At 31.1% G+C, this 144,179-nt stretch overlaps 3 protein-coding genes, 1 long non-coding RNA gene, 5 other non-coding genes and 1 pseudogene across 10 annotated transcripts; 6 read left to right on the forward strand and 4 right to left on the reverse strand.

Moving 5' to 3' along the window:
* Positions 1-27,733: 27,733 nt before the first annotated feature.
* On the reverse strand, positions 27,734-34,491 carry LOC114193240 (AP-4 complex subunit mu-like). The gene is made up of 13 exons (XM_028082961.2): positions 34,351-34,491; positions 33,373-33,467; positions 32,594-32,797; positions 32,035-32,151; positions 31,799-31,927; positions 30,915-31,041; positions 30,722-30,825; positions 30,513-30,617; positions 30,289-30,383; positions 28,986-29,073; positions 28,785-28,845; positions 28,616-28,689; positions 27,734-28,038 (listed from the first exon to the last, which is right to left on the reverse strand). The coding sequence occupies exons 1-13, from the start codon at positions 34,406-34,408 to the stop codon at positions 27,940-27,942; spliced, it is 1,356 nt and encodes a 451-aa protein (XP_027938762.2). The 5' UTR covers positions 34,409-34,491; the 3' UTR covers positions 27,734-27,939.
* Positions 34,492-40,235: 5,744 nt separating this feature from the next.
* Positions 40,236-42,773, reverse strand: LOC114193553 (beta carbonic anhydrase 5, chloroplastic-like; annotated as a pseudogene). Its single transcript, XR_014984057.1, has 10 exons — positions 42,598-42,773; positions 42,370-42,497; positions 42,157-42,212; positions 41,839-41,991; positions 41,700-41,748; positions 41,507-41,620; positions 41,335-41,388; positions 41,064-41,146; positions 40,865-40,987; positions 40,236-40,708 (listed from the first exon to the last, which is right to left on the reverse strand). The product of XR_014984057.1 is annotated as a beta carbonic anhydrase 5, chloroplastic-like (transcript).
* A 2,814-nt stretch (positions 42,774-45,587) lies between these two features.
* LOC114195607 (transcription factor bHLH30-like) lies at positions 45,588-47,083 on the reverse strand. The gene is made up of 2 exons (XM_028086134.2): positions 46,616-47,083; positions 45,588-46,312 (listed from the first exon to the last, which is right to left on the reverse strand). The coding sequence occupies exons 1-2, from the start codon at positions 46,844-46,846 to the stop codon at positions 45,842-45,844; spliced, it is 702 nt and encodes a 233-aa protein (XP_027941935.1). The 5' UTR covers positions 46,847-47,083; the 3' UTR covers positions 45,588-45,841.
* A 5,664-nt stretch (positions 47,084-52,747) lies between these two features.
* On the forward strand, positions 52,748-52,819 carry TRNAK-UUU (transfer RNA lysine (anticodon UUU)). Its single transcript has one exon. It is a non-coding gene; the product is annotated as a tRNA-Lys (tRNA).
* Positions 52,820-54,585: 1,766 nt separating this feature from the next.
* On the forward strand, positions 54,586-54,657 carry TRNAK-UUU (transfer RNA lysine (anticodon UUU)). The gene has a single exon. It is a non-coding gene; the product is annotated as a tRNA-Lys (tRNA).
* A 5,125-nt stretch (positions 54,658-59,782) lies between these two features.
* Positions 59,783-59,854, forward strand: TRNAK-UUU (transfer RNA lysine (anticodon UUU)). The gene has a single exon. It is a non-coding gene; the product is annotated as a tRNA-Lys (tRNA).
* Positions 59,855-66,978: 7,124 nt separating this feature from the next.
* On the reverse strand, positions 66,979-70,785 carry LOC114195643 (Chaperone DnaJ-domain superfamily protein). The gene is made up of 2 exons (XM_028086180.2): positions 69,638-70,785; positions 66,979-67,407 (listed from the first exon to the last, which is right to left on the reverse strand). The coding sequence occupies exon 1, from the start codon at positions 70,687-70,689 to the stop codon at positions 69,676-69,678; it is 1,014 nt and encodes a 337-aa protein (XP_027941981.1). The 5' UTR covers positions 70,690-70,785; the 3' UTR covers positions 66,979-67,407; positions 69,638-69,675.
* A 9,739-nt stretch (positions 70,786-80,524) lies between these two features.
* Positions 80,525-80,596, forward strand: TRNAK-UUU (transfer RNA lysine (anticodon UUU)). The gene has a single exon. It is a non-coding gene; the product is annotated as a tRNA-Lys (tRNA).
* Positions 80,597-115,747: 35,151 nt separating this feature from the next.
* On the forward strand, positions 115,748-115,819 carry TRNAK-UUU (transfer RNA lysine (anticodon UUU)). Its single transcript has one exon. It is a non-coding gene; the product is annotated as a tRNA-Lys (tRNA).
* A 682-nt stretch (positions 115,820-116,501) lies between these two features.
* On the forward strand, positions 116,502-119,054 carry LOC114195443 (uncharacterized). The gene is made up of 3 exons (XR_003606497.2): positions 116,502-117,298; positions 117,715-118,028; positions 118,698-119,054. It is a non-coding gene; the product is annotated as an uncharacterized LOC114195443 (long non-coding RNA).
* The last annotated feature ends 25,125 nt before the right edge of the window (positions 119,055-144,179 follow it).

Below are 144,179 nucleotides of genomic sequence, written 5' to 3' on the forward strand. Positions count from 1 at the left end.
CGTCTTGTAGCTCTGTTGTGACCACATGTTTAACCTATCAAAAAGCAAAGGTGGAGCAATAGAGACCAAGCGGGATGTTACAACATTTGGAGATGCCATAGTGGAAATGGGATAACATCTCTATGGATTTTGTTACCCATTTGGTGTAGTCTACGAGGGGTCATGATGTTATCTAGGTGATAGTTGACATGTTAACAAAGAGTGCTCATTTTCTAGCAGTCAATATGAGGATGCCTATGTCTAAGTTAGCATAGTTGTATATCAAAGAGATAGTGAGTTTGCACATAATGCCTTCTAGCATTGTGTCGGATAGAGATTAACGATTTACTTATACATTTTGATAGTCGCTGCAACATGGCTTGGGCAACAAGTTAAGGATGAGCTCCACTTATCATCCTTAGAGGGTCAGTTATAAAGGACGATTTAGTCATTAGAAGATCTATTAGGACTTATGTGTTGGATCATCTGGGTGGATGGGACAAGGTGTTGCCTTTGGTGGAGTTCACCTATAACAATAGCTATCAGGCGATTATTGGTATAACACAATATGAGGCTCTGTATGGTAGGAGATGCAAAACCTTTTGTGCTAATACCAAGATGGAGAAGTTGTGTTGGTAGGTCCTAAACTGTTACAACAAACCACAAAAAAGGTGAAGAAGATACAAAAGGATGAAAGCCTCGTAAAGTCGATATAAGTCTTATGTTAATAAGAGAAGAAGACCTTTGGAGTTTATAGTTGGGGATCAGGTTTTCTTGCGGGTGACTTCAACCACTGAAGTGGGAAGGTCTATCGTTCAATAAAGCTTTCACCTAAGTTTATTGGCCCATATCAGATCGTGAGATTGGACTAGTGGCTTGTGAGATTGTAATGTCTCCTCAATAGGCAAACCTTCATCTTGTGTTTCATGTCTCTCAGCTAAGGAAGTATATGCTTGATCCTTCTCATGTGCTAGAAGCGGAACATGTTCATATAAGAGAAGATATTTTAGTGGAGGTTCAACCTGTTGGTAAAAAGGATCGCTAGACAAAGTAGCTTAGAGGAAAATCCATCAATTTTGTGAAAGAGGTTTGGGATTGGAGAATAGGTGATTCTACTTTGGAGTTAAAGGAGGATATGAGGAAGTCATACCCCCATCTATTCTCTAGCAAGTGAAATTTTCAAGGTCAAATATTTTTGTTATTTGAGAGAATGTAAGGCCTATAAAATGGTATTTTATAATTGATAGTGTCTTTAAAATAGGCAGACATAAATATTTTAATATTCAAACGCTTAAGTATAAATATAAACTTTATAAACGAGTTTCATTACTTTAAAACACACAATCCCTCTAAAAAAGCATTTTTCTATAGTTGTTTACCTTATCTCTTTTCTTTCCTATTCTATGCTTGTCTATTTGAAGATTTGAGATTGTTGGAGTGTTCCTTTCAACGAACACTTCAATTTCAATCAGTTGTTTTCTCTGTTTGAGTAAGTAGACTTGTATGTCTTTCCCTTAAGCTAAATTTTTGTTCTCTTGCATGTGAGATTTCTTCCACTTGCATGTATCCTTAGAGTCTTCTATGTGATTCTCTATTGATCAGTGATCATAACATTATGATCTGATAATCTTTGTGATTGTTCTATATGCAGATAGAGCATCATGCAGTGTTGAAGGAGTTTTGGTGTCTTAGAGCTTTTTGAGTAGTTTTATCAAGTAAGGGAAGCTAGCCTATATTTCAAGCTTGGAGCATTTTCACTCCAAGACGTTGAGTGCAAGATGGTGCCTCTAAGCACCACTTTGATAGTAGGCCTTTGACTTAGTTTTCATTGGGTGAGACAGTGCTCCGATGGGTAAGACGAAATTCAAGTAACTCACTAACTTTGTCGATGGGTGCCACCTTATGCCACTAGGCACTAATATTAAAATTTCATCTAGAGGGGTTCTAGGGCCTTAGTGTTGGGCGCCAAGCCCCTAGGAAGCCAACACTGGGCGAGACTTTGTGCTATTGGACGTCATTTCTGTTTTGTGCATCTTGTGGGTTATTTGTCATGATTATATTATATTTTAGGTTATATTGATTATGTGTTTGGTTCATAAAGTGTATAAATGGTATGAATGGATGAATTGTAGGGCATTTCAAAGAAGGAAATCTCGTTGAATGTATGATTCACTAGAGTGTGCATTGAGGTAAGGACTGTTCCATTTTATGAAGATATCTTGAACTCTACTAAATATTCATACTCAAATAGAGGAGGATGGTTAGGTGGTGGAGTGGCAAGAGGTCATATCATAAGAATGGTTCTTGGGTTCTTATGACTGTGTCAGGGACTAAACTAGTGTGTGGTAGCTCGATACAATAGTATATTTTCACCACAAGTGCATGACTTCACTAGTTTGAGTAAAATGCATGTATCAAGATAAATTGAGTCTAAAAGATTCTAATTGTAGGAATGATCTTATATGATGACTATAAATATATCTAATGTGTAAATTAAACAACATGGTATAATGTTGTTATCTATATCTCTTTTTCAGCCAGCTTACTATGTGTGTTTGTTGGTTGATGTGTTTGTCTTCTTCCTTTTGCAATGATCACCTTTGTAGTGTGAGCAAAGGATGATACAAGAGTGGATGCATCTCTGATTGAGGTGCCTGAAGTTTTATCTCTTAGGATAACATGTCTTATATTGACATGCATAGTTTTGAGAAAACATTTATAGATTAGTAATTTCCTTTATATTATAATATATTAGTATAGTTTTTTTTTTATAATTGTTCTAATATTTATATATATATATATATATATATATATATATATATAATCTGAATTATCTATTATTGTTTATTAACGATGAAATGTCTTTTATTTACTAGTTTTTCACTATTATATGGGATATTACATCTAATAGTCATAAATCATTATTCATGAATTTTATTTGGATAATTTAAAAATAATCAATTGATTAAAATAAAGATATTAGTAATAACATATTAAATATTGAAAATTTACTTAAAATATGATTTTGTAAATTTATATATTTTATTTATATGAAGTTAAAATTGTTTTTAAAACAATTCCTGTTTTAAAAGTTACATTTTACGTGTTTAACCTTTTTCTATATAAAGAAAAAACTAAATTTATCATACATTAATGTTTTATACATTTTTTTTAATTTTATCTTAAAAATGATGTTTTATCTAGATTTATATATTTAAATTATATTTCTATAATTTTAAGTAAAACTAAAAAAATATTGGGTTAAATATGTTTTGGTCCCTTAACTTTTAGTAAATTTTCGAATTATTTCATTTTGAAACTTTGGACCAATTTAATCATTTATCTTTCAAAATACGTGGATTTAATCCTTTTAATTCAATTTTGTTAAGTTTATTTGAAATTTCAAGTGCATTTCATAATAGTATTTGACTTAACATTAAAGCAAAAATGTGTTAAACATTATAAACAACTCAAATACAATCTTAAAATGCGTACGAAACATCAAATAAACCTAACAAAATTTGATTAAAAAGACTAAATCCACGTATTTTAAGAGATGAAGGACTAAATTGATCCAAAGTTTTGAAATGGACTAATTCCAAAATTCACTAAAAGTTAAGGGACCAAAAATATATTTAACCCAAAAATATTCAGATTAAAAAACTTTGCGAGTATTTTTCTTATAAATACCTAGTAGATAATGGGATAACTTTCCTTAAATAAAAGATAAAGAGTACATAGGTATATGGTTTGATTGTAGGCTATTGTGACACCCAGGGATGTCAAAAAAATTTGTACCCGCAGATATCCGCGGATAAAACCCGCAACAGGTAGGAAAAAATATTAAAAATGGATACCCGCTACCCGTGGGTACGAGTATTTTTAATACCCGCATGTTAACGGGACGAGTACGGGTATCATAGTATCTGTACCCGTGGATACCCGTACCTGTTAAACTTTAATTCACAAAAATACCCTCATATATATATATATATATATATATATATATATATATATATATATATATATATATATATATTAGTAAAAAACATTTTGACCTAATTTTTTCTAAGTTGCATTTCTTGTCTTGTCTTGTGTCTTCATTCTTTCAACTTCAAGTATTGGTACATTGTCTTCTTCCAGGCACACCCCTTGACATTCTTCTCTCTCCTTTCTTTGAAATTGGGCATATACATCAAACCCTATATAGACAGTGACATTTATGGTATGCTTGTTGTCAAAAGATGGAATCAAGATAAGAATACTTGACACGTGACAGTTGAGGTTTATTATTTGTTTATTTTTCAGGAATCAATCGGAGAGAGTGAGCTTGGTGATCAAAGCACTAGTTAAAGAATTTTCATTGTGTTGAACGTCATTTTATATTTACTTTTATAATTATTTGGACTTGTATGAACTTGAGTTTATTTGAACTTTATTTTTATGTATTTTATTTTATTTATTTTAATTTATGATTAAATATTTGTTTTTTAAATAATTTTGTAAATACCTGCGGGTACTCGTGGATATGAAAAAAATAGGCGGGTACCCGTATAACGGATATCCGTACACGTATGGAGTGGATATTTATCTAGTAGGTAGGATACGGGGGAGCTATTACCGTACCCTACCCGTCCTGTTGACATCTAACATCCCTATTATATGTAAAATAAAAATTTTATAGCGTTTTCATGTATAATTAAAAGAAAACCTAGATTTTAGTTTTTACATTACAAATTTTAAAGTAATAAAAAATAATCATTAATTATTAATTAATGCAAATTATTTAAAAAATATATAATAAGATTAAGGTTTAAATACTAATTTGTTCAATTCAGTCTTGATATATATTTTTTTTTATCCTAATTTTCGTCAATTTTGTTCAATTTAATATTTTTTTTTTGATTAATATGACTTAAATAATTAACGGACAAAAAACTGTATATGCCATGTGTCCGCTCATTGTTTTCTTTTTTTGTTTTTAATTTGTTTTCAATTTTTTATTTATTTTTTGTAATTTTAAAAAAAGTGCTCGTGTCAATTCAACATTGAGTCATGTATTAGTGTCTTATATTCATTTTGGTTCCTATATTTGAGTCGTAATATTTTTTAAAATGGATCAATTTTGTTCTTTCCCAAATTGGAAACTAAATTTAATTTTTATATAAATTTTATTATGATATTTTTATTGAAATTCATATTTTTTATTAAATATTTTTTGTCTAGCTTGGTTTAAAATTATAACAAAAATTTTAAGACTAAGAACTAACATCACTAGTTTAAACTTAAGAGATTAAAAATCACATAAAGTATTAAATAAAAATTAAAATTAAAATTAACACATTTTACCATATTAAAAGAAATCTTTGTAATTATTATTGTGATAAAAAAAACAAAGAAAAGAAAATCTAAAAATAGTTATTTTTAAAAAGATAAAAAAATATTTGAATTTGAAAATTTTATTTTATAATTGATTAATATAATATTGTATGATATTTTTATTTAATAGTTAATGTGATTTTTAACCTCTTAAAATTTTAAACAAGTAGTGTTAATCTTCACTTTTAAAATTTTTATTCTAATTTTAAATCAACTATAACTATGAATTAGAAATATTTAATAAAAATATCAATATAACATTTATATAATAAAGTAATTTGGTCTCAATTTAAAAAGGAACAAAGTTGCTTCATTTAAAAGAAAAATAGTACTAAATTAAATAAAATTAATTAATATATAGACCAAATCGGATATAGACAATGAACCTGACACTACACTGACACATGACACTAGTACTACCACGTGGCGTGATGCTGGACTAACATGTGGAGATTTTTTAAATAAATAAAAACTAAAAAAATAAAATAAAATAACTAAAAAAATTAAAAGAAAGAGTTAAAAAAGTAAATAAAATTTAACAAAATATTAAAAAAAGTAAAACAAAAAGAAAAATTATGAACTAACATGTGACATATTTCACGGTTAATTATTTAAACAATGACTAAATTGAATAAAATTGATGAAAATTTAGACTAGACTAAAAAAAATATTAATATTAAATTAAACAAATTTAAAAATTAGTATTTAATCCTATAATTAAATATACAAAAATACATCGTATTTATTTTACCACATTCTTGTGCAATCTTATAGATTCACTTCCATATACGTAATCAAGTTGGTTTTTACGTAATAAAGCTTCATGGACCAATATCTTTTTTAACACAAAACATAATATGTTAAGTTTTCAATGGATAATAACATCTTCCCACGCTGAAAGTTTTCAGTCGGGTTAAATTATTTACTGTTTAGTTCTCTTTTCTTCCTTTTTTTTTTCATTTTTATGTACCAGATAGTGAAGATAAATACTCTTAGATATAAAAAAATCTTAAAGGGTAGTTTTTAGAATAACGAAAAAAAAACCGTGACTTTTAGAAAAATTATATCTGAAAGACTTTTTAGGGAATTTTTAAGATATATATATATATATATTAATTTTAAGTATTTCTGGAGTAAGCATAAACTTAGTCCTGTTTTACTAATTTTTAAAATTTATTTTTTTAATTTTGTTCACGGTACGAAGAAAGTAATACTAACATATATTTATGTATTATACTAGGCAGAAAGGACCAGTAAGGTTGAATACTCGGTACTAACCGTCAACTTATAATCCTATTTTATATAAATTACTAATCAACTACATAGAAAGACAATGCATACGTGACGGTTAAAGTTATATGTCAGTAAAAATCGCATACTCCAAACTTAGTAAATTATAGTTAAATTCACATAATCAAGTTATAGGTTTAATACCTAGGCCATGATCAGGCCCACACAAGCCTAAAGGAGACCCAACGAACTCAATAAAGGTCCAACCCATGAGCCACGTAATATGTGATTAATATTATATAAATACAGGTGGATCCCAATAATTAAAGGTACGTAATTCATTAATACTAAAAATTGAGGTTTGATTTTGAGAGCTTTTTGCATGTAACTTCGAACATGTTATACTCGACAAGATAATACGAAGACCAGCTGAATAAAGTGGAAGAGTATCCGTCCAAGAAATCCCAAGTTGGAGTAAGATAAGATTTAAGTCTCATGATATCACATTATTGTCCTAGCAAGAACAATTTATAATTTTAAAATTAAAAAAAAAAAGAAAATTTGAAATGTAACCTAAAGATAAGTAGTAAAAATTTTTTAGAGAAAAACTAATTTTAAAACTTTAGATGATACCTGAAAATTAACTTAATTATTTATTTTTATTTTAAACATTATTATAATAACACTATCATGAACGGCAAGTTTAAAAAAATGTTATATTGAAAGGAAAAAGAATGTAAGAACAAGGAATCCACATGGAATTAATTAAAGTTGAATAATTACATGCCATCAACCGTTTATAAATGTTGCTTTCAAATTAGTTACGTAATGAATGTTATTAAAATTTATAAAATTAGTTTGTAAATTATATATTGTCAAAGTTGACTTTATACTTAGTTATTCGAGATATACCATATGTCTTTTTCACTAACTACTATTTTAGGATATTTACATTTGTATAGATTGACTTAAATTTACGTAGCATACATTTACCTCTAATCTATAAGCATTAGACGTAGAAAAATAATTTTTATATCTAGCGCTTATAGGTCAAACAAAAATGGGTTAAATATGTTTTTAATCTCTCAAGTTTCAGTGAATTTTGGAATTAGTCTCTCTTCGAAACTTTATACCAATTTAGTCTTTCATCTTTAGAAGTGCGTCAATTTAGTCCTTCTTACCAAATTTTATGAAGTTTATTTGACATTTTAAACGTATTTTGTGATAATATTTGAGTTAACCTTGAAGCAAAAATGTTTCAAACGGTGTAAATAATTCAAATACTATCATGAAATGCACTTGAAATATCAGATAAACTTAACAAAATTTGGTTAAAAGGACTAAATTTACGCATTTTTAAAGATGAATGACTAAATTGGTCAAAAGTTTTGATAAGGGACTAATTCCAAATTTCGCTGAAACTTGAGGGACCAAAAACATATTTAACCCAACAAAAATTACGTATGTTGTATATATGTTATACCCTAAATATTGACTATTTAATTATAAAAATATCATCGTACACTTTTTATGTTTGTTGCCTAAAAACATAAACAGTAACGTGGTAAGTTTTTTGTGTTAGTCCAAGTATGAGTCAACGTCTCATATTTGATAGAATAGACAAAGTTAAACACTATATAAGAATAACAACCCATAACATCATTGCCGTAAGGTTTTTGGATAAAAGTGGTGTCAAATGCCTTATATATGTAATAATGTCATATATATATAAAATCACAATCTCTCAATGACTATAATCATAACCCATGAGAAAATATATATACATAAACCCATCGATGTTTGTATTCAAATTACAAACATAAAATTAAATATTTATATGGGATTTAAGCATGTTGTGAGATAATTCAAATTTTTTTAATATTAAATTTAAATATAAATTTTAAATTTAATTTAATTTTACAAAAATAAACTTATAAAATCTACATTTATGCCATGTAATGTAGTTTTATTTTATTTTTGATAGATAGGACATTTTTATGGGTTAAATATATTTTTTGTCCTTAACTTTTAATGAAAATTAAAATTAATTCTTCTTCAAAATTTTGGACCAATTTAGTCTTTGAATTTTAGAAATGTATAAAATTATTCTTTTTGACCAAATTTTGTTAAACTGTTTGACACATTTTCGTTTCAATATTAAATGAAAAACATATTTGTAATGTCAAAATAAATTTAACAAAATTGGTTAAAAAAATTAAATTCACCATTTTTAAAATTGATGAACTAAAAATTGAATAAAACTTTTGAAAAAAAATTAATTTTAATTTTAATTTTAAATTAATGATCTAAAAACATATTTAACTTGTTTTATCGTGAAACGAAAATTTTTAGATAATGTTATCGACGAGAAAAGAAAAAAAGTGTAAGAAGAAGGAATCCCACATGAAATTAATTAAAATTGAATAATTTGATGCGTGTAATTTCTTTTTACCGTTGTGTTGACATGTGTAATTGAAGAGGATAAGGTAAACCGACAAAATATGGAATGAAATTGAGTGTGGACCCCACACTATCTTATGCTGTTAATGTATGTTTGTAGTATTATTCTCTCTTAACAGAATAATTAGCTTAATTAATTAGGGTATCCAAAAAGATGAGAATATAGCTATTATTGTCTATTGTGTTCCCTTTTTTTTAAGTCATAATCGAATATTAGAATTAAAACTGAATCAAACATTCTGCGATAATGATTTACAAAGTTTAGAGTGGATCATCCCACCAAATAAAGACAGGAAATTGCATAACAATAAGGATATTATGGGTCAATTTAAGTACTATTAGGCCCACCAGATTATAAAACATAATCAACAATGTTTTGAAAATTTGACCCTATATTTAACCTAAAATCTAAAATAATAAGTTTCTAAATTATTACTAACAACAATGTCGTATTTGTGTATTCATATTTTTTTTTATTTTTACAAAAAGTTGAGTTAAAATTAATAAAAAAGATATAATTAATTTTTAAAATATTTGTTTAATGTAAAATTAGAAAAATAAAATATATACAAAAACAAGTTTTTAAAATAACTGTTAAAAAATATAAGAAGTTTTTAGAATAACAATTAAAGATAAATTATTTATAAAATAATTAAATTTTAAAATAATAATTAAGTGTAAAACTGAGAAAATGAAATATAGACACTTTAATAAAAATTTGAGCTAAAATTATTGAAGAATATATAATTAATTTTTAAAATAGTCGTTTAAAGTAAAGTTGGAAAAATAAAATATGTACACAAAAATGTTTTTAAAATAACTATTAAAGATATAAGAAGTTTTTAGAATAACAGTTAAAGATAAATTATTTATAAAATAATTAAGTTTTAAAATAATAATTAAAGGTAAAACTAAAAAAAATGAAATGTACACACAAAAAAGTGTGTCCTCTTTATATATTGAAACAAATTATTATGTTCATGTTATTTAATATATTTAGGTTTAATTACTCGAACGGAGTTGATTAACGTTGTTAACAACGTGCCACGTGTCAATTTGTATTTTTTTTTTGTAAAATATAAATATCAAATACTTAATTTTTGTAAAAATTTTATACTTAATCACTTTAATTTTATAAAAAATGAATTTTAATTATTAAAAAAAATTAGGTCAAAATTGAATCATACACATAAGTAGGTACTAAATTGAAACAAAAAGACATATATAAGAACTAAATCGAAATCAACACAATGACATCTGATAGTGACACTAACACGTGGCATTGCAATGCCATGTGGCACTAACAATGCCACGTGTCACACATAGGGACCTGACATGTGACATTTTTATATTTTTTTTTCAAAAAAATTAAAAAAAATTTAAAATTTTTTAAAAAGTTAAAAAAAACAAAAAAAGAAAAACCACATACTGACACATGGCACGTCGTTAACTACATTAGTCAACTTCGTCTGAAATGGACCTAATTGAAGCACTTTTTCAAAAGGTGGGATGCAATTGACATTTTTTTAAAAACAGACACCTCTACCAAAGTGGGTACGAGTAATTAAACCATATATTTATTTCTATCTAATAGTTCATAATTGTATCTGTAATGTGTTCTCCTAAATTACTAATTTTTCTAAATTTTTGTAAATTAACAAGTGCAAATATTATAGCTTATTTAATAAATTGATTATGAATTTTAGTTTTTAAAATATATTACTTTAATTATTACATAATACTTTTATACAATTTATATATATATATATATATATATATATATATATATATATATATATCGCTACTAATTTCTTAATTCTATTACGTATTTGTTAAGAAGTTGACTTTAAGCCTAACTCAATTCCACAAAACTAGCTTGTAAGGTAAGGTTTTCACTCATTTATTTATTGTAAATTGGCTGGGACGGACTTCTAAAACACCCTCCTCACGTCGATGTATATACATCTCAAGCACGGGACTAAATATTAATGTGGTCCGATAGTGGGAGGAACAATACCCAACAAACAACAAATTTTAATAAGGTAGACTTTAATTCACAGTTCTGATACCATACTAGCGCTTAAGATGAGGTTTGCAACCTTTATATAGTGTAAATTGATCTTATATCTAGTGGATATGACACTTTCAACACATTTCCCACACATCGAGGTATAAATGAAAGATGTGAAGGAATGGTATAATAGAAATAAAGCATAAGAAGATATGTATTAGGAAAGATGAAAAACACTTGTTTTGCTATACACCGTTAACAAACTTATATAGAGATGCTACATGTAGCATTCATAACATGCATGGTGTGTTTTACGCAGTAACATTTTTATAAGAGAATAGATTAGTATAGTGATATATTATACAATAGACCTAAAGAAGTAGTTAGAAATGGTCATAAAATATATTGTAACTAAACTGTTAGGGAGCGTTAGAGTAATAACTTTTGTCATTTAAAGGTCATCATATTATTATGGGCATCCATATATTGTAGATCGAGAAATATAACTTGTATGATAGTAGATAACTCTCCAACTATATGGAATTGAACTAAACAAGTGTCACATTTTTGTTGTTATTTTTCATTAAGAAAACAAGAAACATAATAAAAATAATAATAAATAGTATATAAATAGACCAAATGATATTGTAAGGACCAAGATAATAATAATGATTTTAAAAGGTGATACTCATTTATTTTATTATTTAAAACGATATTCTACAAATAGAATTTCTATTAATTAAGTTTTATTTTATAAAATCCACCATCTCTTTAAAACTCTTTCCTAAAAATTTCTCTTTGCCTTCTCCCTAGATCTTTGACCTTTCATCCTTCATATGTTTGGAGATTAGAGACTTTAGGAGAGATTCTTGGAAAGAGCTCTACACATCCAAACGATCAAAATTCAAAATAGAGCAAGCTCACTTTTTGCTCTTTTTTGGTTTTGAGTTGCATGTGGCTATCTGGTCTATGCATGTGACTCAAAATGACTCAAGGTGAATTCTTGTTTTGTTTGTGATCATGAGTATATGTTCTAATCTTTGATAAATATTTTCTTTTCTTTGATAAACTAATTTAATTATATATTTCAAATTCTATTTGATGAATGGATTATAATCAGAAATTGAAATTGTTAGTATTTTGCATTAGAGTGATGATAGTGATTGTTTTAATTAAAGTGAAATTGGCTATTTATAAAATTGATTAGTTATAGTAGTATTATTCAATTTGATCTATCTAAAATGGTATTTTTGAACTAAGGACAAGATAGAGTTAACTAGATAAGCCAATTAGGTAGTCTGTCATCGTTAGCAATGTTTGAGTGTTATAAGCGGTATCTCAAAACCATCACACTAGGCACCAGTTAGGACCTTTAGACGCCATTGTGACAAAGAATCACATATAGCTCCAAGAGTCTATGGTGTTAGATCGCCCATAGGTGTTGTTGGGTACCAAAAGCATTACTTGGGCACTATCTGAAATGAAATTCTTGGGAACTCCAAGGGCTTAGAGCATTAGGTGCCAAGTAGCTATTGTTGGGCGCTAAGTAGTTATCGTTGGGTGCTAGGTGGGAGCGTTGGACGCTGGCCTGTTTTTGCTAGAGTTGTCAAAATGGGCAACCTAGTTTGGCCTTACCCAACCCACCACAGGTTGGCCACTTAGTGAGTCAACCTAACCAGCTCACTTATTAGCGAGTGAAAAAAATTCGAACCTGACCCGGCCCACCACGGGTTGGTGGGTTAAATGGGTTGGCTTACTGGCTCACTTAATTAAAAAAAATCTATAATTTTTTTTCAGTCCCAAAAAAACTAAATTATAATTTTAATTAAAATTTAAATAAATTCCAATACAATCCAAATATAATCTAGGCTTAATTACTCGGAATATACCCAGTTTGGTTCCAAAATTTCAAAATGGTACCCACTTTTAAGTTTGTTTCAATTTAGTATCCGAATTTGAAATTCTACATCAATGTAGTACACCTTGTTAATTTTTCACAAACGCCGTTAATGGCGTGTCACGTGTCAGCCTCTGGTTTTTTTAAATTTTTTAGTTTTTTTTTAATTTTTTTTAATTTAAAAAAAATTTGCCACGTGTCAAATCCTTAGTGTGACACGTGGCATTGTTAGTGACACATGGCAAGGTACGCCACGTGGCAAGGTACCTGTGATTGTCTTGATTTCAACTTAGTTCTCACATATGTCTATTTGTTTCAATTTAGTACCCATAGATGTTTATTTGTTTCAATTTAGTACCCATATATGTTTATTTGTTTCAATTTAGTCCCTGCTCTATTTGTTTCAATTTTGTCCGAATATTTTTTTACAAAATAGATAAATAGTGTCTCCCTTATAAGACCAAATTTATTATTTATATAAATGTTATATTTATATTTGTTATTAAAAATGACTTATAAAATTAAGTATTGCAATTTATATTAAAGTTTAGTGATAAAAGTCATGAATAACAAATTTACAGAAACGTTGTTATTCATGAGTATAACAAATATTAATATAACAAAACATAAATATGTTATTCATGACTTTTACCATTAACTTTAATATAAATTTCAATATTTAATTTTATAAGTCATTTTTAGTAACAGATATCAATATAACATTTATATAAATAATAAATTTTGTCTTAAAAGAGACAATATTTCTCTATTTTGGAAAAAAAAATTGAACAAAATTCAAACAAATAGAGTAGGTACTAAATTAAAACAAATAAACATATATGGGTACTAAATTGAAACAAATAAACACATGTGAGGACTAAATTGAAATCAAGACAATGACACTTGGCATGTACCTTGCCACGTGGCGGTACCTTGCCACGTGTCATTGATAATGCCATGTGTCACATCAAGATTTTGACAGGTGGAAAATTTAAAAAAAAAATAAAAAAACCAGAGGCTGACACGTGGCACGCCGTTAACAGTGTTTGCGAAAAACTAACGGGATGTACTACATTGAGGACACGTGTCCTAATATATTGAGGGTGGAGTAGAACTTGAGTGGTAGTCTCCAAAATCTATTGAGTGTTCACATGATAGGTGCCTAATCTCTGAGTTTTCTTAATACACGTGTCTTTTCGAAGTATAGTCAAATGTCTTAGTCTTGAGAGCCAATGGGTTGTGATTTCATATGTACGCCAACGAGGACGAGTTTTGTGTAGACATTTGATTCTTATTGAAAATATGATAGATTGTTTGAGCTAATTGGGTTGAGCAGTTGGGTTCTTAACGATTTATGTATTGTTGGGTTGATTAGTCATGTGGTAAATGATATATGATGATGGTATGATATATGAGAAGTTGAATGTGTAATTTATAAGAAATATCTTTGTTGATATTGAAATTTTATATATATGGTTTATTATAATTGCATTAGCTTACCATGTTGTCTGTAGTGTTGTGGTTTGTCCACTTATTATGATTGCATGTTATACATGAGTAGAGGATATACTAGGTAAGAGAGTATTGAAGCAATGTTTATAGTCTTCTTAGAGAGAGTAGTTCACTAGTGCCAAAATTACTTTTTACATAAGTTATTTAGAACCAATTACATCAGTTTTGGAACCGATATAGATGCTACTAATGTCATAAATTTAACACTTTTTAGAATGGTTGCAGAACAAATGATGTAATATGTGTCATTAAAGTGAAAAAAGGAAAAATCTTCCTTTCCTCTATTTTCCTTGTTTCTGGACACGTAACATGTAACATGTAACTTTCTAGCTAAATATTACTTAATAAAATAAATAATTTATAAATAAAATTCAAATCGTCATAAATTAATAATTCCAAAATGTGGGAAATTTAAAATTCGTCCAATGCGCGTAATTTAAAATTCATAAATCCATAATGATTACTACAAGTTTCAAAACCAACTGAAAATTAAATAACATAATAAGAAATAGTTCATAAAATCTCCCAAGGTAGTCCTCTCTCCGTATCTACGCATCTCGAGCATCACTTGGAATATCATCTGCTCCCATGTGACAAGTCACACGATCATCGCAAAACACAAACACAAAGGGTGAGCTCAAATCATCATAAACACACAATTTAATAATATAGATTCCCACCCAACATACGTTAACTCAAGCCAATGTTTATTCTTAAACCCTTGTTGCCCAAGGTATCTGAAGCATCGCCTCATTATTTGAATGAAACTACTAATCCAAGCATATCATACAATTACTTGACCATGGACCCAGGATATATCATGCTTCCACGAACCTGCTCGCTCATGGTCTAACCTCTACAAACCTCCTCACTCGTAGTCCAACTCTACGGACATCCCCGGACGTAGTCCAACACGCATGATCCATCCAACTACGAATCTCCCCGCTTGCAACAACTCTAAAGTGTGAGTACGGAACATATAAACCTCCCCGATTGTATCCTCACACGAGAGTATCATTAATATGAACCTCCTCGCTCATATTAATCATGTGTTCCATCACCAGTCATGATCCTACCCGCTCGTGACAAAGTCAAGCATCTCCTTATCCAGATCCGACCTCTAAAAACACATAAACACAACTAAAATAACACATTGTACTCTGCGTTATCGCCTTATGCTGCCTAAGCGTCGCTTGGCAAAATTCCAATGCAAACTGCCTGGCGGGCACCCCTCGCCGCTAGGCACCAAGCCATTCCAAATCCATTATTTGAGCGATTTTTGCTTGACGGTTCACTCCTCACCACCAGGCGCTACGCACTCTAGGTACTTCCCTGGTACTCCTATCGCTTGACGACCTCCCTTGTGCCGCCAGGCACTATACCAGTAGTGTGGCTTTACTAGTTTAGCACCCAAAAATAGGTCATAATTAGTCCAAACACACATCCAGAACAGTAAACCATATCCAATTATCAATGCATGACTCAAGATACTCTACCACACAACATATGCTTCAATTATATACACATACACACATATCTTCATCCATTTAAACTCAGGCCAAAATTGGAATGAAACTACACACAGCCATAGGCCACATACCATTCATAATAGGAACAAATTTTACCTCCAGCTATAGTTGTCACATTTAGTTCATTACAATATCACATTCTTAACCAATTTTAGCATCTCTCTTAATCATGCAATTCTCACGTCCAAAGCCACAAAATTCAATACCCAAAGGAACCATTATTTCCAGACAAATACAAACTTAATTATACTACATTTTTATCCCATTATCTCAAGATTTCTAGACCATAAAGAAAAAAATTAATTTTAATCACCACATCAAGTTTAGTATGAGCATACCATTCTATTCCATGCATTACTTCATTCACGAAGAACCTCTATTTAATTACTCTACCATCGCACACCTCAATCAAGAAAATCCCATCAGAAACCCCCAACCGGCGTCCCCTGCAACAATTCCCCAAAACTGCAAATTATTGGTCATTGCCTGACAGTAGACTATGTGTCGTCAGGCGGTACATCAGGGCCTGGGAAAAATCCCAACATTTCCTGCTCTTGTGAGAATCCCTAACCTTCCCCAACCCAATCCAATCATACGATTTCACCAAGTTCACATACAAAACATTGAAACTCTAATGCTCAAAATAGTATTACGATTCCTATAACAATTGAACCTTGGAAATCATATTCCCAATTACTTTCCCAAAACCCTAACATATATTCATGGTTCATCATGCCACAATTCACCCAATACATTCACACATAATACAATGGAATCAATTTTACAACATTAACCACTCAACATAATGCACAGAAACATATTCAAGAAATTGCAATGACCACTACACCAACCAACACTCGAAAACGGACCCAATCTGCTTTGTGTCGCCTAGCAGAAATTCATTGCTTGCCAGGTGGTTCATAGTAGAACCTAGAAATCTGGGTCAAAAAGATGTGTTGCCTGGTGGGCCTTCGCTGCCACCAGATGACTTTTAGACAACAACCATTAAACTATGAAAAATAACGTCATAGAGAGAAAGTTTCATGTATATTGGCTATGGCATACTCAAAACACGACATACAATTTAAAACAATTAGAGCAGTCCCCTTACCTGGATTTCCTGCTCCAAACGTGTTCCTATAACCCTTCTTACATAGACCTCTACCTTTTCTCTCTTTAGCAATAAGACTCCCTCTCTAACCCTCTTGCACTCCTTAGGTTAGGTTTCAGGTGCTCTCCCAACTCATTTTAGCCGTTGATGTAATATGTCTCTTCTTTTAAAAAGTTGTCATTGCCTTCTTTTACAACGTTGTTATTTAAACCAATGTGAAACATTATCATAGGAAGCTACTTTTACACTAGAGATTGTTTCTTAGATATAACTTTTGTATTGTATAGATCTCCTAGTTGATGAATGATTAAAAAGTTTAACTTGAATTTTCTCATAGAGAATTGTTAATACATCTTTTATACTTATGCTTTTTTTTTTTTATCAATTATGTAATGCTTTAATTGGTAAGATGATCCTACTAAATTAGAACATTACATATATGATAACAAATTAACATAATTATATATACTTTTTACTCATATATATATATATATATAATATTTGTTTTAATTTTATTTTAAAACAACAAATATAAACTATATTTAGTAACTAATTGAGATAAATGAAACTCTCCAAATTACTTAAACGTATAAAATATTATTTCATTTTATCTATTTTTTTTCATGTAAATATCCAAGTTAAACCTACAATTATAAATTAATTTAAAACACATTATTGATTTTTCTTTCTTTATTTATAAATTAAATAAAAAATTAATTTCCTCACTTTATTCATCAAATTTAATATACATACATACATACATACATATATATATATATATATATATATATATATATACACTTATTTATTCATTTATTTATTTCATAAAATATAAATATTAGTAAATTAAAATTTTACTTAATATATTTATATTTGTTGAATAATATTTGAAAATATTATATTAAACAATTATAATAAAAAAAAATATATAGTAAATTAATAAGTTAGGAACACGTAGTATAAAAGGTGAAAAATGTTTTATGATTTTTTTTTTCTACAAATATTTTTATCACTCATAAGATCTCTTAGATAAGGTGGTCATGATTTGTTTTGATTTAGATGAAAGTTTTTGCACTACATTAGAGTTCATCAATAGTATTCATTAAGCTCGTTTAGATTGTTGATAGCTCCTCTTGTCTTCCCTTCACATTATTAAGAAAGGCTTCAATATAAGAAATCTTTATATGTGGATCCATAATCATTTTGGGAATATAATGGATAAAATATTACATTTTATTACTGAATTATGAGTGATAATGTGACTTGATGATAAAGTAAAAAAGAAAAATAGTAAAAGAGGTTATAAGCTCAATTCTGTCCATAACATTTAAAAGATATAAGATGAGTTTGAAAGAGATGGTTAAAAAAGAGAGGGTAAAAATATTTTGAGATCAACTACTAAGATTTGTCAAAAAAGAAATTATTACTCAGCTACCCCTAAACTTCACATTATTTTTTGAACTTTATCTCGGTAAATTCAATAATATTATTTCAATTATAAATAAATATGGATTACTAATATTCTCTAAGCCCTCATAATTAGATTAGAAGTAGAATTCACACGAGATACTAGGTCAATAAAATAATAAAAAGAAAGTGTTAATGTTTGACATCATTTATTTGCGGTTTTCTTTAACCTTTTCAAAGTATTGTAACTTCTAGAAGAAGGAAAAAAATCCTATGTACGCCGCAACTTTTGTTTCCATTAAAAATGAACTTTATTATTTAAAATCAGAAAAAGTATTAAATTATTTTTATAATTTTCTTAATGGGTCTTTTTAAAAAATTAATTTTAATCATATTTATTGATAATGCATAAAAAAATCACAATTAAAGTATTTTCGATAAAAAATAATTTTCTATTATTTATTCATTGCTCGTGTTAGTTAATGTTTACCTTAAGTTTTAAACATATAATATAATTAAAGTTAACTCTCTTTTTTTTTGTATATTTTCTATCTTCATAGTTATTCTTCAATCCAAATCATCATAACTAAAGTTATATGCTCCACAAGAATTATTGTTAAACCAGAGTTTACCTAAAACTACTAAGTCGAAATGATAGAAAGTGAGAAAGAATGAAGTGATAGAAAGTAGGGAAGTAAACGAGAAAAGAAAGTAAAGTAATTGAGATGAAAAAAGTTAGGTTATTGGAGATAAATGAAAAAGAATAAAAAGATCATAGAAATGGGTGGAAAGGTGCTAAATCTACCTAATTGATTTGAAATAAGAGAAAATATGATAATTGATTTTTTATGGAATCAATCACCATATATCTTTCATCTAGTAATACTTTAATAGCCTTCCTTGTAATTAAATTTGGATAAAGGAGTGCATAACGAATTATGATTGACTATAATTAATTGTGCCCAACTTAATATAATTTATACTTCATCAAATTAATGACATAATGAATTATACATTATGTAATTATAATGTATAGAAGTCATAATCAATTATATAAACTCTGAGAACCCGATATATATATATATATATATATATATATATATATATATATATATATATATATATATATATATATATATATAAAAGTTGATTATTTATAGTATATTAATTAAATTTAATAAATATAAGTTGTGAAGAGGGGAAAGGAGGGTTTTCTCCAAATTCTTCACAAGGTAAGCAAAAGCTTTTCTACCCGAAAGTCTTTTTTTCTGTTTGTTTTTTCTAGAGGTTGATATTTTTTTTCTCATCATTTTCTTGAAGATTGAAGCAAGAAAGGTAATCTCTACGTCAAGCTCTACTACTTGTTGCTATCGGTACATATTTAGGTGAATGTAATCTTCACTTTTCTAGGAACCCTTCTAATTTCTAATTCATGTAATTTTTCTTGGTTGCATGCGATTATTTAGTATTCTAGACGAACTCTCATTCCATGATGGTCATGGAATTTCAATATGATTCTCTTTAGGGTTTGTTGTGTATAGGTCCAAGTTAAAACAATATGGTAGTTGTACTTAAAGAGAATGTTACTCGGCTCCTTCATTTAGATAAGGGAAGCTAATCATTTAAAAGTTTTTATTTTCGTTTAATTTGAATGTTTTTTAATAAGTTATGAAACTGTTGAGTATTGGTGCTGTTGGAATTAAATTTAAGGATTTTTCTTTCTGTGTTATGGGGTGGGTTTTGATGTGGGTGTCAATGGTGTGAGAAATAAGGTAGGAAATATGGAATGTTAGTAATATATTATATTTTTGTTAGTTGTAATGGCCTTATGATGCAAAATTTGGGATAAAGAGATGTTATTATGCAAAATTGTGAAAGAGATGGTGGGATGAAAACTAACGTGTTATTGTGAAAATGTGGGTTGTTGAGATTTTTAATGCTTAAAGTTAAGTTTGAAGAAATTGTAGGAAAAAATGAATAGAATTATATAGTTAAAATTTGAGCACGTGATAACTTAATTGATCCAAGAATTTTTGGGTGATGAAAGAAAATACTTGATTTACGTTCTGTTGTTATAGATATTTATCTGTTATTTTTTAATGTATTTTCATTAGAAATGGTATATGTTTGATGGAAGGAGTGAATTATTGAGAATTAGTGCAATAAAAAATGTATGAGGGTTGAGAATTTTGGGTGAGTGATTAGCATGGATGCTGAAATTTTTAGATCTGGTGTTTTCCTTGCTAATGTGTATATCCCTGGGCGATAATCATTATGACTATTGAAATGGATAATATTCCAATAAGGGAGAGTTGAATTGGCTCATTAAAAACTTTGGTTAATTTTGAAAACTTAAAATACCTTTAAATTGAATTAGATCAATCACGAAATGAGAATGCAATTGCTACTGGACTGCACACTTTCAATCGAATAAAAACAGGGACAATAGACTAATTTCATTAAACAATTAACAGTACAATGTAAATCAACAAATCAAAATATTAACACAATTGATTGAAATACTGGGAATTCTGCAAAATTTTGAATTTATAGTTTAAACCAAAAACAACATGAAAGACTTATCAAGATTGATTCAAATAATCAATACATATGTGAACCAAGCTTCAAGTCGTGCTAGAACACACAAGAACACTTAAAAGATTGTTCAATTCAAATTTCTTGAAATTTTAAAACACAAATCAAGAGTTATAGTCAAGCACAAAGACACAAAACTTTTATGCTGGTTCACTCAAATCTGAGTTACATCTAGTTTGTCAAGGCAACCCAAGCCTGACTTGCACTATTTCAAAAGATTTACACAATTCACAAGATTACGCTTTCAAAATAAGCAAAAATACAACCGAAGATTCTTGAGTCCCACATGAATATCAAATGGCACAGCAAGATCACACTTGTAGACCTAGAAAACCACTAGGTAACACCAAAAAACTTGAGAAAGATCAAACTTGAGGAAGATCAAACTTTAATGAAGGGTCTCCCTAGCCAACCAAACCTCCTTCTCCAAGTTCCTAAAAACAGTAAAATTGTTCCAAGAAAGATCAAAGTATCAATCACCAATGGCTGCACTTCTATATGATCAAGAGAGAGAGATTTTCCCATAATTTAAAATGATTTCATGCTAAAAAATGGTAAGTCTCTTTTCTCTTTCTCAAAAAATCAAAAATTATAGTCAATATGTTGTTGATTTCACTTAACTTAAGGGAAATCAGCTGATTAAAAAATAATTCAACTGATGAAATATGTAACAAATAAAACTACTACATTAAACCATTTAACCTGTTAAAAACCAATTCAAAGGTTAAAAGACACAAACTACACCCTATACATTTATACAATACGAAATAGTCTACACTATGAGCACCAATCTTTAAACTTTGTGTTCTTCATGTGAAACTCAAATTTAGCACACACTCCAAGCTTGATCAATACATGAATCATCAAGTCTTCACATTTTTATCAATTCATCATAGCTTCACATCCCAATGCAATGACTTCATGTATCTTCATCAAATAAACAAGCAACAAATCATCAAACCATTCGTGCTAACAATCATAACTTTGATTTTTTTGAACATGAGTAATCTTATGACCTTTAGGTGTCAAAGTATATTGAAGACACTATCCTGACTCAACTAGTGTCTAACTTACACAAAGTAGGACATTTAGGTGGTTTGTGTTAAAGGAGGCTCCACATGACAGATGGTACAGTATGAAAGAAGATTATACTTATGGAACTTAGGGGGTTAACTTTGTCATGACTTAGTTTGGGGACATTGGTCTTGAGTGTTAGAACATCAAAGGAGGGTTTGTCGCAAGCATGACAGATGCAAAGTTTCACAAGTCAATTCAATACACTAGTCTTCTAGAAGCAAAGTCTGGGTTCAATGTTATTTGAGCCACTTTGAGTTGTATGTTGTTGGAATTGGCTCATTCTTGTTTAGAGATGTCAAAATGGGCTTCAACCTGTGAGCCAACCTGACTTACCACGAGTTCGAGTCGGGTTGGATTTAGAATTCAGTTTTTTCAAAAGTAAGTTGAATTGAACCCGACTCACTTAACCTACGATTAAACAGGTTCGAGCAGAGTTGAAGGTGGGTTGACCCACTTAACCCACCAACATTTTTTTACAATTTTCTTAAGTTTTTTTGTTATAATTATTTATTACCTCTAATTATATAGTTTCACAATTTCGTATTTTTAAATGCTAGAATGTTGCTCAATAATGTTTGAATAGTTTGAATGTTTAATTAATTTGTTTGTCAAGTTATATACATTAATACTTTAATCTTTAACTATTATCTTTATAATAATGTTTCAAGAATCATGTGAGCACTTTGATTCCACTATTTTTAAACGCTAGAATGTTGCTCAATAATATTTGAATAGTTTGAATGTTTAATTAATTTGTTTGTCAAATTATATAAGTTGATACTTTAATCTTTAACTATTATCTTTATAATTATATTTCAAAAATTAGGTGAACATTTTGATTCCACTATTATAAAAACTAAATTATGTCAATTTACTCTCATTGTAATGTAATAAATATATAAAATAAATTGCAAAAGAAAATTTAAATGAGCCAACCCACTAACTTACCAACCCGTGGTGGGTCAAGTCGAATTGCAAAATTTTTGGCTCATCAAAAAGTGAGTTGGGTTGAGATAACTTCTTTTTAACTCAATTTGTAGTGAGTTGGGTTGACTCACTTTACCCTGGTGTTTTGTTGGCATGTTATTTTGGGTTTTTCCCTGCAATGATTGCAGGAATTAACATGAGGAGTGATGCTGAGGAGACTAATAGCTTTGGAGTAGGGTCGAGGCCTTGAAGACTAAGTTGCACTAGTTATCTAAGAGAGTTTTCATGTAATTTTAGGAATTGAATGTACCTAGACAAGTCTTGATCTTTTGAAAAACTTTAAAACTTTTGTTTTGTAATAATCTTATATAATTGGATTATATATTTATATTAATGAGACTTATAACATTTATTATAAGGTTGGTACACTCTTGCCTGTTACCCGCCCGTTTACCTGCCGGGTATCCGCTTAAAAAATATCTGTGGATATTTTTAAAACCTGCGGGTACCCGTGGATACCCGATATCCGCAAATATTTAAAAAAATATGTATTTTATAAATATTTTAATATAAAATTATAAAAATAAAATATAAATTAAATTAAATTATAATTATAATTATAATTAAATTTGACATAATAAAATATACTATTACTTCTAATTTTAATTAAATTTAACTTAATAAAATATAAATTAAATTTTAATTAAATTTAACTTAATAAAATATAAATTAAATTTTAATTTTAATTTTTTGCGGGTAACGGGTACCCGCGGGTACGAATAGTATGATACCCGTACCCGACCCGTTTATAAGCGGGTATTAAAATACCCGCTACCCGCTACCCGCGGGTAATAAATATCCATGGGTAGTAACTATCTGTCGCGGATTTTATCCGCAGATATCCGCGGGCACAGATATTTTTGTCATCCCTAGTGTTTAGTGTTTAAAAATAGATAACTAATTTTACATCATTAATTACATATTCATAAAAAGATAAAAAGAACATGATTATTCAATTTAGAGAAATCACTTTCACCGTCTTTGATTTTATAAGTAAAAAATGTAAAATTGAGTAAAACAAAAAATGTGAAGGAATAATATATATATATATATATATATATATATATATATATATATATATATATATATAAATAAGGGCCTAGCTTTATTTTTTGGGAGTAAGGCCAGTCCATAAGGTGCCCCAAAACCCCTTTTCCAGTCCTAACCCTCTCACTCTACCCCATTCTCAGAAACAAGAACATTTCTCCCTTCCACTGCTGAAGCAAAGAGCTCTGCTAGGGTTTGAGCCAGTTTCCCCTACGGGTTAGTCAGAAGTCTTCTCCAAGTAAGTTGAACACCCAACCTTAAGGTTTTCCTCCTTTTTCATCGTGAATGTGTCACTTCTGTATAGGGTTTATCCTTATAACCCTATCTTCGTTCTTGTATGCATTCAGCTCCTTAATCTGTTCCTAGAGTTGTGGTATTCTTCCTTGGGGCCTTGTTGCATTTGGATAGCTTTTATCAAGGTAAGGGAAGCTTGGGTTTCATTGTTTTTAAGTTATTTTGCATGTTTGGTCTGTTTTACGTTATGGGTGTTTGATACATGTTGGTCGTGTGATAATATGTTGCTTGTGCTACTAGAGTTGTTTGAATTTGGTTTTGCATACGTGACAGCAGGTGGGTTCTGCTGAACTCACCCAGGCGAGCTGGGTGATTGCTCAAACAAAAAGCTCTCGCTTAAGCAAGGAGCTCTCGCCTGAGAAACAGTAGCAACTCATTCCCTCTTTACTTCGAGGGCTCACCTAAGCGAAGGCCTCTCGCTTGAGCGAGAGTAATCTCGCCTAAGCGAGATGGTCTAACTTGAGCGAGACCTCAATGTGTTCTCTGTTTGCAATCTCGCCCAAGCGAGAGCTGGTAGCTTGAGCGAGGGGTTCCTCTCGCCTGAACGAGAGCTCTTTAGCCTGAGCGAGATTGACAAAGTTAGTTGAATACTTGTATGCTCTAATAATTGGTTGGTTTATTACTTTAAAAAGCTTAAGAATGATGTCGGGTATATTCTATATGATATGATGGGACTGTAATTGATTAACTTGGTTTGAATAAAGTCATGAATCATGGTTGGTTGGTTGGATATTGGCATGAGATTGTTATGCTTGATAAACTTGTCGTTGGTTAGAGAGACATGGCTATGGTATGAGATAAACGTAATTCCATGAGTCTCTTTGTGAGATTTCATGGTGGTGTTGTAGTGTATATAATTAGATAAGGATTCAAGTAAGGATTGCATCTTGAAACTCTAAAGAGTCAATTAGTCTCATGTAGAGCGGACAAACTCAAATGGTGAGAATAGTAGGAGGCCCTAGTCTTTGGCAGGATAATGACCTTAGATGTTTGAAGGCTAACCTTGTGCGTGGTAGGGTGAAACCCATTGGCAATGGCTCTGCAGAGCAGTAGAGACCACCACAAGCGTAGGCATCCGGTGAATTTGACCTATTATATGTATCTGGATAAATTGAGTCTTAGAGTCTTCTTGATTGTTATCACATGCTTGGATGATTAATGTGTTCTTGATTTTAAATTGTGTGCTTAACTGTATGATTAATGTATGATAATTGTGATTTTCCCTTTTTGCAATGATCACCAATTCCTTGGTGTGAGCACATATAGGAACGCTGCAGCTTAGTTAGTCATGAGTTGAAGTTTGGCTCACTATTGAACTCATGTTTGAAGAACTTTTGTTGATTTTTAATCTCTTGCTTTATGAGCAAGCTTTTTGAACAACTATTGAACTTTTTAAATTTTGTTCACGACATCGTGGTGTGCCTTAGTCTTTCTCTTCAAATATATTTATGGATAACTGTAATGGTTGATACATATATACTTCATAGTGTTGCTCTTCTATATTATATTATATGTGATGTTTCATTTGTAAGATTTATTCTCTATTAAATGAGATGTTACAAAATATATATATATATATATATATATATATATATATAAATAAATAAATAAATAAACTGGGTGAAAATATGCATTGTTTAGTTGAAAAAAAGAATGATGATATATAACATCAAGATCTCCAAATGGAAAATATGCATTGTGATTTACCTAAAAAAAGACCCAAGAACATAACATTAAACGGAAAATTCAATCTTCTTACACTTCCCTTTAAATTGAACATGTCAAAGTGAACCCTTGAAATGTATTGATTATTTCAGTATAATAGATTCAAATTCCATTTTAATCATGCTCGATATTCCCTCCTTCATTTGAAATCACAAATTCAATTCTAGTTGCACCTCCAAGCCTTTGAAGAAAAAAATTGTACCCCTTCACAGTTTCTCCCACAAATTTGTGCCCTTGTTGTAGCCAACCGTGTTGTGTCGTGACAAGACTAGGACATCGACAGAGACTTGCCAATAAACCAAAATAACCATCTTATCCTCAGTTACAGTAAGTCTTCACCTTTCACATTTCTGTTGGAGAAGAATGCTTTGGATGAAACTGAGAAGTTCAGTGTCACTTTTTTTGTGGTGAAATCCGGAATATATTTTTTAATATATTTTAGACTAATGATTTCAAAATATATTTTTGAATCTCAAAATATTTTTCAATATCTTTTATATAATTTATTTTAAAAGTAATTTGAAGTGTTCAGATGTATTTCCAAATTCAAAAGTATATTCCAAAATATTATTTTAAAATGTACTTTTTAAACAATCTAGAATTCAATAAAAAAAGGTGTAGAAGTAATTTTAAATCTTTTTATTATAATCTGAGGTTATTTTACATAAAGAAACAGCTCACGTAGTATATTCAATTCTATTTCTCACGGAAGATCCAAAATCTGTAATCGAAATACCTTTTTGATTAGTTCTGTTAGTTCCACTTATAATTTTGTTAACTGATTTTAACATAACTCGTACTAAAATCGTTTTTTTTTTCTTTCTTCTATTCCTTTTTAAGTGGTTTGTTTTGCTTTTAAAGAAAAATTCATTTTCTCTCCGTTAAGTACTTGTAAAGAATTTTATTTAAACCCCTTTACCATCTCTAACAGCTAAAACGTTCCCCTCTATTTTATAGCTTTCCGTTAAAAAAACCATTTTAGTGAAAGTATGACTTTTGCACACTTGAGTCATAGGTATAGAACTAGCCGAAATAACCTATCCATATGAATGAGGTGTCATTGTTATGTATTTAAAAGGGTTTTAGGTCTGGAATTTGAATTCATCCATATTCCAATTTGTGATACAATTTAATTTTTAAATTTTAAAAATAATAAATATAATTTTTTAATCAAATTATGTAAAAAAACAATATGTTTTAAACATTTCATACTAACATTTCAAACTAGTATTTAAATTGTTTACAACATTTGACATATTTCAACTCAAATGTCAACCTGAAACGCTGTCTAATATGTAAAAAAAAAAGTAAACATTATTAAATTATAAAAATTATATTCATTTTCTAAGTTTAGGAATCAAAATGTATCAAACATTGAAAAAGCGATGAATTCCAATTTCACATATAAATTTAAGGAATAAAAATATATTTAATCCGGTTTAAAATACATAAAGTGATGGTTAATGTGATGGAAAAATGAGAAGAGAAGGAAGTTTTGAAAGCAATTCAGCCGACTTGTATGATCAGGTTGAATTTGTGTAATGAATGACAAGGCAAACAACTAACGTCATCTATATTCGACTTAGATGTAATTTACAAATAAAGAATAAAGTAACAAAACAAAGCATATGTATAATGACCAAGAGGGAGAGGAAAATGAAAAAACTAAAGTGGGTGGCGAACAATGTTCTTGAAGGCATCATATACGAGCGACGTAGGAATTTGCCTGTGTAACATACCTAACCCACCGGTATGGCTCATGCGTAGCAGATTTCTTTGTTATCTGCAAATACTTTACCTGCATTTAGAAAAATTATGAAGTACTTTGCACATTCAAATAAAACTCATTTTTATTCTACAGGAATAACCAACTTCGGTTATGCAATTCTCAACGCACGTAGAGGGCAGAGTATTTCCATGTTCTACTTCTTAGAAAACGATTTTTGGTAGTATATTCAATATAAATAAAATAAAAATTAATATTAGCAGAATTCCTAATTTAACTGGCCCAAAACATTGTGTTTTTCCAACATTGGCTGTTGCTCAAAAGTAGGGTAGTAAAGCTAGTATGCCATATACAGATGATATGATATTTAACCTTGATGCTGAGTATTTTATTATTATCAAAAACAGAACTTAGTACCATGTTCAGGATAGCTGAGTAATAGAGATAGACATGGCTGTACAAACAGGGGAACATGACAAAATACAAAACGCGAATCATAATAATGTATCTAAGTATGTTCAATTCAAACAGTTTTAGAGAGATCTCAGAATGAACACCATCAAATCAATCTACATAATGTCTGATAAATAGGAAGCTTTTGCTCAAATCAAAACTAGAAAGAATAAGCAAGTTCACATGGTAACTTTACCTGAAGCCGTGATGCATTATACATTGGTATAGTAAAGGTCACGCTAACAGGTCCAGATTCTTTCGTTAGATTAACTGTCAAGAAATATATTTGAATAATTATGACATATTAATCACCCAAACAAAAAAGCAAACTATCCATTTTGAGCATGCATTACAAGGGTAAATACCGTGAGATTCCTGAGCAAAGGTTAGTTTTGCCCGCAGAGTATGCTCAGATCCCCCGACAATCTGTTACGTAGCATTTATAAGTGATCAATTCTCCAGAAAAACGTAATAATCCAAACCATCCAATAAAAAGCTTTCTTTGAAGAATTACAGTCAATGAAACACGAAAAAATTTAGGTTAGAGAAATGACAAGAAGTATGACCTTTTTTAAACTCCATTCGAGCCTCTTGTTTCCTTCCTTAAAATCAGTTGTTTGTCCAACAGCTCCAGGTTCCAGCTCAAAACTAACTCTGCGACAATTTCATTTAACTTACATCAACAACTACAGTGTCGGCCGTCGTTTATCCACACAGAAAAATTGGCAAGATAAATAATAGCACCCCATAATACTCGATGACATTAATTGACCTTTATTAACTGCTTTGTTAAATTCTGCCGTATGTAATGCAAAGTCTTCACCTATTAGCAGAGAAATGGTCCTTGACATAATCAAAGCCTTCGATTCAAATCCAATATTGACATAATGGTCCCTTGAATTCCTTTTTCCAACAACTTGTGTTCAGATTTCACACATATAAGCCCTGAATTGTTGGAGACCGAAAACACGTGAATGGTTCGATATGTAACATGGTCCGATACACTAAGACCCTACGGTTCTAAAATGTGGACAAGGCACGCACCCACCCTACCTTGTGCTGAAATTTAACTTGGCTTAGAAAATGGGGGAAAGAATATATGTAACCTAGTGAGCATGCCAATGATCATAAACAACTAGTCACAAATGATCTGTTATAACTCTAGACTCTAGTCACAAATGATCTGTTATAACTCTAGACTCTAGTCACACACCAAAATTGGCAATTAGATTATTTCAATAATAGATCATATATTTATTATAACAAATTATAATCAAACAATTTTTGATTGGGTAAATTTACTGAAAAACGATTTTAAGGTAATTAATTCCATTTGGATACAACAACAAAAATTAGTTCTATAAGGTAAATTTGTGATAAATATGGTATGCAAAAAAGCTAAAACAGAAAAAGCTTATTTGATAATTTGGGGCAAACAGTTTTAGGAGAACGAAAGCTGTTGGAAAATATATAAGCTTAAAATATATAGAGGCATGAGAAAACAGCTTTTTTTTCAAAGAAAAATCTGTAAACTTCAGCATCTATCCCAAACACTATTTTTTAAACAACTTACTTTTCAAATTTCCCTTCAGTATAACCTGTGCTCAAACATCCCTATTGCCCCCAAGGGGATAAAAAAAATGTTTGTAATTAATTAAACATTATAATTTGTTCCCTCTCTATATTTTTCATAAAACCAGTTGACAATCCTCTCCAGAGTTCAGTAAACTGAGGCTGTCCAAAACCTATTAGGGGGATAATTCAGTAAAAATACTAAATGCATCAAATGTCAGTTTCCAGTTAACTAAAAGTCACTTTCAAGGATAATATCCCATTTATTAAACGAAATTGAGAAATTTAGAATAATACCTGGAGGTATATTTCGGTAGTGGCATCTGCAATTTGATAGTATTTGCTGTTACACTTGAAGCAAACTCGGCACTTATTTTAAGAATTACTTCTGCCTGCAATAGCAATTTCAAAAGTGTTATTTCTGCTAGTGACTTCAAGCGAAAGAGGAATACACACACACATGCAGAAACATACATAACACAGAGAAAACTACAGAATAACTATTGAAAAGTAGGAATCACCTTAAGCGATCCTGCCTCTTCAATCAGAGCATTAATACGAAAAGGAGGCCTAAATTCCTGTGTCATACGGTAGTTCATGACTGGAAACTCACCATCTGGTGGGATCTAAAATTGGCAGTGTACCATTAAAATAAATTTTCAAAAGTAAAAAGTCAATAAAATACCTCTATATTCTGAATGAAAAAGTTCAAGACTACTTTGGTACTCACCAGGGATAGAGTTCTATCAATATCAAAACTATCTAGACGAACAGATTCATGGAAATTACAATCATCTAATACAACTGTTCCTGAGCCAGATGAGCTCCTATAACCTGCTCTAGAAACATTTCGACATAAGTATAATATAATTATAAATCTTGGAAAAACTACTGGAAACAATAATTGAATGACTGAAAGTTACCGTAAGCTGCTCCCAGACTTCTTCCAATGGAGAGATCATCATTAAGTGCTAATCGAATTTCAGGATTGCCAGAAAGATAGCTCTTCATTTGTATGGTGCCATCAATCTCAGAAGTCAGAATGTATCCCTGGCCAAATTACATTAAAAATACTGAGAATGATGAACACATGCCACAAGGGAATCATTTGAATAGAAAATTTCATTTAAAATTGTAAGTGTCGGGAGAACCAAGTTTTAGCTAATTTTTGGAATGGAAAATCTTTGGAAGGATAATTCATACAGTCCTGTCTTTTCTTTTTGAGTTATTTCTTGTTTCTCAGTCCTTTCTCTTGGAAAACTCAGACTTCATTTTTCTTGGTTGAATGTAATTAATTATCCACCATCTAATTCGCTATTTTTCACAGGGCTTGTATTGGTCTTCTCCTCAAAATGTGATCCTTCTACTTTCTTTATAAAATCTCCATCCCTAATCATTTTTCTTGTATTTACATTAATCCACCACAATGTTTTCATTTTGCAACACTTCAATTAATCTCTTGTAGGAACTTTACTGGTATCATAAAAGCACTGGTTCACAATAATGCAAACATTTCAACCAAAATTGACTATTTATGTTTCATCAGACAAGGTAAGTTTTTCCCCTGTTCATTTGATAAGTAGAATTTCTAATTGGAATGGATGGCTCATTACTTAGATTAAATTAGTTTTAGACACTGGAGAGTCAAGAGTAAATCCATGCTCGAAAGAAATCATAATTACGTTTTGTAAATAGCATCCTGAAACCATAAGCAAAGCGACTATACCCATGATACATGATGGACGATGTAACAATGGAACAATGTAATGAAATTCATCATTTAATATTTTAAGACGTATTTACTAACACTGGAGCTAAACGTGATGCTGATTTTCTCAATTATATCTACAAAAATCTCTTCCCTCCTTCTACCCCCAGGCTCTGTAGCAACAACAGATTTTGTGACAGCTATCCCTGGCATTCTTTTTGTCCCTTGCTGCATGCAACCAAAATTAAGAAATAATGATATCATAAATAAGTGCTAGCAATAATAACAGAAAAACAAAGTAACTGCCCAGATATAGAACATAGTAAACATCATACCGTAAAAATCGAACCAGGTCCAAGAGGTGATAGACGTGCAGCATCAACTACAAGTGGCTCATTGAAAACATATGCTTTCAACATCTCAGTAGATGTTGTTTGAACATAACCAAAATCCTTCAAAAACATCAATGGGTCACTCATAAGTACGACTTTTGGAAACATGCCTAATTAACTATGATTATCAGGCCTAAGCAGGATTAAAACTTACAAGAAAATTGCAAATAGGCTCTTTCAGTAATTTTTTTTTAAAGATAAACAGTATAACATCCACCCAAAATTTTAGAGGTTTGTAATTTCTGTCATACATTACCAGAAAAATATTGTAAACATATCTGTCAGATCTATCAGAGGCTACTTTCATTAACTGTTAAAAAATACTTATATTTGTATCAAGAATCAACTATGAATAAAATGAGCCTCAAGTATGAATATTAGATTTAAAAAAGGAATCCAGCATGGAAAAAGTGATAATATAATTCAACGAAGCATTAAAGTTAAGAAAACAAAGGTCTTTTAAAGGCATAATGAACCAAATACAGCTAGGGGGGAAGCTTACAATAACTTCATCAAGTAACTCGTACACAAGCACAAAGTTTTTTCGTAGCGAGTCTTCATTGAGAATCCCAAGGTAATCTTTAATAACACGAGCAATTCTTTGCAAAAGCTCCAAGACTAAAGAGGGTGATACATTAACCCTTGTAGTTGCAACAAACAATAACCCAACAACTTTCACATGAAAGTAATTTACACCGTCAACATTCTGTCAAAGAACAAAATAACACAAAGGAAATCAGCATATACAACCAAAGAGTAGAAAATTACACAAAGTGAACACAAACTTACAGCTTCAATACAAACAATGTCATGAGATCTAAACAATGTGTTAATTTGAGTAAATTAAACATTATATTACTATCAAAACCAGAAGTGGATGACATTGACAACAACAGATATCAACATTGGCATATGGATATAGCATTTCTGCATATGATATATAAAATGAAGGCAGGACACAACAATAGTTACTATTAGCATAAATGGTTATTCATCCACCACAAACCAACAGACAGGATCTGTCTTCATCCCCTCCCCAATCTAAACATTCTAACCTTTTCAATATTATAATGTAAAGCAAAATTTTAGACTGTGGGTATTCTAAGGTGGTTGATGTCCCGTAAAAGTAACAACAACATTATAAGATACAGAGAAAACTGGTTTAGGAGAGAAAAAAAAGGAGATAATGCCCTTATTAAATATTAATAACGTTACATACTCTCTCTCAAGCTTAAAGCACGTTATAATATGCTCTGCCTGATTCAGAAAGATAATACCTACAAAGACAGGTGGTGCCTCCTGCAGGTCCCCATCTTCCCAAAACTTTACTTTGCGGAAAAATATCTCTGCACTTCCCTTCTGGACTTCCCCACGATCTGAAATCAAGAAAACAAAGCAATGGTCAATGAGAGTCTGACAGTAAACTTTTCAACCATTGGGATAGGATAAAATCTTATTCAATATAATAAGTTTCCAGAGATAATGATGTTCACTTCACTTTCATTCCATCCATCCATCCTTATTATGAAAACTTGCAGATTACAGGCAGCCGAATGTTCGCACTCCATTCGTCTATTTGCTTGACCTAGGAAATCTAAAATTTTAACGCAGCTACTTAAAACAGGGAAAATACAACGAGGAAACTACTGAAACAGGGACATGTTAAAGAACATGAGCACCGACTAGATTCTGAACTATGGTTTGAGAAACTCCATTTCTAGCAATAGCAGAATTAGTCCCAATTTTATAAACTTAAAGTGAATGCAAGGAGCATATTTTTAACAGAAAAACATCAGCTTCCAATACAGATCTCACCAATTCTCCGTTCAAATGTTAGCTTTCTCTTGAAATGCATTTCCACTAACAATTTCCATATCCTAACGAATGAAGATACATTCCAACATGTTTTAGCTCGTGCAACAAAATTGATCGGAGCAAATATCTCATCGAAATATCAGTCTCACATATTTTAAAAAGCAATTAGCCACACAAAATTCGTGCTTCTAGAATTGGCCAGGAGAGTAATAAGTAATTAGCTCGCGATCAAGAGTGAATCGGATAAGTAAGATCTGGGAGCGTTAATTTGAATTAGCCATTATAGAGTAAGAAATAATCATGCTACAGATCAGTAAGCTAAACTAAAACGCTCTAACTGAACAAAAATCCATCAAAGCATTGGATGACACACACAGCACCAGATCCAAAATCAAGGAAAACAAAAATTGCAAAGCAAAAAGGTGATTCAGAGAGGGAACTAACAGTCGCGGAAAACGATGTTATCACCACGTTGTGACAGAACGAAGAACTGCGAGATCATGGCTCCGCTGGATGCACGCACCTCTTACTGCTGCACCTTTTGGAAATGGCTGGTATTGGTTTCTAAGCACCTCCTAGTTGCAATTAGCGGCTGCATATGTTTTTTCTTCTAATTTTAAATACAAATCAATCAAATAATTTTGAAAATAATTTATTTTATTATTATTATTATTATTATTATTATTATTATTCATTCTTATTTTATTTCTTTTAATTTGTATCAAGTGAGATATCTTAAATTTAAATATTATTATTTTATATTTCAAGCAAATTTATATAAAGAAAGATGATTAAAAGCTAAGTAATTTTGATTTAAAAAGCTTGAATAAAAAGAAATTATTTCATATCTATTATTATTTTTATATTTTTAATTATACTTTTATATTTATTTGAATTATGTAAATAAATTATTGGTAAAGATAATGTATTATATATCTTAATAATCATCAAATTTTATGATCTTTTGAAATAATATGTTTCATATTAAGTTAATTGAATATAAAATGATTTGTAAGTTTCCTTGTGATAAGTTAAGAACATGTCTTACACCATTTACTTTTAGAAAGTTATAATTTGGTATTGTACAAGAATTGGACCAACTAGATCTCAATATATTGGACTCAAAATATCTCAAGAAATATTAGGCAAAGAGTAGTTTATCCCGGCTCATCTCATGATAATTAATGTATATGAACAAAGAGTTGGTAGACGAGAACATCCTAGTCTAAGATGGAGAACATCGTCTTGGCCTAAGATCACAATCGGTAGCATTTAAGACGTTACGACAATTACAACAAAGCATTCATAAATATTTAAGAAGGAATTTAAACGCTCTTGAAAGCCATAAATGAGAATCACGTATATAAAGGTGTCTAGAACACAAGTAAAGAGTATCTTAACTTTCACATTATCACTAAAATTACCATATATATTTTGTTCATGATCTTGACTTGAGCGTTAGAGTACAAACAAGTACCTCATTTCCCTACTCTTGTAAGGGGCGTGTTGAACAATGGCTGATCATTGTAGGGGTTGGGAGGGGCCATCCCCGTACCAATGATTTGTGATTTTTTTTTCAAAATATATATATTTTTGAATTTTTAAATAAATTATAAATAGTATATTTTATAAATAGATGGAAATTAAATTGTTTGTCTTTCTATTTCTTCTATAAAACACAACAATTAATGTTAATAGATAATAAAACATAAAATTATATATATATATATATAAAGGATAAAAATATTTAAGTTTAATTAATCTTTTGGTCACTATTTTCATAAAAAAATGTCAAGTTAGTCCTCAACTAATTTTTAGTTTCAATTTAATCATTTTCTTTAGATTTATTGTAGCAGATCAAAGATTTTCATCAAGATTGACAGTAGAATTATGTTAATTACACCAACAAAACAAACCATCTTTATTTACGACTTCAATTTTAATGAAGAAGCATTATCCATTTCAAGAAATTTAATGAAAATAACAAAATTGCCTCAGGTTTTTCAGAATTCAGAACCAAATTGACACTAAAACAATGGGAGGACCAACTTAACATTTTTTAACGAAAACAATAAACAAAAGAATAATTAAATCAAATATTTATTAAGATATTTTTATTTCCTTTCTCATTGTCTTGTTCATTTTACATAGATTGTATCCATCTCTTACTCTCATATATTTTTTTTTTTGTTTTTGAAGAAAAAAGGGAGTTAGATATATAAACTCATTATTTTTTTCTCTCATTTATCATTTGTCCTATTTCTTTTTGAAGAAAAAAAAGTAACTCTCATTTATCTTACTTGATAATGAAATATTAATTTAATAGTTAATATTTTTTTATCTTATCATTTTTTATGAATATAAAAGAAAAAATAATGTATCACATGTTTTTTCATAACCGATCTTTAATTTTGAATTAAGTATAATATATTTTTCCTTTAATAATTACGTCTCTCAATTTTTATTAAATTATTATAAATTATTTTTAATATTATTTAAAAAAAAGGTATGTTGATGAAGAATAAAAGAATAGATTCATTATTTAAAAGTGATAAAAGTGGAGCTATTTAGGAAGATAGAAACAAGATAGATTATACTTCTTCACAATATTATACTAATGATCAAATTGTTCAGTTAAACTATTTTTTGAAACCTTATACTAATGATCCAACCATCTAATGATCAAAGAATTATAAAATTTTGGTCTCTCTAAAACTTTTGGTTAAGATCCGCCACTGGTGTTGAAGACACTTCATATCTACAAGTAGTGAGCATATTAGCATGAGTGATCATGATCTTCTAGGACAATTCAGCTCCATACACGAACTAGTATAATTTGGGATCAAAGATAAAAACTATGATGGAGTCTAATAAAATACTTATTACGTATTTAATATCTAAATAGTTCATAATAACGTTGTGAAGAATCAATATTAAATAGTGAGTATATTTATATTATGTGGATTGAAAAAATATTCATATCCTCAAGAAAAATAATTATAATTGTACCAATTTTTTAATGAAAAATACTTGTATTGTACCTAGGTCGCCAATACCGATATGGTTAACTATCCAGTTCAAGCTGGCAACATATAACCTTCGATGTGACCTATCCCGCCAAAGGCTGGGGGATTGATGTACTATACCTAGGCGGTCATGATCGATATGGCTAACTACCTGGTCCGAACCGCCTACGACTAGTCCTATCATAAAAAGAATAGATGATTAGTTAACTGAACAAGATAACAACACACATAACGGCTAAGGTCGTCTACTCCAAATAATGACGTATAAGTAAAAGCCGCCAACCCTAAATTTAGGAAATTACAGCAGGGCTTCTAGTGTCATATCACAAGCATGTTCTAGGAAGCCTGAACATTGGCCCAACACAATAAAGAGGGGCCAAGCCTATAAAGGAGGTAAAACATAGTTAATATCTCTATAAGTACATGTGGACACCCAACAAATTAAAGGTACACTTTCATTAATTCAATAATTTGTGATTTGACCTTTTAGAGCCTTTGTTGACTTGATCGTCAAAGTCCTTTCTACAAGTAACCCCCTAAGGGTCCAATCTACCAACATTAGAAGAAGACGCATCCAAATCGAGGAGTAACCAGTCCGAAAAGTCAGTGATTGGGGTAAGATATGATTTTTGTTCCCTGATATTCTATTATTGTTTATGCAGAAACAATACTTAAACATTGTCAAGCTACTTTAGGTAGTTTCATATTTGATTCCTATTGAGATATTTTAGGAAATTCATAATATTATTCTTATTAATTATAATTATGCATTTATTTGGTTTAAATTATATTTTTTTTATTTCTAAAATTATCTGATAGGATTCTAAAAATGTTCGAAAGGATTTATGTAGATATATTCGATGTGTATATTGAGAAAAGTAAGAGAAAAAATCTCTCTTCAAAACAAGATGATATCAAAGCTCTTGATCCTTGGGAGCCTATCTAATTGTGTGGTTTAATTGTAGCCTTCAATGCTGCATAAACCTTGAAATGCAACCTTCATTGTTGCATAAACTTCAGACGCAACCTTCATTTTGTGTAAACCCTAAAATGAAACTTTCATTACAACCTTCATTACTCAGCAAATCCTAAAACATATTCTTCATTATTGTGCAAACCTTAAAACACAACATTATTTGTTGTGCTTCTTTAGTCTCTATTGCATTGCCATTTTACAACTTCTATTATTGCACTATATTTTGTATCTAGATTCATTTTGCATCCAGGTTCATTATGTGTCCAGATTCATTCTTCCCTCTTTGTGCCTTAATTGAACATATTTGTAATGGCTGAAATGGAAAATGGAAATAAGCTATACAATGCAAGAGAATTGATCATTAAGACCTATTGGTTGAATGAGAAAAATTATCTCAAGTGATCACAACTCATTAAGACCATTTTGAAAGTGAAAGAAAATTTTAGTCATTTAATTGATGATGTCCTTGTGGAAGATGATCCTAAATTCAAGTCATGGGATGAAGAGGACTTTGTGATCATGACATGGTTACAAAATCCAATGGTTCCATACTACCTTCATTGTTGAGCAAACTGTAAAGCGCAACCTTCATTGTTGTGCAAACCCAAAAACATAACATTCCTTGTTGTGCTTCTTTAGCCTTTATTTCAGTCTTCATTGCTATATTGCAACCTCTATTACTACACTATATTTTGTGTCCAAATTCATTTTGCATTCAAATTCATTTTGTGTTCAAATTCATTTTACATTGAGGTTCATTATGTGTCTAGATTCGTTATTCCCTATTTGCGCGTTAATTGCACATATTTGTAATGGTTGAAATGGAAAATGGAGAAAATCCCTCTAAAGCAAGAGAATTGCATAATGCTCATTCAACCTAGGAAAAAATATCTCAAGTGGTCACAACTCATTAAGACCATTTTGAAAGGAAAAGGAAGTGTTAGTCATTTAATTGATGATGCCCTTGTGGAAGATGATCCTAAATTCAAGTCATAGGATGAAGAAGACTCCATGATCATGGCATGGTTATGGAATCCAATGGTTACAAAAATTAGTGACACATGTATGTTCCTCAAGTCAGCAAAAGCAGCAATATCCAAGTTCGGAATGGAAAACACATACTCATTAGCTTAAGGGGGACTCTCAATATATTTTAGGAAGTTTCAGATTTGATTATTGTTGAGATATTTTAAGAAATTTTTTGAATTATTTTTATTAATTATAACTATGTATTTATTGGGTTCAAATTCTATATATTTTATTTTTATTTCTAAAATTGTCTAGTTGGATTCCAATGATTGTGCAGAAGGATTATGTATTCAATGTATACAATCAGAAAAGTAAGAGAGAAATAACTCTCTTCAAAATTTGAGAAACACCTATATCACTTCTTAAGTAACATTGACATTCATAATTGATCTATAGGAGTTGGACATAGATCCATATGTTTGATAGTGTGAAATTCAATTATAATTCAAGTCATAAAATCCAATTATTTTTTAATTATAGATTAAGTTTATTAAGATTGATAAAACTAACAAAGACATCGATCCTTTCTTTGTTTTCTTTTCATATTATTCTCTTCAAAATTGAGAAACACCTATATTACTTTTTAAGTAACTTTGATGTTCATAATTGATCTAGAGAAGTTGGATATAGACTCATGGTTGATAATGTGAGATTCAGTTATAGTTAAAATTATAAAAAACAATAATTTTTTTAATTATAAATTAAGTTTATTAAGATGGATAAGATTTACAAAACATCAATCCTTTTTATGTTTTCTTTTTATAATTGTTTAAGATACATGTAGAAAGAGATGAACATATTCAATAAAAATTGCTTCAAATATTTTCGCTTAGATATTGATTATTGGATGACTTGTAATATTCTTAGATAATATTCCTATATTGCAATATTGAGCTCTTATTTATTGACTATATTACATATATAATATACATATATATTTTTGTTATATATTTTGACTAATTATAAAATATAAAATTTTAACATAGATTTGTTATGATCAATACTTTTTATGAGAAATCTCCACACGAATAGAAATATCTTTTTAATGTGGGAGATGTTTTACGTTTTAACGTTCTATGCATGACAATAGATGAAGTATATTTTCAATCGTATTTAATTTAACTCTTTGTAGAAAATAATGTTATGCATCAAGATTAAATTAAAATTAGAACTATAAGAATTAAACAAAAATAAAATATCATCAAGTCTATTTTATAAAATTATAACTATTTTATTCTAGCTAAACTGTTTTTAACCTCTAAATAATGTTTTAAAAAGAAAACTGATATCAGAACCCATTTGACATTCAACTATAAAATTGATTTATTAATGGTAATGAAACTGAAAAACAAGATTTAGAAGAAGAGAAACACTGGTATAGATAGAGTGACTTTTTCTTCTGATTTGTACATGAGAAAGCTGGCACTGCATTAAGCATCAATCATCTAATGTTTTTTATTCATTTTCTAGCAACATATGATTTATTGAGTTGTATAATGTAAAGTGCAATTGAATTTGACTTCACCCCTCATGAATGATATGTTTCAAGCTTCTTGGTATAGCAAAGTCAGCACCAGAAATCTTGTTCTTTAACAACATAACTGCTCCCTTCTTCTTTAACATTGCATCTTTCAAAATCAAGGGTCCATTTCTCAAAAGAGCAATTGTTGAAATTATAGTATCCTCCATGAAGAGAAAGCAACTCTCTTCTCACTCTATCTTCTATCCAAGGATAACTCAGCAAGTTCAGTAATGATTGGTTAATAGATTCCTGCAAAAAGTTGAGGACACTTCACTTTAAATAGACTTTGGAATAACTTATTTGGTGACACAGCTATTTCAAGTATAAGCAATTGTGTTTCAGCTAATTGAAGTTTCTGTAACTTCACAGAATTTGGCTAAGCATAATGCAGTATATGATGGATACCTTCTCACAGAATCTGCATTGCTGATCAAAGCTAAGATGTGCTGTGGCTGCTGTTGTCTTCAGTTTGGCAAGTTCTCCATTGGCAACCCACTTGTGTATGAAGTTTCTTGGAATGGATGAACACTAATGAGAATTAGAGATATAAAAAGAACTAGTTTAATGGTCAAGTAAAAATTTAGTAGTTGTTAGAGATAGATACCTTGATTTTGTGTCATCCTGCATATTCATCAAAGTTTCAATTCCAGCACAGCTACTATGACCAATGACTAATATATTCTCAACCTAAAAATTTCAGCAACCATTATGAATTACTCAGTTATTTAGGCTATGAACTTCCACCACAAAGGGACATTCCTTAATCAAACTCTCAATTTTAGACAGCATGTTCTGAAATTCTTGTCTTAGGAATTCTGGCACAGCATGTATGATTGATTATTACAAAGACAACAGCATTATAAATAAATGCAAACCTGAAGAGTAGTTACTGCAAACTGAAGTGCAGCATTACATTCTGATGGTCCACTCTGTCCTCCAACATAAGAAAACAGAGAAAATGATGAGAGGAAAATAGAAATTAACATTGGTTTGAAGCTCCCATTACTTAATTAGGCAAGAAAAAAAAGGTAGCAATTATGGTAATACCTTCATGGGAGGTACAAGATTGGCAATGTTACGTATCATAAAGGCATCTCCAGGTTGGAATCCTAATATGTTAGAGGGGCATACCCTAGAGTCTGCACAAGCAATTACCATAAACTGTATTTGGATTTATCAGTTAAGACCAGCATACCCAATAAATTAAGCTAAAATGAACAACTCAGACATTTGTTATCACCTTTGGAGATTGAGCTTCAGCAAGAGCTTGAAAATGCTCCAACTCTTTACTGTCTAGAAGAAATATAGCTTATAAGAAACTATACCAACAAGAAACAATTTTTTGTGAACATGAAATAAATCTAAATTCCGACACTTACATGTATTTCTGGTTCTTGAAACTCATAAACCTCTGTTTCATTAAACCAAACAAATTCTGATAGTCATCAGTTTCAGACATATTCCCTTTATCAAGACCTTTGTTTTCTCCATCGAGTCTGACACAATAACCAGGATCCTCTGTTTGTTTCTCCCTAAAGTTAATGAAGAAAAATGATACAGTTGAAGTCACATGTTACTTCCCACACAAATAATTGAGCCAAACCCACAATTTGCCACAGATTGGTCAAAGAAAAGTTTATATAAAAAGGTTCAGCAAAATTCATGAAGGCAATATCACAAACACCACGCCAACTTACTCGATCGAAGGCAATGATGCTGCTGTACGGCAACGATCCATCTGAATCCAATCCATCTAAAAACCCAACAGGGAAAAACAGCAAAATCAGAAACAAACAAACAAACAAACAAACAAACAAACAAACATCTGAGAAAAAACTACGATGAAGTAACCTTTGATCAACAGCATCAAACAGCTAAAAAGGTAACTTGTTGATGATGGAAAAACTCACAAATTTTGGCCAAGGCCTTGTTAAGGAGGAGGTGGGGGGACCCGAAAAGCGTGAGAACCACCATGATTCATAGACGTGTGAAGCCACTAAAGGTGAATTTGCAGAGAGAAGTGAACTTATTCTGGACCCTGCAATGCATCAGCAATTAAACTGCATTCTGAACTTAATCACACGAAAGAATTATAGCAAGAACATTTGTGGAGAAGGCAATGGAAAATTGGTACTCACTAATTGGCCAAACCATCTCTTGATTCTCTTCTCTGCAACAAATGGTGGTGATCACAAAATGCAAACTCCTTTGATGTACAGTGGTTGTTAAGGGGAAAAACGATGAGGATATAGTGATAGGATGACATGGAATACACTGAATTAAAGAGACTTGTCCTCTGTGGTTACACGTGCCATGAAGTTATCCCATTTTGTGGGACTTCCCATCAGCCAGACATTATCTACGTTATGATATGTCCATTATTGTCTCTTCTCTCTCTTTCATAGTTGGCAACGCTATCTTCCTTATCCTCGTGTCAATCTTTCTTTCGATTAAGAAAATGTTGTTCAGAAAATTATATAATAGAGACGGAAAAGTCAAGTTGTTACGTGACCAACTTCAGTTTATTTTTTCTATTATACATATATATTCTAGTTATAAAATTCTAATTAATATAGGTGTTTTCTTTGTTACAGAAGGGATTATATATATATATATATATATATATATATATATATATATATATATATATATATATATATATATATATATGACTTAAGTTCAATCCCCTTATGTGACCAACTTCTATTTATATAAATCTCAAAGCCAATTTTGTAAAGTAAAGTTTGTATTCAATAAATAACAATTTTTTGATAGGAGACTCTAACTCATGATTTTAATATTATTAGTGAATCTTTAAGATTAACTCAACCTTTATAAGGTGAAGTTTACATTCACGTATATACTATAAACTCATCTTATTTATAGTCGGTGTGGAATCTCTAATAGAACCCCTCACGTAAAGATATTAAACTTGAAATTAAACATGAATGAGTAGCTTTATATATATATATATATATATATATATATATATATATATATATATATATATATATAAAGTTTAAAAAACTATTTAAAAAAAATCAAATTCAAACCTTTACAACTAGGAAGACTAAATTGAAAAACAAAAGACAAAAGATTTTGTAATATTTATATCTTTAATAATATAATGTTTAATTTCTTAATTTTTTTTAAGATTTAAGTAATTGTTCTTGAGATAATAAAATTTTAATTACTTTTTAATTTAGGTTTGACCTTAGTATGTAACTAAATTGAATTGTTGTTCAAAGGGCAAAATAAAATTGAACGAGAGTTTATTGTATTATTGTGCTAAAATGTTATTTTTTTTAATTGAATATGATTTTTTTAAAATTTTAATTTTATGTGTAAAAGTTAGAAGTGACTTTGTAATAAAGAAAATTGAGTTATTTATATCAGTAGGAGATAAGAATAACACTGAACAGTATATATTTATGTAAGTTGGAAGTCACTGTAAAAATAGTTATGTAATTTGTATAATTATAGAAATTTTGTTTAAATGAATTAGTATAATAAAAATGGTTAAATATGTAAACAAATTAGAATTTGTTCATGTCTTAAACTTTGATACATTTTAGTTCTTCAAGTTTAAAAATGAATGAATATAGTCTTTTAAATAATATTCCAAGTTGAAATTTGAATTAAAACGTGTCAAATGATTTGAACAACTCAAATGTCACATGTAAAAACAAATGTAACGCAATTGAGTTAAAAAGATTATATTTATTCCTTTTCAAAGGTTGGAAATCAAAGTGTATTAAAGTTTAAGAAAATGACAAATTCTAACTTTGTGTAAAAGTTTAAGGACAAAAATCATATTTAAAAGAAAAAAATCTTTATTATCTTTCTATTATTTCTTTATTGCATTATTGTATCATCCAACAAGTTCTGTTAAAACATTTTGTAACCATACTAATGTCATACCTATGAAACAATGCACAACTCCTAAAAGATCACTTATTTGAAGTTATCCTTAGCAATCCAAGAATAAGGATACAATTAAACTTTTAAGGAAGTTATGTTTGCATATCTCAAATGAAGCCAACAAAACACTAGATGACAAAATTTGTACAAACCATGCAAGAAGAACTTAAATAGTTCCCCTTTAACTACATCTAGAAACTTGCATGTCTGCCTAAAGATAAGACTATTGTTAGAGCAAAGTTAGATGAAACATGTATAAGAAAAAATGTTAGACTAGTGGTGAAGGTATTCATAGCAAAAAGGAATGGGCTACATAGATCCTGATGCACCATTCACAAGATTCTAGGCTATATGTATTTTTCTCTCATTTGTTAATCATATTAATATGAACCTATATTATATGGATATAAGTAACATTCTTTTCAACAATTTCATTAAGGAAGAAGTTTATGTAAAACAACACTCTAGATTCGAGAACGTTACATTTTTTAAATGTGTTTAATCATATAACAATATTTTCTATAGTTTAAAACAAGTTCTACAACTTGGTGTGAAAACTCAATTAATTTTTATTATAAAACAATTTTACAAGAGAAAATATAGATATTACATAGTTTTACAAATATTTCAAGTCTAACTTTCATTTAGTTTTGATTTTTGAAAATTATATTATTTTCAGTTCTAATGAACCTTTTTGTGAGAATTTTGCTAAGTTGACGTAAGAAAATTATATATATAACCAAAGACAAGTGATTTAAGTTTGCATGATGTTTAGGAAGTATTTAATGACTTAATGTTTAATCAAACCATCTAACATGGACACATGCATTGTCTCTGTCATAGGAAGACAAACATTTCCTCCTTAGCAAAGGGAGGCAACAAGTTCTACAGAATCATATGTTTTGTTCTAGAAGTAAAAGCACTACATTGCCATTTTTTTACATTACACACACATCCTTTTAAATTTCAAAAACATTTACCAAACCCTAATAAGGAGATTTCTTACTTTCTCTCTAAAGACTATCCATTTAAAATCATTATTATGAATTATGAGACTCCAACTAAATTAAACTCCAAAGTTAAACAATCATTTATTAAAAGTCATAATTAAAAAATCTTCATTTATTGGTAAATTTTCTGGTAAAAAAAGCCGAGAGAGAGAGAGAGAGTGGTAAGTGTAGTTAACTTACATTGTATAGGAAGCCCACATAAATTCAGATTAATCATTGATGTTAATAGTACTTTCTTTACACTACCATGTTATTCATTCTATTAGTATTATAATTTATATTATTATTAGTATAAATTATAGATTCTAATACAGACCAAAGCATCATCTACCTATATAAAATAAAAACGGCATCTCCAATCAGAAAAATAACTAAAATCTAAATATTTTTTATACCAAATAAAAAAAGTAAAACAAAACTAATTAAGCGCTAGCTGAGTGTCCCATTCGTCTCAACAAGAACTAGGCGAACCGCAACAATCTCTACCCCGTTTCTGGCCCAAAACAACAGGGCCCATTCCTAAGCCCACCAAAGCCCGATTCTCCACCACGGCCTTCAAAGCCCGTTCCAGCGCCCCAACCTCCACCTCCTCTTCACCCCACTCCACCACCACCACACTCTTCGTCCTTCCCCCAACCGTCATCATTTCCGCGCGAACCGGCTTTGCCCGAACCGACCGGATTGCCCGTGTCACGTCTCGGTTCAGACCGGCCCGGTCCTCACAGCACACCGTCGCCTTCACCCTATTCGCCTCCCCCTCGCACCAACTCACCGTCGCCTCGTCGCAATCCCCGGGAAGCGGCCACGCCTCAGACGGAACCAAACCCGGTTCGCCGCCGTCCCCGCACGCCACTTCATCGGCCTGCTTCCTTAACCGTTTCACGTGCTCAACAACTTCCGCCAGCAATGACGCTTTATCCGACTAAAAAAGTTAGAATTTACTACATTATTACCCTCCTACCATGCAGAAACTAAATTCACACCAACTGAACATTTTTTCCAGAAGTGCATTTATTTATGATAAAAAATATATATACATAAATTTTCCCATAAGTTAAAATAAGAGTTCTACACAAAGAATGATAATAAGATATATAAAAAAAACTTATACAAATTAATTAATGTAATTTTCTAAAAAATTTCTTTTGGAAATTGTGATGGAGAAACATGTGAGTAAGTGAGTTGTATAATAATTAATGAACATGTTTTTCATTTTGTGGATAACCTTGGCGGCGTTAGGAAGGAGCGAACGTAAGGTGGAGAGGTGAGAGTTGATTCTCTGTCTGCGTCTCCTCTCGGCTTCCCTGTGACTCTTGCACGCTTCCGTTGATTTACGTTCAGCTTTTGATCTGGCGCCGTCGAACTCCACTGCCCTTTTAATCATCGAGTTGGGAACGTGGGTAGAGTCGTGGTCTAGCCAACTCTGGAACCCGTAGAATCTCCGAAAGGGAAGCATGTTTTTTCGTGTGTTACAATGAATGTTGTTGGTGTGTGTGGAAAATGAAGAGGTTTAAGGAGTGGGGAGAGGGTGATGTAACGATGATGTGTGAAGTGTCCGTTGTCGTTGTGGTGGCTTAGGTATACGGTGTATTGTTGGGCAGCTTTTTAGGTAGAAATTAGTGTGTACGTATTGTGTACATGAGAGACAGTTGGGTGAGGATCGAGGGAGTAAAGTTTGAACTGTTGTGGAACACAATGGTACATTTTTATTGTGTTGCTAAAAAACAAACAAATAAATAATAAATAAATAAAATAAAATAGGGTGTGTTGTGTTGCCCGAGGTAGAAGAAGGAATGGGAATGAGAAGTGAGAAAGATTGTGACCTTTGAGAGACCAGAGAATAAATTAGTGCCTGTACATTTGTCTACAACGGGAGACACTTTCTTCAGAAATTAAATCACTTATACCCTTTCTATTTTCTTTTATTTTTTTATATTTTCCTGTTTGCAGACAATGAATTTTCAAAACTCCTGGCTTTTTCTATGCCTTATTATCCCTTTCAAATCAATTTCACTGTAGTTTTCGTCCTAGCCTGTGCTTTCACGCCTTCTGCATCCTAATATGTTTATACGGTAAAAAAAGATCAAATTTTTTCTCTGTTGAAATGAAATATGTGTCTTAAAAGTTTATGTATATAATGTGGGTCGATATAAGTTAATGATGCATGTGGAAAATAGCAAAGGGTTAGGGAATAATAAGAAGAAGTAGAAGAGTTGATTACTACTAATGTTGGAAAAAAAGTGGAGAAAGAGATAGTGAGAGGAGAAAAATGTGGTAATATGTTGGTGAGGGTTGAAGGGTGGAAATAATGGTGGTGTTTGGTGGAAAAAGGAAAAGAAGAGTATGCAATCATTTTCAAAGGGGAAAACAACTGTTTTAATACTCTCATACGTATACTACTGCAGCCGGCGCCGACACCAACTTCTGAACGGAATCAAAACCAGACAGCGATGTGCTTACCCGACAACAACCTCTTTTACTTCTTGGATTCGATCACTTCTTCTGTATTCTCTGTATTCTCTATACTGTTTGTGCACTATGTTCATATACTCAACGTTTCCCTTTCACACACACCCCCTTTTTCTTTTTCTCTCTCCTAACATTAATTCATAAATCCTGGTTAACATAATCTTTACAATAATCACTTTAAAAAACCTAGTATACACATCAGGGTTTATATTTGAATATCACAGTCATGCACCCAAGTATTTCTCTTTTTTCCATCTTAATGTGTTTACTTAACACTCTTCAAATATAAGTTACAGAAAATTAATATAAACATTCTGAATTAAACCTCACTTGACATAACTCCAACATCATTCTTGTTATATTAAACTAATAGAAAATAACAGAAAAAAAAAACTATGGTTCCAAAAATGTTGTGAGTTTTGCCATTAATGTATACCTTCCCTGATGCTCTAATTAGGTGAGAGTAGAGAATAGATAAAGTTGGATGGACAGATTAATTATTGAGAGAGTCCATTATTCACTGACATGCATATATATATATTCTTTCTTTCTCCACCTATTGGTTTACCTTACTTACTACATTCCTTCCTTGTAGCTAGTGTAGCAGTTTAGGTTACTTTTTTGTGACAGTAAATGTATAAAAAGAATATGAATATGAATTATGTATGTATGTATCTATCAGTAACATAATGCATGTGAATATGTCGGGTGGGCCCCAGCAAGGGTAACAATGAAGAAGGAAAGATCAACATCCGATGTCAGTGCTCCGGCTGCAAGGAGCAGATGAGACTTTAGATGGCATCCCCCAACCAGCAGCCTGCAGAAGCCACATCATACACACCTAAGCTATATATCCTCACCTAATTTATTAATCACTTATATAATATGTTTTATTTCCTAAAACATGTTTTTCATCACTCTATTTGAAAAATGATTCATTTCTGTTTAATTTTTAAATGATTATATACATTTAATCCTTTTTATTGCTTTTATAACAATAAAATGTCACCACCAAGTGTTTATATTAAATGTACAAAAAGGGATAATTTATAATATCACTTGTTATATTCAATTTTAGAAAGTAGAAGGCTTGAAGGCTGAATTTATCCATTTGAAAGTCATAAGAACTAAAAACAAGGTTAAAAAAATATATATTTTCCTTCGTTAATTAGACAATAAAAGAAAACGTTATTAGTAATTTGATTATGTTATATTTAATTTACTTTCACATTTATTTTTAAATTATTTAAAGACCGAAATTTTGTTTCATGAATATTGTTGAAAAGTATCAAGAGGTGAACTCTAAGCTTATTTCAATTTTATAAAAGTAAAGGTTAAATATATTTCAGTTGTTAAACTTTCACACAAAATTTGAATTCGTTTTTGTTCCAAATTTTAAAATTGGTTCTCAAATTTAAAAAATGAGTGTATATAATCCTTTTAATCCAACTATATTAAATTTCTTTAACATGTCAAACCTATTTTAGATTAACATTTGAATTGCTTACACCATTTTACATGTTTTCACTTCAATGTTAGTTAGGAACGTCATTTAGCAAGCCCAACAAAATTAATGTGATTTGATTAAAAGAACTATATTAATTCATTTTTAAAAGTTTGAAAATCAAAATATACCAAAATTTAAAACAAATATGAATTTTAATTTTACATCAAAATTTAGATACTAAAAACATATTTAACCTTAAACTTAATTTATAAATCAAAATTTGCACTTACATATTATAATTTTATATAATCTCTTATCCGTATAAAATTTCCAACAGAAAAAAATCTCATCATTCTTATTACGAAAAAGACTCGAGGAATTGAACTATTACTATCTTTCCTATTTTTTATTTTTCAAATGTCATTTGAGAATATCATTACTCCTTTGAAAACCAGTGAAATATATATATTATTGATGGCAAAATATGAAGTGCATATATATTTTCTATTTGTTGTGGTAACAGTGGTATAGTTTGGATTGATATATAGTATGATTTTGACATGTCCATGATGCAATGAGCATGTCTCCCAGGCTCACTGTTCCATTCGATCTGTGTCTCCAATGGCTAAAGCTTATTAATTCGACCCCACCTCTTCTTCCATGCACTGCTCATTTATTTAACCTTTTATATGCTTGGCCCCCACCTATTCCACATCCCCTTTTCAATAGTAAAACAAAAGGGTCAAGCCAATGCTATTAAGGGTTTTAGGTCATATACCTTCAACAAATTTTCTATAACTTTTGTTTTTAGTATTAAATTTTCATATGACAGGTTTTCCTCTTGGTCCCTAATCTATTTTTCCCTTTTCTTATTCACTTCTTCTTGTTTCTGTCTATCATTAACTAATCATATATGACGCTTAAAAATATGCATTTAATTTAAAGAAACAAAAGTATACAAGTATGATTGGTCGATTTTACACAACACATTCATGCTTATGTTTTTTCTTCTGGTAGAATATAGCAAGATGAGTACATATGTTTCCTAGGTTTCATGGTAAGATTTATCTATTGCATAGGCTTGTTTTTACTCCATATTAGAAGATGAAACTACTATTACAAATAAGTATTTCAACCATTTACGAAATCGATTGTCAAATGAATAAAATTGATTGCAAACACTTATAACCATTTATAACCATTAGCAATAAACGATAACGAAAATCCTAGCTACAAAATAGTTAGTCACCAATTTCTAAATCGGTCGCTACAAAATCACCAAAATTTTAATCTCTATTTAGTTACCTTCAAATATATTGGACACCAATTGATCACTAATTAAGAGTATGATCACTTAACTAATTAAGAATATAAACATCCTAGTTACTTTAAATAATGCATTTGAAAAGTTTTAATCTTTTTGATTTGTACATAATACTAAGAAATAAATAAATAGCAAAAGAGACAAAAGGAGTAGAGAGGGAAGAAAAGAGATTTTCAATAAACATTGTCGGAACACATTACGGCAGAATATGTTATTCACAAACTACACGAAAATATAAATGTTTTTGGAGTTGTTTCACCCTCGTTTCTTTCTTCCAAAAATTACGTGTTTCTCTCCTTCATTCCATTGTTATTGAGCTCTTCTCTTCATTCTCAAAACTATTTACATTAATAGTGCTCTCATCTCATTGATATTTTTTCAATATACGAGTAAATAAAACATGATACACATTTTCTCATATATTTTGCTAAAAATACATTATTCACTTAATGTATTAAAGTTTATTATCTAAAATATTTAGAAAGTGAAGGTAAGAACTGTATACTTAAGAGATTATAGTTTAATGATAAAAAAGAATGAATGAGAAGACAAAATAATTTATCGAGGAAAGTAGAGTTTGTTTTATTCTTTGCAAGATTCTGCCATGGCCACGCAATTAATGATGCAATGGAAGTGGACCACCGAAAGAAAGAGTGAACTGGATCAAAAGGTTTTGCTTCCAAATCCCAATAAGGTTTCAAAAATTGATAAAGTAAAAGAAGGGAAAATAAGGATGAATTAGAAGGGGGAAAAGGTGAGACAAAAAGTGAGTGATACAGCAAATTGGGTTTGACTGTTAGGGCAAAGAATTTCTCACAGTATCAAACCCTACGGATGGTCTCATTCTTTGTCCCAAAAAGGCTGCATGCTTCCCCACCCATTCTTCCCATGCCAATTTTTTTTTAAGATATTTAAGTCACTTTAAATTGCACATAAATTATAAATTGGAACATTAAACAAAATATAAATATTTTAAAGTTTTGTGTAAGATATGGTATCACACTATAAAAAAAATTTGATTGGCTCGTTTTTAAATTTTTTTGATAAATATAGAAAAATTCATCAATAATTACTGATGACTGAAATCTATCAATAATTATCCACATGTAATTACTAATGAATTTTGGTCATTAATAATTATTTGGCAATAGATATTACGATTTGGTTTTTTGTTCTTCCTCTTCTTCTCTTCCACCTCTTTTTCTTATTTTTCGTCCTATTCTTCTTTCTTCTTTTTCTCCTCATCCTCCTCATCTTATTGTTCTTCTTCCTCCTTATTTGGTTATGCCATTTGTGGCCTCTATAGTCACTGTCTCCGGCTCTTCTTGCTCCTCTTTCTTCATTTTCTCTTTTTCTTTTCTTCTTCTCACATATATCAAATTAATTATAACAAATATTTCACATATCTCCATTTTACTGATAGAATTACTGACAAATTTTAAATAACTCAATTATCGACGAATTTATCAAAAAAATTTCAATTACTAACATTTAAAACAAAAGTAATTAACGACAGATTTACCAATGAATTTTACCATAAAATAGTCAAAGTCCAAAGTTAAGAACTTTGATGTTCATTTTATCGACAAATTCATTATAGGCAAATTTTTTTATTTGTAATAAAAGTCTAATTTTTATTGACAAATGTTATCAACAAATCCATTATGACAAATACTTTAGTTGGTAATTAAAATTTTAAAATTCATCGATAAATTTTGTTTCATTTTCAAATTCTTTTTAGCAATTTCTTGTAGTGGTCAATTTCTTAGGTAATTTCACTTAGGTCACACTGTGAATAAATCTCTCTATAATTAATCTTCTACAAAAAAATCGATCACAACTCTTTATTACCATTACAATATTTATTTTCTTTTAATTCTGTAAAATATTATTCACTAGTGTATCAACATGACCAACCAATCTATTAATATAAATTTAATGTATATTTTTTTTCTTGCAAGTATATGTTTGATAAATTATCCAACAGAAACTAACTTTCATTATTTAATTCATTGTGGGTCATGATTATTTTTTTCAATAATAAAGAATTAAAATAAATAGTTGAAAGACAATTATACCTAAAAATGTAGTAATTTCAATTTTATTAAATATAACTTGCCATCTTAGCTCAGTGGTAGAGCGCGTGGCTTTTAACCACGTGGTCGTGGGTTCGATCCCCACAGATGGCGTTAATTTTTATTATTAAGTAGAAAGAGGTTATATTAGATTGGTTCTAGAACAACAAATCTAATACCTTAAACTGAAAAGGCAAAAATGCATTTTTAACCCGAGCCACAACTCAAAGGAAAACCAGCAAGCCGACCTTTAAGATATCCTAGACTGCAGCAATATCGCCTGACACTGCTCACGAGGCACCATGCGAAACTCATTTCTAGACCGTCTGACGGGTGTGATGAGTTCAAACTTCTGCAATCATTAAATGTTTAAATTTTGAGGATTTAATATCATATTTGCATTTAAGAATTGATTTTTAGTTGTATAAAATCTTATTGGATATTCTTAACATTTAATAATGCAACTGTAATTTAATTTAGGTCCTTAATTGTGTGAATTTGGAATATTTCAAGTTACAAAATAAGTCCAAAATCATAATTGTGGAGAGGAATAATTCAGGAGCTAAATACACCTCCAGTTTTCATTTTTACACACTCCTTTTGCAATTGGGCATTTAATTCTGGAAAGGAATATTTCAGGAGCTAAATGCACCTCAAGTTTATTATTTTACACACCCCTCCTGCAAGTGGGTCATCTAAATCTGTTCTGCACCCCTACTTTTTACTAATTTGCACCCATCCTCCCACTTAAACTCCACTCAACCAGATTATGCCACGTGACCATCCTCCACTCACTAAAATAACCAATTATAGCTTGCCACGTCCTCAATCCTCCACTCACTAAAATAACCAATTGAAACTTGCCATGTCATCAATCCTCCACTCACTAAAATTTATTAATAATTACCGGCAGGTAATTACTAATGAATTTTGGTCGTTAATAATTATTTGGTAGTAGATATCACGATTTGGTTTTTTGTTCTTCCTCTTCTTCTCTTCCATCTCTTTTTCTTATTTTTCATCCTATTCTTCTTTCTTCTTTTTCTTCTCATCCTCCTCATCTTATTGATCTTCCTCCTCATTTGGTTCCACCATTTGTGGCCTCCATCGTCACTGCCTCTAACTCTTCTTGCTCATCTTTCTTTATCTTCTCTTTTTCTTTACTTCTTCTCACATATCTCCAATTAATTATAACAAATATCTCACATATCTCCATTTTACTAATAGAATAACTGACAAATTTTAAATAACTCAATTATCGACGAATTTACTATTGAATTTTACCATGAAATAGTCAAAGTCCAAAGTTAAGAACTTTGACGTTCATTTTATCGACAAATCCATTATAGGCAAAATTTTCTATTTGTAATAAAAGTCTATTTTTTATTGATAAATGTTAGCAACAGATCCATTATGACAAATACTTTAGTTGGTAATTAAAATTTTAAAATTCATCAATAAATTTTGTTTCATTTTCAAATTCTTTTTAGCAATTTCTTATAGTGGTCAATTTCTTAGGTAATTTCAATTAGGTAATTTCTTAGGTAATTTCAGATTTGGAATAAATCTCTCTATAATTAATCTTCTAAAAAAAAATCCATCACAACTATCTATTACCATTACAATATTTATTTTCTTTTAATTCCTCAAAAATTTATTCACTAGTGTATCAACACAACCAACCAATCTATTAATACAAATTTAATGTATATTTTTTTTTCTTACAAGTATATGTTTGATAAATTATCCAACAGAAACTAACTTTCATTATTTAATCCGTGGGTCATGATTATTTTTTCAATAATAAAGAATTAAAATAAATAGTTGAAAGACAATTATACCTAAAAATGTAGTAATTTCAATTTTATTAAATATAACTTGCCATCTTAGCTCAGTGGTAGAGCGCGTGGCTTTTAACCACGTGGTCGTGGGTTCGATCCCCACAGATGGTGTTAATTTTTATTATTAAGTAGAAAGAGGTTATATTAGATTGGTTCTAGAACAACAAATCTAATACCTTTTTATTATTAAGTAGAAAGAGGTTATATTAGATTGGTTCTAGAACAACAAATCTAATACCTTAAACTGAAAAGGCAAAAATGCATTTTTGAATCATCGTCCTCGACTACAATCTCTACAGCAGACGACGACGTTGGTGAGTGGCAATCAGCAAAAACATAAAATGGCAAAAATGCATTTTTGAATCATCGTTCTCGACTACAATCTCTACAGTAGACGACGACGTTGGTGAGTGGCAATCAGCAAAAACATAAAATACTCCAGCTTTTGAGCCTCATCTGGAGTGGCTTTCCCATTGAACTTTGACGGGTTGTGTCACATAAAATCATTCATACTATTATGTTGCGTTGGTGCTTGTACTGCCTACGGTTGTTATTACATGAGCGATCTCGTCAGCAGAACTTGCCGGATTTCATGGTGCACGTGCCATCTCTCTTTCATATTATTAATTAACTCGTTCAATTAAGTACAATCACAATACAATTTAGAGTCACAAAACATCAACTAGATGAGCTCACACCCCACAATCCCAAATTTTTTTCGAAAACCAGACTCTGATACCAAAATGGAACACCCTAACTTTGGGATGTCACGGAACGTTAGAAAATTGAACGCATTTGGTGGAAAAACACTATCATTGAAAATGTACTTAAAAAAACAAAAAAAAATGATTTAAAATAAAAAAATTATAATTCAAACATTAATTGCGAAAAGAAAATTACATAGTCTTCAGTATTTTATTTAAAACAACTAAACAAATTATAATAAACTTTCGAGTTCATCTCATCCTCTCAACGATCTACTTCTTGTCTGAATCTTTTGCATTATAAAATACTCCTGTATAACACACACGTCATACGATCATCGCACACACAACAAACACACAAACAAACAAATAGGGGTAAGCTAACGTAAACAATGATATACAAAAGATTCTTGGTAAAATAATACTTTTCAAATAAGTCACATCTATCCACTATCCAATTTCTCTTAAATACAAGATAAAAGTTTAAATAGTCATTGTTGTTTTAATAAACTAAAGAGCTACCCACACCACCAACATTAAAATATATACATATATATTTGACAAAGAAACCATGCAAGCAAGAAAGAAAAAGGACTAGGCTTATTGCAAACCAAAAGAAAACGTTAATTTAATGTGATTTGTACCAAACATAAATAAGGAAAGAGAAACTTCATTTCCATGTGGGCCATATATAGGCTTCCTACCAATTTACTAACTTGTGAAAAGAAACCATAAAGAGACTAAAACTATCCTAAACTAGGAAAACCTCCAACACACATGCACCCTTTCATGCTCCCATCCTTCTCACGTAATCTTTCACCTTTAAAGCAAAAGTGGGACTCATGGATAAGAAAAGTATAGAAACCTTGTACCCATCAACCAATAGAAAGTGTCAATGCAAAACGACCCCACTATCATGCACCACTAAAAATCTAAAAGAAAGGAAAACCAGAAACTTAGACCTCATGCATTTACATGAAAAAATAATGCAAGCAAGGAAAGAGAATTTGTATTTACATGTAGTCCCCACCCATGCACTTCTTTACGTGTGAATAAAAATTGAAGAAAAACCCTTCAATTTTTAATACCCTGACAGTCAATCAATTGTGTTTGGGCGTGAACCAATTTGGTACTAGCTTGAAAAAACATTCTTTTTTTCCAAACACGTGAAGAACCTGAGAATCAACCTTGTACCAAACAATTTCAGCAACCATTGATAGAGGTCGTACCCCACCAAATTAAAACAGATAAAATATAGTATGTGAAAGTTGAACCAAATCGTCTCCCAACGACCAATGTCCTTGTTCAAAGCTTCAATTTCCAGACAAACACAACACTATAACACAAGGGGGGGGGGGGGTTGGCAGATTCACAATGCTAATCAACATATTCAATTAAATGCGACAATGATTAAAACTTATTGACATCCTTGATTCAAACACAATTTCACTTATCATAGGCCACCAAATTAACACCTTTACCTTCTCTCAATCCACTAGATAATAACCCACTAAGCAAAAGTTACAATCCAACTTCATTATACAACTAAGCAATGCATACATCCTTAAATTCGTGACAGTCAAGCTACATACATTAAGCATGAACATAACCTAACCCAAATATATGCAATTAATCTGTAAATTAAGTATAAACAGATGAACCACATGCATTCCCCGAATTCAGAACAAAGAGACATGGCATATTTCATAAAACAAGCACAACCTCAAGGCTTCATTGCATTTTTCATCAAGGAGTCAATACACGAATTTAGCTAGACATGAAAATTGGGCAATAAAACACTTCAAAACGAAATTCACCAAAACAGAACATCAAACCCTAACCTACGAATTGTTCAAATGCAAATTCAAACGCAAATTCAAGAGCAAAAGAGAAATTTTAAAGCTTTAATTGAACAAAAAACGTTGTTGTGGCTTAAAAACCAAAAACTCCATTAATGGGTGTTGTTCCAAGTCAATACAATCCATAAAATGAGATGCCCAAGCTAGCAATTGAATTCAAAACGTAAAACCCACATTGGGTGCTGTCAAATGCTCATAAAAAGGATAAAACTAGTGCAAAAACGTGAAAAACGAAAAGAGAACCTCCATGGACACCCATCAAAGCTTGAAAACATGAAAATGGAGGCTGGAGAAGAAGAGATGTGGCTGCCATGCTAAATGACCTAAAATCTCATGGTCAAATCAATTTTGCCACTACTATTTACAAAAATGTCATTCTGCCACTCATAATTACAAAAATGCCACTACTGGGTCTCAAATGTTGGCCCATTCACTTAGATGACGTGGAAATGACGTGGAAATGATGTGGAAATGATGTGGCAACTCTCTTCAACTGAATATTAATGTCCAAGCTCCAAAATTGCTTCACCCAAATTCCTAAAAATAATTATAAACAAAAATTAGGCCAAATAATGTGAAATTAACCCAAATTTGGAACAGTGGCCCAATAAAGCCCAACAGATGAAAACACACTAAAGATAAACAATTAAACAATGAACAACTATCAAATGGGTACACAATGGGTACACAAAGGCTCGTGGAAAATAAACCCAGAAGCAACTTGTGCTTTAATAAAACCATTGTTGCGTCTCTGATGCAATCATTGTCGCAGGCAACCCCATAGGTGTAGAATCTGACTTCGGATCAGAACCATCACCACGAGTCTCGTGATTTCAAATCACCACTGCCCTGAAGCGAACCAGCTGCAAAACCACCTCCTGTGCGTGCCACCACCATGAACACATATCCACTGCAACACAATATAAATGCGACAAGAGCCAGTAAGAGATCGACTTCAACCCACCGTCGTCGAGAACCATCATGGTGAGAAAACCCACTGTGATTCTGCCTTGAAAGACGAAGGGGGAGCCTCCATCGATAGTGCTCGCAGACCACCATTGTTCCTCCTTGTGCCCTATCATCTCGAGTCTAGCATCTGAACCGTGAGGAACAGTGCACACCAAATCTGTCACTACTGCAATAACCCACCACGAACATCGAACACAACACCACCTACACCTGTTTGAATTGCAAACACAACACCATAGAGCACCCTCGCGAGTCCACAAAACCAGCAGAGGAACCCACCCTCATGCGGAAAACTAGGCTAGAATAAGTCGCCGTCACGAACCACCACCACTATAGGCGTGAACCGGATCGACGCCAAGAGCTCCGCTTGGACTGGATTTATTATCGTGCTGAAGCATATTCGTCGTGGCTTAAAAGATAGCCCATGGTATTGGGGATTTAGGGTTCGAAAAACCCACTCATCACATAAGAAGATCAAATAAAGGGAAAAGTTGTTGTCTATGGTATGCCACTGCACCGTAACATAATGACTAAAAACAAACCATGCCGCCCATAATTCTCCCTCAAGACCACGAAAACAAACAAATTTGCCCTACCAATGGAAACACAAAGTTGCAACCAAACAACCCCTGCACGCATGGAAATATACCCAACAAGCAAACTCCAGAAAATCTTATAAGCCTCACGTTGAGGTTCAGGTTTCAGCAATTAAAGTAAAGCCAACACCCACAAATCTTTCATGTAGACTCGTAGGTATCGCATAGCCAACGCGAAAGAAAACTAAACCCACGTTCAAACAAAAGGCCCAAAGAATTCATGCATTGCAGACTATAGTACCAACTCCACGTTCATGTTCAAGAATCATAAAACAACACAAGTATAAAGAGAGAAAAGAAATAAGGTGAAGCTTCATTAAGACAATTAAGTGGCCATACATACAAGAAAATAAACACACAAAAGGTTGGCTTCCCCCTACCTAGATTGCTTCTTTGACTCAACATTTCTCTCTTTTGTAGCCTCCAACTCTCGTTCTCTAACTCTCATGTGTGTGTCGTTTTTTCAAAACCCTAACCCCTTTTAATGTAAATACTTAACATGGCCCTCACTATCTCCTACGTAACACAAACAATATTATCCCTACCAGGTTTGAATCCACGCACCTTCACACCTCAAACACACTCTCCAACCACCAGGCCAATTACTTTCTCATATTACAATACTCACCACTTAATTATATACACATATCTGCAACATTAAATATAGTATTAAAATTTAAAATAAATAAAACACTAACTTGCATCACTTAAATAAACGTTCAACTACTTGAGTTAGTACTATTCCTTATCTTCTCTCTCCACATTAATTAACAATTAACTTAGAGATTTTCGTCATCACATTTATTAAATAAATATTTATTTATTTATTTATTTTTCCTAGGTCTTACACATAGGATCGATCTTCGTTGTAAGAACAAGAACTAATATTCATTCAATACAATTATGTACTTTAATACAAAATTAAATCTAACTTTATTTTACAATCATACGAGAGTGATGGGTAACTGTAACTAAGGTGGGCGAATGTGATGTTTTAATGTGGTCATGGTTTTGATCTCTACAAGGGTCTATTTTTTTTTATTATTAATTAGTTTAAAGCCAATTTTAACTAAACATGTAATGTCTTCGATTTTATTAAATGTAACTTGCCATCTTAGCTCAGTGGTAAAGTGCATGGCTTTTAACCATGTGGTCATGGGTTCAATCCCCACAGATGGTGTCATTCTTATTCTTTTTCAAAACTTAAGTACAACAACTTTATCTTATGTCATAAATATAATTTATAGATAGTTCCTAAAGTATAGATGTATTGTTTAAGCAATACTTTTGATTCATGATGTATTGTTTTACTTTTATGTTCAATGAAAAATATAGGAGTTATTTTACATACAATTGACCTAGGCTTAATTTAAATAGAATTAACTTTAATTTATCATTCTTAAAATTTCAATTCTATTTGATGTATATTAATTTAATTACATATAAATAACTATAACTCAAACATTTAATTTAATTTTCGTATTACATAAAGTTTTAGTCTCATTTATAATACTAATTTCAATCTAAGCTTAATATGATATAAACAATTTAACTATAACTTATTTACTTCAACGCTAATCTTAGTTATAGTAATTTCATGCCAATTTAAATTTTATATTGATATAAATTTAAATATTAATTTTAAATATTTAATTTATATTTTTATACAAATTTTTAATAAAATAATCTAATGAAAATAAAAAGTATATAAATTTAATAGAAAAAAAAAACTAACCTTGTACTACTTTTTTCTTCGCATGGACATAACCACCACGCGCTAATGACCGGTGAACCACCTCGAATCAACAATGTTCTGTATGATGTGGTATACTACATAAGTAGATATTAATGCAAGTTTAGGAGTGAAGCGTGAAAAAAAAAAGATAAATATTTAGTAATTGAAGTTATAATTATTTTAAGTGTTACATGAATTTTCTATATGATGTATCAATCAATTATAAGTAGTAAATTGCAAATTAGTATGCTTGCCATAAGTAATTAATAAGTTAGCTAATAGATTATAAGTTAACTACTAACGGGTGAGTTCTTAGCTTATAAGTTATGAAGTGATAAAATAACTTATTGATTAATTAGAAGTATTTAGTATATCTAGTTAATAAGCTAGTTTATATATATGTAGAGTGCATAAATAAATAAAACTACCTGAATTTTATCATATAAATACATTTTTGTGTTTTTGGGTAAAAAAATACTATAAGTCAATTATAAAACCGCAATTCAATACCTAGAAAAAAATATTTAGTATTTAATTATTTTCCTTAAATATTAAATATTAAAGTGGATTATAAAATATTAAATATTTAGTATTTAGTATTTAAAAAAATCAATTAAACATTCGTACATTTTGAATTAATCAACTCTTGCATTAAGTTTAATTATGTGATTATAAAATATTTTAGTCACATTATATTTTAAAGATTTTAACATTTTAAACCCTTATTACAACTATATAAAACAATTATTATAAAAGTAAACTTTATTTTTAAAATTATCACTTTTTCATATCGCAATCGTCATATTTGATGTGAGTAATGGGTAAGGTAATTAAGATGAGCGGATGTGATGTTTTAACACGTATAATGAATTTGATTCTCATAGATCGTGTTTATTTTATTGTCTTATTGAAGCTTAATTTGTTTAAAATCAATTTTATTTAAAAATGTATTGATTTCAATTTTGATAAACATAACATGTTGTTTTAACTAGGTGCTAGAGCGCGTGGCTTTTAACCACGTATGGGTTTAGGTGCACCTTCTTTGTTTAATTATGATCTTCTTTATGGATATTCAAGTTCTAATTTTTTTTTCTTTTTTGTTTAGTTTGCCACACATATATTGAGTCACATAATTGACTCTAGGATGAGAGGAAAGAAAGAAAATAATAGTTTTTTTTAGCTATCATCCCTTTTATCAACATTCAAATTATTATTTTCTTTTTTGTTTAGCTTGCCACACATATTGTGGTTCAATAGAATTTACAAAATAAACATCTATCTCTACCTATTTTCTATTTCACACACACATCAGTCGTCACTCTAGGTAAGAAAAAGATGGTGAAGAAGAAATTAAGAAAGGAAACAAATGTGGTGGAAGGTGGATGGTGAAAAAAAAAAGAAAGAAGAAGAAGAAAGGAAGAAATGATGGTGGAAAAGAGGGAAAGAAAGAGAAAGAAATGGTTAAAGGTGGATGATGGAGAAGAAAGAAGAGGAAAAAAATGTAGAAGGAGGTGTGTGGAGGAATGTAGAGCAAGGTGGTGAGAGGTGAAAAAATCATTCCAAATTTATAACTACAAAATACATGCATTTCTTATTTATATCAACCACCTTCCTCTTAGCACATATTTCATTTAAACAACCATATATCTCAATGTAATATTAAATTCAATATCCTACTTAAAATTTATGTTTCACATGTATATTTAATCAATTAAAATAATAACTTTTATTCTTTTCAGTTAAACAAAAAAAAAAAAAGACGAGAGCAACTGCTTTATTTTTGTTTGACTAAAAAATCTTTCACTTAAATAAAAGTAGGATCATAAGTAATTTATCTGTTTTTGCTTGAACAACTACTCAACCTACTAATTTAAAAAAAATTACATAAATATAATTTATTACTAGTTATCTATAATTATTATCGAAAGTTTGTCAGATTGTTCATTCTATTACCAATTTTATTATTATAAACAAAACTTTTATCAATTTATAATTTATAAAACAATACTTTAAAACATATTAATTATCTTTAAGTAATTTGTAAGTTAGTTTATATATGTAGAGTGCATAAATAAATAAAACTACCTGAATTTTATCATATAAATATAATTTTGTGTTTTATAGGTAAAAAAATATTATAAGTCAATTATAAATTAAACTTCTTGTTATCTTTTCATTTTTTGAAGCTTTATATCATTTTTTAATTTGGTTTAGTTGTTTTGTTTAAATTGGTTATTCTAATAAATAATAATCAAATTTAATTTCAAAATTAATTTATTTTCTATTTTTTAATGACATTGAATTTTACATTGAATTTCATTTTTATAGTTTCCATTGTATTCACTATAAGCGATAAAAGGATACAAGAAAATTAAATTAATAAAAAACATATTAAAATATAAGAGCTTATAATTGAAAAAAGTTGAAAAAATTACAATATATAAGTTAAGAGTAGTTTCTAAATTTTGAAAGAAATAATTTTAAATTATTTTTTCAAATACTTATAAAATTAATGTATTTTAGTTGTTTCTAAATTTTGAAAGAAAAAATTTTAAATTATTTATTCACATACTTATGAAATTAATTTATAAATTAAACAAATAAGTTAATAATTATTTTATTAGTTTTACCGGTGAATAAGCTCAATTTACAATTAGGGATGATAACAAGACGGGTTTTGCTATCCCATATCCATCTCCATAGAAAAAATTCATCTTCATTCCCATACCCAAATCTAACGGGTAACGGGTATAATCTCGTACTCATACTCATACCCGTTCTCTTACTACTTCAATATTAATTTTAATTAATTTTTATAAAATAATAAAAAATTACAGTAAAAGAAACATAATATTATCAAATATTAAATATTATCAAATTTGCAAATATTAATGAAACTTAGTTGATAAAATTTAAAAATATTTGTAAAAAAATATAAAAGGAAAACAAATATTCAAATTAAAATATATTTTAAATGTTTGTTTACTTCAATTTTTTAAATTCTAATGAATTTCTCTTTTATATAGTAATAAAAATTATAATATATCATTTGATCAAAATAACGCAAAGAACAAATAATAAACATAATAATAAAATTTTGACATAGATCTTGTATCTTTTGAACTCCAATATATGTTGGATGATGATAAAAAAATATTCATGACAATTACATTATATTTTTATATTGTAGTAAATTTTGGTGGAGAATATGTACATCCTCATACTCATCCCTATACCCAGTTGAAAAAGTCGAGAATTCCTCATACCCAGCTAATGCAAGGATTTCCCGTCAAAACGGAGACAGGTTCATACAATATCCACGAGAACGAATTTATTTGTCATTTCTATTAACAACTGTACCTCATGGAAGCCCATTTGGATTTTTGCGCTCCATTTTGGGTTGGATTGCAATATCACTCATCAAACTTACTCACAAAAATTTAAATGTAAAATAAAATAAAATAAAATCAGACTTCTACATATTTTTAACCATTTCTGATAATGAGGTACAATTCCTTATAAAATAAAATAAAATTTACTCAACGAAAATTCAAAATAAATAAAATGCATCATAATTTATTTCTGAAACTAACGGGAAAACATCATATCTGGTTTAAACAAATACCAATTTCAATTCAACCCAAAATTTTGATTTTCATTTCAGTTGACACATTTTGTTATTAGTGAAGTATAAGCAATTTTTAAAATCAGATAGCAGATATCTACATGAGGTGAGTCATAAAGTGAGTCTACTAGGGTTTCAAAAAGTAAAAACTAAGCGTTTTTTTTTTCATTTTAAGGGTTAAGCGTATAGGGTTTAACGTTTTTTTATGATTCTACTTCTTAAGTTCTTACTTCTTTTTCTATCTAATTCAGAAAAAAAATCATTTCTATTTGCTTTGCTTAAAGATGTTTTCACAATCATCATGAAGGATACAAACACTGTAAGGCCCACTTTAATTCTGTCATAGAGTTTAAGCGCCTATCTTAGTAACTTGGGTCTAAGGCTGGCCCATAGGGTGTCCAAAACTCCTAAATCAGCCTAAGCCTCTCAGTGTCCTTACTCTCTCCTTGTTCCCTCAACAGAAGCTTTGCTAGGGTTTGTCGCCACTCCGTGTCAAGCAAGTCCAACCTCGTTCTCTTCCACGTAAGTTGGTTCCCAACTCATACTTTTCCTCTATGGTTTGGTTTTTCGTGGTCATAGTTAGGGTTCACCATACTAAACCGTATTCCATCTATGCTAGTGTTCCCAGCTCGCGAATCTGCTCTGGGAGCTGTCGTACTCATTTGCGTAGGTGTCGGGATATTCTGCTAACATTTTCCAGGTAAGAGAAGTTAGGGTTCCACGTTTTTAAGTCATATATGCCTGTTGTAGCTTCGTTTTCGTGTTTAAAATGCTTGGATGCTGTTGTGATTGCTTGGAATATTGATAAATGTCGATTGGGTCTTGAATGCTTGGTTGTTGCACGAGTGAACAATGGTGAGCACTGGTTTTCTCGCCCAAGGGAGCGTGTCTCGCCTAGGCGAGACTAACAAAGGCTCGCCCAGGTTTTCTGCTCGAGCTGTTGCTCAAGCGAGGTGTAGTCTCGCTCAGGCGAGGAGGTCTCGCCTAAGCGAGAAATCGCAGAAAGCCATTGTTCCCACTTTTTGAGCTCTCGCCTAGGCGGAAGGAGCTCGCCTGAGCGAAAAGAAACATCTCGCATGAGTGATGCCTTTTATCCTGAGCGAGAACTAGGCGAGAATGTGCTCAGGTGCTGCTTTCCCCTCTGTTCTTAGATTATTGTCACATGTTTGGTTGGATTACTATGTTAAAGCATGAATTGAGTGATTTTGCATGTATTGAATAGTTTATGGGCTGAAGATGATGAGTTTGGTATGATCTTGGTATGGAACATGAATTGATGGTTGGTTATAAAAGTTGGTATGTAATTGGTATGCATGATAATTTTATGTTGGTTGGTGCGACATGATTTTAGTGTGGTTTAGGACATAATTCCATGAATCTCTAGGTGAGATCTCATGGTGGTACCTCATTGGTCAGGACGTAATTTCATGATGGTTTCGTGGTGATGCCTCATGGTCAGGATGTAGTTCCATGACCCCTGTTAGTAGGAGCTCATGGTGGTGCCTCATGATTAGGACATAATTCCACGAAGGTTCGTGGTGGTGCCTCATTATATAATTTGGTAAGGATTACATCCTGACATTCTAAAGAGTTAGTTAGTCTCACGTAGAGCGTACTGACTCGAGTGGTGAGAGTAGTAGGAGGCCCTAGTCTTTGGCAGGATAATGGCCTTAGATGTTTGAAGGCTAACCTTGTGAGCGGTAGGGTGAAACCCATTGGCAATTGGCTCTGCAAAACAGTAGAGGCCACCACAAGTGCAAACATCCAGTGAATCCGACTGATTATATGTATCCGGATAATCGTGTCTTGAGTCGTTGTTTGTCGGTCATTATATGCTTAGTGGATTTATGTACGTTTGACTTCTTAAATTGTATGTTCAATTGCATGATAAAAACATCTTTTCTCTGGCTTACTCTTTCCGTTTGTTTGTATGTTCTATGTGTGGTTTTCTCCTTTCGTGTTGTGTCTTAGTATTTCATTCTAAGTACCTTGAATATATGTAAGGAGTGACATGATACTCTACAACTTTACTCTTTATATTATCTTATATGTTTCATTTAATTAAACATGTTTGTTTATTAAATGAGACATAAACAGATGAGCATATAGTGCAACCTAGCTATACTATCATTCCAATTCTGCATCTAAATATTAGTTTGAAGAATCATCTTCAGTACAATTACAATGAAGCAAATGTTTTCGAAAAGGGCGCAAAGTACATCATAATAAACTGAAATGTTCAGAAATGGAAATAATTAACAATTAATAGTACAAGGGAAAGCGTGTTAGCTTATTATTATCAGTGTAACTTAAGAGTTTGATAAAAAAAAGTTCTCAATCTATAACTCATTTAAATATATTAAGTTTAAACCGATTGTATTTTAGATTATTTTATTTTTCAAGTATTTTATGCAGATAAGACAATTAAATTTAATAAATGCTTTTTTCATAAAATATATTAATTACCACCAATGAAAAAAAAATTAAATATAAAATAATTAACAATTTTAAAACATCAGTACTAATAATATTGTTTAGTCAATCTTACTTAATCTGTTCTTCGATCAATGTTCATTAATATTTCCATTAATATTTATAAAAAAGTTTCTTTATATATGTCGATCAAGATAAGATTTTATTAATATTGATCACAATTTTTTACTCTATAGATCAATATTATAAATGTTGTTGATTGGAAGTTTTTTTTTGTGTTTACTTACGAATAACAAATTTCTCAAGTTCGAAAAAAAAAATAGACAATCATAGTTATATAGATAGTATGTTAGTATGTTTGAATGAAGCATGAGAGTAATTCATTATTTATAAAATTTGAATTTCTTTGAAGTAAAAAGATATGTTTGAATGAGAAAATTAAAAAGAAATTGAAATTGAGAAATTTTAAGAAGGTATTTCAAATCACAAAAATAGTAGAATTTGAAATTCATTAAAAAAGAAATGAAATTAAAATTTTCCAATTTGTAAAATTCTTCACTCTTCAAGATTAGAAGTGTCAATTGGACCTAAACAACCTAAATGACCTAGATAGGTCGGGCCAAGTAAGCTAAACGATCAAGACGGACCAGGTAGGTCCGATGACATAGACAGATTAGGTCAACCGGCGATCAAGGTAGGCCGAAAAGACTCGACTACCAAAACAGATCAGGTAGGTCAAACGATCCAAACAAGCGCGACGACACAAACAGGTTGGACGAACTTGATGACTACACGAGCCAGACAAGCCCAACAACCCAAAGAAGTCAAGCGGGCTCGACAATCAAGACAATTTGGACAGGTCCAATGGACTGGGGGCTGAAGAACCAAACGACCCCGACAACCCAAACGGGTCAGGCCATCCAAATTTGGCCAAGTTGACCTACACCAAAATTTGGAAAAATTTAGTTGAGTCTGCATCGACTGAAATTTCGTTGAATATACCGAGTTAGCTCCAACCAAATTTGGCCAAATTGAACCGACTTTACATTGACCAAAATACAATCGAATTTGGTAGAGTCAACTCGATCAAAATTTGACTGAATTTAAATATTTTAAGTTGACAGTAATATTTATTAAATTTAATTTTAAAATTTCTTAAATAAATATTACTAAAATAAAATTTTATCTCAACAAAAATTCAATTATTTTATCCAAATAAGATATTGAAATGTAAAATATTTCAATTACTTTATCCAAACAGATTATTTAGCAAATGAAGAAAATTCAATTGCAAGAATTTCAAATACAATGTATTTTAATTTCTTAGAATTGTTGAAATACTTCATCCAAACACAAGATGCTTATGCTTTTCCATTGAACGAGAAAAACTAATGTTTATTAATGTCTATTAACATAAACAGAGAGAGACTTCAATTGAAGAAAATTCAATTACAAGAATTTCAAATACAATGTATTTCAATTTCCTAAAATTGTTGAAATACTTCATCCAAACACAAGATGCTTTTCCATTGAACGAGAAAAACTAATGTCTATCAACATAAACAGAGAAAGACTTCAATTGAAAAGATGTAAGTGCAAAATGATAATAGTCTAAAAAAATCCAACAAAAATAATCCTAACAATTTAAATAAAAAAATACCTCTTATGAAAAACCAATCTCTATTAACATAAACAAAGAAAGACTTCAATCGAAAGGATGTCAATGCAAAATAATAGTCTAAAATAACCAACAAAAATAATCCTAACGATTCAAATAAAAAAACAACTCTAATTAAAATCAATAGAAAAATCTTTGATAGCCAAGTATTAATTACCCCAATAATATCTCAATATTACAATTCTGCAACCAAAATTTATAATTCCAATGTTTTTTTTTTTAATTTCTTATTCAATCAAAATATATATCGTAACACATTTCAAATTTACAATAAAAAAAATTATGGAAAATTCTCTACCTTAACACACTCTTAAGCTATATTCCAACTCAGTAATTTCAAAGACATTGACAAGTTTACAAAGCAGTTCATTATCGTAAAAAAGAGTCATCATGATTCATGAATAGAAAAAATGATGACAGTGGCGAATCCAGATCCAATTAGCCATTGATGTGCAGTTATATGATTTTACAATGGTAAAAGGAAGTCTTTAGGAGCAAAATCACACAGCCAAACAAGGAGAAGGCCTTGCAATTGGCAGAAGGCAACTCAACTAAAGACTTATTCTAGGGTAGTGACCTTGTTATTAAGGGATATTCATACCCTTTTGAACATTTTAGAGCATTCTCAGCACTGTTTATTTGGTGGTTAACTCACAGGATCAATTCACATGCCTCCACACACATTCAGTGTAAAGTCAAAATCACAGAGATTACTTCAAACACGCATGCATGCCACATTCATCAATTCAAATCAACCATCCAAAATCAACTCTATAAAAATGGTATTTAAGCATCAGTGTGTGATAGATATTAGAGTTTTCCACCCATCTCAGGTTAAGAAAAACAGGGTACCCCAGAATGAGAAGGTTCCTAACATTTGAATCCATGATTTGAATCCAACATGATTAACCAGTCACCAAGTCACAACTTTACCACTGTTTCAGGGATCACCCTCCCCCAGTAAACAACCCATCTCAAGTTAAGAATTCTAACATAGACAAGTCATCAAGAATGTGCATGTTCTGATTACCAGTTACCAAGAGCATTCCTTACTCTATAATACATTGAACAACCCTCTAGCAAAAAACAACAGTAGTATAAAGCTCTGCTACAAAACCTCAACTACGATCACATCAGATCATTCATAAGAACTCGCAATATAACCGCAACAACAACAACCAACCACAATTCAAAACCATGTTCATGGCATTGAAGGTGTAAGCTTTCCCACAGTTAGGAGAACCCAAATATTTTCAGTTCTCTTCAAAACAACTGAATCAAGTTAAGGGCCTTAAGGCCTTCTGAATCTACTTTCAACTAAAGATAACTGGCCACATCGTTCTACTCCCCAACAATCTCCCCAACAAGGCATTCAACAATAAACCCTATAGCAAAAACTACAGAGCCAAAGAAAATACTCCAATTCAAGAGATGAAAACCAGTTAACCATATCTACAAAAAAAAAAAAAAAAACAGCTAAATAACACAGTACCTACAAATCTTCATTCACATTCACTTCCAAAACACTTCTCACGACTGCAACGGATACTTCCTTGGTCTCCCCCTCTTCTTCGGCCCAGTCCCGTTCGGCGCTCTCGCGGCCACCGTCGCCGCCGACCTAGTCACCCTCGCTGGCACCGGCGTCGCCTGCGCACCGTTATTCGCCGGTACGGGCATCCAATTCGGCAGAGAAGAAGCCGGTTGAGACGCGGGCGGAGGCGGAGGAGGGGGTTGCGGTGCAGGCACTGTCACCTCCGCCTCTTTCTCCGGAGAACCAAAGTTACCCATTACAAATCCCATGGGGAAGAAGCCCCAGCAGCAATAATACGCGTCCTGGCCGGGGACCAGCGGCGGCAGCGTCGGAACCGCCACGCCATGGAAGGATCTATCGCAATTCTGGCACCGTAGACAATTACCCTCGTAAACCCTAGGGTATTCATACAAACGGTAACAGTAGGGACACGCGGTCCAGAATGTTGAGTTTCTCCTGCGAGAACTTTCATCAGCGTGAATCTGGTCGCGGGCCGAGGCACTGTTGCGGGTGCTTGGTCCGGGTTCGGGCCCAGGCCCAGGCCCAGGCCTGCGGACTGAGAGCTTTTCCTGCTGGACCCATCCGGGGACAGACAAATCGACGCGGGAGTAGAACGAGAGCTCTTTGTCGTACACTGCCTTCTTCACGGGATCGGCAAATAGAGCCCACGCGTCGGCGACGAGCTTGAAGGCGTGGTCAGCGTAGGCGAAGCGGGACTTGTCGGGGTGGAGGAGGAGCGCAAGGCGGCGGTACTGTTTCTTTATGAGGTCAAGGTCGTCGGACCGCCGATCGACCTGAAGGATGGCGTACCAGTCTGGGTGGTTGTTGACGCGCTTGTCGGCGGCGAGGAGCACGTCGACGATGGCGAGGATCTGGTCGGAACCTTCGAGAAGAGGCTCAGTTTCCTGCGCGAGAATGGCGAACTCGCGCGAACCCATCAAATCACGGTTCTGGAGAAGCTTCTCCGCGATCCCAAGGAGACGCTCCGCTTCGTTGCGTGTCGCGTTGTTCATTCTGAAGCGGAGCGGACGATGAGGACAAGGGAGGTGTTGAAAGGCGCACACAGTGAAGTTGTTCACTCTGTAGCTGGAAGATGAAGAATGGAGAGTATATTTTAGGTTTTTCTTATATTTAACTTGATGAATTTGTTTAATTAATGTAAAAGAAGAAAATAAAATATTTTCTAGAAAAATATATTTTTCAAACTGATATTTACTATTTTCTTTTAGATTTTTGTGTCATGACATGATTTGTTATTAGCTATTTATAATTATTATCCAAAGTCGATTTGATCATCCATTATATTACCAATTTTATTCTTACAAACACGACTTATTTTATTAATTTTATAGTTTATAGAAAATTATTGGAAATAAATATTGATTATTCTTGAGTATTTTTAAATAGCAAAAGTTAATAAAAGTATTTATTTTACATTTATTTTGTTTAATTATACTTACTTGGTCTAGTTGAGGGCACGGTCCAATAAGACCCGATACATTCAGCGCACCCGCTATGTATTTACTAATCTCGACAGCACGATCTCAACAATTCTATATATTGAGTGAAATATTTTGGTTTAATATCAATCAACCACTTCCAAGTTTAATAACACTATATATATAACTTGCTCCACTCAGTTAAAGATATACATTATTTTCTAGCAAACCTATTAAGTCCTCTTACTTAGACATTAGAGAGTCTTTTGCAAATGAAGCCTCCTCCCGTTCAGACACTCGGACCATTACTTGGATCCTTCCATTTGCAGACAACCCTTCCGGTAAGAACACTAATATAATTTTACTAGTAGTTATAAATCATATGTGTAACCTTCATAAATCATACATGTAATCTTTGTAGTTTTTTTACTTCTTAATTCAATAATTCAATTTCAAGGAGCTATGTAAGATAAAGTAATCAATCTGACTCATACGAGTTGGCTCATCACAGGTTAAATCTAAAAAGGATCAGCTCAACCTGACTCACTTTTCTGTGAGCTAGAAATATTACAACCTAGTTCGACCTATCACAGTTGGTGGATTAATGGGTTGACTCACTTACGAATTATTTTTTGTAATTTATTTTTGTTCCGGTCCAGAAAAAGGTGCAAAATAACTTTTAATCGAAACAAAAAGAAAGAAGTATTTTAACCTTAGTTAATAACTCACTTAGGCCAAAATAAATTTGTCCCTTGACCATGGGAGTAACATTCTTATTTATAGAGTAATCAATTACAAATATTGAATTTTGTAGATAATACAAAATAACAAGAAAAATTATCTTTCTCAAAGATAATCCCAAATATCCCCAAAATAATAACAAAAAACTCCCTCAAAATAACTACTTGCATATGCACTTAGAGATATTTCCCGAATCCCCCGAAAATCAAGCTCCTTGAATATTGGATAGTAACTGCCTCAAAACCCTATTTTCAACCTTTGCAAGAAACTCAAATTTATATTGATCCCCTTCTACATATATCACCTCGCCATCACACTGATCTCCATCTACGTATATCACCTCGCCATCACACTGATCTCCCTCTACGTATATCACCTCGTTATCACACTGATCTCCTCCTGCGTATATCACACCGATCACCTTCTGCATATATCATCTCGCCATCACACCGATCTCCTACAATTCAACAAAATAATGAAATTCTCCTGCTAGACAGGTACACAGCTCTCCAACTTCTGAGCTTCCTCTTCTTAGAAATGAGGAGCCCATAAGTTGTCTTGTCAATAACTGCCTTTCAACACTCCCCACAATATCATCATTGCTTCTCAACCACTCCCTGCCATGTGTAAGTCATCATACACTTCCTTTTCAAATCACAATCAGCGCAACTCCCTTCCCTCTTTATCTCTTCAAACGTACAACCCTAACAACCATTCACATTCCCACTCTTTCCACGATTCTTCTACTTCCTTCACTGCTTCCATTTCCACCACGACATTTCCTTCCCCGGGTATTTTTCTCTTCCTTCCCTTATTTTATTTTGATCCTTTTACTTCTTCTGTTTCACCATTATTGATTGCCTTATGTTGGTTGTTTTGCCTCTACTAATTGCCTATCACTGTGATTGCCATTTTCTTCCCCTGTTTGTGTTTAACTTATTCTGGTGCCATCTGTAATATTGTATACCATGAGTACTTATTATGACTCCCTATATTCTTGGGCTCCTTTCGCTTTACGGAGAGAAACATCCTCCATGACTACCCTAACAAGGATTAGGGCGTTTAGACGCCATCAAACTTTATGTAAAAGCAACAAAACTGATGTTGCCATTACTACTTGCGATAATGATGAACCCATTTGTAGAGATGGTACCCTGTTTCCATTACCCCCACAGAAGTTCACCTATATGTACATAACTTTGTTTGAAAAATTAGGGTTAAGACTCCCCTTTAACACCTTCGAGAAAGAACTCCTCACCATCCTGAACGTTTCCCCTTGCTAGCTACACCCCTAACAGTTGAGCCTTCATCCGTGCCTTTGTATTTCTACTAATTCATACAATCCTAAGATTAAGTGATCACTCATCATGATCCATCACATTATCAAAATAATATAAATAAAAACACATAATTGGCATACATAAGACTCAAACCCAAGTCCTCTCAACACAACTAAGTACTCTCAACCACTTGAGCTAGTACTTTTCCACGTCATACCAATTAACATTTAATATCCTCAAGGTTCCCGCTACCCGCATTTATTAATTAATTATTTATTTAATGAATTAAATTTCTCGGGTCTTACAACGAGCGGGTAGGTTTGTATGTTCTGTGCTCACACTTGAGAGATGCTGCGTACAGGAGGTACATAGCTGGTGGATCACGAGTGTTGGACTACAGGCGGGTAGGTCCGTAGAGCAGGACTACGAGCGGGGAGGTTCGTAGAGCAGGACTACGAGCGGGGAGGTTCGTAGAGGTAGGACCACGAGCGGGCAGGTTCTTGTGAACATCATAAATCTTGAATCCAAGGTTAACTATTTGTGTGAATTGAAGGTTGAAAAGCCTTGGGGTATTAAGGTCTTGGCCAAGAACTAGCTAGGATGAATCAGATGGGTGTATGTATTTGATTCTATTAACATATATGTTTTTTTGTTTATAAGCTCACCCTATATGTTTGTGTTTGGCGATGGTCGTGTGATTTATCATACGGGAGCAGATGATATTATAGGTGATGCCGTTGATGTATAAGCGACGGAAAGAAGGCTAGTTGGGGGACTTGAGCTAGGGATTTTGTTATGCTTTCATTATTTTGTCGGATTTTGGAAATTGTAATAAGATTATTAATTAGCTTTAATTGAATTTTGGCATATTAAATAATGTTTTAAATTTTCCCACGTTTGGGAATAATAAAATCACGACGTTTGAATTTCAATTTTTATTTATTTATTTATTTTATTAAGTAATTTCCAGTAGAGACGTTACAAAGTGCCTTTGACCCAACTTTATTGGGCCTAATTAAGCTCAATTGGGCATGCACTGCAAGCCTAATATTCTTTGACAATGTTTAGTTAGTTTTTTCCTAATGTATAGTAGGTTCGCTAACATACTAGCATAACATATTTTCCTACCTGCATACTTGTCATTCACGAATATGTCTTAGTTAGTATACATATCTCTTCTTTAGCTGATGGAGCCGGATAGTTGACTAGTTTTGCCACTATATATGCGATCTTATGCGTACGTGGTACAATTAAAGGTCGGGTGCCTTGTTATTCGTTATACCGCTATGTATTTGGCTATGTTACCCATGGTATTTTGATTTTAGCAGCCATTTGAGTTATCGACTTCTCGGGTTGGCGGCTAGTTGGGTTAACGACCTTTTCGATTAGCGGCCAGTCTAGTCCCTATGGTAGATGCACAAAGGAAAACAAATGTATAATTAAGAGTATGATAAGATGAGAAATACCTTAGAGATCTAAGAAAAGTTTTCAAATATCAACTTAGGTTATTATTGATATATAACGAAAATGGTTTTATCGAAATAAAATAGTTCTTCAAATGAAACAAAAATTAATAATAATAGAATAAAGATGATAATTTTTTATGTTACCTAATAAATGAAAGGTTTATACTATGAAACACTTAAATTGATTGTGTTAAACATTTTCATGTGAAAAGAAAATATACAATAAACAAAAATATTAAAAAAAGTAAAAATATTCAAATGTGAGACATAAAAAATATTTAATTGACATATATCATTTGAACATAATTGCATAAAGGTTGGGATAAAACGAGAAATATATTGGAGATAAGAATGAATTTCATGACAAATATATATATATATATATATATATATATATATATATATATATATATATATATATATATATATATATATATATATACATAAATGGATATAAGGTTACTTAATAGACAATGAGTATTTTAATAAGTTAAACGGGGACAAGGGTTGATATGTACATCCTCATCCCTATACCCAATTGAAAAAGTGGGGTATTCCCCATACCCAGTCAATGCGGGAATTCCCCGTCAAAACGGGAATGAATTCAGGCAATATCCACGGGGACAAGTTTATTTGTCATCCTTAATTATTGGTGTTGTCCACAATTTTTTATATATTAATACTTATGGAGAACTTGTATGGGGTCCACATTATAATTATTACTTGTGTGAAGTATCAAGCAATAATTGAATTCGAAGTGGGCCTTGGTGTTTATTCTTTATTTAATTTGATACATTAAAAGAACGAGCTTTAGTTGCAAACACTTATTAGGTTCTATTTTGTTACCTTTTTCACTCATTGTTAGATATATGTATGGTCATCCGCATCGTCTCGTATCTAACCTTGTTATCCAAATATATTTTAAAAATAAGGTTTTGGATGTTTGTATGGTTGTCCACGTCGTCTGACATCTCTCAATAAATATTTTGGATACTCGTATGATCACTCGCATCGTCTGGTATCAAACTCTTTTATCAAAATATTCAAAAATAAGTTTTTGATGTTTGCATGGTCGTCGTCTGACATCCCCAATAAATGTTTTGGATACTTGTATGGTCGTCTGCATCGTCTAGTATCCAATTCTTTTATCCAAATTTTTTAAAGATAAGTTTTTGGGTGTTTGTATGGTCCTCCGCATTGTCTGACATCCATAATAAATGTCTGAGTACTTGTGTGACCTTTTGCATCGTCCTGGTGCTCAACACCTTTTCTTCTCTTAAAAAATTTCTAAAAAATATATAGTTTTCAAAAATATAAAATGCCAACGAGTTACGTAACCTTAATTCTCTATTACTTTTAAAGATACGTAAGAGCAAGGAATTATCCTTATTGGATCCACACAAAAAAATTGTTTCTTTTCTATATTATTTTCTTATTATTTTTGAGGAAAATTAAACATCTTGAAAATCACATTATCTTTGTATGTCTAGGTAAAGGTATCGCCTTTGGGCGGACATTGTAGGGTGCTAATACCTTCTCTACAGCACAACTGATTACCAGACTTGAAATTCGTTTTTCGAAAACCCTGCGTTTTATTTTATAGGTTTCCATAGTTTTTTCATAATAAACTATGGTGGCGACTCCAAAAAAGGTATTTTATTTTAAAATACTTTTATTTTTTTTGAGTTAGCCATCTCATCGCGATTTAGGTTGCTATAGCAGGCAATAATGTTTTCTCTATGGATTTTATTAAAACTTCCCTTAGCTCATTATTAACTCTTTGGCAAGTATACCAAATCCTACAAGTAGTAAAAATGGTAAGTCCAAGTATCATTTTCCCAAGGGATTTGCCTTTGTTTAGCTAACTATGATTATTTTACTAGTTTGAGCAATGAATATAAACACTAATTGATTCAAAATAAGTGAAAGCATATAACATTACTAAGCGTGAATGTTATAAAATAGTCAGGGAAAGACTCATTGGGGATGAATTTCATGACCAAAACTCTATGCAATCATCTAAACAATATATCTCTAACATACTTAAGCATTAACATCAAAGGTATTCAAGACCTACCCATTAGAGGCAAGTTCTAAACCTTTATGTGAAAAATACTAATCCCTTAGATATTTAAACACAAGATACACATTAAGAAAATATGTCTAGAATGACCAAGATCTTAAGTCTATGTCTAGAGCCAAACCTCTTTGTTGTTTTATCCATGTCAAGGTTTCAAAACACTTTCCAATGAATATATACCACAAAAAATGTGTAAATATTCCATCATGCACATAAATAATGAAGATAGAACACAAAAGTAATGAAAGATATTCTATTACAAAGAATAAACTACTATGAGTTTATGTACATTACATCCAACCCTAATGAAATGAAGTTTAACTACTCCTATACATATAGAACATAAAGGGAGCTTGAAATGGTGGAATGGATGATGAAAGATGGATCCTTTTTGCCCTAAAGTGCCTCAACCCGTGTCTTGAGTCTTAACAACGTTCCCCCCACAAAAAAGTATTATTTTCTTCAAGTCTCGACACTTCTATTGTTCTTTCCAAAAAGTGATTTCTTATTGGGCCATAAGATCCTCTCGCTATGTGAGCTCTAGCTTTCTTGACACGTTGGCTAGGTAGTCTCGTTGGGTAGTCACGTCTTCCTTGCTAGGCTAGAGCTTTCAACGGCTGGACGAGCGACTCTAGGTAACTACTAACAATTCTTCTCCAATCTTCCCTTTCTCCTACAAAAATTCACAAACAAGAAACTAAATCTGACTTTGAAGAATAATTACAATGTCATACATCCTTTCATGGAAATAACATAAAACACATGGTAAAGAGACAAATAAGAGGTTCTAATAAGTGTGAATAATAGGTAATTATTACACTTATCAACTCCCCAAACTTGAACTCTTTCATGTCCTCATGAAAAGCAAAGCTAACAAAACAAAAAGGGAAAATAAGGCCAGCATAATCAAAATAAATGGAAAGGCATAAGATATCAAATCAAAATATCCTTGTCACAAAATAGAGAAAAGTCGCATGCATTTCAAAGAATTAAAATGGCATGGCATGGTGCTTCTGTCAACATAAATCCTTAAGCCTATAATGAGATATGATAACCAGAAAAGAGAATCATTAAAGCTCACACCATGTCAGTGTTTCACTAAGCTCAAAAGTGTTTATCAAACACAACTCAAACTTAGCATGTCATAAAACTACTTCATCAAATTTTGCACATCATCTCAAACACATTTCACACAACTTGATTTAGATCAAAAAGTCTTTAAAGGTTGTAGCTTGGCTTGGCTAGAAGAAACATGGCTTTTCATGGATTCAAAGACACCACTTTTTGCATTGACTTTATCTCTCTTCTTTTTTAATTTTTTTTATTTTTAGAATTTTTGAGAGATATTCAATCATTACCAATGAAAATTCTCAACCAATTCTTCCTGAATAATGTATTTTTCTTTTACAGGCTCAAGGATCACAAAACAATTCATGAAGGCTAAAAAAGTTCACATAAGATTCAAATTCATGCATCAAGGGTAGCTATTTGGCCAAGTAGCTTCATTTCATCAGAACAAATAAGTGCCTTTCTCATTTATGATCAAGTGTGTGTATGCATTCGCAAGAATCATACAAAAATCAAATTCATAGCAACAACAACTTTCTCACATTCACCCCAAACACATTCTCACAACTCTCAAATATTCAATCTATTGGTCATACTCAAACACAAGTCAAGGAATTAATCGAAATGCAACCACATCCACATGTCTCACACTTAAATTTGCATGTAAATTCCTCAAGATCATGCAAGGCTACCATGGAAAGAAATTAAAGCTCCAAATGCCAAAGACAAAATGAAAGGCATCCAAAACAAGGCTAGCCAACAAAATTTGGAGCAAAAGAAAAATTGTTCTAATATCAAAGCAATAGTTCCACCATAAAATAAAGAACTGAAAGTAAAAACTAAAACAACTAACAAAAACTAAAACAATGAAAAACATTAAAAACACCAATCATCATGGCCTAGAAGGCTAAGCTCTCCAGGTTGCATTAGGGTCCTCTTGACTTCTGTGATCTATTTCTCAAGTTCCTGCTCCACCTGCTCCATTATCATCATCAATGGCCATCGTAGAAGAGAATCTTGACGAAAAAGATTTATTTCATTTTGGATAATTTGGCTATGTTAGAATCGTGCAACGAAATGATTCGCATGTCAACAAAAACCAAGAGGGAGGGTGAATTGAGTTCTTAATAAAAAAATGTGCTTTAAAAAAATTTTCCCTTTTAATATCAAAGTTTAATTAACAATCTTTTCTTTATTTTAATAACCACAATAAAATAAAGAGAGTAAGGAAGAGAAAATTGCACAAAGTATTTATACTGGTTCAGATCAAAATACCCTACATCTAGTTGTTAATCTTTAAAAAACGAAATTAACTCAATCACTAAAATAAACCACAAATACGAAAGTTTAGGGTTTAGAAAACACCTCTCTTGAAGCCACAAGAGATGAAGACACCTCCCTTGAAATCCACAAGGGACGAACACCTCCTTTGAATAACACAAGAGATGAAGACACCTATCTTAAAAGAGATGAATAAACACCTTCCTTAAATCACACAAGGAATGAACACCTCCTTTGAATCCCACAAAGTATGAATGACTTCTCCTGGCAATAACAACAACACTCAATCACTTAAGATCTCACTTGATGAAACTTATCGCTCTACCCATACTAGGTTTCCAAAGCATTCCACAGAGAATTCTCAAGTACTCAGAGTTCTCCCACTTCTGTATTTTTGCAAATGAAAACTTACCACTTTATTTATAGAAGCATATTTCAAAATTGGGTTAAAAATATGAAATGTTAAGTCATAATAGCTAGAGATAATCGATTATCACTTATGATAATCGATTATTCCAGAGTAGTTTCTGAAAAATATTGTTTCACGCTTATAATATATTGTCCTATGAGATAATTGATTATTCCAGAGTCAATTATGAAAATTAATAAAATACTTATGATAATTGATTATCATAAGTGATAATTGATTATCATAAGTGATAATTGATTATCACAGTGCGTTTTGTAAAAATAAAACCTTCTCTCAATTATTTGCCACTTGCATTCTGCCTTTTGAATCTTGAGCTACTAATTTAACTATTTTAAATAACATACACATATTATAAGACTTAAACAACTAAACTCTTAAGTCTTCAATGTGTCTCTTGAATCTAAGCTCCATGCATTCTTTAGGTCTTTAACATTTCCCAATGAATCATCATTAAGTTTTCCACATTTCTCCATAAGTCATCATCATCATCATCATCATCATCATCATCATCAAAACTCCTTATTGATGCAAGATGTCTATATTCTTCTTTTGTCAATAGGTTAGCCATGGTGAGTTGAGCCAAGGAATGGTGAATGAGGTAGAGGAAGGAAGACTAACCCTAAAATATGACTATAATGCACAAATACTACAAAATGCTTTGAAAGAATAAGTATTTAAAACTGCAATTCAAAATTTAGAAAAAATAATTAGTATTTAATTATTTGTATTAAATGTTGAACAGAAGTAATATTCATTCAATACAAGTGTGTACATTAATACAATATTAAATCTAAATAAATTTATTAAAATAAAATAAAAAAGAGTCAATTAAAAATACATAAATTTTGAACCAATCACCATATATTTTAAAGATTTTAACATTTTAAACATTTATTCCAACTTTCTAAAAAAATTATTCTGGAAGTAAACTTTAATTTTAAAATTACAATTTTCTATATTGCAATCATATCTGAGTGATGGGTAGTTGTAACTAAGGTGAGCGAATATGATGTTTTAATTTTAACTAAAAATGTAGTGATTTCAATTTTATTAAATGAAAAATGTTGTCTTAGCTTAGTGGTAGAGTGCGTGGCTTTTAACCACGTGGTCGTGGATTTGATCCCCACAGACGATGTCATTTATTAATGCTTTATAATTATTTTTTCACATAGCACAAATTTAATAATTTACTTAATTTTTTTTCACATTTATATTGAATCAATTAAACAAATAAGTTTTTTTTTTCTTTTCACTTAAACAAAAATAAGATGAGAGTAATTGCTATAGTTTCTAGGGATGACAAATAAACCCGTCCTCGTGGGTATTGCCCAAACCTGTTCCCGTTTTGTTGGGAAATCTCCACCTTGACTGGGTATGGGTATGGAGAATTCCCAACTTTTTCAACTGGGTATGGGAATGTACGTATCTGCCTTGTCCTCATACTCGCCAAAATACCCGTCCTAGTTTAAATTATTAGTCAATTAAGTAAACTTATATATATATATACATATATATATATATATATATATATATATATATATACACGCACTTTCTATTTTTTATTTCTTCTAATTGTTTGGTTTGACATAAAATTCATTTGCATCTCTAATATATTTTTCATCTTATCATAACCTTTATGCAATTATATTCAAATGATGTATGTCAATTTAATATTTTTTTATGTCTCACATTTGAATGTTTCTAATTTTTTTAATACTTTTATTTATTGTATATTTTACATTCACATGAGAACGTTTAACACTCTATATTTAAGTGTTAAACATCATAAACCTTTAATTTACTTGGTAACATAAAAAAATTATCTTCCTTACTTTATTATTGTTTCATTTGAAGAACTCTTTTGTTTAGCTAAAACAATTTTTGTTATTTCTCAACCATTGAGTATATATGTTGATATTTGAAAATTTTTCTTAGATCTCTAAGGTATTTTTCATCTTATCATACCCTTAATTATACATTATGCATTTGTTTTTCTTTGTGCGGTTTTTTTCAATAGTATCTCAAATTGTTTCTATGACACACATTAGTTAATTTTTTAATATTTTTATTTGTTGTTTATTTTCATCATGTAGAATACTATTTCGATATATTTTATCTAATTATTTTTTATTTTCTAACTCATTATCAATCATACTGTAATTTTTTCACTATAATTGTATAAATAACTTTTATTTACTACAATATAAAAATTTAATGTAATTGTCATGAATATTATTTTATCACCATCCAACATATATTGGAGCTCAAAATATACAAGATCTATGTCAAAATTTTATTATTATTTTATTATTTGTTCTTTGCATCATTTTGATCAAGAGATGTATTATAATTTTTTATTAGTGTATAAAAGAGAGATTCATTAGAATTTAAAAAGCTGAAGTAAACAAACATTTAAAATATATTTTAATTTGAATATTTGTTTTCCTTTTATATATTTAATATTTTTTTTAAAATTTTATCAACTAGGTTTCATTAATGTTTGCAGTTTGCAATATAAAAGTTTTGGTTCTCATGAAATTTTATTTTTTATTCTAATCTAAAATGTAAACAATTATAATTTATTTTAAAGTATTTGATATAAAAGAAACAACCATCCTCCTAATATTAAATATGTGATAATATTATATTTTCTTTATAGTAATTTCTTTTATTATTTTATAAAAATTAATTAAAATTAATATTGAAGTAGTAAGAAAACAGGTACAGGTGTGGGTACGAGATTATACCTGTTATTCGGTGGGGAGTGTAAGACATGGGAAAAATAAATCAATAAATAAATATTTATTTAATAAATGTGAGGGCGGGAATCCGTAAGTTAATTAATGTGGAGAGAGAAAACAAAGAATAATTCTAGCTTAAATGGCTTAGAATACTTAGTTATTACGAGGAGACTTGGATTTGAATCTTGTGCATGCCAATAGTGTGTGAATTTAATTGTTTTATTATTTTAATAATATGCAGGACCATAAGGAGTGATAATATAATACTAGAAGTACATGATTTATCTTGAAATATGAATTGGTTGTGCATTAGCTTGGTAAATGTAAGGTTATGTGTTCAACCCTTGACTATTGACACTGAAGCAGTAGAAGGAGTCAGGAAGACCAGTAGAAAGAGTCAATAAGGGGTACGTTGTTACCAACAAGGATTACAAGTTTTGGCAATTGGAAGCAAGGAAACCAGGTAAGGGGGAGCTATCATATCTTTATGTTTATCCTTAGTACAATTTATACTGTTTGCATAGTTTTATGGTGAAATTTTGGAAATCAAATTTCTTTAATCGCGCAGCCATATTCCAATATTGTGATTAGGTTATATTGAGAAACTCGTTAAAGGAGTTGTTAATACATAGACTGAAATAATAATAACCGATGGTCGGCTTGAATTTATCAATTCAATTATTCAGTTAAATGGTAGGAAAATATTGTAGAGGTTGGAACGTGTCTTCGATGATTTGGATGTATGAATATTTTCAAGGGTTGAAGGATTACATGTGGTATATATCTGGACTACGAGGGTTGTATACTTTTTAACTTTGGGTTTCAAAATAGTAAAATTATTAATCATGAAAAAAAAACCAAATGATTTTAACCAATTACAACAATTTGTGTTTTTGGCATTACTGCTTTAATGTATTATTTTTATTGCTATGTTATGTATCAAAGTTATTTGAGAGGTTAATAGAATGCTTAGTGGGGGTAATGTTTTACTATATAGCTTACATAAGGTGCATCATAATTATGTCTCAAGGGAGTTTTAGAAAAAAAAATGTTTTAACGTTGCTAGGTTGGTGCTATTTTCTCACGTCTTGGTCTCGAATAACAATATTATAAGAAATTGAGTTTAAGGCATTAATACATTATGATTTTGAGTTTATATGTATATAAGTAATTGAGTTTTAGTATTATTATACTATATCTATACAAATTTTTTTAGTATATGAATATTGTTTGCGTTAGTGGTTGAGGATATTATTTTTGGGAGCCTATGTATGGATACATGATCATGTATAATGCAAAATATTGGTTTTTGGTGTGAATCATTGGATTTAAAGGGACTTTTGTAGGTACTGTTTGGGACCTTGTTTGAGTATGTGCATGATTGGTGGCTGTATTATAAATTCCTATATGCATAGTGTATTCTTGGCTAAGCTTAAGTGTAGACATGATTTCAAATTATGAATGCGTGTGTGCTGATACTTGAATGATGCGTATGAGCTGTGATGATGTAATTTGAAGTATGTGAAGTATACGAATGTGTATTTTGATTTTTGGATGGTTGAGAATTGGATTCTAGGAATTGTCTTAGAGTACCTAAAAACCAGTAGTGTCACATTACTGGTGTAGCACCTGGCGGTGCATAGTGAACCATCAGGCAATAGTAGGAAACAATGAAGTCCTGTGTGTTGTGGTGCCCGACAGTGATGTGGAACCATCAAGTGATCTACACTACCATTTTGCTTGGCGGTGCTTAGGCTACGCTAGGCGATGGTGCAGTGGCATGGTGTGTTTGTGATATGTCTTGCATGGCTTGTTGTGTTAGTCCTAGTTTGGGATATGCTTGATCGTATCACGAGCGGGTAGGTTCATGATTGGTGATGGAACGCGTGGTTAATATGAGCAGGGAAGTTCATATTAGTGATACTCTTGTGTGAGGATACGAGTGGGGAGGTTCGTATGTTTCGTGCTCACACTTGCGAGTTCCTACGAGCGGAGAGGTTCGTAGTTGGATGAATCATGCGTGTTGGACTAGGGCGAGGAGGTCCGTAGAGTTGGACTACGAGCAGGGAGGTTCGTAGAATTGGACCATGAGCGGGCAGGTTTGTGGAAGCATTGGAATCCCTAAGACTAGCTTGAGTATGTACCTTGTATAGTGCAATGTGTTTTTCTTAATTTCATTTTGATGTGTTGAGAGGTGGACTTGGATCAGGAGATGTTGGACAGTGTCATGAACGAGTAGGTTCATGGCTGGTGATGAACACATGATAATATAATAGGGAGGTTCATATTATGATGCTTTTGTGTGAGGATACGAGCGGGGAGGTTCGTATGTTCCATGCTCACACTTGAGGGTTGCTTTGAGCGGGGAGGTTCGCAGTTGTTGGATCACGTGTGTTGGACTACGAGCGGGGAGTTCCGTAGAGTTGTACAACAAGCAGGGAGGTTCGTAGAGGTTGGACCACGAGCGGGTAGGTTCGTGGAAGCATGATATATCCTGGGTCCATGGCAAGTAATTGTATTGGTAAATGGATTAGTAGTTTCATTTGTAGAATGAGACGATGATCTGAAATCATTGGGTATCGATTGTTAAGATTAAGCAATTTAGATGAAATAAAGTAGTTTGGGGTGAATCTTTATTTTTATTAGTTGTATATTTGTATTGTTATGAGCTCACCCTTTCTGTGTGTGTTTGGTGATGATCGTGTGACTTGTCACACAAGAGCAGATGATGTTCCAGCTAATGCTGGTGAGACATAGAGCCGGAGAAGAGCTACTTGGGAAAGCTTTTTATGGAAGTTTACTATCATTTTATTTTTAGATTTTTGCAAACCGTATTTTTACTAGAATATGAATTAGTATGGATTATTGGAACATTGTGGTTTAATTGGATGAGTTTAATAAATGTTTAAAATTTTCTTGCGGTTTTGGGAAAGACAATAATAATAAATGCGAGTTTGTATTTTTATTTTATTTTATTTTATTTAAATTAGTAATATCCGGTTGAGATGTTATAAAGATGGGATGAGAAAAAAGTTTGATACACATTAGATTTGAGTATGAGAATGTGGATGATTTTTTTCTACGGGAATGAGATAGCGAAACTCGTCCCCGCCCTGTTGTCATCCCTAATCCCTACTAGTTTCGCTTGTGTGAAAAATCTTTCAATTAAGAAAAATAGGATCAAGAATAGCTTATTTGTTTTTCCTTAAACAACTACGTTACCTACTAATTTTTTATATATTTTTATGCATAAATATAATTTATGATTACTTATCTTTAACTGTTATCGAAAATTTATTAGATTGTGCATTCTATTACCAATTTTATAATTATAAACAAAACTTTTATCAATTTTTAATTTATAAAATTTACTTTAGTAAATATTAATTATCCTTTAAGTACTTCGTAATTATAATAAAAATATTTAATTATTGTTTCAATATAAATTTTAATGATGATCTTTTATCTTTTTATTTTTTTATTATTATAAAAAAATTGTATAAATGAAATTTATGAAATACTTGATGTTCATATGTGTCCACCTTTTTCTTTATCACAATAAAAAAATAATAAAATTTACTATTACTATTATAAGTATAAAAATAAACATAAATAAATTTTATAATTTTATTATAAATAATTTTTATTTATTTTGTAGATAAATTTGTCTTATTATACATAATCATCGCCAAACACAAGCAAATAGGGTGAGCTAACAATTAAAATAATTGCACATGCATACATATATAAATATCACAATCACCCAAAGAATTTCATCCTTTGGTTCCATACCACATAGCCACCACCATGTCAACCGTGTTCTACATCTTATGATGAGTATCTCAAGATGTCTTGCTGCCACACCTACCATCCACAACTAGTAGAGCACGTATGAGAAATCATGCTACGGACCACACCTCGTAACACCAGGTGGTGTTCCTAATACGAATAACATTCGTAACGTCCCAAGACTACCAAACTCGTCACTTAATACTGAAAGGGTAATCTAATTGGACCTATCTGTACACGCCACAACGCGCACACTCATACCGGCAACACTCACCAACCCGAGCCACAACTCAAGAGTTCCTCGTGTTCATCCGCCATCCCAAGCCACAACTCAAGAGATGTCATTCCGAGCCAACACTCAAGGAATGTCACGTGCTTTGTAACATCCCGTCAGGATATTACGGATTTTAATAAAATAAAGAAAATATAAAATTATAAAGACATTGCATTTATGAATAAAACCTCATTTCCCAAAACACAGGAAATTTAAAACTTTATTATTTTAATAAAGCATCCATAATCCTCAATTAAAAAACTGAAAGGCTAGTCAACCTAGGCCATGGGCCTTTACAATTTATTTCAAATCAAAGGTACAAAACATAAATATAAAAATCCCATGATATCCCTGCTTCGCGGTTAAGCCTCACCAGCACCACCTGCATCAACAACATCTGCTCATGTGTACCGCGTACACGATCATCGCCAAATACAAGCAGATAGGGTGAGCTTAACAATTAAAGCATATAATATTTGTATACGCATATACAACATATATACATAAACAACACAATCATCCCAGAGAGTTTCCATTCTTTTAATTTTCATCACCTGGCCACAACCAAGTTATTCGTGTTCTACCTCTTTTAGTGATTACCCCAAGGTGACTTGCTGCCATACCTATCGGCCACAACCGATAGAGCACGTACGGGAACCATTGTTACGGATCATACACCGTAACGCCAGGTGAAGCTCCCAAATACGAACATAGTCCACATCGTCCCAAGAATACCAAACTCGTCAGTTATCTACTGAGGAGGGCAATCCATCTGGACCCATTCGTACTAGCCACAATCAGCACACTCACACTGGCAACACTCGCCAACCCGAGCTCAACTCAAGGGTTCCTCGTGTTCATCCGCCATCGCGAGCTCAACTCGAGGGATGCCATTCTGAGCTCAACTCGAGGAATGCTACGTGCTTAACCCCTATCCCGAGCTCAACTCAAGGGATACGTTCCGAGCTCAACTCAACGAACCTAACAATCCCACCTTTGAAGCATCACCAAAAGCCTTGTAGATCACGCCTGCAAAATCCAACAACTAGGACTTACAGCAGCCAAATCGCCCAGTGGGGGACACGTACCGCTAGGCTCTAGTGGCTTTCAAACCGCTTGGCGGGGGACACGTACCGTCAAGCGCCAAGCGCCTCAAAACCACCAATAATTGAAGATACCGCCTGGCGGGACAGTTCACACAGTCAGGCGTATCCGAGCTAAAACCTCATTGATTCCGCCGTAACCGCCTAGCAGATCCCTCTTCACCGCCAGACATAATTCATACCAGACCCCACTGATGTTGTTGTTATCGCCTGGCGGGAAGCCCTCTGCCGCCAGGCGCCATGTGTGAACGTTGCTCTCTGGATCATCGATACCGCCTGGCGCCTGAACCACACCGCCAAACACCATACCAGTACAGCGGGTGATACTGATTTTTTTTTTCTGCACTTCACTATTTTGTATAACTCTATTATACAGTCGCATACCTACAAATTACAATTTCCCCTACTAGTCTCTTCCCGTATCCCATGATACCAATGATTGTTTTACTTAATATCAGTTTCTCCTCATTAACCTCACAATACCTGCATCTCATACTAGCTTATGACTAGTGTCTCTATTACTTGTTGGTATTCACACTTAATCCAATCATACCTACACAATAGTCAGAAATTATGTCTTGTAATATACTTGTGTTCCTTATGCACATGTTATTAGTTCCTCCAAGTCAACCATCCTAGCCTCTGGCTAGGTTTATGATCAATACCTACTAACCTCAATTATGCCTTATACTTCAGTCTTAATACAACCTATTCCCAGATTCGCCACCCACTCATGAACTTCCATTCCCTATCCTCCTTAATTTATTAACCAACTCCAGATAGGTCCAAGAGAGACATTCTCACTTAATTGTTCCACATCATTTCATGTTCAGTCATCACAGCTCCCAACCCGAACCCAGCGCGTCCCCGAATGCCTCTGATTGTCTTGTTGTCGCCTGGCGGTACCCTATGGCCCCCCAGGTGATGCACCAGTCCTAGAAAATTCCAGGTTCCGTCACACCCTTTAACAACTTCCCTCATTCCCTTTTCTGCGTTTCCTGTCCAATTTCCCTTTAGTTCATACTCCAACACACTCGTATACAACCACATGTTCAATCCCCCACTCAACCCTTACCATTCCTTCATAAGATTCCAGCACCAATTGGTCTAATAGCAAAAGTCCCCATTCTTTCCAACCTTAACACTGTTCCATCAATTATAATCATCTTTAATACTGGAAATCAACAAAATCCCACATCAATCATCTTGTAACCACTAACCCTTGATTCTTTCCCGATTAGAATTCTTCCAGAATGCACAAAATCACAAAATCGATCCAAGACTCGCGTCGCCTGGCGGAAATTCATCACCGCCAGGCAGTTCATCAGAGAAACCCAGAAACGGGTTATCAGCCTACGTCGCCTGGCGGTACAGGGCCTCACCGCCAGGCGGTTCCCCCACGAAACCAGAAACAAGCACAAAATGGTATAAGCTGCCTGGCGGCTATGTATAGCCGTCGGGCGGTTTCTGAAAAATTTCCAGAACTCAGAAAAATCATAATACAGTGAGGGTTCATGCATTTTTATCATACATTTATCATACATTTCATGCAAGGACATAAAATTAACGTGGGAAACTCCCCTAACATGGTTTCCTTGCTAAAAGTTTGAGAATTCCCCTAAGGTTCTTCTTTGCTCACCCAAGTCCTCTTAGTTCTTCCTCCAATCAGCCACTATTCTGCACTCAAAACCTCACCACTCTCCAATTTTTGTGTTCTGATTTCTAACTACACTTACAGCTTGCCAAAACCCTTCTTCTTACCTCACATTGGCCTTTTAAAGATGCCTTAAATCTAGATGATAAAAAAAACGAATTTCTGGTTTAATGGCGATGTTTATTATCATTCATTGATTCTTTATGGTTAGTTTCTCTGCCCATGCATCTAGGGTTTCCTCAACCTTTCAAATCCAAGCCAAAACCCAAAATACCAAAAAATAAAATTTTAGTTTGGGTTCACCAAGGTTTGAACCCATCACCATTCCAATGCCAAGTCAATGCTAAACCATCAAGCCAATTTATGTTTCTTGCTAACTAATACACTTCAAGCATTATGTCATACAAAACATGATCAAACATATTATTAAAACAATAATAATTAAATAGCACACAATTGGCATACATAGGACTTGAACCCAAGTCCTCTCATACAATTAAGTACTCTCAACCACTTGAGCTAGTACTTTTCCACATCATACAATCAGAATTTAATGTCATAAAGGCTTCTACTACCCACATTTATTAATTATTTATTTATTTAATTAATTAAATTCCGCGGATCTTACATGCTTAACCCCTATCCCGAGCCACAACTCGAGGGATACGTTCTGAGCCAAACCTCAAGGAACACCAACAAGTCGAACTTCGAGATATCACCAAGGCATTGTAGATCACGCACATCCAAAGCAACAAAGTTGCTACCATTGTGTTTTCGCCTGGCGCTGCTCCAGAGCCGCTAAGCGAAACTTGTTGCCAGACCACCTGGTGGGGGACACGTACTGCCAGACGCCAAGTGCCTTTGCACTCACTGCCCCTACAACTATCGCCTGACAGAACGATCTCTACCGCCAAGCGCCATGCGTGCCCAGAGCTACTGTAAGTGTAGCTATCGCCTCGCGATCCATTTTTCACCGCCAGGCGCTACAGCAGTACATCAAATTGTATTGGTTTGGCCTCTCATATGTGATTCTAGTCCATTCTCAACCCTTCCACGATGCATCGCATAATTACCAGTCACATAATTTCCATTCTTTGGTCATGAATTCTCATTTCTTATGTCTTACTATCATAAACATACTCTTGGTAAATTTATTTCTTTGAGCATACCAATTACTTAGAACCCATTAAATGTATAACCCATAAAGTGCAACCCATATTATTCACTTTAGGCCACAGTGACAACCTAACTGAGTTGTCACATTGTCCAATAACAACACGACCTGCTCTCTTAAAGGCAACCTACCAATTATACCTTACATTAGTATTATAACAATTCGTTCACTTATGCAATCCCACCTCGCAATTCAACTCGTGCATCTTCATTGACACTCAAATTCGAAATTGTATTATGTTATACAATTCAGCAGGAACTTAATTTAATGATACCTTACTGCAAGGTTGATATTTCCATGTTTCTTGTATTCCCAATTAACCCCCAAATTGATTCATACTACTAAATCATTAAGGACCTATCTCTTGCCCCTGTCCAATGACCCCAAGTTGGTGTTCAAATTACATTTTTCTACCACAAAACTCCAATTTCACTACTACACCAAGAGCCACGCATTATGCCTTATCTCTACGCTGGCGCCTGGCGGCACCTAGCCTGCCGCTAGGCGGTGCATCAATTCTAGGAAACCCAGAATTCTACCCTGAACCTACGACAATTCCACTTCCCTATTTCGCACCGTCTCTCCAGTCTTACATCCAATACACTTTTATCATACACTTATAGGTCCTATTATTACCTTATACTTCCAATACCCTAAATTATATTACCTTTACTCATAAAATTTAATCCAAAACTCAAAATCCCCAAATGTTCAACCCTAGAATGGGAATATGCCATGACCATTCAATTTTTCCCTTATTACTTCATGATTTCAAAATTAATCACGTACATTCAGTCAATTACTGATCTAACACCCTTTCCACCAATTAAAAATCACCCAGAACATAGAAAACCCAAGAATCGAGCCAAAACCTAGTCTGTGTCGCCACGTGGTTCCTCTCGGGAATCCAAAAATGCAGAGGAAATGGGATGCGTCGCTTGGCGGCTTTGAAGGCCTGCCAGGCGATTTCTGGAAATTTCCAAAAACATGCAATTTTGCAGAATTACTACAGTTCATGCTTTTATTTGCTCAATCATTAATAAAAATAAAGGCACGAAATGAAATGATGGAGTCTAGCTCCCCTAACCTAGAAATCCTTGCTTAAACTTGATAAATCTTTGATTCTTCCTTGCTCCCAATAGCTTGCCTTAGTTCTCTCCAATTTAGCCTCTATGCTTCACTCATAACACCAATTTCACTCTGAATTCACTTTCTCTAACGTGCAGAACAATGTCAGACTCACAACTCTCCCTTTCTTTCTCAAATGGTCACTTAATTGTGTGTTAATTAAGATTAATGACTCCAAAACGAAAATGACATTAAAAAAGGTGTAATTTCCATTCAAGGTCCATCATTGGTTGTTTTTCCAGCCCCTTTGGCTGCTAGGGTTCCCAACCCTTCTCATCCTTGCCAAAAATAAGTTTAGCAAAAATAAAGCTTAATTTTGATCTACCAAGGTTTGAACCTATAACCATGCCCATGCCTAATTCAATGAACAACCATTTAACCAATTCATGTTTTATGATAATTCATATAATTCTATAATTATATTATCACTCCTCATGATCTAGCACATTATTAAAATAATAATAATTTAATTAACATATAAATGGCATACATAGAACTTGAACCCAAGTCCCCTCACACAACCAAGTACTCTTGGCCATTTGAGCTAGTATTTTTTCACGTCATATTAATTAATAATTAATGTCATAAAGGCTCCCACTACCTGCATTTATTAATTAATTAATTATTTAATTAATTAAATTTCACGGGTCTTACAGATGAGCCAAACATATTGAAGGTAGAAGCGACCAATGAAGGAATCAAGTACAGATCCTGGTAGACGAGATCAAGGTGAGGTCGTCGATAGTGATCACAACCGGAGAAGAGGCTGGATGCGCCATCACGCACAGCTGAAACTGAAGCAGATATGAGATGCTATAGAGGCACGTGAGAAGTAACTGTTAATAGATACTTATCAACAGTCCAAGCCAAAACACAAGTAAACTATTTTTTTTTTGAACTGTGGGGAAAGGCCCACACCCATGACACTTCATTAATTTTCTACCTCTGTCTCTCATTGGTCATTTTTTTCCTAAGGTAGTGAGGTATAATTATTAGTATGACATTCTTGTTTTGGCATGAATGATTTATTTATTCTCTAAAATGAGAAAAAACAAATTTTTAAAATAGTTTTTGACTTTTTGGATTTTGGTTACATATTAAAAAAATGTTAGATTGAAGAAATTTTTTTCTTTTTAATTAAATGAGTCAACCCGTTAAATCTACCAACTAGTGGTAAGTTAGGCCAGACTCAAATTTCTTGAAGTCACCAATAAGTGAATCAAGTTGAATTGACTCACTAATTGACTAATCTGTGATGGGTTGGGCAGGACCAAATCAGATAACCCATTTTGACAACTGTAAAATAATCAACTCTATAAAAAAGACAAAGATGATTTGTTTCAGTGTTTTTATCATTTTTATTTTTACCTTCTGAATAAAAAATACAAAATACAAAGTTAAATTCTTCAAACAATAGATTATATATATAAATTTAAAAATATACATAATGCTTTCATTGAAAGTTGAACTGAAGACCTCCCGCTTACTAAACGGGTGCTCTAACCAATTGAGCTATGAAAGCCAACTATAACATTTTCATTTGTATTCAAAATAAAAACTCTAACCAACTAAGCTACGAAAAAACATTGAAACACATCTTGCTTACGGAGATGGTGATTTTGATTATGGCTATATACATGTTGTTTGATGTTATTGTTGTTTTCTTTGCTAAACTGAATGGAAGCATCTATGATGCACAGATACTTCCACTTAAGTCACGTATCCGTGTCCGATACTTTAGGATACTTTATCGATACTTAATAATGAAGTATCTAATTTATAAAGTCGTAGTATACTACAAGAAAATTTTTGAATAATGACAAATTTTAGTGACAACAAATATTTAGTCATTATACAGTGACCAATTTAGGTACCTATTTAAAAACTAAAAATCATTGACAACTAAAATAGTTTCAAACAATTATAATTGATCTCTACATTGATAATTAAAATAGTTTTTATTATGAATTGGTTTCTAAATTAGTTACTAACATTATCTACCAATGTTTTGACTACCAAAATAATTGGTTTCTAAATTGTCCACTAACATTAGCTACTAACAATGATATATTTATTATGTTTTTAAGAGTTATTGTACAATTTTCAATATTTATATATCACGTATCTATCACGTATCATATCCTATTATTTTTAAAATAAACGTATTGTGGTATCAGATATGTGTTGTATCTGATACACGTATCGTATCCATGCATCATAGGGAAACATTGATCACCTAACTGGTGATGAGAGTGTTAATTTTTCTTTCTTTTTATAAAATGGCAGAAGATATCTCTATGTGTTGAAGTTTTTAATTTATTTTATTATAATTTAATTTAAGGTAAATTTTCTATAGTATTTTTACTATATTGATTTAAAATATGCATTTCTAATGTTTATATTATTCATGATTATAAAAATCATTCTTTTTTGTATTATAGAATGTATATGTGATATGAGTGTATGATGAACATTTATTATCATATAACATAGTAATTGTTATATAAGTGTGAATGAAGATATTCAAATACCAATATTATACATTATACATATATTAGAGATGAATATGTTTTATGTCAATGATATATTAAAATATACATATTATGTGTAACCATGTAAAATAAGGATTTTGATATGAATTTGTGGTTTTGATTTGTTAAATCACATATATTATTCTATTTTATTAATTCAATTTGACTCTAGGTGGGAGAAAAGAAAAAAAAAAGAATGGTGAAGAAGAAATAAAGAAAGGGGAAAATGGTGGTGGAAGGTGGATGGCGAAGAAGAGAGGAAGAAAGGAGAAAATGATGATGGAAAGAGAGGAAAAAGGAGAAAAAGGATGGTGAAATGTGGATCATGGAGAAGAAAGAAGAGGGAAAAAGGTAGATGGATGTGAAAGGAGGTGGAGGAATGTAGAAGAAGGTGGTTAAAGGTGAAGAAATCATTCAAATTTATGACTACAAAATATATGTATTTCTTACTCTTATCAACAACCTTTCTCATAATACATATTTCATTTAAACAATCATACATCTCAATTAAATACTAAATTCAATATCATATTTAAAATTTATCTTTCACATTGAATCAATTAAATTTTTTTTTTTCTTTTCACTCAAACAAAATTAAAGTGAGAACAACTGTTCACTTTCGCTTGAATGATTTCACTCAAAGAAAAATAAGATTAAGAGTAACTTCTCTGTTTTGACTTGAGCAACTACTTTACCCACTAATTTTTTTTATATCTTTATGTCATAAATATAATTTATTATTAGTTATATGTAATTATTACCAAAAAATTATTAGATTGGTCATTCTAGTACACATTCTATTATTATGAACAAAACTTTTATAAATTTTATAATTATAGAAAATTACTTTAATAAATATTAGTTATAATTACTAATTTGGTACCCCAATTTTTTGGTTAAGTTCAATTTGGTCCCCATATTTTTGGTTTGTTCAATTTAGTACACCAATTATCTAAAAAGATTATATTTGATCCTCTCCGTTAAGTTGGAGTTAACACCGTGTCCGTACAGGACACGTGTCAAGCCATGAAATTTTTAATTTTTTTTAAATTTAAATTTTTATTCAAAAAATTTAAAAACTGCCACGTGTTAGTTTACCATCGTGCCATGTGACAACTTACAATTATGACACGTGACAATGGTAATAGTTGTTTTCAATTTAGTCCTCTATTTAAATTTTTAGTTCAATTTAGTACCCTATTTTTTAAAATGATCCAATTTCGTCCTTTCATATTTGAGACCAAATTAGTAACTAAGTTTAATTATAACTTATATGTTAAAATAAATGTTTTGAATTTATACATCAAATCATTACACCTAAATATTCAAGTTATTTTATTTTTTACAAGTGTAAAAAATTACAAAGGTAAAAAATGTAAAAAATAAAATAATTTAAGTATTTAGGTGAAATGATTTGATGTATATATTAGAAAAAAAATATTGTAATATATATATATATATATATATATATATATATATATATATATATATAAGTTGTAGTTAAACTTATTTACTAATTTGGTCTCAAATTTGAGAGGACGAAATTGGATCACTTTACAAAATTGGGTACTAAATTGAACCAAAAATTTAAATAAAGGATTACATTGAAAACAATTATTACCACTGCTACGTGCCATGATTGTAAGCTGCCACGTGGCACGATGGTAAACTGACATATGGTAGTTTTTAAACTTTGTGAAAAAAAAATTAAAAAATTAAAAAAATTAAAAAAAAATTAAAAATTAAAAATTCCACGGCTTGACACGTGTCCTGTACGAAGACGGTGTTAACTCCAACTTAATGGAGATGACTAAATTGACTCTTTTTATATAGGTTAAAATACCTTTTTTGTCCCAATTTTCGTCAAGGTTATTCAAATAAGTCCTAATTTTGGTTTTGTGTTCAAATAGGTCCTAATTTTCGTCAATTTTGTTCAATTGGGTCCTTTTTTGCTAACACCATTTAAATCATTAACGGCCATGAACAGTGACTGTCACGTGTCACTTCGTTCTTTTTTTTATTGTTTTTGAATTTTTTTTTGAATTTTTTAAATTTTGTAAAATGTACGCGTGTCAACCCAATAGCGTGCCACACGTCACTTTGTGGTTTTTTTTGAATTTTTTGAATTTTTTTGAATTTTTTTTAAATGTCCACCTGTCAACCTAGTAGCGTGCCACGTGTCAAAGTCAATGTTGTATATTCAATTTTGTCCCTATATTTGTTATTTTTGTTCAATTTGGTCATAATTTTTGTTAACATTAATCAATTTGGTCCCTATCGAAGATGTGACCAAATTTAATTTTTATATCAAAGTTATAATGATGTGAATTTTAATATATTATATAAAAATATTTAATAAAAAATGTGAATTTTAATATAAAAATTAAATTTGGTTTCAATTTGGAGAGGGACCAAATCAGTTAATGTTAACAAAAATTGGGACTAAATTAAACAAAAATAACAAATATAGGGACCAAATTTAATATAGAACATTAACTTTGACACGTGGCACGCTACTGGATTGACACGTGGACATTTAAAAACAAAAAAAAAAATCAAAAAAATTACAAAGTGACACGTGGCGGCTACTGGGTTGACACATGTACATTTTTTAAAAATTCAAAAAAATTCAAAGAAAAAATGTTAAGAAAAAACTAAAAAAATAAATAAAAACAATTCAAAAAAATCACGAAGTGACACGTGGCAGTCATTGTTCATGGTCGTTAATGATTTAAAAAGTGTTAGCAAAAAAGGACCCAATTGAACAAAATTGACGAAAATTGAGACCTATTTAAACACAAAACGAAGAAAAACCTTGATGAAAATTGAGACCAAAAAGGTATTTTAACCAATTGGGTACTAAATTGAACAAACCAAAAGTATAAGGACCAAATTGAACTTAACCAAAAAATTAGTACCAAATCAGTAATTATACCTAAATATTAATTATCCTTATGTACTTTGGAATTATGAAAGTGAATAAAAATATTAATTAATTCTATAGTTACAATATTAAATTTAATAACGATCTTTTATCTTTTTACTTTTTCATTAATATATATATATATATATATATATATATATATATATATATATATATATATATATATATATATATATATATATATATATATATATATATATATATATATATATATATATAAACGAACTTTGTGAAATACTTGACTCAACATGTGCATGTGTACCCACTTTTTTCTTTATTATAATAAAAAATAATGAAATTATTCCTATTATTATTATAAGTTTAAAAATAAATACAAATAATTTTCTTAATTTTATTATAAATGATTTTTATTTATTTTGTACGAGATTTGGGTGAATATTTATCTGTGAAGCAACTTGAGGAGATAGAGTGAATTTGGACAGATTTTGCATATGAATTGGCTTGTTGCCTCATGTTCAATGCCTATTGAGAAAAACCACACTCTTCTTTTTTGTTTTGGTGTCATTACAGATTCAGAGCCTTCATTTATTTGGCATTCATGTATTTGTCTCCGCTGTTAAATCCACAACAACAGTTGAGACAGAAGAGAAAAAAGTGGGCCAAAGAAAACAAAACTTGGACACCATATATGCTCACAAATACTTGAAGCCTTTTCTTCTTTGGGAAATGAAAGAGAAGGCCTAATCTGTTCACCAAAAAGATAAGAAACTGATGAGTTGGAAGAAATTAAAGAAAAAAAAAAGTTAATCCACGAGTTTTGAACACAAAAAGATTGAAGAAACAACTATGTTATTTCGTTAATGATATAAAGTACTTTGACAAAAAAGAAAGAATTTTAAATATTTAATAAAAAAAAACTTGTAATTTAATTAAATGTATCCAAGTCTTGAAATAATTAAAACTTGGTTAGAGTGAAAATTATTTTCTACCTATGTTTTTCATATCCCGTTTTATTCCATTATTTTGTTTTAGTTAACTATTCCTTTCGGAATATAGTGCTGCTTTGGTGTATGGGCCTGAACGTAATGAGTTTCTTCTGCATAAGCCCGTTTCAATGAACTTTCGTATGCTCTCTTAATTCACATCAATATTTCAGTGAACAACACTTTCAAAACACACTGTTCTTTCGTTTAATATGTTGAAAGAGATAATGCTTTTAAATGTTATTGGTGTCACACCAAAGAAATATTTTAATTTTCTTTTAATTTATTTCATTTAATATTATTCAAAGGGTTTTCTTATTATGTTTGAAATCTTGTGTATGTTAAACATTAATTGTAACCCATTTTAGTTATCTGGTATTTTAAAAAAAAAAAAAAACAAAAGTTATGCTTAATGATATTGAAAGTTACTTTGAGCAAACTTACGGAATGCACCTTATCTATACTAAGGTAAACACAGGCGCTATCGCGTCTGTGTGTACACATTTTTTGAATTATATTAATAATTGACAATATTGTAATGTTATTAAGTTAATGAACAAAATAAAAGTATATTTATAAAAATTAAAGTAAAATGTATGGAGAAAATATGAAAAAAATAACTGTTGATGAATAGTAGGAGAAAAAAGAAAAAGGAGATAAGTAAATAGTTTTATAAAAACTTGTAAAAGTAACCATTATTTTTTTAAAATTTAATAAATAATTAAATTGTAAAGGGTAAAGTTGGAATTATGAAATGTGGACACAAAAGAGGGAATTCCTTTTATATATAGTTATAGATATAAATTTTTCTTATTATAGATAATTATTTTAATTTAAAAAATTGATTAAATTTAAAGAAATGGATAAATTTAAAAAAACTATCTCTTGATAAAATAACTATTTTAAATTAAAAAATAATTATTTAAAAGGTAAAAGTAGAAAATATGCGTACACATAAAAGGAGAGTTTTCTTTATATAATAGCGTAAATATTTACACATTTTATATTCTGTTTTATTCTAAATTGTATTTTAAGACTAAAAATAAATATATTTAAACAATCTATTTACCAAAGGTAAGAATACATTTTTTTTCTTGCAACTTCATAATTTATACTCTTCCTTAAACACTATTTATATTCAAAATATAGGTTATAGATTTAACACCCAATAAGCTAACTATAAGGCCCACTTGTTTTTCTGCCTCAATGTTTAAGGGCTTGTCCTAATCTATTAGGTTTAAGGTTGGCCCATAGGGTGTCCAAAATCCCTGTACTAGCCTTAACTCTCTCATTCTGCCCACTTTTCAAAAAATAGTTCCCCTCCTCCCTCATAGAACAACAACAACAACAAGCTTATCTAGGGTTTGGTCCCATTTCGCGTCAAGCTAGCAAACTTCATTCCTAATCCATGTAAGTTAGTTCTATACTTTCTATTCTCCAGCTTATCCTTCATGGTTCCAATTAGAGTTCTTGTAGTAATCTCGTTTTTGGGTTCTGGTGTTAGTATTCCAGTTCGCAACTCTGTTCCTAGAGTTGTAGTAAACCTCCATTGGGCGCCTGTGTCTTTTGCTAGCATTTTCCAGGTAAGGGGACCTAGGTTTTTCATCCTTTTATAAATAAAATGCTTGGTTTGTTTATGTTTGCTGCTCTAGATTACTTTGATGTGCTTTTGATGGTGTGGATGAATTGTATGTTTTATATGATATATTGGGGTTTGAATTGATGAAGCTTGGTATGGATGAATTTATGAAACATGATTGGATGGTTGGATATATGTTGGCATGAGATTGATATGCATGATAACTCTATGGTTGGTTGGTAAATCATGGCTATGGTATAGGTTGGACGTAATTCCATGAATCTTTTGGTAAGGTTCATAGGGGTGCCTTGTGTAATGGACGTAATTCCATGACCCTCTTGGTGAGAGCTTATGGTGGTGCCTCATGTAATGGACGTAATTTCATGACCCTCTTGGTGAGAGCTCATGGTGCCTCAGGTAATGGACGTAATTCCATGAACCTCTTAGTAATGTTTCGTGGTGGTGCCTCAATATATAATTAAGTAAGAATTCAGGTAAGGATTGCATCCTGAAGCTCTAAAGAGTCAGTTAGTCTCACGTAGAGCGTACTGACTCAAGTGGTAAGAGTAGCAGGAGACCTTAGTCTTTGGCAGGATAATGGCCTTAGATGTTTGAAGGCTAACCTTATGCGTGGTAGGGTGAAACGCATTGACAATGGCTCTGCAGAGTAGTGAAGGCCACCACAAGTGCAAGCATTCAGTAAATCCGACTGATTATACGTATCCGGATAATTGAGTCTTAGAGTCTTGCATTGTCTACTATTACATGTTTGGATGACTGATACGTATTCTTGACTTTTAACTTGCATGCTCAATTGTATGATAAAACCTTTTTACTCTAGCTTACCCATTCTGTTTGCTTGTGTGTTTGTGTGTGGTTTTTCCCTTTTGCGATGATCATCAATTTATTGATGTGAACAAATGTGGGAGCCCCTCGTGGTCATCAAGGTGATGGAAACTCCACTGCGTAGCTAATCTTGAGATTGGATCCCCCTTACTCCGAGTACCCCTTTAAGGCAACTATGGCCTATGTACTACTTTGCTCTTTAAGCATGTATTTTGGATACTGTTAAACTTCTATTCTGTTTTGTTAATGGCATCGTGGTGTGCCTTAATTTTTCTCTCCGAGTAGTTTCGATAACAGTAAGGAGTGACATTTATACTCTATGACATTTATCATTATATTATATTTTGTGTGATGTTTCATTTAATTAAGTTGATTGATTAAATGGAACGTTTACACTAACCCACTTATAAAAGTAAAAGAAATTTAATGTAATAAAAAAAATGCAAACCATATAATATTTCAGAGAAATATATATATATATATATATATATATATATATATATATATATAAAATAGAGTTATGTATTATTCTTATACTTACTTCTATATAGTAAAATAATAGTAGATCATCATACTATACAAATAATATGTACACGATTCACTTATTAAAATAAAATTTTAATAAGATAAATGTGTATAAAATTGAAATGTTTTAATTAGTAATTCATATACGAATTTAATTCATAATCATTTCATTAAACACAAATATACAAAACCGTATAAATCACACGTGACATGAATTTTGATGAGCCATTATTTTCTCCTGTTTTCTTATCTTTTTGTATCTATCTTAATTGTTTATTAGTGCTTAGTTATCTATCTTTAATGAATTTTCTTTTATAGGGTTTCATTGGATCAATAATTCAGATTTTAATTAATTTAGATTTACTTGGTCTAGTTTTCATTTATTATTTTTAGGTTTTGTTGATAAGCATTTTTGGGACTTGTACATTAATCTTAAGCTGAAGAGAGAAGTGTCACATCATGTGTGCCACATTAGCTATTTTTCCACGTCAGCATTAGTATTGGGCTAGCATTTAGGCCTAGAGTGGCAATTTTGTAATTTTGGAGTTGAGAGTGGTAGTTTTGTAATTATGGAGTTGAGAGTGGTGACCACATATGTCTTCTCTTTTTACGTTTTTTCAAACACCATTGGAGGCAGCCACTATGTATTCTCATTTTTTCTTCATTTTGAACATTACCCAGCTTAGGGTTTCACATTCTAGTTTGATTATTCACGTTTATGATCTAGTTTATCTCTTCCTTATGATGCATATTTGTTTTCCTTTGTTTTGTAACTCAAAATCCATGGAGAACTAATTGTATGTATTATTAATACGTTTTTCTCTATTATTTTATTAAATCAGAAGTTGCTCTCGTGAAATTGCAACCCCCTATGTTGTAATTGGAACCTTTGATTAAGATCATTGGTCACTAAAAAACCACTTTGGAAAAATTTCCTAAGTACTACATTTATACTATTTATTTGTTCGAGTACGACCTCATTCAAAATTATACAATTTATACTTAGAACAAAGAAAATTTTTGAGCTTTGTTGGAAGGAAAACGCATAAGGCGTGTTATGTGAATGGTTTTGAAAAAAAACCTAATGATCTGTTATGACATTTTCTCCTACTCGCTATTATCCCCTTTTATAGTATTTATTCCTCTCACCTTATTTCGTATTTCCTACTCTCGCTTTTTCTCGTTCTTCGTCCTTTCGCCTACTTCTCATGCTTTCTCCTTTCTCTTTTGGTAGCACACCTATTATTGTTCACGTTGATGTTATTCTTCTTCTTGTTCATGGAGATTATATTTTTCTTGTTCCTTTGTCTTGGTTACTGGTATTGCTTCGTAGTAGGTGAGGAGAAAATTTTGAAAATTTGGGTTTAAGGTTTCATGCATTTTAGATTTCTGTTACTTTTGGTTTTGCACATTAAATTATTTTGTTAGTATGTTATAATGTGGTTTTTGGGGCCAAATTTCGGAGGTTGAGAGGAACACAATCCCTTTTGAGGCCAAATATGAGTCTCACTCATTCATGCATCCTTGCATTTTTATTTTCTCACAAAGTTCAATTTGATTTCTCATGGTGATTGCATATAATAATTCTATTCTTTGAGTGATTACCAAATATTATTTGGGAATGGTTGAATATATTAAAACTCTCTTCTTAGGAATGATTGAATTCGAAAATCTCAAAATAAAAAAAAAAAATCAAATTGAAAACTAAAATGAAACAAAGAATTTTTTTTTCAAGAACGACTTTTTCTCTCTTTCAAATAAAACCATCTCTTTCGGAATGGTTGAATCAAAATTTTCAAAATATTTTTCAAATGAGAAAAGCTTAAAATATAAAAAAAATTAAAATCTAAAAAATTATCGTTACATCAGGATTCTCTCCGGAAAATCTCAAAAAATTTTCTTACATCATGAATCTTTGTGGCAACTGTCACTAATTTTCTTTCACAACATTTCAAAAATCTAAGAAATTTCGTTGCATCAGGTCAATCTTTATGGAATCGTCATTGATTTTTATTATTCTTTTTGGATAAGACTCATTCCTTTGGAATGATTGAATCAGTTTCACTTTTTGAACTGCGACCATCTTCATGGAATTTGTCATCATAACTTTATGGTCTTGTATCTCTTAAAATTATTATTTCTATCGTTACTTATTTTTTTATTATGATAATATAAAAATGCATAAGGTGCACTCAATGCATTATTTGGAAAAAAACATAATACTCTGTTTTAACGTTCTTGTTCATTACTATCCCATTTTCTACTATTTACTACTCTTGCCTTTTTTTTCCTTGTTTTCTGCTCTCGCCTTCTCTCATGCTTCGTCCTCTCGCTTTCTGTTCTTTTTCGGCAACATGCCTACTATTGTTCGCGTTGGTGTTGTTCTTCTTCTTGTTAATGGTGTTCTTTTTTCTCTTGTTCCTTTGTGTTGTTTGCAGGTATTGCTTCGTAGTAGGTGAGGAGAAATTTTTGAAATTTTAGGTTTAAGGTTTCATGCATTTTGGATTTCTATTACTTTTAGTTGTGTACATTAAATTCTTTTGTTGATATGTTAGAATGTGATTTTCTGGGCCAAATTTTGGGGATTTAGAGGAACACTATCCTTTTGGGTATAGACTTTAGTCGAGTACTTGACATTGCAGGAGTCACTAGTGATTGGTGACTATTAAAGATTCTAATTGATTGTGTCAACAATCTTTTGATTTGCATCAGTACATGGGACCTAACTAATTAAGCTTTTAGACCAAAATTACATATATTACTCCAAGCAATGTTGCTTGCTTTTTCAACACCTTTTAAGTTTTTTGGGTAATGAAAATAACTATTGATGTTTGTTCTTAAAGAGTGTGACAATGTAAGTTTTACATTTACTACAATGAATTACTTGATATAATAATTAACTTTGTATGAGACAATCCCACAAAGGGATTAGTATTTTAAATTGGATTCTCCATGTTTTTAAGTCTTAAAGATGTTTTTATCTTGTTTACATCTTATATATATCTTGAGTTGGTGACTCTAGCTTTCTAGTATACAAACATTGTATTTCCATATAATTTCTTTCAATTTTGAAAAAGTTTTAGATAATTGAACATCAACATGCTTTAAAAGATTTTTTTTTTCATTGCTTAAAGTGGTTATCTCTAATAAATTTTGTTTTAGTGTATAAGTTTTTTCATTGACCTTTTACCACACAGGATTGCACATTTCTTACATTATTCATGGAATACTTCGTAAGTCACGGCAAAAATCAACACCAGTTCCGAACATATGTCAAAACTTAATCCTTAATGTCTAATTCTTAAACATGACTGGAACGTATGAATATTGTTCGTGATTTGAAAACCCAAATGTCTAGGACATTGTAAAATTCACCTTTTGTGTACATTAAATGTTATCTACCTAAATAATTACAAAGAAAATCAACTTTGAACTAAAATAAAAAAATTAGAACTAATAAAAACCACTCTCTTGAAAGGTTATATCATTTTAATTTTTGTTTAAACAATCACTTTTACTAATACATTTCTAAATATAATAAAAATTGTAAATGAATTTATTGGACTTGGTGGTTATATTGGACTTTGTGTCTGAATGAAAACAAGAATATATATATATATATATATATATATATATATATATAAAAGCATTGCAAACAAATCCTGTTGGTGACCGAAAGATACTTATAAAATCCTACTATGATAGTATTGACTATCTATTTCGTTTTCAAAACAAAAGAGATGCGTGACGACATGTCAAATTAAGACCTAGAAAAAAAAAATCCTTAGAGTTGTTTATCAAATGTAATTATAAGTCACATCCATAATTTTTACAGTTTCGAATGCTAAATATTTAGAATTCAGAGTTTAGAATACTAAACTGAATGCAAATTTAATGAGTTAGTAAGCAATTTAGATTTTTCTCTAACTAGTATCCATTCACAGGCTGACAATAGTTTTGATTAATGAGAGCAGATGTAAAGATCATATATTCTCTCAAATACCAACAAAAAAAAAAAAAAAAGAGAAACTTATATATCTCTAAGTTTCAAACCAATTCCAGGAAGCATGAACGCAACCTCATCAGAAATTTCTTCACTCAACTTCTCAAGTATTGTATCTGTTTTAGATTTAGATACCTTGTCGTTCTCACTGATGACGAGGGAGTTTCTATTTCAGCAACAAAGGAGAAACTAGATTTTGATGTGAGAGTGAGAGAAGTGAAGCTATTTTTTTAGGGTTAAAAATGATTTTGGTCCATTAACTTTAAGTGAAAATTAGAATTAGTTTCTTTTTGAAACTTTGGTCTAATTTATTTCCCCAACTTTAGAAATACGTAAATTTAGTCATTTTAATCAAATTTCGTTAAGTTTATTTGATGTTTCAAACGTGTTTCTTGGTAGCATTTAAGTTGTTTACACCATTTGACATATTTTCACTTCAATGTTAGTTGAGAAACGCGTTTGAAACATCAAATAAACTTAACGAAATTTGGTTAAAATGACTAAATCCACACATTTGTAAAGTTGAAGGACTAAATTGGATCAAAATTTCAAAGATGGACTAATTGCAACTTTTACTAAAAGTTAAATGATCAAAAACATATTTAACCCTATCCTTTACAAAGAACGCCTTCCATCCAAATCATTTCCCACATGTCTAAACAAAAATAAAAAAAGAAAAGCCACCACATGTATCAACAAATGCAAAAAGAAAAAGCCAGTTGAGATGTCAACTTAGTGGGTTAAATTTGGATAAGAAAAATATGGGTCAAAATATCATTTTCCTTGTTTAAACAACGACATATCTCAATTCAATATTCTATGTTCCACATTTATATTGAATTAGTTAAAGAAACATCATTTTTTTCACTTAAACAAAAATAAGATGGGAACAACTATTTAGTTTCGTTTGAACAAAACATCTACGACTATAGCAAAAATAGGATTAATAGTAACTACTTTATTTTAATTTAAGAAAAATACACGTTATTTGAGCAAATATAAGGTCGATATCAACTATTACATTTGGTATGGGGAAAATATGGTTGACTACGAAGAATAAATTTATGCTCTATGTAAGACCCACTTTTTCTGCTTCTTATATTTAAGAGTCTGCCCTAATCAGTTGGGCCTAAGGCTGGCCCATAGGGTGCCCAAAACCCCAAAACCAGTCCTAACCCCTCTCATTCTGCACTTTTCAGCAAAATAGTTTCCCATCCCCTCTCCCTTTGCTGTTACGTGAGCTCTGCTAGGGTTTGACTCACACTCTTCTTTGAGCTAGAAGAAACCCATTTTATTTCACGTAAGTTGCTTCTCAACCCGTACCCTCTCTTTTCCTAAGCTCTGTTTCGTGATTCCAACAGAGGTGCACTTTGATAACCTCGTTTTCAATCTGTGCCACTGTTCCCAAATCTCAAATATGCTCACGAGCTGTTGTGCTCGTTGGCTTAGGTGTCGATGTCTTGGGCTAGCTTTTTTCCAGGTAAGGGAAGCTAGAACTCCTTTTTCTTTGAAATGCAATGTACTTATTTTCGTTCTGGAATGAGTATGTTTGATTGATGTGGCGCTATTCTTTTTCTACACTACACACTTTTCGTAAAATGAAGGTTCCTTCTTCGTTAACCGTTGGATCGAGCTGAAATTTTAATAGCTAATCCTTAACACATAATTTTTAACTTTGACTGGTCGGATTTTGAATCGGAGCTCTGTAGTGAGAGCGGTTTTTATCGCAAGGTCACTGTAGTTTGGTTGTTTACAACACTTCATACTTTTCGTAAAATGAAGGTTCCTACTTCGTTAACCATTGGATCGAGCTAATATTTTAACAGTTGATCCTTAACACATAGTTATTGACTTTCACCAGTTCGATCTTGAATCAGAGCTCTATAGTGAGAGCAGTTTTTATCGCAAGATCATTGTAGTTTGGTTGTTGACAACATTGACCTTTGTTGCTTGTTTGGTGCATAACTTTCTTTATAGTTATTCAATTAAGTTGGTTCTTGTTTCATTTGGTTCTTGATTCAATCATATTTAATTTGAATATAAATACAAAATTTTTGGAGCTTTACACAAGCTTCAGTTTTATTTCTAAAATTGCAAAATCATTTGCATAATGTGTTGTTAAGTTGGATTGCTATGTTAAAGCATGAGATGAGTGAATATGCATGAGTAGAATGGTTTATGGGTTGTGAATGATGAGTTTGGCATGATCTTAGCGTGTAATGAATATGAGATGGTTGATTATAAAAGTGACATGGAATTGGTATAAGCAATAATGTTATATTGATTGATGGAACATGATGTTGGTGTGGTCAGGATGTAATTCCACGATAGTTTCGTGGTGGTGCCTCATTGGTCAGGGCGTAATTCCATGAATCTCTAGGTGAGATCTCATGGTGGTGCCTCATTTGGTCAGGACGTAATTCCATGACCCCTGTTAGTGGGAGTTCATGGTGGTGCCTCATTTATATAATTTAGTAAGGATTCAAGGTAAGGATTGCATCCTAACACTCTAAAGAGTCAATTAGTCTCACGTAGAGCGTACTAACTCAAGTAGTGAGAGTAGCAGGAGGTCTAGAACACTTTAAGGCTAACCTTGTGCGTGGGGAAATGAAACACGGTAACAATTAGCTCTGTAGAGTAATAAAGGCCACCACAAGTGCAAGCATTCACTGAATCCAACTAATTATATGTATCCGGATAAGTCATGTCTTGAGTCTTAGTGTATTGGTTGCGAGTCATCACATGTTTGGTTGAGGTATGAATCTTTGGATATCAAATTGCATGTAATGGTATGATAAATCATTTTCTACACTAGCTTACCCTTTCTGTTTGATGTATGTTCTGTGTGTGTGGTTTTCTCTTTTTGCGATGATCATCAATTTATTGATGTGAGCAGATGCGAGAACTCCTCGGGGTCAACAGGGTAATGGAGATTCCGCTGTCTAATTCATCTTGGATCAGATCTTGCTTGTCTGAGTTTCCTTTAGGGTTGTAGTCCATGTACTACCAAGTTCTTTGGCCATTTATTTTGAGTATTGTTCAACTTTTATTTTGTTTAGTCAATGGCATCGTGGTGTGCCTTAGACTTTTCTCTATGTATCTGGGATCTTTGTAAGGAGTGATATTTATACTCCATGACTTCACTTCTTATGTTATTTTGTGTGACATTTCTTTTAATGAAAGTAATTAATTAAATGGGGTGTTACACTCTATTTAGGATACAAAGTATACAAAGTGTATTAAAAATATATTAAAAAAATTATATATTAATTTATATAAATATAAAAAAATTGTGGGGCTTAGGCCATCCTCTATCACTATGATAGTCCATCCCTTAGTGCAAAGATACCATAAAATCAATTTCATGCAAGAGGACCAAACTTATATTAAAAACTTTACCAAAATCAATCTAATAATTGTAACTTTTAAACAAACTTAAAATGGTCAAATTGACTATAATATGCTTAAATGTAAACTTCAATTACATTGAACTCACAAATTAATGATTAATAACTATAAAAAACTCATTACACTTATCCAAATCATATTTAAACCTCAATTTAAGAAACTTCGTACCTTAATACCTTAATATGAATAATTTATTCATCATATAAATATCTTAACATTTGGTATTTAATTCAAAGTATTTTAAAATAATCATACGTTAACCAAAAACTAAAATAACATATTATTCAATTTCAAAACATTTAAATATGTTCAACCAAAACATAAACTCTTTATAGAAATTAAGATAGTGTTATCAAATCACCTTCATATCTAAATCACCTACCCTAAGATAATATAAAAAAATATAAATGGTTTTCTTTACATATAAAAAAAATAATTATATAAAAAAATATAAATGGTTTTATTTACATATAAAAAAATAATTTTAGTAAGGTACAATCATTATTATAACATGATAATATTTATACCAGTATGAGAACAAACACTCTAACCAACTAAGCTACCAAAAAACATAGAAATACATTTCACTTACGAAGATAGTGATTTTGATTATGATCATATACAAGTCATTTGATATTATTATTGTTTTCTTTGCTAAACTTAATCGAAACATTTATCACCTCATTGATGATGAGAGTGTTAATTTTTTTGTTATTTTCATAAGATTACAGAAGAAGTCTCTATGTGATGAAGTTTTTAATTTATTTTTACTATAAATTTTCTATGGTGTTTTTACTATATTGATTTAAAATATGCATGTCTAATGTTTGCATTATGTATGGGTATATAAATCAATTTTTCTTTTGTATTATAAATTTTTCTTTTGTATTATAGAATGTATATGTAAACGGAGTGTATGATGAACATTTATTATCATATAGATCTTACATAATAATTGTTATAGAAGTGTAAATGAAGATATTAAAAGAAATGTGGATGGTGGAAAAGAAAGAAGAGGAAAAAAGGTAGAAAGAAGGAGGTGAAAGGGAGTGGAGGAATGTAGAGGAAGGTGGTGGGAGGTGAAGAAATCATTCCAAATATATAACTACAAATAGAGATGGCAAATAAACCCGTCCCCGTGGGTATTGTCCGAACCCGTCCCCGTTTTGACGGGGAATCCCCGCATTGACTGGGTATGGGTATGGGTATGGGGAATCCCCGACTTTTTCAGTTGGGTATGGGGATGGGTATGGGGATGTACATATACCCGCCATAATACCCGTCCCCGCCATATCTTCATTCTCGTTTAAATTATTAAAATATTCACAATTAATCAAGTAACCCCTATATATATATATATATATATATATATATATATATATATATATATATATATATATATATATATATATATATATTTTCTATTTTTTATTTCTTTTAATTATTTCATTTGTCATTATACTCATTCTCATCTCCAATATATTTTTTATCTTATCATAACCTTTATGTAATTATGTTAAAATGATGTATGTTAATAAAAAAAATTATGCCTCACATTTGAATATTTATATTATTTTTTAATATTTTTATTTATTATAAATTTTCCTTTCACATGAGAATGTTTATACTCTCAATTTAAGGTAATATAAAAAAAATTCTTTACTTATTATTATTATTATTATTATTAATTTTTGTTTAATTTGAAGAACTCTTTTGTTTCATTAAAATAATTTTCGTTATTTTTCAACCATTAAGTATATATGTTGATATTTGAAAAGTTTTCTTAGTTCTCTAAGATATTTTTTGTCTTATCATACCTTAGTTATACATTTGATTTCCTTTGTGTGATTTTTTTCGATAGTCTCTCAAATTATTTCTAAAACAAACATTTGTTAGTTTTTTAATATTTTTATTTATTATTTTTATTTTCATTATGTAGAATAATATTTCGATATATTCTATATAATTATTTTTTATTTTATAACTCATTATTAATCATAATGTAATTTTTTCACTTTAAATTCTGTTTGAAGTGGTTACAATTATATATATATATATATAATGATATTTAGGAATAGTATATGATAATTCACTACAAGAAAAACATGAAATGGTGACTGATTTAGTCAGTAATCCATATCAGTCACTATTTTTCATCATTGGTGGTAGTAGTTGATTTATTGTCTAAATTAGTGACTGATTCAATGATCGAATCGGTACTTGATTTAGTGACCAATTTAATTACTAATTTATTTGTAATTTAATGACAAATTTTTTGGTCACGAATGATATTTCTATTTATTTTTAACCACTTCAAACATAATTTAATAATTAGTTCTCTAAGTTTTTTTTTTCATTTTATCATACCTTAATTATACATTTGATTTCCTTTGTGCGATTTCTTTCGATAGTCTCTCAAATTATTTCTAAAACACACATTTGTTAGTTTTTTAATATTTTTATTTATTGTTTATTTTCATCATGTAGAATAATATTTCGATATATTCTATCTAATTATTTGTTATTTTATAACTCACTATTAATCATACTGTAATTTTTTTCACTTTAATTGTATAATAACTTTTATTTACTACAATATAAAAATTTAATGTAATTTCTATGAATATTTTTTTGTCACTATCCAACATATATTGAAGTTCAAAAGATACAAAATCTATGTCAAAATTTTATTATTATGTTTATTATTTGTTCTTTGTGTCATTTTGATCAAGTGATGTATTATAACTTTTTATTAGTGTATAAAAAAGAGATTCATTATAATTTAAAAAATTGAAGTAAACAAATATTTAAAATATATTTTAATTTGAATATTTTTTTTCCTTTTATTATTTGTTCTTTGTGTCATTTTGATCAAGTGATATATTATAACTTTTATTAGTGTATAAAAAAGAGATTCATTAAAATTTAAAAAATTGAAGTAAACAAACATTTAAAATATATTTTAATTTGAATATTTATTTTCCTTTTATATTTTTTTGAAATATTTTTTAATTTTATCAACTAAGTTCATCAATGTTGTAGTTTGCAAATTTAATAAATGTTTTGGTTCACATGAAATTTTATTTGGTATTCTAATATAAAATGTAAACAATTATAATTTATTTTAAGGTATTTGGCATCGAAGAAAATTCTCCTAATATTGAATATTTCATAATATTATATTTTCTTTACCATAATTTTTTTTCTTTTATAAAAATTAATATTGAAGTAGTTAGAACACGGGTACGGGTATGGGTACGAGATTATACCCGTTATCCGGTGGGGATGGGGATGGGAAAAAAGTTTGATACCCGTTGGGTTTGGGTATGGGGATGGGGATGAATTTTTTATGCGGGGATGGGTATGGGATAGCGAAACCCGTCCCCGCCCCGCCCCGTTGCCATCCCTAACTACAAAATACATGCATTTCTTATTCTTATCAACAACCTTCCTCATAGCACATATTTCATTTAAACAACCATACATCTCAATTAAATACTAAATTCAATATTCTATTTAAAATTTATGTTTCACATACATATTGAATCAATTAAAAAAATAATTTTTTCTTTCTTTTCACTTAAACAAAAATAAGGTGAGAATAACTTCTCTAGATTCATTTTAGTGATTTCACTCAAGTAAAAATAGGATCAAGAGTAACTTCTCTGTTTTTGCTTGAACAACTACTCTACCTACTAAATTTTTTTATATCTTTATGTCATAAATATGATTTATTATTAGTTATATCTAATTATTACCAAAAAGTTATTGGATTGCCCATTCGATTACACATTTTATTATTGTAACATAACTTTTATCAATTTTATGATTTATAGAAAATTAATTTAATAAATATGAATTATGCTTAATTAGTTTGTAATTGTAAAAGTGAATTATCTTTTAATATAAATTTTAATAACGATCTTTTATCTTTTTATTTTTTTATTATTATAAGAAATTGTATATATAAATAAACTTTGTTAAGTACTTGACTCAACATGCGCATACGCATATGTGTCCACTTTTTTCTTTATCATAATAAAAAATAATAAAATTATTCCTATTATATTATTATAAGTATAAAAAATATAAAGATAGTAGTTAGAGTAAGTAACTAGAGTTAGAGCTAGTAGCTAGATTAGAGCTTGTAGCTAAAGCTAGAGCTAGTAAATAGAGCTAGTAGTTGTTAGTTTTAAAATGGTGATTTAAGCCAAAAGAGGGGGTGTTTAATTGGCTATTTAAATTTTTTTCGAAAGCTTAAACTTTTTTCAATTGAATCAACTAGACTGGAAAGTTAGGATGTAAAAGCAGCAGACTAATACACTTTCAATCGTTTAAAGAAGAAAAACAGTAGACTAATTTATTCTTGAGCTATGAAACAATCGATTAAAAAGACAAATAAGTCGGATATAATACTGGAAATTTATGCAGAATACAAAATTCGCATATTTAACTTAAACAACAATCTTTTACATACAAGACTTATTTCAATCAATATTTCTAACAAGTATACAACCTTAGATTACACAAGAACTCATTAAAACACAGCAAAGAGTGGATAACTTGATTTTCTTGAGATTTTAAAATGGTTCAAAGTGAGTGAGATGAGGGAAAGAGAATTGCATAATTGTTTTTATACTAGTTCACTCAATCACTAAGCTACATCTAGTTTATCAGGACAACCTGAGCCTGATTTCCACTATATTAAAAAGTTTTACAAATCAAATACCAAGATTAGACTTTTGAACAAAGAACCACACAAGATTTTTTATTCACAAAAATCTAGACAACTACCCTGCAAAAATCACACTTACACACTTACAGACCTGAAATCATATCATGCAAAAAACCAGAGGCACAAGAACATCCAAACCTAATGGTGGCTCTTCCTAGCCAACCAAACATGTGTTCTTCAAGCTACTCACAAGCTAAAATGCCTCCAAGATCAACCAAGATATTCAAACTTGACGTTGAAGTTGTGTATTGCAAAGAGAGAAAGAGTTTTTCAGAGAAGAATGACAAGATTTCGTGCTAAAAAACTTAGAAACTTAGCTCTGCTCTAAAAAACACAGCATATATAGTCTGGTTTAAGTGAAATCAATCGATGAATTGTCTGTACAGTAAGCTAATTTCACTTGACTTAAGTTAAATCAGTCGATTGAAAAATAATTCAACTGACTGAATGCATTCATACCAGAAACTATATACTACAAGCCTTTTAACCTGTTAAAACTCATTTTAACATATTAAAAGAGACACACCAAGACTAACAAGACATCTAACCTATGTCATATAACCTACCAACATGATATAACACCAAAACATTACATTTAACAATTATTTGGCCAAGTTCATGCATCAAGGGTGGCTATTTGGCCAAGTAGCTTCATTTCATCAGAACAAATAAGTGCCTTTCTTATTTCTGATCAAGTGTGTGTATGCATTCACAAGAATCATACAAAAATCAAATTCATAGCAACAACAACTTTCTCACATTCACCCCAAACACATTCTCACAACTCTCAAATATTCAATCCATTGGTCATACTCAAACACAAGTCAAGGAATTAATCAAAATGCAACCACATCCACATGTCTCACACTTAGATTTGCATGTAAATTCCTTAAGATCATGCAAGGCTACCATGGAAAGAAATCAAAGCTCCAAATGCAAAAGACAAAAAGAAAGGCATCCAAAACAAGGCTAGCCAACAAAATGTGGAGCAAAAGAAAAATTGTTCTAATATCAAAGCAATAGTTCCACCATAAAATAAAGAACTGAAAAAAAAAACTAAAACAACTAACAAAAACTAAAACAATGAAAAACATAAAACACCAATCTTCATGGCCTAGAAGGTCAGGCTTTCCAGGTTGCATTAGGGTCCTCCTAACCTCCGTGATGTCTTTCTCAAGTTTCTGCTCCACCTGCTCCATTATCATCATCAATGGCCATCATAGAAGAGAATCTTGACGAAAAAGATTTATTTCATTTTGGATAATTTGGCTATGTTAGAATCGTGCAACGGAATGATTCGCGTGTAGACAAAAACCAAGAGGAAGGTGAATTGAGTTCTTAATAAAAAAATGTGCTTTAAAATTTTTTCCCTTTTAATATCAAAGTTCAATTAACAATCTTTTCTTTATTTTAATAACCACAATAAAATAAAGAGAGTAAGGAAGAGAAAATTGCACAAGGTATTTATACTGGTTCAAATAAAAATATCTTACATCCAGTTGTTAATCTTTAAAAAATGAAATTAACTCAATCACTAAAATAAATCACAAATACAATCACAGATATGAAAGTTTAGGGTTTAGAAAACACCTCTCTTGAAGCCACAAGAGATGAAGACACCTCCCTTGAAATCCACAAGGGACGAACACCTCCTTTGAATCACACAAGAGATGAGGACACCTCTCTTGAATCACAAAAGAGATGAATAAACACCTTCCTTAAATCACACAAGGAATGAACACCTACTTTGAATCCCACAAAGAATGAATGGCTTCTCCTAGCAACAACAACAACACTCAATCACTCAAAATCTCACTTGATGAAAATTATCGCTCTACCCACACTAGGTTTCCAAAGCATTCCACAGAGAATTCTCAAGTACTCAAAGTTCTTTAACTTCTGTATTTTTGCAAATGAAAACTTACCACTTTATTTATAGAAGCCTATTTCAAAATTGGGTTAAAAATATGAAAAGTTAAGTCATAAATTCTAGAGATAATCCATTATCACTTATGATAATCGATTATTCCATAGTAGTTTCTGAAAAATATTGTTTCACGCTTATAATATATTATACTATGAGATAATTGATTATTCCAGAGTCAATTATCAAAATTAATAAAATACTTATGATAATTGATTATCACTTTCTCTCAATTGTCTGCCACTTGGGTTCTGCCTTTTGACTCTTGAGCTACTAATAACTATTTTAAATAACATACACATATTACAAGACTTAAACAACTAAACTCTTAAGTCTTCAATGTGTCTCTTGAATCTAAGCTCTATGCATTCTTGAAGTCTTTAACATTTCTCAATGAATCATCATTAAGTCTTCCACATTTCTCCTTAAGTCATCATCATCATCAAAACTCCTTATTGAAGCAAGATGTCTATCTTATTCTTTTGTCAACAGGTTAGTCATGGTGAGTTGGGCCGAGGAATGGTGAATGAGGTAGAGGAAGGAAGAGTAAATCTAAAATATGACTATAATGCACAAATACTACAAAATGCTTTGAAAGAATAAGTATTTAAAACTGCAATTCAAAATTTAGAAAAAATATTTAGTATTTAATTATTTGTATTAAATGTTGAAAAGAAGTAATATTCATTCAATACAAGTGTGTACATTAATACAATATTAAATCTAAATAAATTTATTAAAAAAATCAATTAAAAATACATAAATTTTGAACTAATCACCATATATTTTAAAGATTTTAACATTTTAAACATTTATTCCAACTTTCTAAAACAATTATTATGGAAGTAAACTTTAATTTTAAAATTACAAATTTTTATATTGCAATCATATGTGAGTGATGGGTAGTTGTAACTAAGGTGAGCGAATATGATGTTTTAATTTTAACTGAAAATGTAGTGATTTCAATTTTATTGAATGAAAAATGCCGTCTTAGCTCAGTGGTAGAGCGCGTGGCTTTTAACCACGTGGTCGTGGGTTCGATCCCCACAGACGGCGTTGGCTATTTAATGTCTAACTTTTTTTGTTATTTCTCAACCATTGACTATATTGATATTTCAAAAGTTTTCTTAGATCTCTAAAGTATTTTTCATTTTATCATATCCATAATATTTTTTTCTCCTTTGTGTGATTTCATTCGATGGTCTCTCAAATTGTTTCTAAGACACACATTTGATAATTTTTTAATATTTTTATTTGTTGTTTATTTTTATAATGTAAAATACTATTTTGATATATTTTATATAATTAATTTTTATTTTTTAACTCATTATCATATTGTAATTTTGTTACTATAATTTTATAAATAAATTTTATTTACTATAATATTAAATTTTAATGTAATTGCCATGAATTTCTTTTTATCACCATCCAATATATATTGAAGTTCAAAAGATACAATATCTATGTTAAAATTTTATTTATTATTATTAGTTGAATATTTGTTTTTTGCGTTATTTTAATCAAGTGATATATCTATATATAATACAATTGAAGGGAGCACAAAAGGAAACTTACAAAAAATATAATTTAAAAATCTAAAAATAAAATTTACTACAACAGGAAAATATATGATGTGGCAGCAAATAAAGAGGTAAACATGGATATCTCACCTTTAAAACACCTGGCACCAAAAACACTGCATTGTAATTTAAAAAATAAAAACCCTAAATCGTGCGAAACTGAGCTCACTTTTTACGACGTCCATTTCATCTCCTCTTTGTTCCAGTTTTGCTGCTCAGAAGAGATTATGTTTTAGTTTTCAATCTTTCCATATTTGTATCTCAAATTTGTGGAATCAACTCTCTCCTCTTCATTTTTCCATCCATTTTCTGCTTTCACTTCTAATGCATTTCTCTTTTTTTCACTAATTTGGGTCTTACAAGTTTCTTCATTTGTTTTTTTCTTTTCAACTTTCCATTTGAATTATTTTCTATATCAGTGATTGATTTCTTTATTTTACAGTTTTCAATTTCATATATGGTCCAAATTTGTGATCCTTTGTCGTGTTTTACAGCTCTGTATTTGAGAAGTTTTTCAACTTAGTTATTGAGCATTGTGCTTTTGTCTCCCACACATCAATGACCTTTTCCAAATATTTTGAATTCAAAATTTGAATTTGAAATTTGAAATGAATGTTTCACGCGCGCGATTACTGTTTCCTATTTATACATCTTTTCACTAATCTAAAATTTTTGTATTCACTTAAATCGGTATGTTGTATTTGCAGGAACCGATGGCAAATTTATTCTCGCATTTTATTTAATTTCATGGGAAACCTAATTACCTTTGATTTGTTCAGGCTTGTGGGATTTCTCTTATGCAATGATGGAATCAAAGGTGGTCAATACTCATGGCATGCCTGCTTCTCCTTTGGCGATGACTCTACTCGTGGTATTCACAAGGTCGTTCACACATTAGCTGTCTCGGTCTCCTAGCTTAATCAATGGAGAATCCAAATCGCCAGAGAAAACAAAGGTAATTTCGTTACCATATGCTCACCATTTCGTTACCGTACACATAATGGTAGATGTTGATAATCTACCATGTTCAACCTAATGATGTTTTCCATGTTATAGATTGTTTACACAATATTGATCGGGTGATTAAAATGTTAATTTTCGATTGATGACCCTTGAATTTGTTATTTTGGCCATATTGCAGAAACTAATTAATGCATCACTACAACAACAAAACAAACTGCAAAATTTCTCTCTTTATGTTCCCTCCCACATTTAATGGTTCATGTTCTATTTGGACTACTTCATGTATTAATTCATGTATTTTTTGTACAAGTTTTTGACTGATTGAATTTAGATTAATGGTGTAGAGACATTGAAGGGAATACTCAAAATATCTTGAAACTATGTATGAATAGTGTGTTTGTCTTTCAGGGTCTCTTTTGACTGAGTCACCAAACTCTACATTGGAGGGAAAATGGGTTGCATGGCTTGGGGGTATCAACCATGGTTTTGTTGCTTTCTGTGCATACGAAAATGAAAGCTCGTTACTGCATAATTAGTTGAAAGAATTGATGCTTGGTCTTGAACTACCAAGTTTTCCATTTCTTTTAGTGATAAGCCTCCTAATGGATTTGAGTCCATGGAAGAGCTTTACCAGAAGGGTTGATAGAAAGGGCCGAAAGAGGGATTGCATATGAAGGATGGGTGACACAATAATTGATCTTGGAACATCCTACTTTTGTTTGGTATGCTTTCTGGAAGGGATATTTTTGTTCTACTTCTATTATGTTTCGCTATGCCTGCTTATTCTTTTTGGGTAGGATAAATGTAATGCACATGTGGATTTTAATTATAGGTTAATGTTGTATTTGAATGCAAGGTTATCATTGTTGAACTCCAATAGGGAGAAAAGGATCTGTGTTGTTGAACTTCAATTGGGGAAATAGGAACCTATTCATAAACCTCAAAGTGATGGCATGTGTCATCGATCAACTTTATAAGCTGGCATTATTTTTTTCCTTTTGAACAAAAGAAGAAAATCCATGACATTAACTCGTTACTCTTCATATATGAAATGTTTGAATTGAAAGTTTGACAGTCCTCAAAATGTTTGCTCTATTAGATGATCTGTATTTGTTATCTTTTTATTAAGTAATCGATAATTTAGCATATAAATCTAATATACTTTTTGGCTTGCTCTTTATTCATATTTTTTATTGTTGCAGAAAATGAAAATGCAATTTTTTATTTTGAAGTTCTCTTAAGGTGCAATTTTTTAATTATGGAATTTTTATTTTGCAACTTTATGATCGAGACTTTTGGTTCTTTATTTTCTTCAAATTTATACCTAACTCTACCTGTTTTAGTGGCAGTGTCTACTCACACACTAATCAAGTAGACAAATGGTTTTGCAGGCTCTGGAACAGTATACATTTATCTACCTATGATATCACAAGTGCAAAGCCACTCCCTGATCTCTATTAGTGGACAATGATATTGTGGCTACTGTCATTTTGAGTACTGCAATCGAAGCTTGCTATGTTGAGTAGATAAGTGTTATTTATAAGTTACAGTGCCCATGCTATAGATGAACAATATCATCTTAGTATGAGAAAAACATTTATTGATTCAAATCATTGATACAAAGTGGAGAGCATACTTAAAGTAGTCTTTCTTTAATTGAGTTTGACCAAAAAATAAATGTTGCTAGGATATGTGTCTACTTTAACTTCATTCTATTATAGCAATAAGATTGATTTGATTATTTACCAACGTCTAATTGACTCTTTCTATAATTTGTACTGTACAGTATTGGGATAAAGCAACTAATAATTTTATAAGACGAAAATTTGTTGATATTTTGTAAAATTTTGGTGAGGATGAATATTTTTACGTTTCAGAACAATTTTTTGAATAATAGAAATTATTTTAGATTTTAGTTTAGTACTCAAAGTAGTTTATATAAAGTAGTTTAATGGAATATATTCATTTCAAAATTCACTTCACGTAAAAGTATAAGTTTTATTTTTAGCTTTAAATGAGCTAAACTTAATTCATCTTTTACAAAAGTTGAAATTATTATTTTCTATCTCTCATGGGAGTTTTTATTTTAAGGAATAAGAATAGAAAATAGAGGAATTTAATTGATTTTTCTCGTAAAGTTCATTGTTGTTATAGAAAAAAAAATCATATTAATTACTTAAGATAATGAATTGTAAGATTATTTTTAATTTAATTTTAATAAAAAATACATATGAACTGAAACTAAAAAATAATTAATTAAGAAAATTAAAAATAATATTATTAAATTATTTAAAAAATATATATTCACGTTATATTTATTAGTTCTGATCAGTTCTGAGTGCAATATGAGTTTGAAGATCTATGTATTTTCAACCTCTTTCACTGATAAACCTTGACATTAATGTCAATGTTACTTTTAATATTTGTACCAAAAAGTTCATTTCATATTCAGTAAAAAAAAAATAGTTTTCATCTCCTATAAGTTTAATTATAAATTTTAAGAAATAGTTCGTTAATTATAAAATTAAAATTTAGAAAAAAATTTGAAAACATTAATTATAAAATAATATTTTAAATTTAATATAAACAAAAATAAATATATTTTACTCATCATTCAAGTTAAATTTTAATTATAAACTTTAACATCAAATCCCATTGACAATGTTTATTAATACTTTGAATATATAAAACTAAAATCCTTTTAATAGAAATTAAAAACTAAAAATTACAAAATTATAGGTTTATTGTAATATAATGTACAAATATGAATTTTATTACATAATTAAAATTAATAGGTTTTAATAAAATAATATAAGAATGAAATACACATAAATCTTATATATAAAGTATTTTCTATTTAATTAAGGCAATGAAGAAATGATTTAAAATGATATTGACATATATTTTATATTTTTATTATATTATTTTTAATTCCTATGAATTAATTTATCTAATTTTTTCAATGATGTTTTAGAATGAATAAATAAATTTTATGAAATTGTTTTAATTTACCAAATTATATATATATATATATATATATATATATATATATATATATATATATATATATATATATATATATATATATATTATACAAAATACAAATATTAAAATTTTTTCAATATAATAATATGAGAAAATTTAAATTTGTTTTACAATCAGTATTTTACCGGATAATTTTTCAGTAGAAAAGTCAAAATATTTTTGTTATATAATTAAAATATCTAACTTAGTTATAAAATATTCAAATAAAATTTAATTATTTTATGATTAATTTCTAAAAGTATTCTAAGAAAATAATTATATACGTTTTATTTTTTATTAAGTCTTAAACAATAAATATATATATATATATATATATATATATATATATAAAATAAAATGAGTATAGCATAGAAATCGAAAATCAAATCAAATGGTAAAAATCAACAGAAAATATTATCTTTCAAATTTTTATAAGTTTTTTATGAATATAGAAAACAAATTTAAATTATAAAATTTTAATAATAATAATATTATTATTATTATTATTATTAAATTTAATAGTATTATTATTAGTAATATTAATAGTATTATTATTAGGAATATTAACAATATATTATTGATAATTATAGTTTGATATTATTAACAGTATATTATATATATATATATATATATATATATATATATATATATATAATTACTTTATAAAAAAATTAATATTAAAATAATTGTATTGATAATGAGTGATCACAGTATTATTGATAATTGTTTTTAATTAATATGTTATTAAAAAAGTATAAAAATTTATTATTTTATATTTATTTATATATCTAATTTATTATTAAATATTATATATATAATATGTTTACTTTGCTGTAATTTTTATTTTATTTTATAAAAATTAATTAATTAATATTAAAACAGTAAGAAAACAGATATAAGTATGGGTACCGAGTATATACTCGTTACCTATGGGGATGGGGATGGGGATGGGCAGTGGCGGAACTTGACTAAAATTTTTAGGGGGGCCAAATTATATTTGTTATATATAAATTATTTTTTTAATTAAAACGAGTATATACTCGTTACCTATGGGGATGGGGATGGGAATGGGGATGGGTAGTGGCGAAACTTGACCAAAAATTTTAGGGGGGGCCAAATTATATTTGTTATATATAAATTATTTTTTTTAATTAAAAAAAAAGTAATTTCTTACATCATTTTTTATTCAAAATATTCATTAACTTTTCAATCTTGTCGTAGTGCAATTTGATTTTGAAAATAATAAAGAAATAATGGTGAAAATTGAGATGAAAATAAAATGAGAGAAAGAGATGGAAACATGGAAAAGAAAAACCAAATAAAAAATTATAATAGAGAAAAAAAATATGATTTTTAAATTTAAAAAAAATCCAAACTAAATTAATATAAATAAGATAATAATATTAATAATATATAAATAAAATAACAATATATAAGTATATTTTTTTAAAATATATAAAATAAAGTAAAATAAAAATCAATTAATATAAATAAAATAATAATATATAAATATTATTTTTTAAATAACAAAAAAAGCAAAAAATAGAAATGGTTGGGGGAGCCCTGGCTCCCCTATGTCACAACCTTGTTCCGCCTCTGGGGATGGGGCAAAAGTTTGGTACCCGTTGCGTTTGGATATGAGAATGAGGATGAACTTTTTCGATGGGGATGGGTATCGGATAACGAAACTTGTCCCGCCCGGCCCCATTGCCATCCCTACTAAAGATGGCAAATAAATCTGCCCCCGTGGATATTGCTTGAACCTATCCCCGTTTTGACGAGGAATCCTCGCATTGACTGGGTATGGGTATAGGTAGAACCGTCAAAGTGGGTCAGAACCCGTGGGCCATACCAAGAACCCGGCTCACCCGGGTTGAACCTGTGGTGAGTCGGGTTGGTTTCCGTATAGTCACATATATTATGTCCGGGTAAGTAAATTGTTAGAAAATTTGAGGTGCATAAATAAATAAAAAATATGGGGAAAATAAAATGTATAAAAGTTTGTGAAAAAATATAATTTATGTGTGTGTTTCTTTTTTGTGTTTATTTTATTTTATTTTATTTTTCTTTAGAATGAATTGATAGCCTAGTTCTTTTTCTACCCCAAGTTTTAGTTTCTACACACCTTAGTTCCACATTAGACAAAAAGGCCAAAAGTTTTTCGCATCACATTTTAGTCCTCCTACACCCCGGAACTTTTTTATACAACCTTTTTTCTTTTGGAACCGTTGATGGATAAAGTTAGTGGAGAGGTGGGAACAGTGATCTTCCAGTTGGTTACTTTTTTAAAAAAAATTGAGGTTTTGGTGGAGTGATAGAAAAGGAGGGGTGGATCACTACACTGAAAAAAAACACGGACTCTCTTTTTCTGGTTCCAACTACTCATACAAAGGGCCTATCTTCTCCACTATCAAACTTATCGGAAAGCCACTAGAACGAATCTAAGGTCATCAGTGTGTCAATGGTCTCTTCATCACGTATCAGTGCAATTGCGGGCGACATTTGTTGAAGCGTTGGGGTCTTTGTTTCTGATAGGAACCACGACCCAATAACTAAAGTTGTTATTAATGCTGAGGAGGAACCCAATCTGACAAAGAATGGGCCTCGAAATGATGAAGGAGTTAGGCCTAAACGCATCACCAAACGACCCTCTAATTGGGAGGACTACGAACACTAAATATTCACCAAATCTATTAGTAGACAGCTGTCATTCATTGAGTGAAAGTTGTTATTTGCTTTCTGTTACAATTCTGTTATGGTTTACCTTATATAAGCATTGTAATGCTCATATGAATAAGACAGAAGATAATTTTCAGAATATTTTTTCTCTTTCTTAAGGAGGATTGATCCTGACCTCCAATTCAGGATTCTTTTTTCTGTTCCTATCAATTTGGTGCTTTCATTGAAAAATCCAAGACACAGCATTTGTCCCATCAAAATGGGGAACATCCAATTTCATGCGTGGAGTGGGCTTTGCAACGCCCCCTCCACTTTTCAAGCAACGATGAATGAGTTACTCAGCCCTTACTTAAATTGCTTCGTCATCGTTTTCTTCGATGATATCCTTATTTTCAGCAAGACTTTTGAGGAACACATTCGTCATCTTGAGATGGTCTTTTGTTTACTCCAACAGGGCCAATTTTTTCTCAAATATTCGAAATGTGTTTTTGGAGAATCCAAAATCGAATACCTGGGTCATATTATCTCCGGTGCGGGGAGCCGGTTCCTTCCAAAATCGATGCCATGCTTGCATGGCCCACACCATCTTCTCAGAAGTCCCTACGTGGATTTCTCGGCCTAACGGGGTTTTATCGTCGTTTCATTAAGGATTATGCTAAACTTGTTTTTCCTTTGACCTCTTTACTTCGCAGGGACTGATGCGCAGGTGGCCTTTGAGGCTCTTAAACGTGCTATGACCAGAGCTCTTGTCCTCGCCCTCCCAGATTTCACATTTCCATTTTTTGTTGAAACAGATGCCTCTGGTTCTGGCATGGGTGTTGTTTTGTCTTAACATGACCACCCCATCGCTTATTTCAGGAAACAATTTTGTCCTAAGCTTCTGCACTCCTCCACTTATATTCGGGAACTTCACGCTATCACCACTACAGTCAAGCGTTGGCGCCAATACCTTTTGAGTCACCCTTTTTTCATCCTCACTGATCATCGCAGTTTAAAGGATTTGATGAACCAAGCTATCCAAACCCCGGAGCAACACGTCTATTTGGCTAAACTTCTCGGATATGAATACACAATTAAATACAAGGTCGGAAAACACAACTTTGTCGCTGATGCTCTTTCACGTATTCACAATCCTGATATGGCTTCCGCCCATTGGATCCTCTCTATTCCACAATTTCAATTCCTTGATGATCTGAAGAAGAAATTGGCTACTTTGGAGGAATTTAACACCTTGTGCCAACAAATCTCTATGTCCCCGGATTCTTATCAGGACTACAAGACTGTTAATAGTTTAATACTTCACAAGGGACGTATTTGGGTACCAAAAAGTTGCTCTTTCATTCCCCTCCTCTTGGCTGAGTTCCATGCATCTCCTCTCGGCGGTCATATGGGTGTCGCAAAAACTCTTAGCCGCCTGTCCGCAAATTTTATTTGGCTGGGAATGCGAAAGGATGTTCAACGTTTCATTTCTGAATGTTCTACATGCTTACAAACCAAATATATTGCTCAGAAAACCCCTAGTTTACTTCAACCTATATCACCACCCTCTGCTCCATGGGAGGATCTTGCCCTTGATTTTATCACCGGTCTTCCCTCTTCTTCGGGTTTTTCTGTGATTCTCGTAGTGGTTGATCGATTCATAAAAGGGGCTCATTTTGGCACTCTTCCAGCACACTTTACAGCAAGCAAAGTTGTCCAACTTTTTCTAAACACGGTTTGCAAACTTCATGGCTTTCCTAAAAGTTTGATCTCTGATCGAGACCCCATTTTTATCAGTCATTTTTGGCAACAACTATTCCGACTTAATGGCACCAAACTTCAAATGAGTACCACGTACCATCCTCAAAGTGACGATCAAACTGAGGTCTTGAACCGTATTCTTGAGCAATATCTTCGTGCTTTTGTTCATAATAATCCATCTCAATGGACCAAGTTTCTTAGCCTTGCCGAGTGGTGCTATAACACTGCCACCCATTCCGCTATTGGTATTTCTCCCTATCAGGCCACATATGGAAAACCTCCTCCAACCATCGTTCATTACCTCTCGGGCTCCTCTTCCGTTGAAGCTGTTGACTCCTTATTATCATCTCGCGAAGATCTGATCGCTTATTTGAACCGTCAACTTACCAAAGCACAATGATCTATGAAACATTTTGCTGACATTCATCGTCGTGTTGTCTCTTACAAAGTTGGTGAATGAGTGTACGTCAAACTTCGTCCATATTGACAATTGTCCGTTTCCGATTCTCAATATCAGAAGCTTGGGAAACGCTACTACGGTCCTTTTGAAATTGTTGAAGCCATTGGTCCTGTTGCTTATCGTTTGGCCTTACCAGATTCTGCCAAGATTCACCCAGTATTTCATTGCTCTCTGCTCAAACCACATCGAGGCCCACTTCCTCCTCCACAGGAGCTTCCTCCCATTTCTCGGATGATCGGTTGCTCATTCAGCCACTTTCCATTTTGGATTCCAAATGGGATGATTCTGTTGTACCCCCTCGGCATCTAGTTCTTGTTCAATGGCATGGTCTCCCACCAGAAGATACCACTTGGGAGTCATGGGATTTGTTATCAGCTCACTATCACCTTGAGGACAAGGTGTCTTTCCAAGCGGTGGCGAATGATAGGAACCACGGCCTAATAACTAAAGTTGTTATTAATGCTGAGGAGGAACCCAATCTGACAAAGAATGGGCCTCGGAATGATGAAGGAGTTAGGCCTAAACGCATCACCAAATGACCCTCTAATTGGGAGGACTACGAACACTAAATATTCACCAAATCTATTAGTAGACAACTGTCATTCATTGAGTGAAAGTTGTTATTTGCTTTCTGTTACAATTCTATTATGGTTCACCTTATATAAGCATTGTAATGCCTATATGAATAAGACAGAAGATAATTTTCAAAATATTTTTTCTCTCTCTTAAGGAGGATTGATCCTGACCTCCAATTCAAGATTCTTTTTTCTTTTCCTATCAGTTTCCGACCTTCCTATGACATTAACCTCTGCATTGTCTCTATCTTGGCTCATTTTGTTGCCTACACTAACAAGGTTCCTCACTTCTTTATATTTTTTATGCTTTGATTCTTCTTTATGTTAGCTTGCTCTTTTCTTCTTCTTTTTTGTCTCGGTGTTGAATGGTGAAATCACTAGGACATTTTATTAGGTTTTTGAATTTAGATTTTAGTTTTGGGCTTTGTATGTTGATGTTTCATATCTGGTAGTAAGTTACAAATGTGGTTTGGGAATACTAGAGGCGTTGCTTTCTGTAGTGTGTGTGGATCATGGTTATCTTAGAAGAAAAATTATCTTTACATTAGCTTCAAATGCATGTGGTGTTTTGCATTAGGGCTAAACTTGAGAGTGGTTGTTTTAGTTGAGATTTTCCAAGGAGAAGGCATGTTATCGGTAGGGGTATACATTTAAACTTGGAAAATATTTGAACCTATCTTCTAGAAATTTTATTAGTAGGGGTATATATTTTGGCTTAGTCCATGGGTTTGATTTGGAATGGAATATGTACATAGAATTATGTTTGTGTTAAACATAGAGTGTGAGACTCGCATGCAAACCGAGTCTGGAATTATGGGTTGGTTTTGTTTGTTAGGATGTTGATTTCTTAAAAATCATATACATGTTCGTAAAAAGTATAAGGTAATATATTCCAATTCATACAAAAATGGTGGAGGTGGGACCCGTGTTTCTTTTAAGCATTGTATGGATAATTTGGAACCATGCGTACCTGAGCTTTTTAGTGTTTTAAAGTTTAATTACTTTCTACTCATATTTTTATTTCTTATTAGCACATGTGATAGAATGGTGTAGGAGGGCCAAAGTTTTGCTACCAATTAGCCATTATTATTTGTTTGCACCCCATAATTGATTTTTATACTTCCATTGGGTTACTAATTCTATTGTTTCATGATGCACCCCTCAATTTAATTTGTGCACCTCTACTTTTAATTTGGGTTCTATTTATTTATTTCATGCACTCCCCAATGTAATAACCATAATCCTTTTGTATTTAGTTTTATTTTACCTCATGTACTTGCGTTTTCACTAAGCACACACCCCACTTATTTAATTTCCTTTTTTAGGCTAGGATGCATGTACTTTATGCACCACGTGGTTCTCTTTATGCACCTCATTTTCATGTGTATAATTTTTCTCATTGCACCCACATACTCACTTATGCACTCCCATTTCTATTTCTAATTTTACCATTTTTTAATTAAATCTCAGATTTCAATCACATCATTTCCTAAAAAAATAAAAATATTTTAAATTGAAATAAAAATTGAAATTGTTTTCAGAAATGATAAAAATAAGAAGAAATAAAAATTTAAAATTATTTTCTTTATTTTTTTAGTGTCTCACCGACCATTCACGTTGCACGACACTCATTTTTAAAATATAAGAATTATAAAAATAGTTTTGGTGTATAATCGACCGCTCGCGTTGCATGACACTTCTTTTCAAAATATAAAATCATAGAAATGTTTTAGTGTTTAATCGATCACTCGCGTCGCATGACACATCTTTCTTCTAAAAATACAAAAATTATAAAAATATTTTTAGTGTCTAATCGACTACTCGCATCGCATGTCACATTTTTTTTCTAAAAATACAAAAAATAATAAAAATGTTTTTAGTGTCTAATCGACTGCTCGCGTTGCATGACACATCTTTTTATGAAAATGCAAAGATTATAAAAATGGTTTTGGTGTCTAATTAACCGTTTGCGTCGCACTACACTTCTTTTTTAAAAATACAAAATATAAAAATATTTTTGGTGTCAACCCGGCCACATGCATTGCATGACACTTATTTTCAAAAATTTCAAAAGATAACTTTCAAAAATTAAATAATTTAATCAATTTTTTTATTAAGAACTATGTAGTCCTGATTTCTCATTTTATAATGAGAATACATAGACCCAAGGTTAATCCTTGTCGAGTCCTTTTTACTCAAAAAAAAATTTTGTTCAATATTTTCTTATTTTTGGGAAAAAAATTATAAAATAAACACATCTCGTTTGCAAATTTAATTAAAGATATCGTCTTTGGGCAGGCGTTGTAATCGACTCCCAGACCATAAATGTGGTTTTCGTAGACTTTATTTAATTTTTATGGTTTTCCATAGTTTTCCAGAATAAACTATGGTGGAGACTATATATATATATATATATATATATATATATATATATATATATATATATATATATATATATATATATATATATATATACTTTTTATTCTTTATTTCTTCTAATTATTTGGTTTGTCATGAAACTCATTTGCATCTCCAATATATTTTTCATCTTGTCATAATCTTTATGTAATTATGTTAAAATGATGTATGTCAATTAAAAAAATTTTATGTCTCACATTTGAATTTTTCTATTATTTTTTAATAATTTTATTTATTGTATATTTTTGTTTCACATGAGAATGTTTAATACTCTCAATTTAATTGTTTAATAGCATAAACCTTTCATTTACAAGGTAATATAATTTTTTTTACGTATTATTATTAATTTTTGTTTCATTTGTAGAACTCTTTTGTTTAGCTAAAACAATTTTTGTTATTTCTCAACCATTGAGTATATATGTTGATATTTGAAAAGTTTTCTTAGATATCTAAGGTATTTTTCATCTTATCATACCCTTAATTATACATTATGCATTTGTTTTTCTTTATGCAATTTCTTTCAATAGTCTCTCAAATTATTTCTAAGACACACATTTGTTAATTTTTTAATATTTTTATTTGTTGTTTATTTTCATCATGTAGAATACTATTTCGATATATTTTATCTAATTATTTTTTGTTTTCTAACTCATTATCAATCATACTGTAATTTTTTCACTATAATTGTATAAATAACTTTTATTTACTATAATATAAAAATCTAATGTAATTGCCATGAATATTATTTTATCACCATCCAACATATATTGGAGTTCAAAATATACAAGATCTATGTCAAAATTTTATTATTATGTTTATTATTTGTTCTTTGCATCATTTTGATCAAGTGATGTGTTATAATTTTTATTAGTGTATAAAAGAGAGATTCATTAGAATTTTTAAAAATTGGAGTAAAAAATCATTTAAAATATATTTTAATTTGAATATTTGTTTTCCTTTTATATTTTTAATATTTTTTAAAAATTTTATCAACTAGGTTTCATTAATGTTTGTAGTTTGCAAATTTAATAAATGTTTTGGTTCTCATGAAATTTTATTAGTTATTCTAATCTAAATTGTAAACAATTATAATTTATTTCAAAGTATTTGATATCGAAGAAACAATTATCCTCCTAATATTAAATATGTAATAATATTATATTTCCTTTACAATAATTTTTTATTATTTTATAAAAATTAATTAAAATTAATATTGAAGTAGTAAGAAAACATATACATGTATGGGTACGAGATTATACTTGTTATCCAGTGGAGATTGTAAGACCCGGGAAAATTTAATAAATAAATAAATATTTATTTAATAAATGCGAGGGTGGGAATCCCTAAGTTAATTAATGTGGAAAGAGAAAACAAGGAATAATACTAGCTTAAGTGGCTGAGAGTACTTGGTTATTATGAGGAGACTTGGATTTGAGTCCTATGGATGCCAATAGTGTGTGAATTTAATTATTTTATTATTTTAATAATATGCGGGGCCATGAGGAGTGATAATATAATACTATAAGTATAGGATTTATCATGAAATATGAATTGGTTGATTGGTTGTGCATTAGCTTGGTAACTGTAAGGTTATATGTTCAACCTTTGACTTAAGCAAAATAAGTATCTTTTTGCCAAATCTCTTATTGGCATGAATGTGAAGAAGTAGAAACCCTAGCCGTAGGGCTGAGAGGGGCTGGAAAATCACTTTAGAATTGCCAGCTAAGAGAGAATTTGGAAGACTATTGATGTTGGAGCATTAGAAAGAGTCAAGAAGGGGGACGTTGCTACCAACAAGGATTACAAGTTTTGGCAATTGGAAGCAAGGAAACCAGGTAAGGAGGAGCTATCCTATCTTTATGTTTATCCTTAGTACAGTTTATACTGTTTTCATAGTTTTATGGTGAAGTTTTGGAAATCAAATTTCTTTAATCGCGCAGTCATATTCTTATATAGTGATTAGGTTATATTGAGAAACTCGTTAAAAGAGTTGTTGATACATAGACTGAAATAATAATAACCGATGGTCGGCTTGAATTTATCAATTCAATTATTCAGTTAAATGGTAGGAAAGTATTGTAGAGGTTGGAACGTGTCTTCGATGATCTGGATGTATGAATATTTTCAAGGGTTGAAGGATTACATGTGGTATATATTTGGACTACGAGGGTTGTATACTTTTTAACTTTGGGTTTCAAATAGTAAGATTATTAATCATGAAAAAGAACCAAATGATTTTAACCAATTACAATAGTTTGTGTTTTTGGCATTGCAGCTTTAATGTATTATTTTTACTGCTATGTTATGTATCAAGGTTATATGAGAGGTTAATAGAATACTTAGTGGGGGGTAGTGTTTTACTATATAGCTTACATAAGGTGCATCATAATTATCTGTTAAGGGAGTTTTAGAAAGAACAAAAATTGTTTTAACGTTGCTAGGTTGGTGCTATTTTCTCACGTCTTGGTCTTGAATAGCTATATTATAAGAAATTGAGTTTAAGGCATTAATACATTATGATTTTGAGTTTATATGTATATAAGTAATTGAGTTTTAATATTATTATATTATATCTATACGAATAATTTAGTATATGAATATTGTTTGCGTTAATGGTTAAGGAAAATATTATTATTGGAATCCAAATATATATATATATATATATATATATATATATATATATATATATATATATATATATATATATATATTTTGCATTATACATAATGATGCATCCATACATAAACTCCCAAAAATAGCAACTTGAATTCAAGAAATAAATATATATATATATATATATATATATATATATATATATATATATATATATATATATATATATATATGGCTGGACAGTGTCATGAGCGAGTAGGTTCATGGCTGGTGATGAACACGTGATAATATAAGCAGAGAGGGTTCATATTATGAAGCTTTCATGTGAGGATACGAGCGGGGATGTTCATATGTTATGTGCTCACACTTGAGGGTTGCTTCGAGCAGGGAGGTTCGTAGTTGTTGGATCACGTGTGTTGGACTACGAGAGGAGAGTTCCGTAGAGTTGGACAACGAGTGGGGAGGTTCGTAGAGGTTGGACCACGAGCGGGCAGGTTCGTGGAAGCATGATATATCCTGGGTCCATGGTCAAGTAATTGTATTGGTAAATGGATTAGTAGTTTCATTTGTATAATGAGACGATGATCTAAAATCCTTGGGTATCAATTGTTAAGATTAAGCAATTTAGATTAAATAAAGTAGTTTGGGGTGAATCTATATTTTTATTAATTGTATATTTGTATTGTTATGAGCTCATCCTTTCTCTGTGTGTTTGGTGATGATCGTGTGACTTGTCACACGAAAGCAGATGATGTTCCAAGTGATGCTGGTGAGGCATAGAGCCAGAGAGGGGCTAGCGTGGGAAAGCCTTTTATGGAAGTTTACCATCATTTTATTTTCAGATTTTTGCAAACCGTATTTTTACTGGAATATGAACTAGTATGGATTATTGGAACATTGTGGTTTAATTGAATGAGTTTAATAAATGTTTAAAATTTCTTGCGGTTTTGGGAAAGACAATAATAATAAATGTGAGTTTGTATTTATTTGTATTTTATTTTATTTAAATTAGTAATATCCGGTTAGGATATTACAGGGATGGGATGAGATAAAAGTTTGATACACGTTGGATTTGAGTATGGGGATGGGGATGAATTTTTTCTATGGGAATGGGATAGCGAAACCTGTCGTCGCCCTGTTGCCATCCCTAATCCCTACTAGTTTCGCTTGTGTGAAAAATCTTTCAATTAAGAAAAATAGGATCAAGAATAGCTTATTTGTTTTTCCTTAAGCAACTACATTACCTACTTATTTTTATGCATAAATATAATTTATGAAATACTTGATGTTCATATGTAGCTAGTAGGCAGTAACCAGAGCTAGAAACTGGTAGCTAGTACCAAGAGCTTGTAGCTAGTATCTAGTAGCTAAATGCTAGAGGTAGTAGCTAGTAGCAAGTAATTAGAGCTTGTAGCTAGAAGCCAAAGCTAGTACCTAAAGCTAGTAGCTAATAGCTAGTAGCTAGTAATTAGTAGTTAGTAGTTAGTAGGTAGTTGTTAGTAGCTAGTAGTTGGTAGCAAGTGGTTAGTGGCTAGTGGCTAGTAGCTAGATCTAGAAGTTTGTAGCTAGTAGCAAGAGTCAGCGGCCAGTAGTTAGAGCTAGAAGCTTGTAGCTAGTAGCTAGTAGGTTGTAGCTAAAGCTAGTAGCTAGTGGCTAATAGTTAGAAGTAGTGGCTAGAGCTAGTAGCTATAGCTAATAGCTAGCAACTAGAGCTAGTAGATAGTAGCTGCTAACAAATAGCAAGTAGCAAGTAGATAGAGTTAGTAGCTAGTAGTTAGTAGTAGCTAGAGCTAGTGGTTAGAAGGAGGAACTAATAGCTAGTAGTTAGTGCTAGTAGCTAGCGCTAATAACTAGAAATAAAAATAGTAGCTTGTAACTAGTAGCTAGTAGTTAGTAGCCAGTAGCTAAAGCTAGTTAGTAGCATGAGCTAGTAGCTAGTAGCAAATAGCTAGTAGCAAGTAGCTAGTAGATTGTAGCAATCAGCTAGTAGCTAGTAGGTATCACCTAATAACTAGTAGATAGTAGCAAGTAGCTAGTAGCAATCAGTTAGTAGCTAGTAATTAGTAGTTAGTAGCTATCAACTAGTAACTATTAGCTAGTAGCTATCAGGTAATAGCTAGTAACTAGTAGCTATCAGGTAGTAGTTAATAGCTAGTAGCTGGTACCTATCAGCTAGTAGTTAGTAGCTTGTAGCTAGTAGCAAGTAGCTAGTAGCTAGTAGCTATCAGCTAGTAGCTATAAGTTAATAACCATCAGCTAGTAGCTATCAACTAGTAGCTAGTAGCTATCATATCGTAGTTAGTAGTTATCATATCGTAGCTATCAAATCGTAGCTAGTACCTATCAACTAGTAGCTAGTAACCAGTAGCTTTTAGCTAGTAACTATCAGCTAGTAGCTAGTAACTAGTAACTATCAGCTAGTAGCTAATAGTTATAAGCTAGTAACTAACCGCTAGTAGCTAGTAACTAACAGCTAGTAGCAAGAACCTAGTGAATATCAACTAGTACCTATCAGCTAATACCTATATGCTAATAGCTATCAACTAATAACTAGTAGCGAATTACTAGAAACTAATAGCTATTAGCTAATACCTATATGCTAATAACTATCAACTAACAGCTAGTAGCTATCAGCTTATAGCAAACAGCTAGTAGCTATCAACTAGTATTAACTAATAGCTAGTAGCTATCAACTAGTATTAACTAATAGCTAGTAGCTATCAACTAGTATTAACTAATAGCTAGTAGCTATCAACTAGTATCTACTAGCTAGTAGCGAGTAGCTAGTACCTAGTAGCGAGTAGCTATCAGTTAGTAGCTATCAGCTAGTAGTTATTGGCTAGTAGCTATTGGTTAGTAGCTACTAGCTAAGAGCTAGTAGCTAGTAGCTATCAGCTAGTAGCTATTAGGTAGTAACTAGTAGCTAGTAGTTGTCAGCTAGTAGCTATCAGCTAGCAGCTAGTGGTTGTCAGCTAGTAGCTAGTATCTAGTGTCTAGTAGCTAGTAGCTATCAGCTAGTATCTAGTAACTAGTAGCTAACTGTTATCAACTATACCTAGTAACTAGAAGCTATCAACTAGTAGCTATCATCTAGAAGCTAATAGCTATCCTAGTAGCTATCATGTAGTAGCTAGTAGCTATCAGCTAGTAGCTCATAGCTATCAGCAAGTAGCTAATAGTTATCATTTAGTAATTAGTAGCTATCAGCTAGTAGTTAGTAGTAGCTATCAGCTAGTAGTTAGTAGTAGCTATCATTTAATAGCTCGTAGTAGCTATAATCTAATAGCTAGTAGCTAGCAGCTAGTAGTTATCAGCTAGTATTAGCTAGTAGCTAGTAAATTTCAACTAGTAGTTACTAGCTAGTAGCGAGTAGCTAGTACCTAGTATATAGTAGCTATCGGCTAGTAATTATCGGCTAGTAGCTAGTAGCTAATAGCTATCAGCTAGTAGCTAGTAGCTATCAAGTAGTAACTAGTAGCTAATAGTTGTCAGCTAGTAGCTATCAGCTAGTAGCTAGTAGTTGTCAGCTAGTAGCTACTAGCTAGTAGCTAGAAGCTATCAGCTAGTAGCTAGTAGCTATCATCTAGTAGCTAGTAGCTATCAGTTAGTAGCTATATGTTAGTAGCTAGTAGCTATCATGTAGTAGCTAATAGCTATCAACTAGTAGCTAGTAGCTATCAACAAGTAGCTAATGTTATCATTTAGTAGTTAGTAGCTATCAGCTAGTACTAGTAATAGCTATCATTTAATAGCTCATAGTAGCTATCATCTAATAGCTAGTAGCTATCAGCTAGTAGCTAGCAGCTAGTAGCTAGTAGCTATCAGCTAGTAACTAGTAGCTATCAGTTAGTAGCTACTAACTAGTATGTAGTAGCTAGTAGCTAGCAGCTATCAGCTAGTAACTATCACCTAGTAGCTACCAATTAGAAGCTAGTAGCTGGTAGCTAGCATATAATAGCTCATAGTTATCAGCTAGTAGTTAGTAGCTAGCAGTTATCAACAAATAGCTAATAACTAGTAGCTAGTAAATAGTGCTAGTAGCTATCAGGTAGTATTTAGTAGATAGTAGATAGTAGTTATGAGCTAGTAACAATAAAATAGTAGGTAGTAGCAATCAACTTGTAGTTATCAGCTTGTAACTAGTAGCTAGTTACTAGTAGCTATCAGCTAGTAGTTATCGCCCCTTTCCTCTCCTCCTTCCTGTAATCTATTTCCTTTTCTTCTGCAACTTTCCTTTTTTCTTTGAATTCACTCACCCTTCATGCTCATTGGAAGGTACTGAGCTTTCCTTTCATAAAAGTACTGTCTTTTTCCGGCAAGGTGGACTGGTTTGCGTTCGCGATGCAGATCTGCGTAGTCACTCTTTTTCTGGCGAGGTGGACTGGCTTGTGTTCGTGATGCAGATTTGTGTACTCACGGTGGTTGTGTCGAGACTTCTCCTTTGTTGTTCATCTTCCATTTGTAGTTCCCGCTGTGTTGCTTTCGAAGTCAGGTGTGACGTCGTTCACAACTTGTTGCTTGTCTTCGAATGGGAGAGAGGAAAGAAAGAGGAAGAGGAAGAGGTCGCGACAACAACAACTAAGTTCATAAGCGGCAGTGACAACAGCTAGTTCATAGGTCGTGAAGGCGTTTAAAGGAGGGGGAGGGACCAGAGCGTTGACGGTGGTGGTGATGTTTATAGAATGTCGTTGACGAGCTTCTGGTGTGTGTTACGTTTATTTTTTGTTTATTTTCATCATGTAGAATACTACTTCTATAAATTTTATCTATTTATTTTTTATTTTCTAACTCATTACAATCATATTTTAATTTTTTCACTGTTTGTATAAATAATTTTTATTTACTACAATATAAAAATTTAATGTAATTGTCATGAATATTTTTTTTATCATCATTCAACATATATTGGAGTTCAAAAGATACAAGATCTATGTTAAAATTTTATTATTATAGTTATTATTTGTTCTTTGCGTCATTTTGATCAAGTGATGTATTATAACTTTTATTAGTGTATAAAAAAGAGATTCATTATAATTTAAAAAATTGAAGTAAACAAACATTTAAAATATATTTTAATTTGAATATTTTTTTTCCTTTTATATTTTTTTAAAAATATTTTTAAATTTTATCAATTAGGTTTCACTATGTTTGCCCCGTTGCCATCCCTACTAATGACATTAAATTGCTTCTTTGAAACAACCCTTTAAGGACATGGTCAAAGAAATGAGGATGGACTGTACCTTTACTACTACTATGTTGCTAGAACTGTAGGCCTTAAGTTGTCTAATTTGGTGTAGTTGTTGATGACTGCAGTGCCAGAAGAGGGAGTGTATATCTGCCACAAGACCAAGGATATATAGAAAAGAGATCATGATTGTAATAAAAATTGAAATTTATACTAACCATCAGTAATTCAGTATACTATAGTCATTACTTGCAAAAGAAATAAGATGATGCCAAGTCCTTGAGTTCCATGCTCTAGGTTCTACTACTTCCAGATCTCACCTTTGAAAAGTATACAAGTTTCACTATGCATCTGAAAAATAAAAACTAACACAACAGAAAATAGTGCTAATAAATTACACCACCACCTAGCAAACTAAGCTTTTATTGGTGTATATATATATATATATATATATATATATATATATATATATATATATATATATATATATATATATATATATATATGTTTATTTATGTGCATAAAACACATAAGGTGAAAAGGAGAATGGAAGATAATTTAATGGATTTTCAAAGGAGGATGTGTAGGAAATAGAACCAAATCACAAGAACTAACTGAGACTAAAATGAATGGTTAAATGAATAACAATTGAATGTGTACAGCTATAGACAGAGAATTATACTGATAAAACATGTAGGCTAAGCACAGTAGCTTTGGATGCAAGCAAACCAAAAGGTGAAATGGCACATCATTTTACTGGACCAAGTAAGCAAACAAATAATAATCCCTTCTAATTACAACACTTAAAGCACAACATATATATATATATATATATATATATATATATATATATATATATATATATATATGGAACAAAGACAAAATAGGCATAGGTACTGCATGCCTATTTTTATACTAACGCGTTTCATCCTTCACCAAACATCACATAAAAGTGGTCAAACGTCAGTTTCTCCGATCCGCTTCTCCATTTACTCATCCATATCTCCATTCTTCTATATACATATAGTTCCAACACTCGCCAAAATTAAGAAAAATCTAATATTGTTTTATAGCACATGGAGAAGAAATCAAGAGAAGAAAAGCTTAACCAAGTTTCGAAGGGAAACGTTTGGGATTGTGGCAGCACCCTGTACGATTCCTTCGAGCTCAACTCCTTGAAATGACAACTGAACACGGCAATAGCGAATTCCCCGAAAAATAGAAGAATCCTCTTAACACTTTAGACGGTACATTTTTTATATTGGAAGTTTGGATCAGTTCAATAACTTATGTACGAGTTAGGAAAGCTCCAAAAAATCCAAAATAGTTCACGACTTACAACGTTTTCAAGTGTAATGTCTAATCAATAAGTGAAACCTTGTTGATAGGTTACGCGAGAAAGAAAAGAGGCATAAAAGAGCGATCAGATGGGAGTAAACGAAACTCTTAATACTATAACACAGGTATACATAATTATAAGCAGTTGTTTTCATTAGTGTAGTCTTTATAGTTTGATAAAGGTGTGAAGGAGTTTGATAAAAAAGAAATCGCCTACCAACTCCTCCCCAAGATCTTCCTCCGAAAGTGCGTCAATGTCGAACTCCTTCCTCTATTAGAGATTGCTTTGAACCATCACAAGAGCATCCATGCTCTCAATAATTTTAAAAGAACGACGACAATCCTCTAGTTCTTCAAGAGAGCGACACCCTAAAAGAACACCTTGCCCTCCTTCTTTTGCTCCAACTCCTTCCTTCTCCGGCTCTTTCATGCCCTTTCATTATGAATCAAAAACCCTATTTCTCTCCTTCAATATAAAATAGAGAATAATATAGGGTTAGGAGAAAAGAGAAGAGCGAAAATAGTTTAGAATTTCTCAAGAATGGAATGAATGGACTTGCTATACACGACGGCTAATGGAGGAGAAAGGCCTCAGGAACAAAGACTCTGGCGGTGACAAAGAGAAATTCCGTGACGTCGTAGTGGTTAGCGTCTTCGAACATGAACTTTTGAAAGAAGGAGGTTTTGTCACAGTAACCGGAGCCACAGAACAATGATTTTTTATATGTGATATTTATTTTCTACATTAAATTTTGTTAGGTAATTTTGTATGAATATTTCTACCAAAAAATTGTTATGTTTACTGATGAAATTTTCGTATATAACTTCTTTTTTATCTACGAACATTAATGTTATTTATGAAATTTTTTTCATAAATAAAACAAAGTTATCTATGAAAAACATTTCGTAGATAATTTTTTCTAGATAATAGATAATTTTTTTTAGATAAAAGATAATTTTCTTGTAATGAATATTCTATAATTAATATTATTATTATCAATAAAAAAAGTGTCACATCACATGAGAAAGGCATGGTGATTATATAAACAAATTATACTTTAATAAAAAAAACTAACAAAGTTGGACAAAATTCGTTGTTTATAGTAAGATATTGTTGTTTTAATTTTTTTTTATTTCTCTTAAAATAGTTCACCCTTTTCCGGAAAGAATGAAAGATCGTCAAATTTGTTAAAAAAAAATTGTCAAAATATCATTTTTCTTGTATAAAATAAGGTGTTTGGTTTATATTGTGTTTGTGTAGATGAAAAAGATACGTGATTTGTTCGGGTATTGATATATGTGTAACTACTTTTACCATATATGAATAATTTATATTTATTTATTTAGTTTTGAAATATAATTAAAAGTGGTATTATTTACATGAGGTTATAATAATCAAAATATATTTAAAAGTATTTAACATACATCATGCATTTCGATTGTGTATAAGTTTATGTTTTAGAGTTTGAGCAAATTTTTTGTTAAGAAATAAATAATTAATACTCCTTATTTTATCTGTCCTTCTTTTTTAAACTATACTTACTTTGTTTCTCATTGTTAGTCAATTCCCACCTATCTATTATGAAATATAAATGAAAAGGAAGGGTAAAATAAAAGATCATATATCTATATTTTGCATGATTAATTTCTCTGCAATTAATAAATAGGATCTCCACCATGCGTATATAATATATATACTCTCTTTTATCACTAATAACTGTGTAATGAAACAACTAATTAATATTAAATATCACTAATAATTGTGTAATGAAACAACTAATTAATATTAAACCATTCAATGACTAAAATTTATCTAACAAAATTGTAGCAAACCATGAAAACTCCTCCTTCCTCTCAAATTCATCATATCATTTTCCATGACCTCACCAACAGAATTACCACAACTATGACTCCTTCTTCCTCTCTCTCCACGTGCCTCCCACGTGGCCGTTTCCGAAGTCAAACGCAACGCATCACGCGCCTCAAAATCGCTCAACCGCTGCTGGACCCCAACAAAACGGCGCCCCAAGCCGCGTTCCGCTGTGTCCAACGACGCCGTTCCAGCGTTCTCGTTCTCCCCTCGCAACGCGGCGTCGTTTTGGCTCGATTCTCCCTCCGCAGATTTCGCCTTCTTCGCGTCTTCCTCCACGAGAACAACGACCTCGTCGGGTTCAACCTTATAGCGACAGAGCGGGCACGTGGAATGCGCGTGGAGCCACGCGTCCACGCACTCCACGTGGAACGCATGCCTGCACTTGGGCAACAACCTCAGAGCCTCGGAGTCCTCGAACACGGCGAGACAAACGGCGCAGTCGATAACGCCCTGCCCCTTCAGCGACCCAAACTGAAAAACCGGTAACGAATCCAGAAGGGCATGGTCGACGCCGGAGTTTTTTCTCACATGCGAGGGCTGAGAGTTGGCGGCGGTCGCGGCGAAGGTTCTGGCATCGGCGCAATGCTTAATGTAGAGGAAGAAGAGCAAGGTGATGGAGGAGGTGGTGACCAACGCGCCGATGATGACTCCCGTGCTATACTTGAAGGGCTCGGTTGTGGAGACGTTGGGCCGTGATGATGTGGCGACGGTGTCGTCGCCGTGGATGAAAGGAGTGAGAAGAGTAAGGGTGGTGGTGAAGATGCAGAAGAATCTGGTGAGAGTGTGGAATGGGGAGGAGGAAGTTGCAGCACCCATGTGTGATGTGTGTCTGATGTGATGGTGGAATTCTCAGCAAAGTGTATTTATACATGCATGTATGCAAGAGACAACAACACACCACCACTTATATTATGTAATAAATATAGTTCCATAAATAGAAATATACTTCCACTTTAAGATTATGTAATTTTTTTTTTCTTTATGTTTTCTAGTTTTATTTATTTACAAGCTATAAATATTATATTTAAATTTTTTTAAAATATATAGTGTGCTATTTAATAATTATTAAAAGCTATTTTTAATATTATTTTTTGTACTTAGGTTTTGGAGAGTAATTATTTAAATAAGATTATTTTTAATGTTTATATTTTTTTTCTATTATGTCCTCATATCTGTTTAATTATAGGTTATTTATTCAGATTTTATTTATTTATTTATTTTTCCTTGGTAAAGTTTATGATTATACTAATTCTATTTTTACTAGTTAACTGTGCACTTACTTTTGAAAAATTCAAATAGAACTAAAATACTCTTTTGTTGGAATGCACTTTATTTCAGGTAAATTGTGTTACAAATAATTTATTAGTTTCCACCTTTTTCACCTAATTTCCATTAATTAATAAAATTTATTTTACTCCCATAAGCTAAGACTTATAACATTGAATCTAATTAAAAAGAAATATGCTAAAGTAAAATTAAAACAAAACAAATCAAAAATAAAAACTTTGTAAAAGTAAAAAAAAAAAAAAAAAACTAAGTTAGCATTTTCCTCTATAAAAAAAAAATTGAGACCCTTTTGATAATACATACGATGACATTCTCACAAGTTTATAAGAAGATAAAATGAATAAAATTGAAAATTCTCTCAAAATTGTTCAAGATATTGGCATTTACATCAGAGAGTTGAAAACTCCTTTGAAGTCGCACAAGATGACACTATGGTACATGTTTACAAGAAGATAAAATGCATAAAGTTGAAGGTTAACTCAAAATTATTTAAGATATTTAATGCAGAAAAGTGTAAAAAAAGAGTTTTTTTAACATAAATATTAAGACTACATACAGATTTTATTTGAATAAGTTTCCAAAAGGATAAGAAGGAGACAATGACTATGCAAGAGTCTTTTCACTACAAAAATATTATTTTATAATGACAAATATTTTCTGACGGTTGTTTAAAACGAACCTGTCTTAATAAAATTGTAAATTTATATTATACTTAAAATGCAGTTCAAAACTGACCGGAAAATGAATCTTTAATTTATACCTTTTTCTATTTCATTTGATATTATTTTCTTTCCGCGAGTTTCTTCCTCTTTTGACATCAGAGGAGCTCATTTCTCATCTTCTCACATTTTAAGTAGGGATGCGAAATGGGGGAGACAGAAACGAGTTTCGTTATTCCATATTCATTTTTATAGAAAAAAATCATTTTCATTTTCATATCTAAACTTAAGATATCAAATTTTTGTCCCATCATCATCTTCACCAGGTAACGAGTATAATCTCGTACTCATACCCGTACATTTTTTTTTACTACTTAAAAATTAATTTTAATTATATTTTATAAATAATAAAAAATTACTGTAAAGGAAATATAGTATTATCAAATATTCAATATTAGGAGGATGGTTGTTTCTTCGATATCAAATACTTTGAAATAAATTATAATTATTTACATTTTATATTACAATACCAAATAAAATTTTATGAGAACCAAAACATTTATTAAATTTGCAAACTACAAACATTAATGAAACTTAGTTGATAAAATTTAAAAATATTTTTTAAAAAAATATAAAAGGAAAACAAATATTCAAATTAAAATATATTTACTTTAATTTTTTAAATTCTAATGAATCTCTTTTTTATGCACTAATAAAAATGATAATACATCACTTAATCAAAATGACGCAAAGAACAAATAATAAACATAACAATAAAATTTTGATATAGATCTTGTATTTTTTGAACTCTAATATATGTTGGATGGTGATAAAAAATATTCATGACAATTACATTAAATTTTTATATTATACTAAATAAAAGTTATTTATACAATTATAGTGAAAAAAATATAGTATGATTGATAATGAGTTAGAAAATAAATTAGATAAAATATATCAATTAAATTACTCTTTTGATCCCTCTATTTAAGTAATATCAGTTTGATCATTAAGTTTTTTCGTTGTTTCAATTTAGTCCTCATTTTTCTTAAAAATGATTCAATTTGGTCATTGCCGTTAATTTTGACCAGATGGTGTTAAAGTCAACGCCTAATTTTTTATACATGTCACTTCATAATTGTGCCACGTATCAAAATGACTCAATTTGGTTCTTGTATTTGTTTTTAATTTCAATTTAGTCCCAAATTTTGTAAAAATGAAGCAATATTTTCCCTCCTTAAATTGACACTCAATTTAATTTTATTATAAATCTTAGATGATATTCTTAATAAAATTGACATTTTTATTAAATATTTGTAGAAATATTTTTAAAAAAGGCTTTTTTTAGTTTTATTATTAAACAAAGTTAAACCCCAAACTTAATTTCAAAAATTAACAATTTTGCCATCATATATAAAGGCATCAAGTGTATCATATTACACAAACTTAGTGAAGATTAAAAATCAAATAATTTATCACACATAAGTTTAGGAACTAAATTTCAAGTTCAAAACAAAACCAAAGTTCAATGATTTGTATAGAATTTAAAGTTAATTTAAAATATTTATAGAAATATTTAACAAAAACGTTAATTTTAGTAAGAATATCACCATAAGATTTATAAGAAAGTAAATTGAATGTCAATTTAAGGAGAGACAATATTACTTCTTTTTTACAAAAATTGGGACTAAATTGAAACTAAAAATAAATATAGGGACCAAATTGAGTCATTTTGACACGTGGCACAATTGTGAAGTAACACATGTAAAAAATTTTAAAAAAGATTCAAAAAATTCAAAAAAAAAATTCAAAAAAAAGTTCAAAAAATTAAAAAAAAACATAAATTGACATGTGGCATTGACTTTAACACCGTCTGGTCAAACTAACAATAAGGACTAAATTGAATCATTCTTACGAAAATGAGGACCAAATTGAGACAACGAAAAATTTGAGGACCAAACTGATATTACTTAACAAATAGAGAGACAAAAAAAGTAATTTAACCAAATATATCGAAATAGTATTCTACATGATGAACATAAACAACAAGTAAAAATATTAAAAAATTAATAAATGCATGTCTGAGAAACAATTTGAAAGACTATTGAAAGAAATCGTAGAAAGAAAAACAAATGTATAATTAAGGGTATGATAAGATGAAAAATACCTTAGAGATCTAAGAAAACTTTTTAAATATCAATATATATACTCAATGGTTGAGAAATAACGAAAATTATTTTAGCGAAACAAAAGAGTTATTTAAATGATACAAAAATTAATAATAATAAGTAATGATTTTTTTTAATATTACCTAGTAAATGAAAGGTTTATGCTATTTAACACTTAAATTCAGAGTATCAAACATACTCATGTGAAAGGAAAATATATAATAAATAAAAATATTAAAAAAATAATAGAAATATTCAAATATAAGACATAAAAATTTTTAATTGACATACATCATTTTAACATAATTATATAAAAGTTATGATAAGATGAAAAAATATATTGAAGATGTGAATATGTTTCATGACAAACCAAATAATTAGAAGAAATAAAAAGTATATATATATATATATATATATATATATATATATATATATATATATGGTTACTTAATTAATTGTGAATATTTTAATAATTTAAACAAGGAGGGAGATATGACACGAACATGTATTATGGCGGGATGTGTACATCCACATACTCATCCCCATACCCAATTGAAAAATTCGGGATTCTCCATACCTATACCCATACTCAGTCAATGCGAAGATTCTAGACGAGTTCAAACAATATCCACAATGACATGTTTATAATAAGGCAGAGGATAGCACGAAGAAAGGCATCTTGATGTGGGAGGAGGTTGAGTACCTATGGAAAAAGAAGAACCTGTCACGATCAGAAGGAGAAGATATAAGTTGGTGAGGGATATAGCTAGGAAGCGTTTTCCAGGTTTGAAGGGTGTTCTTGTGAAGCGAAAGGATAAAGAAGGTGATTTGGTTACTATCACTACTACAGATGA

The sequence above is a fragment of the Vigna unguiculata genome, chromosome 8 (genome assembly GCF_037176805.1).
Source record: "Vigna unguiculata cultivar grain cowpea cultivar isolate G323 ecotype 2 chromosome 8, ASM3717680v1, whole genome shotgun sequence".
Taxonomy (NCBI): Eukaryota; Viridiplantae; Streptophyta; class Magnoliopsida; order Fabales; family Fabaceae; genus Vigna; species Vigna unguiculata.

Bases quoted from the DNA above. Each gene is read 5' to 3' on its own strand.
- LOC114193240 (XM_028082961.2), bottom strand. From the start codon at position 34,408: ATGATCTCGCAGTTCTTCGTTCTGTCACAACGTGGTGATAACATCGTT. The intron at 33,468-34,350 runs GTTAGTTCCCTC...TCTTGATTTCAG, and splicing joins TAACATCGTTTTCCGCGACT to ATCGTGGGGAAGTCCAGAAG. The intron at 30,618-30,721 runs GTGAGTACCAAA...TGCCAATTTTAG, and splicing joins TTGATAGAACTCTATCCCTG to ATCCCACCAGATGGTGAGTT.
- LOC114195607 (XM_028086134.2), bottom strand. From the start codon at position 46,846: ATGCTTCCCTTTCGGAGATTCTACGGGTTCCAGAGTTGGCTAGACCAC. The intron at 46,313-46,615 runs GTTATCCACAAA...TAACTTTTTTAG, and splicing joins TCCTTCCTAACGCCGCCAAG to TCGGATAAAGCGTCATTGCT.
- LOC114195643 (XM_028086180.2), bottom strand. From the start codon at position 70,689: ATGAACAACGCGACACGCAACGAAGCGGAGCGTCTCCTTGGGATCGCG.